The 142,765-nt window shown below is 41.2% G+C and overlaps 8 protein-coding genes and 1 long non-coding RNA gene across 21 annotated transcripts in view; 3 read left to right on the top strand and 6 right to left on the bottom strand.

The window, feature by feature from the left end:
- Positions 1-12,854: 12,854 nt before the first annotated feature.
- LOC117548875 lies at positions 12,855-14,805 on the bottom strand. The gene is made up of 2 exons (XR_004569373.1): positions 13,428-14,805; positions 12,855-13,207 (listed from the first exon to the last, which is right to left on the bottom strand). It is a non-coding gene; the product is annotated as an uncharacterized LOC117548875 (long non-coding RNA).
- An 11,171-nt stretch (positions 14,806-25,976) lies between these two features.
- Positions 25,977-41,552, bottom strand: trip10a (thyroid hormone receptor interactor 10a). Of its 8 annotated transcripts, none has more exons than XM_034220377.1 (16): positions 41,271-41,552; positions 36,422-36,537; positions 35,833-35,889; positions 35,296-35,443; positions 34,388-34,450; positions 33,864-33,968; positions 33,638-33,766; positions 33,077-33,223; positions 32,783-32,971; positions 30,123-30,287; positions 29,897-29,920; positions 29,210-29,319; positions 28,933-29,058; positions 28,688-28,776; positions 28,466-28,599; positions 25,977-27,359 (listed from the first exon to the last, which is right to left on the bottom strand). In XM_034220377.1, the coding sequence occupies exons 1-15, from the start codon at positions 41,292-41,294 to the stop codon at positions 28,508-28,510; spliced, it is 1,584 nt and encodes a 527-aa protein (XP_034076268.1). In that variant the 5' UTR covers positions 41,295-41,552; the 3' UTR covers positions 25,977-27,359; positions 28,466-28,507. The 8 variants fall into 8 exon arrangements, with proteins under 8 accessions (XP_034076268.1, XP_034076264.1, XP_034076272.1 ...); XM_034220373.1 differs by having other exon boundaries at positions 28,926-29,058; XM_034220381.1 differs by lacking the exon at positions 30,123-30,287.
- Positions 41,553-42,077: 525 nt separating this feature from the next.
- LOC117548855 (vascular cell adhesion protein 1-like) lies at positions 42,078-46,494 on the bottom strand. 2 transcript variants are annotated; one of them, XM_034220370.1, is made up of 8 exons: positions 46,290-46,494; positions 45,191-45,472; positions 44,793-45,104; positions 44,349-44,663; positions 44,057-44,191; positions 43,098-43,424; positions 42,757-43,020; positions 42,078-42,607 (listed from the first exon to the last, which is right to left on the bottom strand). In XM_034220370.1, the coding sequence occupies exons 1-8, from the start codon at positions 46,354-46,356 to the stop codon at positions 42,408-42,410; spliced, it is 1,902 nt and encodes a 633-aa protein (XP_034076261.1). In that variant the 5' UTR covers positions 46,357-46,494; the 3' UTR covers positions 42,078-42,407. The 2 variants fall into 2 exon arrangements, with proteins under 2 accessions (XP_034076261.1, XP_034076260.1); XM_034220369.1 differs by having other exon boundaries at positions 43,931-44,191.
- A 215-nt stretch (positions 46,495-46,709) lies between these two features.
- Positions 46,710-51,380, bottom strand: angptl6 (angiopoietin-like 6). Of its 4 annotated transcripts, none has more exons than XM_034220391.1 (8): positions 51,085-51,380; positions 50,527-50,573; positions 50,078-50,341; positions 49,870-49,998; positions 49,572-49,773; positions 48,451-48,644; positions 47,267-47,537; positions 46,710-47,173 (listed from the first exon to the last, which is right to left on the bottom strand). In XM_034220391.1, exons 3-8 carry the CDS (start codon positions 50,273-50,275, stop codon positions 46,989-46,991), a joined length of 1,179 nt encoding a protein of 392 aa, XP_034076282.1. In that variant the 5' UTR covers positions 50,276-50,341; positions 50,527-50,573; positions 51,085-51,380; the 3' UTR covers positions 46,710-46,988. The 4 variants fall into 4 exon arrangements, with proteins under 4 accessions (XP_034076282.1, XP_034076281.1, XP_034076280.1 ...); XM_034220390.1 differs by having other exon boundaries at positions 49,870-50,007; XM_034220389.1 differs by having other exon boundaries at positions 50,078-50,573.
- Positions 51,381-54,207: 2,827 nt separating this feature from the next.
- LOC117548612 (suppressor of SWI4 1 homolog) lies at positions 54,208-66,061 on the top strand. The gene is made up of 13 exons (XM_034219977.1): positions 54,208-54,437; positions 54,748-54,918; positions 55,065-55,166; positions 55,287-55,337; positions 55,538-55,708; positions 55,923-55,999; positions 56,207-56,314; positions 56,442-56,565; positions 56,650-56,728; positions 56,923-57,052; positions 57,185-57,348; positions 57,432-57,851; positions 64,987-66,061. The coding sequence occupies exons 1-13, from the start codon at positions 54,423-54,425 to the stop codon at positions 65,928-65,930; spliced, it is 2,556 nt and encodes an 851-aa protein (XP_034075868.1). The 5' UTR covers positions 54,208-54,422; the 3' UTR covers positions 65,931-66,061.
- A 609-nt stretch (positions 66,062-66,670) lies between these two features.
- On the top strand, positions 66,671-72,876 carry eif3g (eukaryotic translation initiation factor 3, subunit G). Its single transcript, XM_034220410.1, has 10 exons — positions 66,671-66,782; positions 66,875-66,921; positions 67,512-67,600; positions 69,603-69,662; positions 69,755-69,859; positions 69,972-70,167; positions 70,286-70,402; positions 70,503-70,639; positions 72,572-72,678; positions 72,762-72,876. Exons 1-10 carry the CDS (start codon positions 66,760-66,762, stop codon positions 72,775-72,777), a joined length of 897 nt encoding a protein of 298 aa, XP_034076301.1. The 5' UTR covers positions 66,671-66,759; the 3' UTR covers positions 72,778-72,876.
- A 1,635-nt stretch (positions 72,877-74,511) lies between these two features.
- On the bottom strand, positions 74,512-90,037 carry dnmt1 (DNA (cytosine-5-)-methyltransferase 1). 2 transcript variants are annotated; one of them, XM_034220343.1, is made up of 34 exons: positions 89,829-90,037; positions 89,370-89,406; positions 85,825-85,932; positions 85,494-85,728; positions 85,308-85,380; positions 85,096-85,198; positions 84,971-85,011; positions 84,839-84,893; positions 84,645-84,728; positions 84,411-84,520; positions 84,148-84,266; positions 83,959-84,051; positions 83,727-83,878; positions 83,108-83,295; positions 81,562-81,742; positions 81,351-81,448; positions 81,005-81,149; positions 80,800-80,915; positions 80,517-80,718; positions 80,314-80,447; positions 80,042-80,221; positions 79,724-79,948; positions 79,430-79,622; positions 79,114-79,204; positions 78,886-79,026; positions 78,476-78,758; positions 78,228-78,369; positions 77,531-77,697; positions 77,274-77,451; positions 75,854-76,049; positions 75,610-75,773; positions 75,241-75,357; positions 74,886-74,979; positions 74,512-74,803 (listed from the first exon to the last, which is right to left on the bottom strand). In XM_034220343.1, exons 1-34 carry the CDS (start codon positions 89,873-89,875, stop codon positions 74,766-74,768), a joined length of 4,530 nt encoding a protein of 1,509 aa, XP_034076234.1. In that variant the 5' UTR covers positions 89,876-90,037; the 3' UTR covers positions 74,512-74,765. The 2 variants fall into 2 exon arrangements, with proteins under 2 accessions (XP_034076234.1, XP_034076235.1); XM_034220344.1 differs by lacking the exons at positions 74,512-74,803; positions 74,886-74,979; positions 75,241-75,357; positions 75,610-75,773; positions 75,854-76,049 and adding an exon at positions 76,083-76,147 and having other exon boundaries at positions 77,243-77,451.
- Positions 90,038-93,943: 3,906 nt separating this feature from the next.
- Positions 93,944-110,484, bottom strand: s1pr2 (sphingosine-1-phosphate receptor 2). Its single transcript, XM_034220408.1, has 2 exons — positions 110,083-110,484; positions 93,944-97,097 (listed from the first exon to the last, which is right to left on the bottom strand). Exon 2 carries the CDS (start codon positions 96,964-96,966, stop codon positions 95,851-95,853), a length of 1,116 nt encoding a protein of 371 aa, XP_034076299.1. The 5' UTR covers positions 96,967-97,097; positions 110,083-110,484; the 3' UTR covers positions 93,944-95,850.
- Positions 110,485-140,543: 30,059 nt separating this feature from the next.
- LOC117548613 (hemicentin-1-like) overlaps positions 140,544-142,765 on the top strand; it is a 20,720-nt gene continuing 18,498 nt past the window's right edge. Inside the window, exons 1-3 of the mRNA XM_034219978.1 lie at positions 140,544-140,780; positions 141,992-142,273; positions 142,356-142,682. Of these exons, the coding sequence (XP_034075869.1) occupies positions 140,723-140,780; positions 141,992-142,273; positions 142,356-142,682 (667 nt within the window). The 5' untranslated portion in view covers positions 140,544-140,722. The remainder of the gene's footprint in view (positions 140,781-141,991; positions 142,274-142,355; positions 142,683-142,765) is intronic.

Consider the following 142,765-nt stretch of genomic DNA (forward strand, 5'->3'; position numbering starts at 1 on the left):
GGGAAGCCAATAATACGTCCTTTCTTTTGAGTCGGGGGTGTGGTGGTCAATATAATAACGTAACCAGATGAGTGATTACAGCACCCGGTATCATTTTACACACATTTGTATCATACAGATGCTGGACTTACCAGTGGTGTAGTGGGCGTTGGACGCGGGGGTACGCCGTACCCCCACTTATTTGGAGCATGATCTTTTTTTTAATAGTCTAATAAATATAAAATCATTGCCAGTGTTATCAGTTGCAAGTGTGTATGTGTTGTAATAATGACAAAAACATAATACATTTCACAGTAATTATAATAAAAAATAAAAACGATTTCCTTAAAAAATGATGATTCGTCATCACGCTCGTGACCCCGCGGCGAGCTGGGGGTGTGTCAGTGATTTGGCGGCAGCTCTTTCCCTCAAGAATGCTAACGAGAAAGCTCTACAATGGCAGGCAAACATTCTATACTTGACTTCTTTTCTGAAAAGAATATCATTCACAAAAAGAAAGAGGCTAGCAGCACCGAAGCTACAAGTGAAGCTGCTACTAGTAGCCTACTACATCACCAGAAGAGCCGCCTAAAGACATGGATAATGCTAGCACTAACGTTAACGTTAGCTATGCTAGCAACGTTGCCCTGGCTAGCTCAAGCTCAGCTTTCCCAGAGGTATGGACGGAGGAGATGTGGCGGAGGAAACAAGAGGAACACCCGTGGATACACTGCAAAGCTGGGAAACTGGGCTGCAAAGTGTGTTAATCCATTTCGGATGTATCAGTCTTCAAAACGCAAGGTGTGTGTGTGTGTGTGTGTGTGTGTGTGTGTGTGTGTGTGTGTGTGTGTGTGTGTGTGTGTGTGTGTGTGTGTGTGTGTGTGTGTGTGTGTGTGTGTGTGTGTGTGTGTGTGTGTGTGTGTGTGTGTGTGTGTGTGTGTGTGTGTGTGTGTGTGTGTGGTGTGTGTGTGTGTGTGTGTGTGTGTGTGTGTGTGTGTGTGTGTGTGTGTGTGTGTGTGTGTGTGTGTGTGTGTGTGTGTGTGTGTGTGTGTGTGTGTGTGTGTGTGTGTGTGTGTGTGTGTGTGTGTGTGTGTGTACACGCTGCATGCAGAATCATAAATCACCCAAGTGTATCTCAAGTGTGTGTGAGTGAGTGTGTGTATTTAATTACGTTTCAGTACTGTTTAATTATTGCTGGGTCTCAATATTAACATTCGAGGCACGAGCGTTTGTGTTTATACATACAGTAAGTTGCATAATTGCACACAGGAGTACTTTGTGCTTATTGAGTATTTGATTGTTGGATTTCTCTCTGTGTGTGCGCGTGTGCGTGTGCGTGTGTGCAATGTAGGCTAGGCCTAATCAGAATAATTTCAAGTCCAGATTCAATGTTGTTTGCATAAGTAGGCTATATTTTTGGTCCTATGGAGAAATCCCATTGATTTTTTGTCGAGGGAAACCGAGCGCATCTTACTTCCGGATTTTAGGAAGCCTCACTGCAACACTAAATTGATGCGATTTGATTGGATTGTGAGGCAAGGGAAGCCAGCCGCCTCCAGCTTCCCTTGGCATGGCCCTGACCAATCACAGGTTGGAAGGGGCATCACGTGAGCCTCATCTGATTGGTCAATCCCTCCATTTTTTTTCACCAAAGGAAGCCAATTTCGGCTAGCCTCCTCTCGCAACAGAGAGTGCCATCTACTATTTCACCATAACATGTAGAGGGGCGCTGTTTCACTCTTTGTAAAATACTCAATAGAATGGGGGAGAGACGGGCCGGCAGCAACACACAGCAAAGAAAAATTACCGAAACCAAACGAAGTGTTTTTATTTATTTATTAAAATTATAACTACAATCCGAATAACTTGGCCTCCAGGAGAAAACGCCACTGGAGCGATGAGGAGTGAGGCAGGGACGAGCTCTGCCTCACGTAAACCCACAGTAACTGGCTGGAGCGCGGGCACTAATGTAGCGTGGGCACTTATTTTGTGAGCGCGCTCAAGCCAGTTACTGTGTGGTGAGGTGAGGCACAGATGAGCTCTGCCTCACCTCAGAATGCGTCACCCCACAAAAACTGGCTGGAAAGCGGGCCCTAAGCGCATGCCTGCACCATCTCACTGTATGTCACCAATGTAATGTTTGTAGATCCCTTTATTACATTTATCCTAGCCATCCATAGTCTCTAAATAACTTATTTCACGTATATATGATATTTAGGCCCGCTGGTCTCATCATACAACGGCAATGAAAAAAGCACCAGGAGAGGCAGCCATAACCTCTGCCGCACTGAAGGGGGCGCACGTGAGCCCACAGGTTCTTGTTGCTACTGTTATTCTACGCAGACACAAACAACAAGCTAGACTTTTGAAACTAGAGGAAGATAAGGAGGACTTTTACAAAAATGTAATGGAGATTGTTGTCCAGAAGGAGAGCATGGACTTCATCTTCAAGTCAAGGTAAGACCACAATTGTAATGAACATCTTACTAAGAAAGAACAATCCAATATTTAGATGTTGGGTATCCTTTTGTTGAACAGTCGGTTTAAAATGAATCGAAGCATCAGACTTGAGCTTTTGAAAATAACCGAACATTTCGATTAAGGTCAAAATATAATATTTGTAAATCTGACTCTGAAAGAGTCAGTGCCTCACCAGCCATGAACCTCACCGCACGTCACTGATATATATAATTTACACAGTGCCTGTAAACCGGAGAACGCTGGCATTTCCTCCTACTTGAAAGACTACGGAGGGATAGGGTCTGCACTCTGCAAAATTAGTTTATTTTGGGGATGGGCCGGATGCGGTCACCGTTCCACTTCCTGCCCGGCGCCTCTGCAACGCGTCGCGTCGAGCCGTACCCATTGACTAGAGTGGCCCCTATGGAGTGGCCGCGATCTCTGCGAACGGCGCGGCCGTAACACGACGCTGACGGACCCGGTGGAATCTAGCGGTAGGGGTTAGCTCCGTTACGGCCGCGCCACGCCGTTCGCAAAGATCGCGGCCACTCTAGTGGGTGCTATTCTATGGCGTTATATTTGTGCCTCTATCCTGAGCACGCAATGAAACATCTTGAGCATAGAAAATGCTATTGAGCGCGCACTTGAACATTTTTGAGCACAGAGAAATATATTTTCTCTCATAAAACTCCTGCTCCGTGCGCAAGCAGACCGCTGCACCGCGCTCTCTCTCCCTCGCTTGACCTCTCCGGCCTGTGCGCGCTCAGCTTTGCCTGCGCTCGCTCAAGTTGTCACAGCGTTACAAATGTGCCACAAAACCAACCAATCGGTGAACTCGAGAAGGTCAATTCTGATTGGCTGGTCCAGCGCCATGTAGAGAGAAGAGTTGCTACAGCAGAAGTCCAAAATGCTTGATCGTCACGTGGTTCAGAGAGACTCAGAAAGTTCCCGGAAGTTCGTGGCGGGCCATTTGAATCACGATTTTAATGCATTAATAATAGGATAGAAATGCAATTTTTGGTAATTAGTGGTCAATAAAGGTTTTGATTTGCAATATGTATACAACATATCGATATGTGTATGTAGTTATATTAATGTGTTTTGTTTTTTTAAAAGTAAAATGTGCTAATATTTGAGGATTAAGATAAAATAAGAAGTAGGCCTACTTTATTGATACCAATTGGGGAAATGTTTAAGCTGCAGCAGCAAAAGAAAAGGCATTGTACATAAGACAGTTAAAAGACTAGAATTAAACAATCGAAAATGTAAACATCTTAAATAGAAATAACATAGCATTACAAAGTAGAAAATATACATAGTGTGAACAGCTATCTTACCTGTTAACATATACATGTTAGGCTAACGTTGCCTTGGTTAGAGCCTGTTGCTGTTGTTTATTGCTTTGAATTCTTTAAAACAAATATTATCTTCTTAAACTTATATGGTAGTCAGGAGCATCACATCCTAATGTTTGATATATTTAGAGGGAGGGGATGGGAAGGAAGGTTTCAAAATTCAGATTAGAATAATTTCTACCATTTCTTTAATTCATGGTGGTTTCAGTAATCCCCTGGTAATTGAGGACATAAGTAATCGAAATGACTAATGTAATCTTTATGACTTTCAGAAAGGACAGGAGACCCACAGGTGCCTATCAATGATTGTCAACTGACAGCACAATGAGTCAAAGGGCTAGCAGCAGCATGATGATGATACATGTGTTGTTTTAGGAACATCCATTGTAAATAAATGGAATTCAATACACATTGAATAGCATGTCATGCAGTTTGTCTGTGCCTTTTCCTCTATTGTCCTGGCATATCGTCTCCCCCATGGTTTGCTGTGCTGCCTGGGGATGCTCCAAACGCTCAGAGAAAGGAGTATGAATGTAAGGTTTCCCCACTGACACAGAGAGGAGGAAAGAATGGCTGGCTCAAGTCAGCAGGAGCAATTTAACTATCACAAAAGACAACAACAGCAACACAACATGTGAGGTAATCATATTTTTCACTAAACAAAGACCACACCATTGGGAAGCTTAACGTATGTTTAATCAAAAATAAGGAACAGGGAGAGGCTTGCAAAGCTCTGAGAGCTGAGACTCAGGTGCAGGGTGAGGGTCTCAGTGGGTATTCAGGCTCCATTGAATCCCCCTGGGGTTCTTGTGCTGAAAGAGGGAGACAAAGACAGAAGAAAGGGTTAGATACATCTAGCAACCTATAGGATGGGAAATTGCTGACCTATTTTAAACTTACCTTGTGTTTTCACTCTCACTTAAGTCCCTCTCCCTTTGCCATCAATCCAAAATCAGCTGAGCTGCAACATAATACAGACAGGTAATAATCAACAGAATCACAAGGACAATATGGCTGTGATAAAAACACTCACCCATAAGTTACGTTTTTGTTTACTGTTTAGAAGTCTCAAATATCCACTCTAAATCCACTACAATCACATGCCCCAATGTTATATTTAACTAATATGTAACTCCCTCCACCCCGGATAAAAGCACGTTAAGAAGCCCCTTTTCTCTAATTCCACAACGTTGGATTAATAGGCTGTTCATGGATAACGTGTGTTGCTAACTTTTCCGGTATTCTAGCCTAATCTGTTTAGTTGTCCGGTTGAAAATTAACGCAAGCTCTATGCCCATTGTAGAACAGGAAACAGAAGTTGGTCCAGGTTCTGGTCAACCCAAAACTGTGATAGAGAGAAAAACATGTTTTGTCATTCTGCCACCTCTAATGCTTACAGCAAGTAATCAATACCTCAGAAGGGTTCATGTACATGTAGGCTACGGTTTGTTAGCTGTTTGTTTAAACTACCCCTATAGCTATGTTGCCGGCTAGCAAACTCAGGCATTGCAAACAATAACGTGATATCAGAAAACTAGAAATGTATAACTCACCTGACACTGTGGCGTACTATTCTCTTCATTCGAGTCTTTCATGTCCTGTAAATCTTCTTCTTATCGTGTCCACAAGGCAGTCAGTTACAGGGCTTGGTTAGATGTGGTTCAGCCACAGCTGATCTCCAGGCATGGTGTTTTCTCTTGGGTTGCGTTCCGATAATCCAAAAATCAGCTCCTAAGTTCTAACCCTATCTCCTATACCTTGACCTCTGAGTGAAACGTCACAGGGTTAAGGGATAGTGGATAGGAGAATTCAAAAGGACTTAGGAGAAGAGACCGCGGTACTTTAGAGAATCCGAATGCACTTTCACTATCCGACGTGTTTATGATGTGCCAGCGGACGTCATGAATGTGCGTCTGCTGCTTTGGGGAAACTATGGAAACTACAGTTTTATATACAGCGGACTACAACATGGATGTTTAATAAGAACGAGGGACTACTGTAAACTCATCTAGAGACTTTTAAGAGAAAATATCTTAAAATCAATACAAATGTATTTATTATAAACGTTAGTCCTTAACATCTATCACTGTGTATATCACCATTCAAATGTCTTTTAAAAGTTGAACAAACCCCACACAGCTCAGTAAAGACTGTGAGATGTTGACTTTATTTGATCATTTCAGTAAAAACTAACGTTCATATTTCTCTTTTTGATTATAATACTGATGAACGTTCAAAACAAAGCACTTTGGCAACTTACCACATACGTTTTAAAATGCTTAATAAGCACCGTAACTTTCATGATATCATTTCTCGGTCATAATCGGTTGTTTCCGTGAACGGCCGACTGTTGTGATGGCAAATGCTGCGGCTGCAATGCATTGTGGGGCAGCATTTTCTCCTCTCCTTTCGGTTAGGGAAGTCCAGTGGTTCCTAAGCTAAAGGAGGTTATAAAGGAAGTTTGAAACCTCCTTTCCTTTCATTTGGAGATTTGGAACTGCACTTATCATGGCTGCCAGTGACGTACTTCCGGGTCATTTCACTCCGTTAGGAAGGTTCCTAAGCTAAATGGACTATTGGAATGCAACCTTGATGTTCTGAGGCTTACTTACAGCTTTCAGCGTAGCTTGTAGCGTAGCTTGTAGCGTAGCTTGTGGCTGTTTTGTAGCTTGTAACTGTTGCTTGTAGTGGTGATAGGATTAGCAGTATCTAGTCGATCTAGTTGATCTTGTCGATCTCGTCAATACTCCTGTAAATGTCAACGATGGATGTGTAATAAGAACGTCAACAGCCTGATGGCAACCGAAAATCCCTCTCTCATCTCAGATAGAAGATATGATTGAAGACGACCAGACAATCAGAATTGACCTTCTCGAGTTCTCCGATTGGTTGGTTTTGTGGCACATTTGTAACGCTGTGACAACTTGAGCGAGTGCAGGCAAAGCTGAGCGCGCACAGGCTGGAGAGGTCGAGCGAGCGAGGGAGAGAGAGCGCGTGCAGGAGTTTTATGAGAGAAAATATATTTCTCTGTGCTCAAAACTGTTCAAGTGCGCGCTCAATAGCATTTTCTATGCTCAACATGTTTCATTGCGTGCTCAGGATAGAGGCACAAATATAACGCCATACTATTCCACCAGACGCGCCGCATTACGGCTCAGAAGCATCCCAGAAGCGTCTCGGCGTGACGCGAGGCGTTGCATGGCTAGCACTGGGCAAGAAGTATCCAGTCAATCCCCAAAATAAACTAATTTTGCAGACCCTATCCCTCCGTAGTCTTTCAAGTAGGAGGAGAAATGCCAGCGTTCTCCTCCGGTTTACAGGCACTGTGTAAATTATATATATATAGAATAATTATGATGATGAACACAAACCGAATTTGTGTTCTGTGAAACTGAAAAGGATATTACATTGTTTATGTTACTTTCGTTGCAGTTGTATGTCTTAAATGTAATTTAACTTCCCGTTTTATTTAGATGCTTTTATTTTGAAGGCGAGTTTACGCTGTTGACAGGAAGTTGTTGTTGCTATGGAAACAACATGACGGAGATAAGTAATATCTACTAATCTACATATAAAGATGGAGAAATTAAAGAATAAAGTGTATGTTTAAATGTTAGCACCCCCCGAAGAAGCACAAGCTCTTACGTTGAGTCTGGATACATTCTAAATCATCAGTAAAGTCTACGACCATATTATTTTCGTGTGTGGTTCAGGTGCCATCGTGTGGCCTTCTGTAGGTATCGTACTTGCTTTGACTGTTGCTTGGCTGTTGACCAAGTTCGGGGCCATCTCGTGCGAAATTCACAATTCCATATTCGTGTGTCCATCTGGTGTCAATTTCGGGACAGTGTGATAGGGGCTTTACCAAAGCTAAGCTACAACAGAGAATAGATCACAACATGAACCTATACAGAACAGGCAAGTGTAATGAAAAATCCTGTATCCCCGTCAGAATATCCCAAGCCCACAAAAGCATTTTGTCATAGTCCAAACTGTGTGGATTCAAGAGGGAAATCTTCTGGCAGCCTGCAGTTTCTCCCTGAGAAAGAGCTCATTAGCTTCTCTTGGCCTCAATTGAGCTTCCCAGACATCACTTCTCTCATGCTGAATACGAATCCACCTACTTCAACAGGATTGGGACCCCCAAACACTAACCATAGTCATAATAACCCTGACCATCTCAAACCTAAATCAAATATATAGCAACTTAATTAGTTGAACTTTTGGGGGTGGGAGCGTGCAGTGTCTGGAGGCCTGCTACCCGAGGGGATCAATTCAGGACAAAAACATTGTCTCCAAATGAAAATGTTTCCTTCCTTCATTGGAGCTAAAAAGCTGGTTATCGACCAAATATACTCTAAAGCAGCATGTAAAAGTTTTTATAAAATCCCAAGGGTCAGAAACTCTGTTCCAGACTTTGACTGCTTTACAAACCAAGTAGGCACAGATAGAGTAAAGTTCTCCCGCTATACTGAGTGTTACTTTTATGGTTGTTAATAAGTTGAATTTGCCAAAACTAATGCAAAAAGTTAAATAAAATCTGTGCTCATGACAAAAACTATGAAAAGACCAAATTGAAAATTTGCGTTTTTGAATTTGTCTGACCCTTTTTAGTGATGGTCCATTCAGTTTAGAAAGAGATACAAATGCTTAGTCTTCATTTTAATATCTTTTCAGCGAAATGTCCTCCCTCAGGTAATGACTCCTATTAGCATGACAAATCTGAGCTTTGTACACACTTATCCTTAAAGTACCTAGCAATTCGACTGAAGAGCTATTAAACTGAATCTCCTTCATTACACAAATGTGCAAAATTTCAAAAAATCATAGGTCTCGCTCTGTAAGACTCCTAACCTTCTTGAGTATAAAAATATTTTTCTGCTCTATTCTTTTATAAATGATAATGAGCTACAAGCTGCACAATCAACCAGGCGTATTAAATGTTATGTTTGTTTTTTTTAAACACCCCAAAATAAACCCAAACACTTCATGGGAACACTTTGCTTCCCCCCGCTAGAATAAGTGCTGGCAATCATGTTTCGTTTAGTAAGGTTTTAAGTACGGTGGCTGAGAAGTGCAACGAGAATTACAAAGAAAATGTACATTTTATAAAACAAAATGATATTAGCAAAACACTTTTACCAAAGAAAAAACAATTCAACATTAACAAAACCAAATAAACAAGATGTGAAACACTTTTACAAAGCTAGAGAAAAAATTACATTTTATAAAACAAAATTACATTAGCGAAACACTTTTACGAGAACTGAGACAAATGTACAAGTCCAGAAACACTTTAACATTTGCCGAAACACTTTAACAAACTAGAGAATCAAACCGGAAAGGGAATGTCCATCATACCTGAAGTGACATGCAAGTGATTGACACAAACTTAAGTTTGTTTCGGCGGTCTATGGAGGTTACGAGTGTGTTTATGGTCGTTAAACCTGTTTTGTCCATTTTGTGGAAACCACCTGGGCCAAGTGACACGGTTTTGCTCATCACGATATACTTTCTCGTGTGCACGAAATACATTCTCGTGCGCACCGGTTCGCCAAGTAGGAAGTGGAGCTGTGCCTTTGCACCGCCTTCGCTGTGTTTACCTTCATTAGAACAGCTAAAGAGCGACTGCAGCCTGCTTCGTTTTTATGAAGGAGAAGTCCGGTCACCAAGGTGTGTGTGTGTGTGTGTGTGTGTGTGTGTGTGTGTGTGTGTGTGTGTGTGTGTGTGGTGTGTGTGTGTGTGTGGTGTGTGTGTGTGTGTGTTGTGTGTGTGGTGTGTGTGTGTGTGTGTGTGTGTGTGTGTGTGTGTGTGTGTGTGTGTGTGTGTGTGTGGTGTGTGTGTGTGTGTGTGTGTGTGTGTGTGTGTGTGTGTGTGTGTGTGTGTGTAAAAAACTAAGCAGCCTGCAGTCGCTCTTTAGCTGTTCTAATGAAGGTAAACACAGCGAAGGCGGTGTGTAAAAGGCACAGCTCCACTTTCTACTTGGCGAACCGGTAACTTTCTCGTGCGCACGAAAACGTATCTCGTGATGAGCAAAACCGTGTCACTTGGCCCAGGTTGTTTCCACAGAACGGACAAAACATGTTTAACGACCATAAACACACTCGTGCTGTCCATAGGTACCGGCGGTCTATCCGCAAAAACAAACTTAAGTTTGTGTCAATCACTTGCACGTCACTTCTGGTATGATGGACATTCTCTTTCCAGTTTGATTCTCTAGTTTGTTAAAGTTTTTCGGCAAATGTTAGTGTGTCGGGACTTGTGAATTTGTCTCAGTTCTCGTAAGTGTTTTAGCTAATGTAATTTTGTTTATAACATTTTATTTTGTTTTTATAAAATTGTATTTTGTAACATTTAATTTTGTTTTATAAAATGTAAATGTGTCTCTAGCTTTGTAAAAGTGTTTCACACTTTGTAATTCTCGTTTGCACTTCTCAGCCACCGTTAAATGTAAAGTTCTAACCCTGTTCTTGTGAGTGTCTCGCAACTACCTGGCAAAAGTCTGAGCAGCTGAAATACACCTGCCTAAGTAGATGGGCCTGGATGATTGGAATGTGCCATTGTCAAAATAACAGAGGGGTGTTTTTAAAGGAGCCACTTCATCCAGCACCTCTTTTTGAAGTCTTCACTTCCCTGCAGATGACCATGGAGGGGCCAGCATGATCATACAATCCTGCAGTTGTGAGAGGAAGCCAGTGTTTCTTGGACAGAGGAGCACTCACCATGTTCTGTGTTAGTGATGCTTTGGGCTTTAAAGTATTTCTGTTCATGTTATATATAATTAAGCTGATTCTGATTGTATAACCCATCCTAAACATTGTTAATGTGGGTAAATCCCTATTTTTTTCAACCTGCCCTTACCGTAACCAAATCCAAACACTACTCTACCACTTTGAAACTTCACCTATGTGCTTCTATGTTTTAAGAAAGTCATGCTTAAGCCTAAACAGATGTTACGGCTTTGCTTTCTATTTGACTGATTTTAAAACAGGTGCATATGTTTTCCTGCTATTTTCCGTTTTCACAATAAAGGCACGTTTCAATTTTCATTTCATTTCATTTCAAACCTTTATTTAACCAGATTGGTCCCATTGAGATCATAGATCTCTTTTTCAAGGGAGACCTGCAGCATATAGGTTCCACATGAAACATAAAACAATAAAGGACATCATACATTATATTTACAGGATACATTTACATAGTTAGACATTTACAAGTGGCCATAGTATCAACAAGTATTTCATTTAGCCTAGCTTTAAAAACATGCAGAGGAATGAGATTGCTCAGTTTCAATTATTGCTGAAGACTGTTCCAAGCAAGTGGAGCTGCGCACATAAAAGCTGTCTTACCTAAAACAGTCCTTGCTCTTGGCACATCTAACAATACTACATCATGCGATCTCAGACAATAGCTGCTTGCAACTCTCTGTGTTATCAGAGATAATGTTATGTAATGTTATAATACGGGAGTTTACCCAACAAAGCTTTATAAATAAACGTGTACCAATGACTGAGCCTCTTTACAGTAAGTGATGGCAGACCTGCCTTGGCATACAGGGTACAGTGATGAGTAAGTGCTTTACAATTTGTGACAAATCTCAGTGCGCTGTGATAGGCGGCATCTAACTTGTTCAGGCAATAGGCAGGTGCATTCATATACAACAAATCACCATAGTCCAGCACAGGTAAAAAGGTCACAGTGACTAGCCTTTTCCTGGCTTCAAAAGAGAAACCTAGCCTAACCCTCAGCATTTTAAGCAGGTTATTGACATGAAGTTTAAAAGTAAGACAATCATCAAGCCAGATACCTAGGTATTTATAACTGGTAACCACTTCAAGTACTTGTCCTTGCATAGTGACAATATCTAAAACAGGCTCTGGTGTCTTTTTAGCTTTTGAAAATAGCATTACCTTGGTTCTATCAACATTTAAAAGAAGCTTAAGCTCAGCGAGCTGAGTCTGAATAATGTTAAAAACAGCCTGTAATTTAACACCAGCCTCCTTAATGGAGGGACCTGCACAGTACATCACGGTATCATCAGCATACAAATGTAAAGTAGCTTCATCCACATTTTCACCTAAACTGTTGATATATATGGAGAATACAAGTGGACCTAAAACAGAACCTTGAGGAACACCATTAGCAATGTTTAACCACTCAGAAGACAGCCCATCAAAGTGAACACATTGGGACCTTTCAGAGAGGTAGTTCACAAACCAACCCACTGCATGGCTGGATATGCCGATACTGAGTAGCCCAGAGTTTCCGTTAGAATATTTTTTCGCCGGTCAACATGTCCGTTAAAGTTTAAATCTTCCGGACAAAATTAGAAAAGTGCCGGTCAAAGGTCTTCTTTGTTATTTATTGTGCTTTAAATCAAATTGATATGATTCGATATTAAACAAACTAATTATAGGCCTAGTAGATTAACTACATTATTCAAAAGTGTACAGTAATTTACAATAACACGGGAATAATAAACGGAGCGCTCTCCCTCTCCTGTCAGCCCGTCAGTATCATGCAGCTCGTGGATCAGTAATGAGTGACCCGACAGTAAAACTAAACATATCTATAACTAGTTTAGGTAGATTGAGAGGTAAAATAGCTACGTGTGATATTCTAACCTGAAGTGTGTGTTTTGTCCGCTCACCACTGCATGTGATCATGCAGAGCTGCGTGTCGACTCGTCAGCAGCAGCTGATCTCTCTCTCCCGTCAGATTAGACTTCACTCGCGTTTATGTCCATATCGATCAGATCCAGCTAGTTCTAGCTAATGATAAGACTACCTGCTTATTAAAAGACACCTAAACAATAAGTGTCGCTATGCAACCGGGTGAGGCCGCAAAGTATAGCGCAGCATTATGCATTTGTTTACATGCCCACCGGAACCCCGAGGCATTACCAACAGATCAACGCACAATCAACCCATCCAGGACATCTCTTTCTCCACATTACGTGTTAGACATTAGAATTGACTATTCTTGTCTGTGTAACCGGTCTGGTTTGACGCCACATGTGATCTCTGCGTTGTGTTATGTTGTGTAAATGAGAACGACTTCTTTCTTGCCAACCAGGATTTATTCTCTGTGCAAAACAGAATATAATAATTAAAGCAGGAAATGGCTTCATCAGCTTTCTAACTTCACACTTCTCCTCAGTGGGGCCTGAAGCTAACTCAGGAAAGTATACAGAGTTCTAAATAATACAATTAACAGATATACATCTATCCATGGTGGCAAACCAGTTTTTCCTTGTAAACCAATATACACAAATATAACCATTAATTTACACTTACATAACAAACAATACAATTTACAGTTACAAAATACAAAAAGAATACCCACATACCTGTGCAAAACAGAATATAATAATTAAAGCAGGAAATGGCTTCATCAGCTTTCTAACTTCACACCTTCAGTGGAAGAAAACACGCACATGTTAGGTTAGCATATAGCTAAACTTTAGAAAGCTCCCAAACACTGTTTGAAGCGCTGCACATTATATAAACTACAGTCACACACGGCAAAATATAGATATTAACTGCAAATAGGTTTGGCTTGTGTGAAGTGTAACATTAAACAATCTATTAACATATAAAATACAACATTTATGACACCACTCGTTCCACTTACTTCTCCTCAGTGGGGCCTGAAGCTAACTGAGGAAAGTAGCGCGAGTCTGCAGAAATGTGCCGGTGCCATGAGTACCAAAATAAAACGTACTTTTCAAAATAAAAGCATCTAAAAAATAAAGTGACAGTGACAAGTTTTACAAATAAAGTATGGACAATGATTTTACTGAAATATAAACAAGTGAAGTTATACATTGGTTACATACACCCCTCCTATATTTCGCAAAAATCCAGACCATAGTGTACCTCTGAATAAACCATTCTGACCTCCAAGACAACTGACATCAAACTTGTGCAGGGTTAACTGAAAAACTCTTAGCTTTACCATCGGCTGTAAAAGCCACCTACTATATAGGTTCAGAGAAAACATAAGGGAGATCAAGCCTTAGTCCCTCCTAGATTAATATGATGCCTTGTACACCATACAACTCCCTGCTACTCTCAAACATGTAACATATTACACAAAACACATACATTAGACATTGTCCCTTAAAAAGGCATATTTACCAGATCAGAGGTACAAACAAAAACAAAAAACTACAAGCTTGTCACTTTAAAACAGTGTAAGTAGTGACTGAGATCTCTTGTTAACTGAACTCACAAAACCCCTTAAATCAAAAGGCTTTTGGACCATGGACTCAATGAGTCGATTGATTCTTTTGCTAACCCTGCCTGCCCTTGTCCTGACTACAGGTTCAGTTTCTACTGTCGATTGTACCTGTGTAACTGTGACATGACCTGTGTCTGCAGGATGTGACTGAGTGTTTAGGTGTCCTGAATGTACATGTGACATGAATGATGAGTCTGAGTCAGCCCCTGCAACTAAACTGTCGAAGTTAGTGTCTCTGCTGGACCGGTTCTGGTCATTTGGGAAGCACTGAATTGGACCATCTGCAGACCAGTCCACTTCTGGAATGCCCTGACTTGACTGATCCACCTCAGACGATCGTTCACTCATAATCATTTGACTCCGGGTTTCCTCTGATCCACTCATTATCCACGTACTGGTCCTGCCTCTTGAATCCTCCTCCTCCTCCAAAGAGTCCAGGGAATCAGTCGTATACGACCTTTCCTCCACTTCAGTATCACACAATTCTTCTCCAGTTGTCACCACAGGCAAAAAGCTGATGTCTAAGACCAGGTTTCGATGAACTATCTTAGTGTTTCCACTACTGTCCACCAGCTTGTATGTGTGTGTCTGCAGGTTTCTGTCTTTAACTGTGTACACAATTGCACTCCATTTGTCAGCCAGTTTCTTCTTTCCTCTCTCACCTTTGTTTGCAATGAGCACTCTGTCCCCTAAGTTCAGGTGAATGCCTCTCACTTTTCTGTTGTAACCACTTGCTTGTTTGTCCTGTTCTTTGATGCTGTGTTCTTGGGCAATTTCTTACTGCTTCATGAAGATGTGACATGAGCGTTTGGCATAGCTTTTGTAATCAACAAACCACTGGATCATGCAACACTTGCTTGAACATCACATCCACAGGGAGCCTCGGGGTTCTGCCGAACATAAGCTGGAACGGTGCATATCCTGTTGTTTCATGTACTGTTGCATTATATGCAAAAGTCAGAGCTTGTATCTGTTGAGGCCACTTGTGTTTCTCTTTTAGAGAGAGAGACCGCAGCATATTCCCAAGTGTTCGATTGAATCTTTCTGTTCCTCCATTTCCCATTGGATGGTATGCAGTAGTGTGTGATTTGGAGACTCCGGAAAGTTTGAGCAATTCTGCTATGAGCTCACTCTCAAAATTAGCTCCCTGATCGGAGTGAACACGCTCTGGAAAGCCATACACACAAAACACGTGATCCCACAGCTTCTTGGCGACCTGTTTTGCAGTCTGATTAGTGCATGGAAAAGCGTGGGCTAGCTTTGTGAAGTGGTCTGTCAAGACAAGAACATCCACTGAGTGCTGCTTACTATCCTCCGCACTCCAGAAGTCTATGCACACTAACTCCATGGGGCAGACGTCCTGATGCTTTCAAGTGGGGCTCGAGCCGAGGGTTCTGGTGTCTTCGCCAGAATGCACCTTTGACAGCATTTGACATACTCTTTGACATCAGACTCCATCTTCGGCCAAAAGAACCGCTGTCTTGCTAGATGCAAGGTCCTAGCCTGTCCCTGATGCCCAGCAACATCATGAATGCCATGTAATGCTTTTTCTTTAAGACTGTCAGGCAGAACATACTGATGCCTCTTTTGTTTACTGAAATTATCCTTGGTGACCCGATAGAGGACACCATTCTGAACCTTCAGTCTCTCCCATTGTTTGATGAGAACCATAACTTTGGCATCTAGTCCTGATCGTTCACGTCTGGAAGGACGGCGGTTGCGAAGCACAAATGGTAGGAGTTTTGAAATAATGAGATCAAATTCCTGACTGTGCTTGAGTTCCTCTAACGAGAACACAGGAAGGGAGTCTTGGCCCGGCAGCAACAGATCCTGGACAGTCTGAGCCAACTCCACAGCTCTCGTCTCGGCAGCAATCTCCCACTGAGCATGAACATCTAAAAGAGCCTTGACAGCTACAGAATCACTGTGACACATGAGGGGGTCAGATTGAGACTTAATGCTGCCACCAGGTAACTTCTTCATCTGCTGACACTGGACTTTGAGTCGGAAAGTGTCTTGAATGCCGTCGTGACTAACACCCTCGGCTTCAGCAAGAAGGTGACTGTACTGCTCTGTGATGAGCCTGTGGCTTACTGATCTTGCGAAAGGATCTCTGCTGAGAGCATCAGCCACTATGTTCTTGGTGCCAGGTATATGTCTCAGGTCGAATGTGTAAGGAGCGAGCCTAGACACCCAGCGCTGTTCGCACGCATCAAGCTTCGGTTTCGTCAGGATGTAGGTAAGAGGGTTATTATCAGTCCATACTGTAAATTCATGGCCTTTTAACCAATGGCTAAATTTTTCACACACACTCCATTTCAGGGCCAGAAACTCAAGCCTATGGGCGGGATATCTCTTCTGAGAGCCACTGAGAGTCTTACTTGCAAATGCAATGGGACGTGCTTTCTCTTCACCAGCTGGTATCTGTGATAGCACGGCCCCTAGCCCGTCCAGAGAGGCATCAATAGATAGAATCAGAGGGCGAGAGAAATCTGGGTGTGAGAGGACGACGTAGCTCAAGAGACTGTCTTTCAGATTACAAAGAGCCGCATCACATTCCTCTGTCCAATCAGAGGGTTTCAGTTTCCTGAAGGAGCCGGTATTGGAGTTTAGTTTGACTCTCCCTCGTCTCTTTTGGCCTGCAGTAAGAGCAAACAGTGGCTTGGCCATAGCAGAACAGTTAGAGATAAAATGTTGATAGTAGAACACCATCCCCAGAAAATACTTTATCCTCTTTACTGATGGTGTGCAACCATCGTCTTCCATCAGGTCCAACTTTGACATTTTTGATATGACCTCAACTTTTGCTGGATCCATAGCCACTCCATTACCATCTATAATGTGACCTAGGAACTTGACTGAAGATCTCATCAGGTGGCATTTCTTTGGACTCAGTTTAAGGTTGTGAAGCCTGAGCCGCTGAAAAACAACCTCCAGCCTCTCCAACGCCTCTTCTTCAGTTGCAGCAAACACAAGCAGATCATCAAGATAACACAGCAAACTGCTGAAGTTCAGGTCTCCAAATATGCTGAGCATCATGCGCATGAATGAGGCAGGACTGTTGCACAAACCTTGGGGCATCCTGTTGAATTCATACAGTCCCATTGGAGTAGTGAATGCAGTGTATTTCTTGTCCTCCTCTGCCATTGGGATGTTATAGAAGCCAGAGGTCAGATCCATTGTGCTGAAGTAGGTGTTCCCACCCAGGGAAGCCAAGCAGTCTGACTGGTGTGGTAATGGGTGCGCATCCTTGAGCGTCCTTGCATTCAGCCACCTGAAGTCTGTGCAGAGTCTCAAACTGCCATCTTTTTTCCACACAAGTACAAGGGGAGAGGCATAATCACTTACTGACTTCCTGATGATCTCCTGTTCTTCCATTTCTGAAAGGACCTGTCGCAGTTTCTGGTAATGGGCTGGTGGCACCCGCCGGTAAGGGAGACGGAATGGTCTCTCATCAGTGAGCCTGATGCGGTGCATGAAGCCCTCTGCCTCACCGCAGTCCAGAGCATGTTTGGAGAAAATGTCATTGTACTTTTCAAGCAGCGCGACCAACCTCTTCTTTCCTCCTTGGCCAGCCTGGCACTGATTGATATCAACCTCAGTCAGTCCAACCTGTTGTAGTCGCTGCTTGAAATCTGTAGGTTTAGCCTTGCCATGACTTTCCTCCTCCTTAACGTTGTTGAGTTGGCTGGTACCTTGAAAAACCTCAAACTCTTCAACAGCTAGACAGGGGAACACGTCGGCCAACTTGCTGTTTCTTTTCAGGGTGATAGGCTTGTCTGACACGTTTGTGACTTTCATTGGGATCCATCTGTCACCCCACAATGGTGTAATAACACGACCGATCATGATGTTACGAGGCATGCACTTGGATGAGGTGGGCTCAACTATTACTGTGCTGCCTGGAGACATGGGAGCGTTATTTGGCAACTTACCCCAAACAAGATGTTCTTTCTTAGCCAACAGCGTAACCGCATGCTGGAGTTTAACGGTCCCGATTCTGTCTGGAAGCTCCTCGCCTCTCCACCTGGATGAGTTTGCCATGAGATCAAGGAACTGTTCACACTCTGGGAGAAGATTTCCACTGGAAACCAGGCGCCAATAGTCACTGGTTATTTTCAGCTGATGCATGATAAATCTGATGACATTTGTGCCTATGATTAAGTCATCTCGTTGGCCAGGCACCACAAGGACAGGTACGATACAGCTCTCCCCATACAGTTTCATTTCCACTTCGTACATACACTTGGGTTTGCTAAGTGTCCCTCCACAGCCTATTAGCACAATCTCTTGAGTCAAAGGAATGGATTCTGAGAGTATATTCTCACTCAACATCTTCTGCTCTGCCTGCTCGCTGAGAGTACAAGCCATGGAACCAGAGTCAAGCATCCCCTGCACCTGAAATGTGTTGTTAATGCTAACAGGGGTGTAAAACAACTCATCAAAAGGGCCCACTCTCTGTGTATTTTGCACTATTACCTTAGCATCGGCTGGTGCTGCTGCGCATGCTTTTATATAATGAGTTTCAATATCACCACTGTTGAGGGTTTCTTCTCTGTTTCCCACACATTCCCTCACTAAATGCGGGCCAGTTAGTTTAAAGGTTGAGAATTCTGTGGCGGGAAAGCCGGAGAACCTCGGCCAGCCTGACGGTTAGGACAGTTCTTCTTGATGTGGTTTGGCTCGAAGCACACTAAGCAGAGGCGTTTCTGCCTGCAGTGTGCAAGGGTGGAATGATCTAGAGACTGGCAGACCCTGCAGGCTTTCGGTTGAAATGGATCAGAGGGGAGTGGTTTGTGTGTAACCTGGTTGTTCTGTAACAATGCTCTGTCAAATAAACTGACTAACATTTTCATACAGTCATCATTACAAGAGGGCTTGGATGCTGTGCTGTCCTCACCTTGCATAGATGGCTCCCGTGGGTGACATACTATCTCTGAAACGTCAGGTGCGGAAACCTGGACATGAACTGTCACTGGTTTAACTCTCTTTGATTTGGAAAGCACCTGTTCTTTCATTTCAGTTTGGTAGCGATCAATATGCTCTTGGATTTCACTAGCTGTCCACTTATCTGGTGCCTTAAACTTGAAAACAGCAGCAAGGGTGGGATCTGGGCAGTATTTGACAAACATCATCGCTACTTCCTGACAAGAATCCTCCATCTTCCGCCCTAGCCTCTTCAAGCCCTCCTCCGCTGCATCAACTGCCTTGTTTAGCCGAAGCCAGTACTCTACGGGGGACTCTCCTGCCACTGGAACTGTACTGTAGAAATCAGCCATGGGCATACATGAATAGGTCACATCACTAAAGTGTTGTCTGAGGATGTCATAGATCAATTGTGGGTTATCTTGAGGCTTCATGGATGGGCAGCTCCTCAGAGTTATCCTCACTATGTCTTTAGCCTTGCCCATTAACTTAGACATGATCTCAATGTGCTGTTCTCTCAGAGGTGTGGCTCGTTTCCTGAAATACACTCCCATTAACTCTTCCCACTCACAGACTGTATTCTTGTCAGATCCATCTCCTCTGAAGACTGGAGGCTCTCTCACATCTGACTGCAACACTAACTTTGCACCAGTCAAGTTGAGGTAAGTGTGGTCACTGGGTAACTGGCCAACACCGCTCTGAGCTGGTGTGGCTCCAACACCCCTCTCTTCACATTCCCCCCTTAACTGATCTCTTATAGTCTGTCCTACCTGCTGAGCAATGTGTGTTATCAGGTTATTTAAAGCTGCATCATTTGTATCTGGAAGGCTTGAATGTGAATCCTCCTCCCTCTGAGGTGATGCTACATGACCTGGCAAGCGAGTAGAACAAAAAGCTGGCGAATCTACATTAGCTGTACCTCTGACTGGTATAAAAGGGTACCCGCTGATGGGTTTCCCTCTTCCAAAACCGAAACTAAAACTGTCAGTTAGAACATTGTCCTCATCCATTTTACCAGTAACATATGTCATTTTTAACCCTGTATACCAAACTTCAAAATTCAGTATACAATAAAATACAGAAATGACAAATGTACTCTCTAAACAATGAATGTAAAAATAATTACAGAGAGAAAAAAAAAAACTACAAGCTTGTCACTTTAAAACAGTGTAAGTAGTGACTGAGATCTCTTGTTAACTGAACTCACAAAACCCCTTAAATCAAAAGGCTTTTGGACCATGGACTCAATGAGTCGATTGATTCTTTTGCTAACCCTGCCTGCCCTTGTCCTGACTACAGGTTCAGTTTCTACTGTCGATTGTACCTGTGTAACTGTGACATGACCTGTGTCTGCAGGATGTGACTGAGTGTTTAGGTGTCCTGAATGTACATGTGACATGAATGATGAGTCTGAGTCAGCCCCCAACTAAACTGTCGAAGTTAGTGTCTCTGCTGGACCGGTTCTGGTCATTTGGGAAGCACTGAATTGGACCATCTGCAGACCAGTCCACTTCTGGAATGCCCTGACTTGACTGATCCACCTCAGACGATCGTTCACTCATAATCATTTGACTCCGGGTTTCCTCTGATCCACTCATTATCCACGTACTGGTTACATCTGTCACATACTCTTCTTGTCTGTCACATAAATGGCGCAAGTTGCGCAACTGATGTGGTATTGCGCTAAACGGAATTTATTTTGAACGGACACTTTGACCGGAGAGATTTAGATTTGCCGGTCTTCAGCATATTTTACCGGTCGTAGTCCGGTAATTACCGGCTAACGGGAACTCTGGAGTAGCCTCTGCTTTAAGATGCGATGATCGACGGTATCAAACGCTTTGGAAAGGTCAATAAATAGAGCTGCACAACTCTGCTTATTGTCTAAAATACTCGTAATGTCATTCACCACTTTCATTGTGGCAGTGATGGTGCTATGTTGCTTTCTGAAGCCTGACTGATGTTTAGACAGGATATCATTTTTACATAAAAACTCCTTTACCTGTTCACTCACTAAGCGTTCAAGAACCTTCGCCAGAACTGACCATTTAGAGATTGTCCTATAGTTATTTAAAATAGTTGCCTCCCCTCCTTTTAGCAAAGGCAAGACATAAGCTGACTTCCATACTTTTGGAATTGCATTTGTGCTGAGGGAGAGGTTAAAAAGAGTAGTAAGAGGAAGAGCAATACAATCTGCAGCTATCTTTAAAAAGAAAGGTTCTACGTTGTCCGGGCCAGCCGGTTTCTTAGGATCTAGCTTAGATAAGGCTTCATGAACAACATTGACAGTAAAAGGAGTAAAACTGAAAGGGTTTTCCAGACCACATTGTTCAGAGTCACGGATTGGGGTGTTCACAGAAGCAGAGTTAGTCACAGAATCAAACATAGAACCGCAGCACACAAAATGCTCATTAAAGCAATTTAACATAGTAGCCCTGTCCGATATAGTGCCAGATGCTGTGGTAAGGCACGGAGGTAGCTCATTACGGATCTCACCGGTGGATATCGATTGTATTGCTTTCTAAAATTTCCTAGGATTATTTAGGTTTTCTGTGGTAACTGACAAATAGTACTTCGACTTTGCACTTTTGACATTTGAAGTGAAGCTATTCCTTAGCTGCCTAAAACGCAGCCACTCTACCTCTGAGCCTGATTGCCTAGCCTTTGCCCAGGCCGTGTTTCTCTCATGAAGGAGACTAGACAGCTCAGCAGAAAACCAAGGATTGTCTCGTCCCTTTACTCTAAATTTACGCAGGGGTGCATGTCTATCAATGATCTCCATAAAACCAAGATAAAAATAAGACCATGCGGTTTCCACATCAGCACACAGATCGATTTTACCCCAATCAAAATCAAACAGATCATGCACAAAACCCTGCTCAACAAAATGTTTTTTGTCTCTCTTAATGATAATGCAAGGTTTAACCTTTTGGACCTTAGTGTCCCTAATTGTGGCTACAACACAGTGATCGCTCAGATCATTTGCAAATACTCCCACAGATGAATATTTATGGGGAACATTAGTTAAAATGAGATCAATTAGGGAGGATTTATTAGGGGACTTAATATTTGGGCGAGTAGGACTGTCAACAATCTGAGTAACATTCAAAGAGATACAAAGGTTTTTAAAATCCTCTGACACTGCAGTTAACCAGTCCCAGTTAAAATCTCCAAGTAGCACTATTTCCTTGTAGTTTAGTTGTGATAAAAGATTTGCTAGTGAAGACAAGGAGTCTTTGACAGCTGAGGGGGGTCTGTAACAACTCACTACCATGACCTGTTGACCCTTTGCCACTTCTATATTTATGGCTAAAAATTCAAATTGCTTACTGATCGATTTGGAAACTAATGTGGTTACACTGAACTTATTCTTAACATAAATGGCAACGCCACCACCTTTATTAGGCCGGTCGGTACGATACACATTAAAACCATTTAAGGCAATGTCAGAGGCCAAAATAGATTTGTTTAGCCATGTTTCTGATAAGACAATGACATCAGCGTCAGTCGATTTTGTCCAGATACGGACTAAATCTAGTTTACCTAACAGACTGCGCACATTCAAGTGGATGAAACCCAACCCAGACCTAGCTTTAAAATCAGCAGGAGTAGCGATCTGACTACTGCTACTGGGCGGACCAGGGTTAGGTTGTACATTTCCTGACAGTAATAACAACAAAAAAACCAGGCATCTTTTCCTCTTAAACGACACAAATACATTGTCATCTAATTTAGAAACACCGGAAAAGTCTGCGAGAGTGTGATTAGAGCTTAAGAAGCAGTCCTGAAGAACCATCATCGCAGGAAAATAAAAAAGACAAACATATTTTGTCGAGCATATTTTACATCTGCCTGTGGCAAATATCAACATAGCTGGGGATGGTTGCTTTAAAGTCCACCAGACTTCTGATGTAAAAGTAATGCTTATAAAGAAATATAATTCATTCAGTTGGGATTTGTTAAATTTGACTATGATATGAACATTTAATTTGTGGTTATGTGAAGTCTCAGTTAGAAAATTGGATGACTCAATATTACATTGATCATTATTTACTGGTTATTCAGGATTTGCTCTGAGTGATGAAGCTGAGTCTGTGGCAGTGTTGCACTACTACTGAGCTGAATAAGGCTTGATGGGGGAATTTAAAATACGCTTGATTGGTGAAGCTAATCAAAAGCTCTTTGGAACCACAAATGCTGAATGCCTCCAATATGGCACTCTGCATTTGTGCAACAGAATGGCTGTGAGCGCACAGAAGTAGTAAATATACTCCATACTAGCCCAAAGCTTTGCCGCAGGAGTGAAGACGAGGCAGTGATTTATTCTGAGGGACTGGCATTACTTACATATCACAAAGCAGTTGCTTAAGCTGAACCTGAAATATAATTGTTTTAATTATTGACCTACTAATCTTGTAAATTGTCTTTGTGAATAGCTTAATAGTGAGATTGTATACCATAAGAGCACTCAAAGCTGCTGAGAAGCTTAAAGGTTTCCCTCCAACACTTTTTTTTCCTATCGAGCTCTTAAATCTTTAACACCTGTGGTGCAGTAGAGGGAGAAATAATCGCCTATTTTGTAACAGCAGCACAACCTACCATAATAAAAAAGTTATAATACATCATTTAAACTGTTATGGAGTCTGACACAGAATACAGATACTAAAGTCTTGCCAAGAGATGGATGTTTACAGTACAGATGTTATGCCAATACTACAATATAATTCAACTGACATTAAAGGATTGGTTATGATCATCAGGTTGTTGCTCATCATCAGCCATGACAACTTGCGTTATATTATGTTGGTAAATAAGAATGTGAGCCCTGTTAGTTGTCTTCGCTTCCACTAAAAACAAAAACAAGTACATAACAAATACAAACTCTGAGGTCCAACATCAAGATTTATCTTTGATGCTGGAGGCATTTCAAAGCTCTGTGTATCCTTCAGAAAACACAGAACATCACCATGCTACGATGAAAGAGTCACATATACTCAGCCTCACATTTCTATACTGAAGCTCAACCTCTGCAGCGCGTGATTTGTTTTATATACAATGTCATTGAGAATGGTTTAATTTAAAATAATGTAAAATGAATAAAACCATAATTAGCCTACTACTTTACCCGTGATGATTATACATTGAAATGTACTCGCTAATGAATATTCCTTGTCTTTTTTGGACCCGGTTGAGGACAGTAAAACGTTTTTTAAGGGAATGCCTACATTGACTATATAATAATGAATGAAACAAAGATCATATTTAATACCGTGTAACAGATATGAGAAACAGTAATAGAAATGCTATATTGTTGATGTCATCTTGTACAACTAGTACACACAGTTTCTTGCTAAAGCATCTTCCCAGATTGTTCTGCAGGATGTATGTTCCAAACCAGTGGAGCAGCTACCAGTCTAATCCCTTTTGTGAGGTGAGAGATAATAAATGTTCCAACAGGTATGGTAAACTGTGACAGCCTAGGTGAAATTGCCCAATTACCTCTGTTGTCGGTTTTTAAAGGGTAAATATGTAATGATTGTTAAAGGGCAGATAACTACTGTTGTACCTCTCTGTGGTTCAAACCTGGAGCATGTTGCTTTCCTGTCCACACCCCAGTCATGATGGTGTTGTTTCTTTATTAAGATCCCCATTATCACTAAGGATATGTTTTTCTCCCTGGGGCCACACACACGGTAGCCATATAAGCACACCAAACAAAACAGCTCATCTCATTAATGAGCAATCAACTCCTGTGTTTTTTTACTTCCTGTTAATAACCTTTCACATACCTTTATTGATCTTGTCACTGGTACATTTCTAAAAAAAAAAACGTTCTAGATGAGCACTGTAACACACAACACACTCTTAATTGGATACTGTTTCTCTCTTATATGCTATTGAGTGTGGATTTACCCTTTAATGTCCACACTAGGCTGAGTCTGGTGCAAGGATGCAGTGTTCTCTCCCAGCTGTAGGCAGGCGCAGGATGTTGGCTGGGTCCAGCAGCCTTGTTGAAACGATGACCTTTAACGCATCTTGAGACTAAAGGCTCTGCATACAAATGATCTGATTCCTCTGTCATTTGACCAATCAGTCAACGTCACAGCAGATGCTGCATGCTCCCGTAGTCAAGCAGAGCTCCACCTTTTCTGACCAGTGACTTTGAATTTGTATTGGAAATATTGCAGGATCTCTTTGTTTAAACCTTGTGTAGACCAAGTTCAATTTCATTGCCTTTTTGTTGTACTTGTCTGCTGTTGTAAGGTGAATGTGATAGTGGGGAACTTGCCAATTTGTGGTTATTTAATTAATCTTATAAACAGTATGGTTTTGAAGCCAGTGCAATTTAATCAGGTGTGCAATTGCATGGCCTATATTGAAAACGTAATTATGCAGATAGGAGAGTAGACTCAGATCTACACCACTTTTCTAAGAAATTATGCAACAGTGCCACCTACTGAGAGGGACCAGCACCTCCTCTGATCAGTTGATAGTCACAGGCGTAGCAATGAATTCTGAGCCACCTGGAAGAATTGTGTTGTGTTCCTCTTTTTATTAAATAAAGGAATTGGAATTTTGTCTTCAGATAATGCTATCACATCCTGTCTTCTGTGCACACAACAGCTCAGTCGGCTTTGGTGAACTTTAAAGATTGCCTTGTGAAAAAAGAGAATTCGATGTTAGGATTTTAAATATGCATTTACTCTTCATTAAAGTGAAAGAAGAATTAACAGTAAACTGAGTTTGAAAAGCAAAACCTCAAATCTTAAATCCACCCACTGCCACATTAATGTTTTAGTATGTGGGGCCTCTTTAAACCCCAGTGAAACCATACATTTAAGATCCACAGTTTCAAGCTTTAGTTAAAATGACATGTTCACATGTATTGACTAAACTGTCCTGGGGAGCAGACAATGAATTAACTGAGCTGTTCTAGGAGACAGTACTCACCTCAAAACCAACACACGGTTAGCTTAAAACATGTATTTTATCAAGTCCAGAAATGACAACCACTTTTTACTTTGAAATGTGCTTTACATTTATTAAGAAAACAAAATGTCTTATATGCAAACATGGTATATACACAATGCTTTTAACCAGAAAGGCACCAAAGACACATTAGCAGAGACTGCTTCTTGCTGGCTCTATAACAATGTAAAAAAACAGGACGTGATCGTCTTGAGAAGATGAGAAGTAAATCCGAACAAAACATAATTAGCAACGTATTAAGAGACTTGTAGTTTCCTCTCACGATGTAAAAATCTTTATTTGAATGGTTAAAAAAGCTAATAAGACAATAGTGGTGTTGTGATAGCTAAAATATATATTATTCATTACATAAATACAATAGTCTTAATGTAGCACATTTTATGTGAGCATTAATAACTCCCTTTTGTGGCTACAGACTGTCCACTATGTGTGCAAGGGGAAACCATTTGAGACCTTCCTAAATTGAAAGTAAAACTTCTGTCAAACTTAAGTTTTATTCATAGAACATACACATTTGTAATAAATTATTTTTTAGTACATTTCTCAGGTTGTAACAGCTATATCTTGTTATTGGTATGTGTTGAAAATAAACTTGACTGATTGTCTGAACAATAGAGTGTTTGTGATTGACTATGATGGGAGAGCTGTATCCACATTTGGTCTCTCAAAATAAGAGTTCTTCCCCAAAACCTCAAGATCTTACCCCCGACAAGGAGCAAAGTGACAGCACCATACATCTTTGCAAGTGCTAGTAAAGCTAAGAAGTGGCACGCGTGACATGAATGAGAACGGCAGGTCAGTCTTTGCCCAGAAAACGTAAAGAGGTGAGGTAACTTCCTTCTTCTGGCATTAACACTCAGTGTATAGATGGCAGCAGCACTCCTTTCATCCTCCGTCTGTACTTTCTTCAGCTCACTTTTAGCAGCCAATGGATTATTAGGCTGTGAGGTTGAGCACTCGTACCGTGATAGTGCTAAAGGTCCATGCAAATGTTTTTTACCAAAACCAAAGAATGATTCTGACATGATATCAAAAAGTAAAACAACCTTGTGTTTTGGGTAGATAAGGTTACTGGGAAAGGAGGAGGAACAGACTGTCAGCACCAATCCTCTGCCAAGCGTGGGCATCCCCGTCTGGATACACCAGAGGTCCCGCCCATAGTGCTGATGCCTCTTCATGATTGGTCCCATGGGAAGAATTGCATACAGTTTGGAGAAGTGATAATTCCTTTCTTCTCTTGTTCCTATTATGTCTGTCATTTGTTTATGCTGACGGTGACATAAGATGTTGGTATGTAGCCTTCATCCCCATTGCTCCTACGGACACGGGTCCAGCCGTCCCCTTTGTCCTCCTCCACCACAGACAGAACCTCCCCCTCCTGCATAGAGATGGTCCCTTCACTGGCACCTGGAAAAAAGACAAAGTAGGTGGGAGAAAATATCCCTAGTTTGTGCATAAAAGACTACATCACAGGACTCATGATATTATTTTGACTGTGAAAGTTATCATTTGCTGACCAAAAGAGAAGCTACTTAAAGCTAGACCATCTTGCATTAGCCCCTTTTCCACTTCCTGTTGATCATTGAATCATTATATTGATCCAGATTTGTGTGTCATTACACCCCTAGTAGTTTCCGCTACAGACCACAATTTGCTATGACGACACATACACACACAAACTCAACAGGTTAACACAAAGCTGCTGGATAATGCAATCACATCCTGTCTCCCCTGAATAACAATGGCAGCTTAAAGAAAATTAAGCAACATTGCAATGCAATATCAATTCATCATCCTCCTTGACAAAACACTAATTATTAGAAATGTATAATATTACTTGTGCAGCTGAGCATCCTCTTCCTAAGCCGAGTCAAGCAGCAGCCTCATGTTTTAGGGTTTTCTTTTAATCAATATAATAAGTGTAATGACTTTGTTATGGTGCCAAAAAGCACCACGCTAACATGGGATACTGAAATTGAGCGGCAACAGTTTTGAGCTGTGAGAAAAGCATAAATAGTTTTTCCATTGAACAAAATGTGTAAAACAACATTAATATTGTATAATATATATATATATAATATACAATAATAATCTACATTGTAGATGGATTGTCTTGTCGTCAAAAAACGTTGAAGTTTAAATTTGTTTTACCATCTCAAAATGTACTGAAGTCATGAAGTAAAACCTTTTAAGTCATGCTATTTCTGTGCACCTTTTCCACTTCCTGTTGATCATTATATTGATCTGGATTTGTGTATCATTAGTTCCCGCTACAGAACACATTTTGCTATTACAATACATACACACAAAGCCAACCACACACTGTTATAGCAGGTAAATGCACTAACACAGCCAAATACCATCAACGCATCTCAAAATGTCCATGTTGCTCACTAATATTCACATTTATATTTTATATATATATTATAGTTTTTTAGTAACTATTGTCTTTAAATAATATATGGGAGAAATTGTATACACATGCTAGACAGCTTAAACAGCCTGTGACATACCAGGGAAGCTGTACATGGCCGTGCATTTCCCGATAGGGGCAGTCAGTTCCTCATCTTCAAAGTCATCATCAAACTCAGCGTAGATGGCCTGGGAGGTATCAGGAGTGCTCTCATCTGAGTGAGCTCCATCAGGGCTGGAGAGAAAAACAAAGGTTTCCTGTGCAGAGCGGACAACACATCATTGCGCTAAACACACTGTCTATTAAGAGAATTTAGTGTTACCTGAGAAGATCGTGAGCTCCATTGTTGTTGAATGTATGACTTTTATAGCGCAATGTGTCCCCTCGAACTCCTGCCTCAGCAACCCAAGTCTACATCAGAGAGCCAAAGCATTAAGGAGAGAACTGTTTATTGTGAAGCATTGAATAGTAGAAATACCAAGTCAGGTCGAAAAATCACAAAAAGCCTCAATGGGCTCACCTCATAATGGTTAGTGATGACCTCATCATCATAAAATTACCTCGTACTTGTTGAGCTCTCCTCTGAGCCGCTCTATATTCTGGGATGTCTGGTTAATTTGGGGTGCCAGACTAGCAGGGTCTCCCATTTGGGGATTTTTTTCATAAACATCTTTCATTTTCCCCAGGGCCTCACTGAAGAAAAGAACAAAGGGGGGGGGGGGTGACTTTCAGTAAAAAGCTTAGCACTCAGTAAACAACACTCACACACACACACCAGAGTTATACACACTGATGTGCACAACAGAGATGATTATAATACCCACGTATACAAAAGTGCACACACCTCTGATCTACTTCCTTTTGCAGCTCTTTGCAAATGTCCTCTAGTTTCTGTTGCAACCGCTTCCTGCGCTGCTCAGGAGGAAGATGGGCGAAGTCCTCTGTCACTGTAGGCTGTAAAAAGTTCACAGGGAAAGGCGTGTTAACACTGAGCGGAGTCTCACCATTTCATGGCGACAGTAACCATGTGAAAAGAAACAGACACCTCCGGAGGAACACAGCCTGCTGTTTGAGTTCAGCTCAAAGGACAATGTTTAACTGTCGAAACTTAGATTGAAATATCCTAGTTAAAAATTTGCTAGGCTTATTAATATAAAGCCTTCCATGTACAACAGTGAGCTCAACCAAAAAACACCACCCATAAACCAACACACATGATGTAACACACTCTAATCACTTTTTATATTGACTTTTTTTAACTACAAGTAAATATTTTGGATGGAAATGGTGACCCATTGAAATGTGTCCTCCTGTTCTACCAATCATTTCTCCCTTGCTCCACCACCAGGTGGCCACCTCTTCAGTACAAACTCAAGACAAGCCTTTTGCCACATAACATGATCATGTATGCTGCATGTTTCAGTTTTGTCAGTTTAATAAGGTAAATTATTGAGCTTTTGTAATGAAAAGGAGGCCATCTTGTCACACAACAGAGACCCCCCCCCCCCACCAGCTAAGTGGTCCATATTACCATGATCCTGTCTGGAGTAAACTTCTGAAGGAAAAAGAAACAGTATGTGTATAGAAAATGATCATAATAGTTTAGTTGTAAAGGTTTCTTGTACATAATTGTATATGTTTAAGTTTTGAAAATGTTGACAAGACATTCAGTCATTCTTTCATGCGCAGGAACACAGTATGATGTGTCCCTGATGAGTGGAGGTCTTCTGACCCCCAAACCTTCTCCTCTGACTCACCGATCTCCTGAGCGTCCGGAAGGAAGAGATTCTGGGTTTGACTGTCTTATTGATCTCCTTCAAACAGTACGACAGGGGGTCCCGGCCAAACTTGGGGGAATTGGGTCCGTTAGCAGGCGAGGGGACGGGGGGTGTTGAGAAAGGTGGGAGCGTGGATGTAGAGAGCTAGGGTGAAGGGGGGGGATAAGAAGTACCAGCACCCGAGCATGAGGTATGCAGGCGGTGTACAGGATGGGGGAGAGGGGGATGGAAAGATAGAAAAAGAGGGGAAGACAGGGACGACAAAAACAACAAGGTGACAAGGGACAGAAAAAGACACCATCAACACCTTAAAGCACACCAAAGGCAGGAAGACAACACTGGAGCAAACTCAGGACACAAGCCCAGAGAGCATGAAAGCACAAACACACATCTGTCTTTTTGGCTTGCATGGACACACATGTAAAGAAAAAAATAATACAAAGTTAAGTCAGAGAGCACCAGACCACAGCTCCTTCAGCAGAGCCACAGCAGCACTGCACCTACACACAAACTAGCTCTAGTTATAGGTAATAGATACAGACGGAAATAACCCAGTGGCATCATAACTTCTCCTGTCAAGCTGTTTTGATCTATTGAGGGGACGTGTGGTTGGTCCACTACCGCAGCAGCTACAAACCATTCACTCCAAGGTGTGAAGCCTCATTGTAGAGATATGGTGACAGTGACACACATTTAAAACTAATTGAATAGGTCATCACATCAGACCCGTAATATCTAACTACTTATTTGGCAGTGTGATCAAGAATGATAAAGTAATGTATTGTCTTAAGTATTATTACATTTTCAACTAGGCTCATCTACATACTGACTGCATATTGTGTTTGCTAGGCTCTAATGTGTTAGTTGGGTTATAATAACTGTATCTATAGAACAGTTCTCACAATTGCAGCTTGTATCTACAATGGGAAACAGTCAGGAGCTGATTTTAATAAAATATATTTATAATGAACACAATTATGAAATAGACCCCACTTTTTGAAGAAGAAGAAGCATTCTTTAAATCAACTCAATTAACCTGTACCATTGTTTGATTCTGACCTATATAGATAGAATATCAATTAATATATTAGTGGCAATGTTAAAAATAGCCTGCTTGGTTACCATATTACTCATTTGTGCATATAGATTGCTCCGGGCTCGATGAATGCCCTGTATGACCTCTGAGAAAGAAGTGAACTTGAAAGAAATTCTGGGAGCAAACTTCAGTCAAACCTCTCGCTGCCAGCTGTAAGTGGATGTGAAAATGCGGGGGTGGGATCTATTAGCTAAATTACAAAGGAGGCTGATGCCTCCTAGCCTTCAATAGTGAATGTCTAAAACAGCCCTGAAACACGGTCCCTTGTGTAAATACTGAGAGCCGGAGGTACAGCTCTATCATTAGGTGAACGTCTACTTTTCTTGAGGGTTATGGGAATCTAAGTACAGGAGAGCAGCTAAGAGTGGGAATGTTTTAACCGGCCTGACATAAACCAAAAGCTCCCTCCAGCCAATGTAGTCCGACTCCTATTCGTACTGCTCTACAGGCCTAATTAGGAGAGCATGACCGATGACACAGAGCAGTGTGCCACACACATACACAGAACAGGAAGAGTGCACAGCAGAGCACAGCCATTAAGACATGCAGTGAGAAGAGAGGCGCTAAACAAGCAAACACTGCAGGGAAGAAAGAAGGGATGCTTTAGTGGCAAGGCGGGAGGGGGGGGCCTGTGAGCTGGTTAGTGGTCAGCTACTCATATCAACAGTTCAATTTTGGACCTCAGCGGGAGTGCTTATTTGAGATAAAATCCATGATTTGCAATGTAGTGGGGCTCTCTTGACCCTCATATATTCTGAAGACCAAATAAAAAAATGTCTATGTTGACATCCATAGCATTAAAATGCAGTTGGATCTGATCCAGTTTTTCTGACCTGGCAAACATGGTGTCATCCCAATCGTTGTTTTGTGATGAGACATAATGCTAGCTTCTGCGCAGTATAATAGAGGCAGTGTGTTTGTGGATGCCTGTAGAGGGAAATTCAATGTTGTTTGGCCGAGTGCTGATGAATGCACAAGCACAGCAGAATGCTGACTGCCGGTCAACCTATTGGAAACCACGCCGCAGACGAAGGGAGTGTGTGTGTGTGTGTGTGTGTGTGTGTGGTGTGTGTGTGTGTGTGTGTGTGTGTGTGTGTGTGTGTGTGTGTGTGTGTGTGTGTGTCGGGGGGAGGTTTATTCACCCAGTCAGGGGATTGAGTCATGCAAAGGACCTGTTCTAGAAGAGTTATTTTGTGTACCGGTTCAAAGTCAAATTGAAGATTCATGCAATATTATACTGAGCTTCAGAGATGAGAAGGTTGTGTATACGTGTGTGCGTGTGCGCGTGTGTGTGTGTGTGTGTGTGTGTGGCCACAACCACAGGTCCGTCGTGATTGCTCTCTGCGGAGGGGATTTCCTGGCTCCTTCCTGCTGGCACTGTGGCTCAAACACTAACACTGACTTGCAAGGAGTCATCTACTAATCTGACCTGTTGTTGCTGATCATGGATTGGGGGGCTTGCTAGTGTATTCATTGCAGAACTACATTCAAATATTAAAAAAAACATGACTTTTAATGAAAGGCAAATTATGGATTGACCTACCTTACTCTTTTTGCTGAAAAGCCAAAAGTTTTTGTTTCTATTCTTTCCCAGGAGGTCCATGGGGCCTTTGGGTGTTCCCAGGCTGCTGTCAGAAGAGGCTCGGTTGATGCCCTGACTGTAGTCCTCAAACTCCACATCTCCAGGGCGTTCAAAGCCAGACTTGTTCTGCTCTATTACAATCAAGGAGTCCTACATTTGATGGAAACAGATGTACAGTTAAAATAAAATGAGCTGTATAAATCTAAACTGCACATAAAAATCCATTTAGCATTTTTTTTTTTTAGACCAACTCACATTCTTCTCATCAACATTAGTGCCGGCTTTAGTAATGCCCTCTAGGCACTTGCCAATGATAGGCATCACATGCTTCTCTGTGTCTGAGAACAAGATGTATCCCTGCGCCACCTTCCGTACTCGCCTCTCATCCAGATCTTGCAATTTCTAGAGAAAACAAAACAACAGTTTCATCCATGTTTATACATGCCAATGAACAGATCAAAGTTTCAAATCGAAATGTAAGTATGTGAAAAGTTGAAACAAAATGAACTGAAAGCTGGCTTGAATCAATTTAAATGCAATGTTAGTTTTTCTGTTATTGAGATATCTAAAAATCTAAATGTCAGTGTAAATTGGCTAAATGAAAGTTTCACATTGTGCATGTAAAGTCAAAATACTGAACAAAATCAGAGTTCAGCATCAAAATATCCAACACAATGTTTTTCAATGCAATTATAATATATCCATTTAGCAATATTTTGGCACACTAATCGCAGTTATTGCTATACCGGATATGAACAACTCAAATAAATATTTATGGTAGTAATATGATCGTTTGGCCGTATGTAATTCACTTACATTGAAAATAAGAGGCATATCGCTAAAATAGAACTGGTTCTTTTCCTTGTTGTACTTCTGAAGCTGAGCAGCGTAGTCGTTCTTACACTCCTCCGCTACATGAGCTCTCATATGAGCCTGCTGTTTTGCCTGAAACCACACAATCAGCCCAGGTTAAACAAATGAATCTGATTCTCCTTTTAATCATGGTAAGTAGTCCTTAAAATGAAGACCCCCCTCCTTTTACTTTTTCAACATCCGCCTTTGTGGCATTGATGTCCTGATCTGTCTTCTCTGCGTACTGTGCTGCGCGCTCTGCTTCTCTCCATTCCCTTTCAAAGCGCTTTTTACTCTGGTGTGCAGAAAGAAAAATAAGAAAGACCATGTTATCATCAGCTAAGTGAGGCCTCAATAAGATATGAGGAGATTAATGTACTTTGAACAAAACATTATTTTATTTCTGAAAAACAGATAAGGGAGGGAACATCTCCAATAACAACTTAATATGTCTCGGTTTGATGATAGGAGTATAACATGCTTCTCTACTATCAGTCCATATGTTGTTACTGTTGAAAAATACAACTATCTGAACAACCATATTGAACGTTCCGCCATTTGCTTGCACAGAATCTTTATAATCATTCATAATGACCCCAACAGGAAATATGTTTAACAGTTAAGCTAATCACAAAAATCTAATGTCACCTATAGAGTGATGGAAACGTGCTAAATGTATTTTAGAACATCTTAAAATGCTGTTTCTAGACTTACACTGTCGAGCTGTTTGTAGGTGCTTTCCAAACTCTGCTGGGCCTTCTTGGCGTCCAATAGATACTGCAAACATTCATAAAAATAGACCGAGTGAGGAGAGGGGAGGCGGGTCATATGACAGAAAGAAAGACAGCCGTATGCAGGGGTAGACACTGAACAAACAATAACCTCCGAAAGCAACACAACATAAGTAACACACAATAAAACAAATACCAGAGTGTTGAAACATCACATCTGCAGGGAGAGCTTGTTAACAGCTGCTGCATTCTGAAATCCAGTGAGACCTCTTCCTGCCACAACAGATCTAGCATCTCCACTCCTTCAGATCTCTATAGACTCCAATTTAAATTCTCCTTTGGCATTTGTTCAGGATGTTGTTAAACATGGCGCTGCAGTCACACACAAGTAAACACACTCTAAAGTTGCATTCATTAGTCGATCAACAAAAAATGAACAAACATCTACTTTGATAATTGAGAAATCCTTGTTAAAGTTTTTTATTGTGTTTTGAGCTGTTGGTCGGGAAAAAAAATTCCCGAAAAAAAAAAAAAAGACACTTGATAAAGTCACTTGAAGCTAAAGGATGTTGTGATGGGCGCTAGTGTTCTAATGTTTTATCGACGAAACAGTTAGAACAATATTTAAAATAATCTGCAGATTATTCGACGAAAAAAATTATAATTGTTGCACCGCGTTTTAGGATTAGCCCTCAATTGAACTAATTGCCCCAAACCTCATTACAGCAACGTGGACAAGCTCATGGTAAGTGGTAAGTAATGCTGTGGGACAACGTCAACAAGTTGCCTTTACAAAAGGCATCGTAACTGCTTTTTAACATGCCTAATTCAGTTGTTTTGGTATACTTGTGGGTACAAATATGGACTTCAATGCACTCCCAGTCCGCTCACCGTTTTCCGTTCCTGCTTGAGCTCTTGCAGGTACTTTGTGAGATCGATGCAAATGTTCATCATCATGTTCTCAGCAATTAGCTCTCTCTGCCCCGCGTAGTCATTCATCTCATTCAGGATGTCCACAAAAGACTGGTAGCTGGACAACCTACCATTTAAGAGGAGGAGAGAGGAAAGGGTGGAGAAATATGAACTTAGTGATGGGACCACTGATAAGATGATACAAACAGCAGTGGACCAAGACATAATAAGAAGCTCATGACTTCCTTATTCCTGCTTCCTTTTAGGGGTATTTAAATGCCTCCATCAGCAGTCCCACATTACTGCATTATAGACACTAATGGCAAATAAACGTTTTAAAATGTGATATTATTTGCTGGTCAGTCCTAACAACAAGATATTCGAGCAAAGGTATATCTGAGTAAGAATAATTTAAGCTGACATTGTTTCGCTGTTAAAAGGAAAAGGAAATACTGAACCTCAAAATGTGCAAACATATATTAGTTTTTCTTGGAGATATGCTTTGCAATCGCTCACCTGCACTCTGGTTCATCTTTGCCGCTTCGTTTCGGGTTATATTTCTTTGAAAGGTTCCTGTGGACAGTGAAGGTTCAAATCAAACGAATTGGTAGAGAAATGCTTTACAACTTTCTCTGACGAAAGCTCACTAAATTAAACTATTTATATAAAACCAGACTATTTTATACAATAGGATTATAAACAGCAGTCCAATCAAAATATTAAAATAGCTTTTCTTCCTTCTTTCACTATCTCTCCCTAACCATATCCTGTCTATCATGTGCCAGTCTGCTCCCACTTCCTCTCCGGCAGAGCTCAGTGCTACAACAGATGTGGGCCTGGAGACTTGGAGAGGGAGCACCGTGGGTGAGGAGAGAAAGAGAGGGAAGTGAGCACACTGCAGCTGGAGAATGAGGCCAGTGTTTCAGAGACAAATCAGATTCTGTACCTAAGTAGTCATAAGACCCCACAGATATTTCATAAACAGCCTTTTAATATGCACCCATACAAACAAAAGCCAACACACACACGCTGACACAAGCTGCCATGAGCAACACACTCACACACAAAGCATTTGGGGGAGAACAATGACAACAGCAAGGCCTACCTCAGTTGTTTGGCATAGTTTTGCTCAATCTCTGTCCTCTCCTTCACAAACTTCACATACTTCTCCACCAGCTCAAGGCCAGACTGTGTGTGCTTCTCAATGATGTCATATTGGTCCTGGAGAAAGAAGCACGAGAGACAAATAAGGAAAAGATAATAAGCCAACACTCTGCATGATATGGAACATGTGGTGACTTCTGGGTATTAACTGAACGTTCCTCCCGGTTGAGTTTGAGGTCATCTAAACATAATCTTGAATGGAGGGTAATAAACTAAACACGTTGACATTTGTTCCTGCATGTTGGAGTCCACCCACGCTCTCCACATATTGGCGATGACCTCTAAACTTCCGCCTAGCTTTACATCCCCTGGTAACTGTGTTGTAAAAGGAGGACAGTCAGAAGTATAAGGGGTCACAACAGAGGTCAGAGGCAGAAAAGAGAAGGTATATTTCTTGTATATCTTTATATCACATGCGGGGGAGCGCATCTGACGAAGAGATAGGTTGTTGTGCTCCCTATCTCTGTTTCTTATCCTATATATAATAGAACTGCTCGGGTCTTGATAGATTGAGTGGGGAAGTTCATGAGATCTTTCTAGAGGGTTATCAAGAATAACTTTTATCCAATGACCTTTTCCCTCTCTGTCTGTGTCTGTGTATTCTCTTGTTCCGATTAACCCAGCCAAATCTTTTTTCTTGTTTTGTATCTATATCTACGCCGGGATCCGGAGTCGAGGCTGATCCTCTTGCTGTAGTCCTGTGTCTTGGATCCTCTATCCCGAGTTCTGGATTAAGTCGTGGACTTCGGGTCGTGGCTGAACCTGTCTCTGCGGTCCTGCCTTGGGTCTCGTCATGCTGCTTCCCTGATGGCTTCCACAGGATTGTAGCTGACATCCTCGTGGATTCATCTTCTTATTACAGACACATGCATTTCCTAACATTCGGTCTATATGCTGTAAAATGTATTATCTCTTCGATTTACACACGGCATCTATTGCACGTCTGTCCGTCCTGGGAGAGGGATCCCTCCTCTGTTGCTCTCCCTGAGGTTTCTCACATGTTTCCCCTTAAACTGTGGGTTTTCTCTGGAAGTTTTTCCTTGTACGATGTGAGGGTCTAAGGATAGAGGATGTTGTTTTTCTCATACTGATATTCTGAACAATCTGTGCTGTTGTATTTGCTGTAAAGTGTCTCTACTGTAGGCTATTTTTATTATATGTACAGCACTTTGGCTCGACCAAAAATCGTTTATAAATGTGCTATATAAATAAAACTTGATTTGATTTGATTTGATGCTCCTGCTCATCCAATTTTCCCAAGTTGGGGAGACAATCTTCCAACTTTGTTGTGTTCAAGAATTCTAAGTTGTATTTTGGAAACACATGGATGCTATAAAGAAAATATGTTGGATTTCTTGCTTCGAGCATTTAAAAAAAAGGTTGACGCTGGTTTCAAGTTGTTGTTTCAACTTGAAGGGACGTTCACATGAATTTTCCAAGTCTGGGAATCATGTTTGCTAATGTTCTGACACCACATGAATGCAGCAAACATGCCTTAGGGCAATGTTAAGAAGGTACAAATGTTTTGTTTGTTTCTTCATGGTTGAATGCTATTATTGTCAGATGGATAAAAGCATCAACAAAATGTCATGTTATAGTTTCAAATTCTTAGACCCAATTTAACTGAGTTTGCTGACTTTTCCTTTTCATTGTACAGTATGCAGTGGTTGATTGTGATTCTCTTCCTCTTTTCTTCCTTATCTGGGAGAGAACTTTATGACACCTTCAAGCTCTGACAAGTCTGAGAGAGCGATAGACGGTATCCAAGCCAATCCTCTCACACGCTCAAAACAATTCCCCCAAGCTTTATACTGCTGACTTTACTATCGAGGAGGGGCATGTCGAAAGAGATTCTTGACAAGTTGGGTCACGTTCATCTATACTCTACCTGTCCTTTAAGTAAAACAAAAAGAGACAAACCCTGAATGAATGATGAAACACAGTTAAAGGTTAAGACAGAGGTCTGCAATCCATCACCACAACCACATCTAACCAACAGGCAGCTAAGGGCTTTGATTTAGATTCATTAGTTACAGGGAAAAGCTAATGAGGTTCGATACAGCCAACTTACAACTACAGTTTCCAATTTCCTGAAGTGTTAACAATAGATTCCTTCTTGGATGAGGAAAATAATTGTAGAATAGAAGAATTGGCCAACTTTGTTTGAATCTAGCTCTCAACGTTTAAAGAGTGAGGATTGATGAATGATTAACATGACTATTAGTTGTCTGCATCCAGTACAGCCTCCACACATCAACAGTAGAGCAGAGTAAGGCTACGAAACACATCTACTGACTAAAACAAATGAATTCCACCATTCTGATAGTAGGCAAATGGTATCCATGTTGACTGTTTCCTCTATGTACGTATATCATGTTTCTCCAGTTGAATCCAGTGTTTCCTGGAAAGAAGGGCCTTATACTCGTGCTATTTTATAGATGGCAGAAAAAGTAGCATCTGATTATCTCTATAAATCAACTCTGACTGCTTGATTCAAAACAAAAGTGTTCCAATTATAGAAAAGCCACCTCATTAAACTGTCTTAAAAACACATTGAGATAGCTTTCAAGGACATAATCATTGTCTTGTTGTCAGCAATAGCTGATTTATAACCATTGCAGCCACAGTCAGAATGATCATTATAGGTCCTAGACTGGGTTTGTACAGAACTCATTTCCATAAATCACAACAGTGTGTGTATGAAACTGATCCTAATAACTTTAAATGGTCATGAGGTTTAATTAACAGCAAATGTCCTGTTTCCGGTTAAACTATGCTATGAGTCCTGGCTATTTCATTACTACTTATGCCCTTTGTCCTGGCCTGTACTCATAAATTAGACATTTTGAGTAGCTTTTACATATTGTAAAGCATTCCATAGGAACATCCAGTAGCACCCTGGTAATTATATAACTTCTTCTGTACCACAACCTATTTCTGTGGCACAGATTCAGGCTAGGGGGTGAACAAATACTGCTACATAAACATAATACTTAAAAATTGAGGACTTCAAGTGTTTATCTAAACCTAGCATGCCTAAAACATGTCCACTACATTTTCCAATACATCCCGGAAACTGGCGTCAAGTGAAAGCCACATAACTTTAAAAGAGTCATCCTGAAAGTCACCAACCTACAAGGCTTGGGTGGAAGTTTCAGCTCTGAGTCACCCTGTCGTCTAGAAAAGTAGGGCCTGATCAGACCTGTAGTTCTCTTGGTCTGGTAGCACTCACTATCACAGCTAATGCTAAGACACTTATCTTGCACTCTGCTAGCTTGTACCTTAAAATAGACAATGGATTAACAACAATCAGGGGACAGATGCCATTGAGCTGACTTTGCCTAGGGGAACCAAAACAAAACATTAACAGAATTATACCTTAAGGGCTTTGACTAACCAGACAGGTGAGAAAAAAGCAAAGTAAATGGAGAGTAAAAATAATATAAATATATATATATATATATATATGAAAAAAGTACTGACGAGAGAATACATGAGTTTGTGTTTTCTGTAAAACCACTTCATGTGATGAACAGGAAAGCCTCCTACACCCAGATAGAGCCTCTGATTAGTTCTGGGGTACGGATATTTCTCTCACTCAATCAAAGTAGGGCAAAACTAATTAGTCTTTTGCACCAGCATGTAGGATGGAAAAGGGATAGAGGAAGAGGCCTAGGGGGATACTCAGTAATGAGGTCACAACCTCTTCATCTTTGCAATGCTCCAATTTACATATTCAGGTTCCCTGAGCATGTGTGACTGTTGCAAATGTGTAGCAGTACATGGTGGCAGTCATCAAAGTAATGTGTTCTAAGGTGGGATGTTTCAACAGGGTGTGTTCAGATTCAGGATAGTGTCACCACCAGAACAAGTTAAAATGTTTTAGACTGGAGCCATCTGTAGCCTGGTTTGTTATGACCTAGAAAACAGCCCTCATCTTTTAAAATTACCAGCTGAAGCAGGTAATTTTAATTGCTACATTGGTCAGTGCAATAACAAAAACATACCCTAAGGAATGTGTTTATATAATAACTCAATTCACCAATCACTTTAATTGAAAATCAAGACTTCTTGAAACCAGTTCACTTTTTGGTTTGTTGAATAAATAATCATGAAACTCAGGTGGACACTTCATCAGCTTGTTGTCAAGGCAAATGACAGCAACTGATTTCATCTCCATGGAGGCAAGGAGTGCCAAACTGTAAACACTGAGACATCATAGCAACCCGCACTATTTAAAAGTCTTTATATGTGCATAATAAATAATATTCTGACACAATTTTCCGCCTGGCATTACAATACACATTTTGCAATGTATGCATGTTTTGAATACGTGCAGGACACATGATATCTACAAATTAGATTGTTGTTCAAGTTGCCTTGATTCATATGTGAAGTATAGCAGGAACTGAAAAGGCAATAATACGTTTAGAATGTACATTTTAGTGCACTGCAGATATCATCACTATAAACATACTTGAGGGAAACAATCCTGCAGCACATCCAACCGATGTACAAACGTGGATCAAAGATGATTCCCTTTCCACAAGAGCAACATGTTGGTAGCAGGTCACTTTTTGTTTTAACTTCTGAAAACTAAAGAAGATTCTGAGAGGATCTGTGTTCATGAATGCACCGTTTTGCAGCAACTCGTCCTCCTTCAGTCATGTATCCCTCAACAACAAAACGTTTGGCGTTACCAGACTTTCTCGACGAACTCCATCTAAGAAATCGCTTTAGCTCCATCTTAACAAGTATTACTAGCAAAGCAAGCCAGATGATGGACTCACCCAAAGCTCTGTGCCCCAGTCCATGTTCAGCCTGTTGGCCAAGCTGTGTGACTATCCCGAATACAAAGAACTTCTCCAAAGTTATCCCAGGAGCTCAGAGGACGGCCCTGGCAAGTATAATCCCTAGCGGCCCTGACCACTATGCACTACGGTTCTGATTCCGTCAACAAATAATGTAAATCAGCGTCATAATGAGCTAATTAACACGGGCTGGCAATCGTTAGTCCAGTATGTCCAAATATTTTTCATAGCGAAGGAAAGAGGGATAAACTAGCTTTCATATCCGCGTCACTCCCAAATCCTAAATCTTAAAGGGGCAGTGTAGCTTCTGATCCACAGGCGCATCCTGCCACTTTGTTGCCCGTCCACACACAGTTAACCTGCATCAATAGTTTTAGTTAACCTGATTTAATGATTTTAGTTAACCTGGTTTAATATTTTTTGTTAAACTAGTTTAATAATTTTAGTTAACCTGGTGTAATAGTGTCCCTGAGCAAGGCAAGGAGCTTTTAGGGCTTTGTGCTGCCCTCACGGAGCATGGTCACATTCATCATCACACATTACATCCTTTTTAACACCCTGAAAGATTCACATTTCTTCAAATAATGAATGACTCTATTAAGTGTTACAGACAGGTTTCTGTGCTGATAATACATCATAACTTAAATTCTAGAGTAATGCTCAGATGTTTAGCTCTTGTAGAATATTTTAATGTTTCATAATCAAAATCAGTCCTGGCAGTCCTGTTTTTTATGTAGCTGTACAACAATGTTTTTAAAAGAACATTCAAAGGCATTCAACACATCATCAAAGGCTATTGTGTAACTTTATTAAGAATAGAAACAGAGATAGAAAAATTGGTTATACTAAGATTAAATTCACACATTTGAAAAAAATAATCAATGTTATAATACACCGGCTTTGTTAGTAGCACTTCTTGACAAACAAATGCTCCTGATTAAGAATTTGTACACATTTGTTGCTGCTGAAAACCTATACTCGTCGTACCACACCAACATTTACATTTAAACACAATATTTACAAACATATTATATAGATGGCAAGAATGACTTTTCTGGTTACGTTTTAATTAACTGATTTCATTGGCTGGTTTCATCTTACCCATTGAGAAGTATGTTACACTGTATCTTCAGCCCCGTTTGACAGAGGAGGTATTGGGATATCTGAACCATCATTGGCTCTGTCAAGGACAAAACTATATCGCCCAAGTTTTTTATAGTATTTGTGGACAATGACAATGACGATGACGATGAAGACGACGATCAATCCAATCAGCAACCACCAAAGGAATCTCCAAGGAAATACACTGATTTGACCTGTAAGACAAACAAGATAAAACCAAATTCATTGAACTATGTTTTTACTTCTTGATTCAATAAATAATCCCCCCCCCCCACCCCCACCACAACCTATGTATAGCATTAACATCAGAAACCACTTCACTGTACATAGTCAATAATGATACCTTTCATCTTCAGTGTGACAGTACTTGTCACTTCCCCAACATAATTCGTGGCAACACAGATGTAAAAACCAGCATTGGTAGACGTGGCTCCTGTGATGGTGAGGCTCTTCTGGTGCCATCTGGTGGTCTCCCTCACATTCTCTGCAGTGGTGTAGTTCCAATGCAGGTCAGGAAGAGGGTTGCCCTCAGCACTGCAGTCAAGAGTCACATTTCCATCCAAGTTCACCTCCTTACTGCAAGTTCCCTCATTGATCTCAGGGGCAACTGCAGAGAGAATGGTAAGTGTTGAGTAGAAGAAAGTAAAAAAAATACAAAAATAGATATATGTGAAGACAACTCACAGTGCACCACAGCCGTGTAAGGTGATGAGGTTAAATGATGACCAAGGTCAGGTCTATTTGTTTCTAGTTGCAGATCAGCCTCACATTTTAATTCTGCTCCGTTGTAATCTCTCTCAGCAGTGAAATTGAAAATAGATGACATGTTTACTGGGATCCTCCTATTTTCATCCAATACATCTGTGCGCAAAATGTCCGTTCCACGGTACCACCTCACAGTGAGCTTTTGCACAGGAGTCACATTAATGATGTCACATTTCAGTTGGATCTCTGTGCCCTCCATCACTGGCCCAGAATCCAACGCAGAGACTGACACAATGTCTGGAGTCTCTGAAAATAAAGCAAGGGACAATACTTAGTAGAAAACAAAACAAAATGATATCCCTAAAATTACAATCCCAGGTGTTCATATATGTAGATATAGATTTTAGGATGATGCACAAAGACTGATTTGAAACATATGGAGATATTTAATAGTTAAAACAAATAATAGGAACATCTAATTTAGGATACCTAGGATGTTTATTTGTGCTTCTTTCCTTTTCCTCGTGTTTTGTATATGCAAGACGAGATGTATGTAAAATAGTGGTGTCTTGTTAACTCATGCGAGATTAGCAAAATGTTTAGTATGATACAGAAATACAAATGTAATGAATGAATGGATGAATCAAATATATACACCAAATATGCACACACAATGATATATTCCATATGTACTTTCTTTTTAAGTGTCACTTAAAATGTATACAATTAAGAATGTCTATAAGCAATGGACATCATTACTTCCCCTCAGGATAAAGACAGAAGATAGGGTGTATCTATAGACTTGTACTCACTATAAAGAGTGATGTCCAGCTCCACATAACACTGTGTATCGTTGCCATTATCGTCATAAGTAATGAAGCAAGCAGACTTTATGCTCCAGTCTTCCACTTTCTCAACACTCCAGGTGAAAGAAGTACCGTTATCTCCTACGTCTCCACTTGTAGTCTCCCAGCCCATATGTATAGGAACTGCAACTGATGTACTGCAGTTAATGGAAACTGGATCTCCAAATCTCACCACTATTTTCGCAGGTGTCAACACTAGTGGGCATCCTGCCATTAAAAAAAACATGTTTAATGAGCGCTTAAGTTTAGTACACAATAATTAAAAAAACATAATTAAAGTTAGCAACAGGGTGATCATCACATATAATTAGTGATACATTTGAATCATGTAAGCTCATGAAAAGGACACAGGAATGTATCCTACCTCTACGTTTGTATGGCTCAGGGATTGTTATGACTGCAGGGGTTGTTATGACTGCAGGGGCTGCTGGGATGTTCATTGTTACATGAACATGGATTTCCTTGGTTATCTTTCCAAGAAAATTGATTGCTGAGCAGTTGTACATCCCACTGGTGTTTACTCTAGTGATGTTGAGATTATTAGTATCAGATAATATCTTCCCATCATGTTTCCAATGAAAGGTGGGCTGGGGTCGCCCCTCAGCGTCACAGTTCAGGGTCACATCATCACCCTCATGCACAAAGAAATCCTCTGATGTGTTCTTGAATTCAGGAGCATCTGTGGAGGCAAATCAAGGCTTTGTATTTATTTTAAAAAACTAAAACATTGATTGATTCAAATATTTACTTTATGATATGGAACAATTTATTATTCTGTTTATCCGGAAACAACAGAGTGTTTACTCACAGTTCACAGAAACGATGTATATCTCAGAATCAATAGGAAGTTGTGGTCCGTGTGACCCAAAGTCGAGCTGAGCCTCACACTTGAACTCAGCTCCATGTTCTGCCCTGCTGATGTTGACTGCCAAAGTAGAGGACTCACTTACAGGTGTTGTGGTTGTGTTGGTGAAATTGTCTGTCCGGATTGTTTGATTATCTTTGAACCATCTCACAACGAGGTTTTGAACTGGTGCAACATCTGTTATATTACACTGCAGCTCGAACAGGGTCCCTTCCACCGCACGATTCACTGGAAACACAGCGACCGTTGGATTCTCTATCAAAGAGAAATTAGATACTGGAGTTACTTCATTATGTTTTCGTATTTTTCAATGTTGTAGTATTCATTTGAAATGTACTTACGGTATATGGTGATTTCAAGTTCTTTGATGCATTCATGAGTTTCATTCAGCAATATTCTGCACTCTGCTGTCACGTTCCATTCAGACAGTGACACTGACTGGGAGATAAAACTTTCCCCAGGGATAGCTCTAAAGTCATTGTTTCCAATTCTCCAGTACATCCCCTTATGATCCGCCTCTGTGCTGGTGCAGTTTACCTCCACTGACGCTCCATACCTTTCTATGACCCTGGGCACATCCAGAGTGAGAGGGTTGAGCTCAGTGGGGCATATGCTGTCTGCATCTGTTGATAGACAATTGGTAATGCTTTTAATGGAATTTAAAAGAGGACTGTGCTGCTCTCTGGTGGTCCAATTATACTTTGAATTGGGTAGGGCTGAATTCTAGCTCACATGAGTCTGTAATGGTATAATTTACAAAAGTGCTGAATCACAGATATAGTCATACAGAAATGTAAGGTCAGCACTAAAATATGTAGGTTTTTATAACTAAGAGATAAAAGGCAACAATACAAATAGATTATCCTAAAAATGTATGATAACGTTTATTTATTGGATGTAGTGTGATGTTTTAGGATTTAAAAACTACCGGATCCTTCCATTTTTAGAAATAGATAGTTATGTACTGTCTTGAAAAAAACATCTGTGCTATACTAAAACTCAAGTTAATCTGCCAAAATGTTATTAATCATTTTTATTTCAAAATGGATTCTTTATCCACCACACCCATTGCCGTTAATGTGGTTAACAGAAGTCAACGATATAACAGAAGCTTGTGCCACAATCATTTGAGCTTGCTATGCTACTTAAAATCATATATTTTTAACTTCCATTACATTTTCCAACTTTTTCACTTTATTATATTTGAAAAGTCAAAGGCGACAACTTCCACTTTTCAAGATTCTCTTTAGATGATCTTTTGAAGCAACCAAACAAAAGGAAATCAATCCATTTATGTTTCTACTTATCATCACTGGTAACAACTGCAGCCTTTCAAACTACCCCAGTAGTGTAGTAAGTATTATCTATAGCTCAAGCGGAAAATGAGGTGTAACATTTAGGACCCACACAGAGCTCCTGTAGAGCATCATTATCACTCACCACACAGTGAAAGCATGAGTATGAGGAGGCCCAACATCCTGAGAGGCAGCATGCAGGCTGTGAGCATGCACCAGGTGGAAGGAAGAAGTAAAGTGTGTTTCAGGATGTTCCAGAAGATGTCCAGCTTCAGTATCTGGATAAGATGAATGCTGTCTCGGAGCTGGCCTGTATGGTGACTACTTGCTGCTGACGGTTACCCGTGCTCTGGGGGATGAAAAGAAAGTATACCAGGGCAAAATGTAACGCCCCAGTGTACAGGAAACTGCCAGAAAAAACGGAAATATGTCACCATAACCACAAACTCCTCTTATTGGAGAGCTTTGAAAACCCCTTTATAATATACTATTCTTCCTCAATATTTTTTGTCACATTCACAGTATATTATCTATTCATTCATAAAAAAAATGGCAACGGACAGAATTAGGCTTATTTTTTTATTAAAAAGCACAGAGCAAATTGAATTGAAAGATTCAAGTTGTCAGGAAATTGCAATAACGGAAGGATGTGTCAACACAGAACATGATTCACAGTCTACACATGTTACTGAGTGGCCTCTTCAACAAATAAAGACATGTTTTATCAAACACACTGGCTCAACACTGTACAGGGATAACACTGAAATATATTCTCTAGGCCCTCTACATTTATCTGCATCAGTTCATCATTATTTCCTTCTTACTTATTTATAATGCAACTATGTTATTTGGGTTTGATCATCATGGAAACTCGTTTGAGGGAGTAGGACCCTCCGTGGAACTCGGCCCAGTAGACCCCATCCTGGTAGCGGCTGCGGTAGTGTCCGCCCCGATACCACACACCATTCAGATTGGAGTGGGCACACATGTGGTACCACCAGCCTCCTTTTTGGTAATGAGCACAGTTACCTGGGGGCACAACAGAGGAACAGGCTTATAAACAGTTCAAGTCAAAACACTAACAGAGAGCTAAGAAACAGGAGCAGAAGGAGCTATACAGACCTGTATAGCTGTCCTTGTCTCGATCCAGAGTGGTAAAAGCCTTGTTGTTGTGCCATGAGAGGGAGTCCCCTGCGTTGCCTTGGTATTGTCCTAACCGCAGTCGATACCAATCGCTCTCCGGTTCCAGGTGGAAGCTGTCATACTCAGCATAAACCTGCCGGCCCTGCCAGTCCTCCATAGCCACACGAAGCTTATACTTGGCCTGTTTAGTCAGCCAGTAGAGGTGTTCAAGGCCGAGCCAGTACTCTCCGTCTAGGTTCCCAAAGCCTTGCTGTAACACACCCACACAACAATTTAATTAGGAGGAAACCTCAGAGTCTGAAAAGTGAAGCCACTGTGAAAGTGATTTGACTTCCATTAGGGGGCATCCCACTGGATGTAAAAAATAACCCTGTTGAATAGAAGTCTATGAATACAATTATTTTCATACCTCATAAGACATTGTCAAGCTCATGATGTAAAATGCTAGTTTTGTGTCTCTTTTAGCAGAGCATGAATTTTATTTTCTTAAAAGTTTTTTCCATTTGAAGTTTAAAAAGCAGCTGTCTTGTGATTCACTAACATAGTTGTCCAGGTTGGAGCACTCTCAATGTTTTTGTCTTAGAAGATTTACGATTTTACAGTTTGATATCAGTTTAAAAAACTGTATTGCACTTGGTTAGTTGCCTAATGTTTTGTTCAGAATACTCAGTTCCCCCAATTGTGTCATTTCTGGTTCTTAAAAAAACCACATGCCTCAAACTTACCATAGTCCTCAAACAAATTTTGAGGACAACGTTGTCATGTTGTCAAATCAACAATGTTGAAATCATGGTTACTATGTCAACTTCCGGTAAACATTGTATGGGTTATTCCTGACGGAAAGTATTAATCATGCGTAGGTCTTTTTTCCCTAGCTCTAGCGCAGCAGGTCACATTTTCATTTATATCGGATTAATTGAAACAAAAATTGGTACATGCATCTCAACAACTATTGGATGGATTGCTAAGCCGTTTACTATACACAATTATGCCCCCCTCCAGAAGGAATAGGAATAGAATAGGGATCCACAACATGGGGGATCTTTAATACATTGTCTAGACTGAATATTTGCAAAAGCAACGACATTCCCATGAGCCTGCTACTTTGTGTTTGTTGCTAACTATCAAATGTATGTATTCTAATAAAATAAACTAAGAATCACCTTATACTGTTCCCAAGTCCTGAAGAAGTTTACAGAGCCATCCTGTCTTCTCTGGATGACCGTCCACCCTCCCTCATCTCGACTCTGCTCACACCAAGCCTGCAGCAGGCGGTTGGCACTCTGTGGTCGGAGCAGGTAGATCCCGCTGGTGGTCTCCCCTGATTCCAGGACATGCTGGCAGTCCCGCCACGGCCCTGATTTATGAGAAAAGGATATGGGTCGAGAAGGAAATACAATATTCAGATATATGTTGTCATATAATATTTGATTTTGAAATACTTTAAATAAGGTATTAATATAGCCAAGCGCTCAGTTGGAGTGACTTTGTTTGGGGAGAAAGAAGTGAAATCCAGACATAATGGATCTCAATCTGTAATTTTTCCTTCTTTTTTTTAACAGTAAACCTTTGAAATAAGTAACTGAGGATTTGTCCTTCGTCAACGTTGTTGCTTTAAGACAGAGTTAAACTCAGTAGCGACAATTTTGTAAAACACAAGGGTGTCGGTTATAGATAGTTTACGGAATTGTGTTTATTTTAGCATCAGGAAGATCACAAAATACACTGCAACTCCAGCTTATCTTTTGACAGCTAAACCATTTTTCTCCCAACACATGCTTAGTGTCTAGTGTGACAGAGATAAGATAATCTGCCTGGAGAAAATGTATACATTGAGAAAAATCTCCCACACAAATGCCTAATTCCCAACAAGCATTAGTAGTCCATACCTAGTCGCGTTTACATAAGATGTGACAATGTACGTCTTTGGTCTGTACTGAGGCTCTCACAAAGTGGAGTCCCTTTGTTCTTGACTTATTAGACGTCCTCTACTTTTTTATTACAAGTATTCCAATCCAACTATACATTAGTCGTGTCATTTGAAGCTCCAACAAATGCTCTGGTTCACAAGGGTGTCTTCATTATAAAAGTCCTTCTGATAAGAGCTTCTAGCTGTTTTTGACATTGTTTAGGCATTCCCAGCGAGATAGGCCTCCTACCGTCGGGTCACTGACTCTTTCAGCGTCTGCTTATCTAAGCTGCTAAATAACTCCAGCAGAAGATTGATACGCTTAGAGTTTGAAGTCTGATCGAGTACTTCAGCTGTGAGTCGTGCTTTACATACCTGGTGTCTTTGTGACAGGAAAACTAATGAATGAAGGGTCTGTAGGAATGTTGGCTGTAGTGGTGTTAAGGGATAAAACTGTTTTTTCCTGCTGTGGTGGAAGAGCACTTTGGTCCCTTTGAACATCATTGGTAATTTCTTTGGCTTCAGAGCTGTAATTACGATCCACATTAGGCTGGCTTTTTGGTGGTTCACTTGTCACCTGTCATGACCAACACAAAAACAAAATACCATTGTCAGTTCCAGTGGAGAAATGGAGTATAAATGTGCAAAAAGCAGACCCCATTTTGTTCCCTACCAGAGGAGCCTGCGTGGTGTCCCAGCTCTGGCACTGCTTCTCCAGACGAGCAATGATTTGGTTCTGGGAGCTCATCATGGAGGTGAGGACTCCATATTTCTTCTCCAGTTCCCTGTAGTTACTGGACACCTGCAGTGCCTGACATGTTGTAAGGATGAGTTTCATTACAATTAGGATGTTGCTTTGCTGTGACAAGGAGTGAGGTTACCTGTGTTGTAGCATTTAGCAGGAGGGTATCCACCCTTTGCTGCTCCAAAACGTGGTCTTTCTTGTGTATGACTTCATGAAGCAGCTGGGCATAGAGCTGGGCAATGCGTGAATTCATGCTGCTACTTTCTTTTTGCAGGGCTCTTACCTCCATGGCAAGAGACCCCTCCTGCTCCAGTTTGCCCTGGAGCTTCTCCATCTGCTCCTGCTGCTGCTTGAGCTCAGCCCGCAGCGCTGCCACCTCCGACTGGTTGGTATAGGACGACTGTGTGTTCAAACACAGAGCACCTGTCAGTTTTTGCTGTGGGACAATGAAAGTGTAGGAGCAACGGCCTCCTTTTGTTTCTGAAGATCGCGAGGAACGTTTCTGAGCGTTCTCGCCATGAGTCCCCTCCTTACGTCCTCCGACCCCTGGTATGTCCAGACAGAGTGTTAAGAAAAGAGTCAAACCTATTGTCCATGTCTTCTCCATGAAGGTGATGGATTCTGTGGACACCCTGGAAGTGTAGGAGAGGACATGATTACAATTTCCACTGCAGTAACAACACATGATTCAATTACTTAAACTATGTCTTCATAGTGCTGTGGGTATTGACACCAGATGTTTCCTTGGAAAGTAGCACATTTCCCCCTGGCTGGAATTTATTAGCAGGTCAACAGTGAAAGGACAATAGTCAACATCAACCAGCCAGAGTCAACACACCTCCATCACACGGTCAACAGAAGAGTTAGCCCCACATCCAACCACATCCAACCACAACAACCACGGTCAACACCATAAACACATGAACCCAATTAGGTCAACAAGGACATCACACACAAGAATCTCCAGTATACCTTTCTCACAGATACAGAAGTATACATCTACACTTCAAAATACTTTTGTTCAGAATCAACTCTCTGGTAGGATTTATCAAATCAATAAGTTATTTCGCCGAGTGAGACTTTGTATGCCAACGCATAACCAGTACAATTCAGTCTACATTCAAATGTATTACATTGACTTACCGTAGCAGAAGAAAAAGGCTTCAGGACGTCTTTGTTCTGCTCCAGTGTGTAGCTGCAGCTCCAAGGACGCACATATGTAAAAAATAGGCTAACACTTTTTTTTAAATCACATGTTAAAGGGGTAACCAAGAGGCATATCAACAAGCAGCCCCTTCCAAATGAACAGTTGTCTGCGGTCCTGTGTGAAGTGAAGATGTGAGCAGAGAAAATTAGGCTCACAAATGTATCTGAAGAAAAGAACAAGAAGTGCACTCAAGTTTTGTCAGCAACTAGACTACCCCTTCTCTCTCAAGGATCTGTCTCAGGATCTCTGAAGAAGAGACATCTAATTACAAACTATCCAAATGACGCCTCCCAGTACCTGCTGTTTAGCTGGATGTCTCCTCCCTCTGCCATCAACCTGCTCTGCTGCCACAGACTATCCTTTAGGAGTTGAACTAGTGAGGTACTCAAATACACTTGTTTGAAGTAGGGATGCAAGTTATGATTATCTATAAATGGTTTGTTAATTGTGTCTATAAAATGTCAGAAAGTAACAACAAATGCAGCAAAAAGTACTTAAAGTATTAATTAACTTTGTCACATTTTGTATATTAGAAAATATCCCATGATATTCTCAATGATAAATGTATATATATGCATCCTTTAATGTCACGTTTGGTTGCGGTGGCGCTTGTTTCCACTATTTTCTCTACTAGTAGCTTTTAGCACTTTAATCCATGATAATGCATCTTATAAAGTGATCATGTGTTTTATATGTAAAATCGTAGTCTGTAAAGTAACTGCTGCTGTGAGAAAAATGTATTTATTAGTCTAACAATTGCCTCCTAAATATAGTGAAGTATTAGTACAAAGTATAATAAAATGTAAATACTCAAGTAAATGTACCTCGGAATTGTACTTTCAAGTCTGCAAAAATTAGCAATTTCTGTTTCAGCTTTCATTTGTTGAACAAAGAAATCCAGAACTGTAAATACTTAAAAATATGGACCTGGCCTATTATCTCACGCCAAGCAATTGACCAACTTTTTTCCTCACTACCTACCTGTGTGAGTTGGCATTCTCTTCTCTGGTTTACACGAAAAGCAACAGGAGATCGTGCCTCTCTGTTGAACAGGATTTGCGAGTGGTACTCTCCTCAGTACCACCAAGGATTACAAAAATCTGTGCACACCGCCAGGCACATGTGTCACTAGCTTTTAAGTAGGCAGAACATATTTACAATAGCAATTATTTGAATGCTTATTGAAATGTAAGTTAGGTCTAATATTTCAATTGACAACAATTCACAGTCATCTATTACTGCGTTGATGGTTGATCTAAATGTAGCCTTCAATTCACAACTAAACATTTTCTAAACTGCGTTGATGATTTGTCTGTATTCAGTTTTTGCATGCCAGTTCATTTTCATTCTCAATGCATCTTTTTTCTTTACAAGTTTAGTAGAAAACGTTTTATTTTCAACTCATTGCTATATAAATGTACTGTGTTGCTACTTTAATGTGGCCCAATTTTACAATAATTAATTAAATGGATTCTTAAATTATTTTGTTAATAAATGATTATTTAAATAATATAATTGTCTGTCAAATTTTGTTTTGCATTAGTAAATAAAATAAAAATGCACAGAGTGATAACAGTGATATGTGTTATAGAGGGTATTTTGCCTGGATATGATTATAGGTGTGCCTTGAGATTCTTAGGTGTGACTTGGCCAAAAAAAGTTTTAAAACCACTGACCTATACAGCAGCAAAAGGGAAATCCATTTCATGCAATAAAACACCCAAACACCCAATATGTCATATGAAGGCACATCCGGTTTTGGGTGGGGACACGATGTGAGTGAGATAACAAAAAAAAAGCAGCAGATACTTTTGACTTTTAAATTGCTAGGACAACTGTTAGGTGTTTGCATGTGAAGCTGGTGTTACACCATGTTCTTTGGCCAGCATTGTTGTCGGTAAACACTTGAAATACTATCTTTGATATTACAGCAGTCTTGTAAGCTGTAATAACTGTTACTAACAGAACTACAGACATGTCAAAGATCCCTCAATGATGGGGTGGAAGTGTGAAACCTAAAATTAAATTCTTGTTTGTGATAACACAGCAGCTGACAATGTAAACTTGCTGCCATCTTAAGGAGATAATTACAACTTGTGATTTCAATACCTCCTGTACTTAACAGTCTAAAATAAAACATAGCTTTTGTTTGACTTTGTTTCATTTTTAGCTCCCTGCTCTCTGTTGCCACTTTTAAATAAAGCTTCTACAGACAACTCTCCTTTCCTCTTAATACCTGGAATGTGTTCATACAATTCTTAATGACTTATTAATAATAATAATAATAATAATAATAATAATAATAATTGAAATGTCATGTTTCATTTAGGTCAGTGCTTATCTTGACAAAATCATGTGTTTGTTGGACGAACGCACTTATTGTAAGTCGCTTTGGATAAAAGCGTCAGCTAAATGCAATGTAATGTAATGTAATGTAATGTAAATGTAATGTTTGTGTTATCCTGCTTTTACAAGTTTGTAGGATGTATGATTGCCTGAAATAAAGATGTACTTTTTACTTAGCTATGTTGACTGCTCAAATTAAAACATTGATCCTGTTACATGTGGACCAATGGAAGATGATAAATGCATTTAAACTGCACAAAAAAAGAATACTAAATAAATTGAAAAACATAAACCTGAGGCTTTAGTGACCTCCTCATCGCTGGTCGAGATGAAGCATGAAGGTGTCCCTCTAGTTATCATAATGAGGAACTGCAGAATTAAAACACTTGCTTAAATATTAATTTAAACAATGCAGCAGGCAATCACAACTGAACAAAATTGATATTCATTAAGAAATATTAATTGTTTGCTGTTGCTTCAAATCTAAAACTCCAAATGTTTATTGAAAATTGCAAATGGCAAAACAAGTGGCTTACTTGGGATAGTGCAATGAATGACAAAGGCACACTTGTAACAATAAGCGGTCTTTTTGTTTTCATTGGACTTTTATTTTAAAACGTGTAAATTGCCTAGGTTATTATTATTAGACCTCACTGATCATGCTGAGGGACGCGGACCCTTTTTCTCTAGGAACTATTTCAAAACACGTGAGCAATCACCCCGGACACATTAGTACGTGACACACACCAGCAGAACCACCATGTGGAAGGCGTCGCGCTGTCTTCGCAGTTGAAGCCTCGATGGTTTAAATTGTTGTTGATTGCATTGTACGGTCATAATGAACGTACTTGTTTCGATATAATTAATATAGTGTTGCAACTATCTATGTTATTATTGTTAACTCAATATAACTACATCTCGTTGAAAAATGGGGAAATCAAAGGTAAGTGACGGCCTGTGCGCATGGGTTAGCCTTAAGGAAAGATAGCTAAACTTGTATTTATATTTGAGTCTATTTAATGAATAAACATGTGATATATCTTATACGAGAAAGATAAACCTCAGTTTGTGGTGGATTTGTGTAACTGTTAGTAGAGCTAGTTAATCGTGTACGTTAGCTTACTTTTTTTTTAAATCTAATTAAACTGTAAACTCTAATCGTAATTCAAAGCAAAATCAAACAATAATCTGTCAAGTGTCATGTAACTAAATGTATTAATTATAATTAATATATTGCTGTTGTGTTTTTTCAGACCAAGAACCAAAAGAAGTCCAGAGCCACAGCTAACCATGTGGCCGAGGAGATCTACGGAGCTATCCCCCACTCCTTCGTGTTTAACCGGGGACAGATCGGGAAAAACGTGGGTCAGCTCATCGAGGATATGCGGAGAGTCATGGAGCCCTACACTGCGGAGTCACTGAAGGTCAGTGGGGTTTATTTGAGCATTTTAATGAAATGTGTATATATATATATGAGCTTTTTCTGATATTTTTTATCTGCAAGTATCTTTGTCATTTCCTCTGCTCTTTCACTTCAACTATATCTAATGTTGTTTTTTCCTTTTACCAGGTTAGGAAAAAGAATGTGCTGAAAGACTTTGTGGCTATTGCAGGACCTCTGGGAGTAACACACTTCATGATATTCAGCAAAACTCCCACCTGTGTAAACCTGGTAAGATTAAATAAATAACCTTTTTTTTTTTTAAACAGCTCTCGGGTGCTGAAGAACTTTTTCAGTTTTGTCATGATTAGCCTGATCCCCATCCAACCATTTATTTGTTTGTGCTTTCAGAGACTGGCACGACTTCCGAAAGGTCCGATGCTTAATTTCAAAGTAGTCAAGGTAATTGTATGAACTCATCCTTGAAATAGAAGTACAAAAGGAAAATGGGCTCAAATGATGACAATTTAGTATGTGACTGTAAGTGATGTTTTCAAAGTAAACGCACTGATGCGCCCAAACTGCCAATGTAATGTTTAACACTTAAATGTTTCCCTACATTTTTGAGGACTCTTTTCTTCTTTTTCTAAAACTCTTTTCAGTACTCCCTTGTCAAAGATGTGGTTTCATCTCTGAAGAAGCACAGGATGCACGATCAGCAGTTCACACATCATCCTCTATTAATCCTCAACAACTTTGGATCTGATGGCATGCACGTTAAACTCATGGCCACCATGTTCCAGAACATGTTTCCTTCCATTAATGTGCACAAGGTATGTTTCTTTTTAACAATAGTACTGTTTTTTGTGGTTGACTCGAGATTTAAAGCCCTGTTGGCATCATGATGATCGTATAGTCTTCTGAGATTTCCTTTGAAGATGAATCAAAAGTAAACGCTATCTGATTACTAAATCTTTGAGCATTCAACATTGTAAAAATGTATAATGACTTCTTGCAACCAAAAACAAAGATATTGTTGTTTTCCAGGTAAGCCTCAACAATATCAAGAGGTGTGTGCTGCTGAATTACAACCCAGAGACCCAGGAAATAGAATTCCGTCACTAGTAAGTACTTTTTGTTTTTGCCCTGTTTGCTCTAGCAAAGGGCTTGACGGCAGAGATGTTGGGCTCACATGATGACGAATTTCGACATGACTGTTCAGTGATGTATGTTCAAAGTAAACGCACTGACGGGCCTCAACACAATGACCATATTTATTTTATTTGAGTAATTGTTAGACTGACCCACATGATCACGTTTCCAACCTGCAGCAGCCTGAAGGTTGTCCCTGTGGGAATGAGCCGTGGAGTCAAAAAGCTGATGCAGGAGAGGTTCCCCAACATGGCAAAGTTTGAGGATATCAGTGAGCTGATGATGAAGTAAGGTCCTTTTCAAAATGCTTAGTGAGATGTAGCTGTTCTAACACAGGGATTCAAGTTATTTGTTTCCTTCTGCAGAATTGATGATTTAAATCTGATCAACTATTGTGTTGGCTACAACTCTCAGGGGGGCAAACCTTTCAGAAAGTGAGGCAGAGCAAGACGGGGAGCACAATATAACTGAACTACCACAGGTCTACTCTGGCCGAGGCAACATGGCCTCCCAGCAGAGCGCAGTCCGTCTGACCGAGGTGAGCATCCTGAGGAAGTAAAGCTGTTAAAAACAATCTTGGTGCCTGAGTGGAACCTGCATTGTTGCACTGTGTTCTCCTCAGATTGGTCCTCGCATGAGCCTGCAGCTGATGAAGATACAAGAAGGCATGGGAGATGGGAATGTCCTTTATCACACCATGAGTGAGTGCACTACTGTCCTTTTTATTCACCTTTCTTTGTGATATATTCAGATGCACATGATGACAAAATCATTATGAATTCTGTGATTTATCTCTAAAAGTAAACGCTTACTGATGCATCCAAAGTGTACACAGTATAATGTACACTGGGTATACACTGTCTTTTAATTTGAAGTTATTTTCTGTGTTTGCAAGTCTCAAAGACGGAAGAGGAGATACAGGAGATCCTGAAACGAAAGGAGGCCCAGCTTAAACAGAAGCAGGCCCGCAGGAAAAAGCAGGAGCAAGATGTTGCTCATAAGAATGAGAAACGAGAAGACCACAAGTAATATATTCTCTTTTTCTTTTTTTTATGAGCTTTTAAGATGGAGCTGACAACATGAGAATATGACCTTGTACATTTGTCAATGTTTAATCTGGTTAAAGTATTAAATGGAATTTCTTTACCCTCTGACAGGAAAAAGAGCCTGGAAGGCATCAAGAAGAAACGTGCTGAAGAAGAGGCCGAAGAGGACAGTGAGGTAGAGGATCCTGGGAATCAAGATGACCGGCCGGCTGCTGTTGAATCTGATGATGAGGTGGAGTACTACAGACAGGCAGTAGGACAGGATCCCGATGAAGGTGAACATAATTGCTGTCCTTTAAACCATATGCTCCTGGGTCTTTTTTGGTTTATTTATTGACAATACTTTTTTTCATTTCAGACATGTTCCCAAGTACCAAGAGGAAGCATAGTTCAGAAAGGACTCATGGACCTGCAAAGAAGAGGAAAATGTCCCCCGGTAAATCGTTTGGAAAAGACAGAGATTCTAAATCGCCCAAGAGAAACGGTCCAGGAGGATATCGGAGAGATGGGAACACTGGAAAGGGATGGAAGAAATCGGGGGACGGGGAGAAGCCATATGGAAGGAAAATGAGTCCTGGTGGAAAGTCATTCGGAGCAAAGAGAACTGGCGATAGGGAATCATTTGGTGGGAAGAAGAGATTTGAAGGGAACAAATCGTTTGGTGGAAACAAAAATAAGGACAGATCTTTCGATTCTAAAGGTCCAAAAAGCAGTTCGGCCTTTAGGAAGAAAGGTGCAGGAGCAAAGCAAGGCTTCAAACAGAGGAAGGGAAAAGGCTGAGCCCCTCCCTCTTCTTTCTGGACATTAAATGTGTTTATAATGCTTGACCACCAGGTAGCAGCAGCGAGCCACCAGTGCCTCAGCAGAGAGTGATGCTTGTGAGACTGTTTATTGCTGAAAATCAGCAGAGGAATGTTCTATATTTTTCACACTGTATAAATGAATATTGAAATTGTTCCTGTTCAATAAAATGTGAAAACGATTGACTTGGTGAATTGTATTGTAGTCTTCAGGTGATCAGTGCAGTCATTTATTTTCCTTCAGGTTTGTGTAATAATTTGATTGTCTTTACATTTCCATTCCATAAGGCAAGCAACGTTTTGTATATTATATACCACATTCAAACAAGATAATTTAAATAACAACACAAATAAAAGCATAAGCCCAGTGCAAAAGAAACTCATTGCAACATGTAATTTTTAAAAAGGCCAAGAGCAGGGATGCAAACTTGTCACCTTTTGGCGAAATTCGCCGTTTTGAATCCAAAATAGGTCGTGTGTGTGATTCATGTAGATCTGCAATAAAAATGTTTTTGGGGTATGGGGGGGGTCTGAGACCCGGAGTAATCTGCGGCCGCGATGATGGTCTAGCTTCAGCAGCTATATTACCTACGGGTGCGTTCGTTAGTATTAACTGTGTGGTCGGGAGTCACTGGCACAGACTGGACCGCTGGTGAACAGCTGTTAGAACGAGCAGAGCGTGATGTGCACTGAAAAGTTTTTCTGTCGCAATATTATCGTTGAGCTGGCTAACTAGCATACATTGTCACTATCTGCTAACGTTAGCTTTAGCCTTCGTTTTCTAATAGTTTTTTTCATAGGCTATAAACAGGTGGTATAAGTATAGATCTTGTTCTTGAGTAAAAGTAGAAGCACTCAGATCTTGTACTTGATTAAAAGTAGAAGTACTCAGATATTGTACTAGAGTAAAAGTAGAAATACTCAGATCTTGTACTAGAGTAAAAGTAGAAGTACTCAAATCTTGTACTTGAGTACAAGTACTCAGATTTGAGTCAAAGTAGAAGTACCAGAGTGTAGGAACAATCCTGCAATCAAAATGTTCCTCAAATAAAAGTATTATCATCAAAATATAGTTAAAGTAGCGACAGTAAAAGTAGAAGTACTCAGATCTTGTACTTGAGTAAAAGTACCAGAGTGTAGGAATAGCCTACTCTGTTACAGTAAAAGTCCTGCCTTCAAAATGTTCCTCAAGTAAAAGTAGAAAAGTATTCTCATCAAAATATAGTGAAAGTAGCGACAGTAAAAGTAGTCGTTGTGCAGATTGGTCCATTTCAGAATAATTTGTTTTATAATGATTGATCATGAAAGTGTTCTCAAAGCTGGTAAAGGTGCAGCTAGTTTGAATGACTTTGTATACTGCAGGGTAGCTTGTGACTTTACTCCAGGTGGAACTAAAGTCTGATTTAACACTTGGTTATATTTCACATCATTCATCCAGATCTGTAAAGTAACTAAAGGGATTAAATACATGTAGTGGAGTAGAAGTGCACCATTTACATCTGAACTGTAGGCCTAGTGGAGAAGAAGAACAAAGTAGCAAAACATTGAAATAATTAAATAAAGTACAAGTATCTCAAAATTGTACCCAAGTACAGTACTTGAGTTTATGAACTTAGTTATTTTACACCAGTGGCTATACAGATAGAAAGACTAAGCCTTGCACAGAGGCATGAAAATACATTTTCAAAATGCTCAACAGTGCTGCCAGAATGATAAACGGACTGCTACACAATTAAAATAAATGCTTTTATATATTTCTATTAGATGTGACTCTTTGGCGTTTCTGTTATTACTAACTGCTGCTTTAGTTGTTCTGACTGCTACAATCCTGTTATTCCCAGTGCTTGAATTGGAATGAAAAAGGTGCCAGTACTCTAAAATCAGCAACTTTTTCAAGTCAATTTTATATATACAGCCCACAAACAAGAATTTGGCTACTATAATGCTGGTGGGTTTGTCTCTTTACTACTGTATATTTTAGAAAGGTTCACTGTACTTAACATTTTTTATGATAGGCAGCGGATATGGCTAAAGCTCAGTAAGGTCAATATTAACTGAAAATATAGCAATCAAAGTCTAGATCTTCTGCTGAAGACACATGAAGCAGAGACCTTTCAGGTGAGAGCCCCTCTGGTGGTGTTCAACATTAATGACAAGGAAACAAAGCTCTGGTCAGAAGCATTTTTTATAAAAAGCTTTAACAAAATTAAGTATTTCTGTACATTTTGAATGCAATCTAACTTTCCAACTCAGAAAACGAAAAACGAAAAAGTGCCAAAAGTCTTCTCACATGGCTGAGCTGCTTTGCAATATACTTCACCACTGAAGAATACAAATATGTATAAAGTAAACTATGATGCAATCTAACTTTCCAACTCAGAAAAATGATAAAGAGCATGAACAAAGAACATGTAAAAACAAATGCAAAATTTGCACAATCTAAAATGAGAAACTGTAACTGCAAGTAACAAAGTCTGAGCCATGGTAAAGAGTTACATTGAACACCAAGCTGATCAGATAACTCCCTGGTTGGTCTGAAGTCCTTCTATCTCCAGGATCTGTACAAATCGGCACATTATGCCAAAAGTCTTCTCACTGGGTGAGCTGCTTTGCAATATACTTCACATTCTTAGAAAAGGCTCCAGAAGGCCTTGGGGACATCAGACATCAGGGGCTGGAGCTGGACAGGCTCTTTCATCAGCACTTCTCCTTCCCTTTGCCAGCCAGGACCTCACATACTGTTCCGGATTGAACTGTCCTAGTGATGGTCCATTACATTTAATGAAAACCAGGCTGGACAGTCGGCTGACAGAGAGAGCATTCCTTTTTGCAGTAAGGATATCGTTCATGCAGCTGAATGCCCGCTCACACTCACTAGTGGAGACAGCGATGGTTCGGACTGCTTTCAGTAGAGGCTCCATGGCAGCAGGTGTACGGGATGCCCTGGTTTCCTTGTATTCGCGAAAGCCCTGAACAGTCTCTCTTCTGTCCACTTTCAGCACTTCGCACAAACGTAGCACCTCTACGTCCCCATACTGTACGTCTAACTCCTCTTCAGGCCAACTTCCAGGATGGATAACTTTCATGTCCTGGATTAGCTGATTGTCCCGGGCCTCCCGGCCATGTAATGGGATTTCTCTTGTGCTGACATGAGAGGAGGTTGTGGAAGTCATTCTGTGTCTCAGATTCTCTACCATACTGCGGAAAAACTGACCTGCATGAATCTGTACAAGCCTGCCATTCTCACGCAGGGCAACACCCTTGAAGGACTTCTCAGCTAGAGCTGTATGAACTGTAGTCATGTGTGGGCCAGGCATGGTGACCATGAATTCAAAAACTCGTATTTCTCGAGTTAAGAGCCTATCTGCTGTAGGCAGTGTCATCTCTCTTTTTTGGAGTTGCCGAGAGAGGTCGCTGAGCTCTGTGAGCGCATCGTACATCAGTCCCAGATTGCTGACAAACGTTGCAGATGTGAGCACATCATCCAGGCCCTTGTACTTTGCTCTGTCTCTGGAATCCCTGCTCGTGTCGTTTGCAGCATTTGTGAAGTGATCATGAAGCACTCGGTAGTTTTCCCAGACTGCTCTGACGCTCCTTTCACTTGAAGCCACCCAGCGGATGGACAAAACACGCCCTATCACCAGGAGACGCTGTCCGACTGCTTGCGCACACTGCGCTAACTGCCTCTGATTTTTGGGGGAGGCATGGAACAAGGAATAGAGTTTGTCAAAAAAGATCTGGAAATGATTGAGCCCTGAGACCTCCTTGACCACATCCCCAACTGCCAGCTCTAGACGATGATTGGAGCAGTGCCACACAAACAGGCTTGGGAATTTACTACACAACTGGGTAGCAACGCCTGTTCTCTTCTCTAGCATGACTGAAGCCCCATCACATGCAAAAGAAACGAAACACTGACCTAAAAAGTCCTCGTTAAAATCTCTTCCAAGACACTCCATTAACGCCTTTGTGATGTCATCAGCCGTTGTTCCATCCAACTCGATCAGCTCCCAAAACAACGTTTCGGGCTCAGCATCAGCTAATGCTGAGCGTAGACACACAACAAGCACCGTTTTACCACTAATAGTGGTAGATTCATCGACCAAAACACAGAGTTTTCTTTGGTTTTCTGTAATGTCTTTTGCCATTTTTTTCTTCAGCTCATGAGCTATGTGGTCGATGATTTCGCCACAGGTTTTATTGGAGTGCAAAACCCTGCCCACGTTCAGCCCATTCAGTTTCTGTACATTCAAATCAATTGGCATGTCTGTGAATGGCCGGCTATGTTTGCCAATTTTATATGCCGTTCGAAAAACTCTGATAGTGGTGTCTAATTCAGATTTATGCATAGACTGCACTTGATGTTGAATAGTTTCACGTGAAGCAGATGTAAGGATGTCAGCAGCTTTTACATGGGCTTGTGATTCTTTATGTTCTTTGATTTTTTTTCTCAGGCTAGCTTGTTGTTTGCCCTTGTCAACACCGAAATGAGACACTACACACTCACCCCATTCAGTTGACAGTTTCAGTCCTTGTCCAGTGTGTATTCCCAAAGATTTGACATCTCTGCATATCCGACATCCTAGCTTCTTATCTTTAAGAAGGAGCCATGCATTGGTCTTGCAAAAATATTGCACCTGGTCCGTTGTCCAGCAGTCAGGTGCATCGCTTTGCCCGGTGTTGGTGGTGGCAGTTGCGCCAGCAGCAGCTAACTTTAGAGGCTCTGGAGGAGGCGGCGGAGCTAGTGCTAATGCTAATGCACTAGAACTTGGAGCAGGAGGATCAACCAAAGAAAGCTCCCCATCAGACACAATTTCCAACACAGGCACAGCATTCTCTGTATTTGAAGTTTCTTCCGGCGACAACCGCTGTCTTTTTGCACTTTTATTAATCCACGCTAACATTTTAGAAATGCTAATTTGTGACGTGACTTGCTTTCCTTCTCTCGGGGGCGTGCCTGCTCTGTTCTATCACTCTACATAGCCACCCACTGGGTGGGAGTTGCACTGCATAAACACAACACACGTGCATCTAGGTATGTAAATTGTAAAGCATTAAAACATGGTTTTACTAACAGTTTTCAGTATGTTGTTACTTCGGCATTATTATTATTATTTTGAAACGTGTATTACTATTAAATCACGGTCAAATAGGTTAATTTTGACATAGTCGTTTCCACCACAGTATTTACATGGAGAATATAAGCCCCGCCCCCTCTCCAGCACGTTCTGTTTGAATGACAGGAGTAAACAGCTGACAGCCGCTGTGAAACTCCAGCGGTTAGAGCGATGAGAATGTCCGTTCGGCACCTCATGACGCATCTACTGAGTACCGGGCGGCTGTATATATATATATGGATGTATAATAAGAACGGCGGGAGAGTGTTGAGTACTGGCACGGTGCATGAGTACCGGAGTACCGCCAGCATGCCGGTACTGAGCAAGAAGTGCCGGTACTCCATGGGTCAGAACCAGAAGTGCCGGTACTGCGTACCGGTGAGTACCGGCCCAATTCCAGCACTGGTTATTCCTCATTTTAAAGTCGATATTCCGTGGGGTCGGGGGGGCTCGGATGCTTGTCACCTTTTTCATACCTGATGAGTTTGCATTCCTGAAGAGAATAAATAAAAGTAGACTCAATGGATATAAAATTGGGGTGCTGGGTAAGATATGAATAATTATAATTTGATAGATGCATGAGGTCTATTTGAAAAGGTCTCAGATTTAGCATTACAACTCGCGTTTATTGCAGGAACTCACAGCATTTAAGAATGTGCCTTCAGGTTTTGTCACTACCTGATCTTCCGGGTCACTCGATTTATTCAGGACCCCCTCGATCCCTAAAGGTCGCACCCATTTATTTTGATTTAGTTTCGCTGATTCTCCATCCGTGCCTTCATTTGAGGAATTGATTGTAAGTAGCTAAGCATTATATCTGATCAGTATGCTATAGGTTACAGTATTGGGGGGGGGGGAATTGTATAGCACACCAGGCGTTTATCTTCTTTTGGATGTTTAAAACTAAACTGGTCTTATGTTAGTGCGTTTTTATGGAAAGCATTTAATAGGATATAGAAAATGACAATGTAAGAGTAAATGCAACTTATTCAAAGTGCGAGTTTGTCTCAAACCAAAGTACAAAATGGAACCGCGAAATGCGTAGGCCTACATGTCTTCGAATTATAATATCTCGCTCGGATTTTAAGTAACCTAGCCTATAAACTCTATTCACAGAACATGTAAATTACGGTTTAAAAAGCCTTCCTAATTTAAAATATGTTTCAGCAACACGGAAGACAATTGACCCTGTGCTGTTACAATTGCTCCAGCTCCTGGGGGTAGATGTACATTTTTTTTAGTCCGACTGATATTTAAAAAAAATGTTTTACAGCATGCTGCCAGTCTCTGCCTCACTCCCGTAAAACAACGACAAATCAAACTAACAAAACGTAGGCCTACAGACTTTTTTTTATTAGGTTTTCTCGTTATTCGTCGTTTGATTCAGACAACAACAACAACAACGGAAAAACGGCTCTGGTTTTCCGTTTTAAATGAAAAACGGAAAAAGGCTGGTATTTCCGTTTTTTGGATTTTGGTTTAAACGAAAATTCAAACTGACCGTGTTTGTCAATTGCATCGGATGTGTGTCTCAGTTTTGCTTCTTCAAATTGCGTGTGTGTAAGAGGAAGTGTCTTGAGGTTGATAAAAGCCCTCCGTGACAAACTCACATTTCTCATCTTAGATTCAGATGCCTAAAGTGATTATGATGGTGGATAACCTTTTGTCAGTTTCATTACAGATACCACAAAGGGAATGAACTCTCATCTTATGAGCCACTTTACAGAACGCTGCAAGCCGAATCCTTTCGGTAAGATAAAGCTTTCATAATTTAAATGTCCTCTTTTCTAAATAGACATAGAGAACATTTCATATCGTAAAAATGGTTATCTGCATAGATGTCCTTACTTCTTATAATTAACTTCACAAATATAAAGTGCACTTAAACTTACAAAAAGAGAATATGACTTATTGCAAGTCACTGAATAAACATTCTTCAATTTACAGCAATGGTACGATCTGTGTGAAAGAAGCTTGACAACAAAATAACCTTCAGCTGAGATCAAGATGGAGAAGAACTCCTTTCACTGTGGGGCGTTTCAAGTGGCTCTGCTGCCCTCGATGTATGGGGTGGAGTTCATCGTGGCCCTGGCAGGAAACATGTTTGCCCTTTGGCTGCTGGTGGTCAGAGAGAAAAGGAACTGGCACACTGGGGTGGTCCTGTCCTGTAACCTGGCCATCAGTGATCTGCTGTATGTCCTGACCTTGCCTTTGCTGATAGTCTACTACTCCCTGGGGAAACACTGGGTGTTCGGTGATGCCTTGTGTAAAATGGAGAGGTTTCTTTTCTCCTGTAACCTGTATGTAAGCATCTTTTTCATCATGGCGATAAGTGTGAACCGATGTGTGGCCATCGCTTGTCCCTTCTTCACCCGGTCCTATGTAGAGCCTGCCCACGCCAAGGTCGTCAGTGTCATCATCTGGATTGTTGTGGGAGTCATTTCCTGCCCTGAGTTGAAATTTGCCTCAGTTAACTTCAATATGCAGTTTGTGCACAATAACAACACTCTGTGTGTGTCCGCCTTTCGCAAGGATGGACGTCCTTACTTCTACTACAAAATATTCCTTGCTGTGTTTGGTTGTGTTCTTCCCTATGCTGTTACTTTCACTTCCTACTGTGTGTTTATTTCAGTGATTTGGAAAAATGTCAGTATAACCACCCTGGAGAAACGCAAGATAGGCCTGTTGGTCGGATCAGTGATTGTGCTGTATGCCATTTCATTTGTGCCTTACCACATCCTTCAAATCTATCACTTGTATCTGAAAATCAATAAACAAACAAACTGTTGGGTGTACGACATGTATCAGGTGTCCAAGGGACTTGCAACTCTGAACATGTGTATCCATCCCATCCTATACATGGCTTTGTTTGACAGTATAAGAGTAGCATGTTGTGGGAAGAGCTCAGAGGAAAAACAGCTGGGGGTGATAAGAAAGTAGAGCTGCTGATGCTTGATAATCCACACAATGTCATGCTGTAAAACTAGCTTTTATGTTGTGCGTTGTTAATGCTGACATTTCTTTTTATATTAACTTTGAAACAAAAATAAATCATCTGAAATAAAGAATGACTTGTTGTTGTAGGGTGCCTTGTTTTTAGTCAAGTCAGCGTTGTTGGTAGCAGTACGTTTCATTACAGAGCAAACTCCCCACTTTTACATGATTGAACAGTGGACCTTTTGATAAATAAAGTTTAAAAATCAGTGTAATAAATGAAATCAAACCAGTCATCTCTGTGATGAATTCTTCAAAAATGTTTAATGAAGCGATGTCGACTTATGATATCCTAATCACATAATTGATATTAGTATAAGGTATTCAGATAGCCACAACCCAAAAAATAAAGTAAAAATACACAGAATCGTAGGAACATAAAACATATCAGCAGAAATAGTTTTTCTTTATTTCCCTGAAAATGTGAGCTGAAATCCTAAAATAAAACACTTCTCAGATAAAACAGTTGTTTGGTGTCTGAGTGGGAGCTGGTTACTGTCCCTATTCCTTTCTATAGTACAACCTATATCAAACATATTTACGATGTCAAACATCTTCATCAAATTATAAATCTGAAAGAAAATATGACATGATTGATTACACATTACTTTCTGTCAGCCCTACAACAGGACTCTTATTGTGAAGCTTAAATGTAACAGACGCGGTCCTTTTATTGTGAAGTTTAACCGGAAGTGTTTGGATTGGCGGCTCGACTACGCTCCTCGGCTAGCACTTCTCCGCTCTTTACGGTCCTGAAGCTAAGCTAGCCGAGAGGATGCCGTCGATGGAATACGACGAGTGAGTGCTATTATAAACATTTCATAATTTCTACTTGTGCGAGAGGTCTTTATCGATAAATCTAATGTTGCTTGTCAATCTGTACTTTCCAGTTCCAAGCCCAGCTGGGCAGACCAAGTGGAGGAGGAAGTAGATGAAGGTAAGGAGCTAACATTAGTTAGCTAAAGCTAGCTCCTCTCTGTGACCGGAGGAGGAGGCCGGCTAGGCAGCTTCAACTTCCACGTGGTTGCTGGCTTTAATACTAGAGAAAAATAAATAAACGTAGCTGTGTTGTCCGGGTATATTATGTTCAAACTGCTTGGTTATTACGTTTGCGTCACTGACATACAATAATGATTGTATTGATGAAAAGTGTAGCTAGTCGACATATGCTAGACAGTGACGTAGGCAGTGTCATACACTGCTAACGGCAAGATGGCTAAAAGTTAGCAAGATAGCCTCGTCCCAGGCCTTTGTAATATGTAAACATCTATGAAATAAACATACTAACCGAAACGTGTCACTGTCTTTATAAGGATACGCATTTCCATTTGGTTGTAAAGCAAGTCATTAGTTCAGAGCTGGAGATGTGATGAAGAGATGTGTTGTCTGCATAGGACAGTGAAGTGTCGCCAAATAAACGTTTTGTTCATTTAGTAGTGGACCAACACATGCAAAGCCTCTTACAAGAGTGCATCGTTTTCTTTTCCCTCTGGCTTGTCTAACTTGACTGTATATTTTTTTTATCAGGCACACTACCCCCTCCCAAGGAAATCATCAAAGGAAATATTAAGACCATCACGGAATATAAAATAGATGATGATGGGAAGAAGTTTAAGGTAAGTTGAGCTTCACTAAGGTATTCTTGCATCTGTCTAGATCAGAGGTGCCCAGTACGTCGACCGCGGGGGCAATGCTGGTAGATCGCGAGTCATTCATAAAAAAATAAATCCTGTTCCGTTAAAATAGACAAAACAGGTTTTGAACCCTCCTCCCTTGGCCTCCCTGCCACTTAATTCAGGAGTTTACTTGATTGACAGAAAAAGCGACCTATCGCTTTCCAGTCTGTTAACCCAGAATGCAAAGCGATACAAAATCAGTCAAGTGCCGGGAAAACTCAAATTAAGTTAAAGAGACAAACAAGAGACAAACAACAAAATGAGTGCGTGACCGAGCAAGAAGCTAAAGACAAACCACTTCCACCCAGAATGGGAGGAAGAATATTTGTTTGTGATGTCACATTCAAAGGTTATTTGCCTTATTTGTAAAGCAAGCGTCGCTCTGCCAAAGAAAGGTAACGTGGAGAGGCATTATCGGAGTGTTCACAAGGCATATGACAGCGACTTCCCTCCGAGTAGCGAGTTGAGAAAGAGAAAGGTCATGTATTATTGCTACACAAATATTATCTCGCAATCTTAGTGTCGCCAACTCGTTTCTAACATGCAAAAAGACAAACAAATGTCGGTGTATTTTCGAACTTTCCAATCGAGACGAGATCTCTCTCCCCCGTCTGTGCGCGAGGGGGCGGGGCAGTTTACACACACGCGGCTGCTACAAGCAGCAACACACGGAGGGGATGGCGGAAAGAAGCGCTCCAAGGTGTGGTTACATGTTACCCGTCTTGAAGTGGACAATGCTCCTTGCCAAGAGAGTTCAGCATGTGAGGGCGGTAACACGAGCAATGTGTCTAAACATTTAGCAAAAGTGCTCCACATTAAGACGGAGGAATGCACCGGGTTCGACCTTCTTTCTAGCAGCTCTGTAGCCCCTCCCATCCACGAGTAACGTTTCCACGTCAGGTGTTATGTATGCTAGCAGCAACACACGCAGTTAACTTAATGATTCAAACATGGGTTAATGATTAGAGGTAACTGAGTTACTCTTTATTTTGTTAAAGTTTCAGCTATTCTGTTCACAGTTCTGTCATCAGATTATTTAATACGATTTGTTAAAACATTGTTGTTTCTTTTGATGTGAAATATTATTTATTTAATTTAAATAAAAAGCAATGTTAGTTTTGTTCACAATTTGTTAATTTAATAATATATGTATTTTTGAATCAAGTATTCATCTTTATTGTCTTCATTGTTAGTTTCCACATGCCTAAAACAACCTCAAGCTAAATCTAAAAGTTGATGGCTAAACAAGAGGGTTTGAGAAATTGTGCAAGGCATACAGTAATAGTCTGAATAGTCGATTAGTCGTTTCATTAATCGATAGATTCATCGATTATCAAATTAGTCGTTGCAGCCCTATTATCCCATGTATAAATAAAACGTGTTATTCAGCAACCCTTGCAATTTGGGATTTTATTTTTGGTTGGTAGACCTCGGTGAGCTGGTCATTTCAAAAGTAGCTCACCAGCCCAAAAAGTGTGGGCACCCCTGGTCTAGATAGTTCATAATGCTGCAGTGCTTTGGCAGCATAACAGGCTTTGACATCGGCTATAAGACCTTATGGTACAGAGGAGTTCATTTTCAATAAAAAAGGATTAGTATGGTTGTAGACTAATTCATGAAAATGCTGTTAAAAAATAATCTGTACTGTGATAATCAAGTAGTCATCTGACTACACGTTGGTTCTCTTCATACGTTACAATAAATTGAATGTCAATTGGATAGAAATCAGCGCGATAAATTGAGAATGTTTTTTTGGGCACAGTTGTCAACTGCTTATTTTTGATAATTTTGAGCTGCAACAGTCATCACTATGAAAGTGATTATATAATACTATACAAGCTTTAAACTGTAGTACCGCAGTAGTTTCAACACAGAAATACAAGCATTTTGCTTCTTTTACATATTAAATGGATTTAGCATTCCTTGCCTATTTGTCCCTAAGATTGTGCGGACCTTCAAGATCGAGACAAGGAAAGCCTCAAAAGCTGTTGCCAGGAGAAAGGTTTGCATTTACGTCTATTTGCCTTCACTTCAAATTGATTTAGATTGTGGGTTAGGTCAGGGTCCATATCTGATATTGCTTGCTTGTTTCAGAACTGGAAGAAATTTGGCAACTCTGAGTTTGATGCAAAAGGTCCCAATGTTGCCACCACCACAGTCAGTGACGATGTCTTCATGGTGTTCATCTCCAGCAAAGAGGCAAGTATGCTTTGAGGACCACATAAAACATGCTGAAATGCATTAATACGGTCTTGATTTGTTATTTTCTTGGTTATGCTTGTTACTGAGTTTCTCATCTTACGTCTTGCAGGACTTAAATGCCCAAGACCAGGAAGAGGATCCCATGAACAAATTGAAAGGACAGAAGATTGTGTCTTGCCGTATTTGCAAAGGCGACCATTGGACCACCCGCTGTCCATACAAGGACACCCTGGGCCCCATGCAGAAGGAGCTGGCTGAGCAGCTTGGGCTTTCCACAGCAGACAAGGACAAGCCCGCTGGCTCTGGTACATCCACACGCTATTCAAATCATTGAAATTTAGATCTGTCATTCCTGACCCACTTGGTTTTTGGACCTTTCTAAAGTCATGACTAATATGGCCTGTTTCTCCGTTGCTCCACCAGGAGAGCCTGAGCCGGCACAGCCTGCGCAGAGCAAGACTGGGAAGTATGTCCCCCCGAGCCTGAGGGATGGAAGCACGCGGAGAGGGGAGTCCATGCAGCCCAACCGGAGGGGAGGATGTACGTTAAATCAGACTTTCTATATGCCAATTCTTTACATAAATCATTTTTCATCAACAAAGCTTTGCCCAGTATTGATGCTGTATTTTTGCCCCAACAGCTGATGACAATGCCACTATTCGTGTGACCAATCTGTCTGAGGACACCCGCGAGACGGACTTGCAGGAGCTCTTCAGACCATTTGGCTCCATCTCCAGGATCTATCTGGCCAAGGACAAGAATACTGGGCAGTCCAAGGTCAGTGCTGAGCCTCAACAAACAAACACACCTGCTATTTACAAAAACAATCGGAGGAAAGAAGGAAGCAAAGTAGCAACACTGTAGAGCAGGGGTAGCCAACACGGTGCCCGCGTGCGGGCACTCAGTCGCCCGCAGGAGCAACGTGAGGCGCCCGCCGGGCACGTTCTAAAAATAGCTCGCCAAGAATATCCAAAATGTATAAAATACACAAAACAAAAAAGGAAATGTAATTAAAAGAATCGACCCTATGCATAAACTAAACCTAAATCATAGCGAACTCTATCTACTTACTACAACTCTATATCTATCTAACACCCCTCCTCCCCCCACCCCCACAATGAATATCGACCAATCACGTTCTTGCTTGATTTGCGGGACCAGCGTTGCAGTCGGGAAGAAAAGCAATGTGGCACCTCCCCGCTGATTTTCGTTCTGGCAGAATCTACGCAACACATCAGCCCCATTGAACAGCCTATCGTGCCAGCCTATACAGCACATGAGGGCCAGAGTTTTACTCTGTGTGTTGTAACTTGCATATATATTTATTCCACTTGACGCACACACACGCATGGCGTAATCTCCAGGGGGGACAGGGGGGGGGACATGTCCCCAGCACTTTTCGAAATCCCGTTTGTGTCCCCCCACTTTACAAATATGTTTATTATTATTTTTTAACGTAAGCCGTCACACAGCGTGTGTGAGAGAGAGAGAGAGAGAGAGCACCCCTTTATCTATTTAATATAGATAAAGTAAGAAATCATTCCAATGTGTACAATAGGACAGTACAAAAAACAGTTTAAAAGGGGAGTGATTAGTAAAATATGCATAAATAAAAAGAAAGAATGCTAACTAGGTAACACAAGATAAGAATAAACAAGTTTAAATGATTTGTTATTGGTTGTGATCATATTCTAAAGATGTTTGGATTATTCAAAAGTATACAGCTCCCTTTCATCTGAGTGTTGAGAGCTGTATCCATACATTCATTTTGTGCTCAAAGTGCACCAGATTGATGCATTTCACTTCAACATTATAAAAAAAAAAAAAAGTCTTTCCGGACCCCCCTAGAGGAGGTGAGGTCCCCCCTAGAGGAGGTGAGGTCCCCCCTAGAGGAGGTGAGGTCCCCCCTAGAGGAGGTGAGGTCCCCCCTAGAGGAGGTGAGGTCCCCCCTAGAGGAGGTGAGGTCCCCCCTAGAGGAGGTGAGGTCCCCCCTAGAGGATGTGAGGTCCCCCCTAAAGGATGTGAGGTCCCCCCTAGAGGAGGTGAGGTCCCCCCTAGAGGATGTGAGGTCCCCCCTAAAGGATGTGAGGTCCCCCCTAGAGGAGGTGAGGTCCCCCCTAGAGGAGGTGAGGTCCCCCCTAGAGGAGGTGAGGTCCACCCCCAAATAAAGCAGGTTAAAATAATTAAATTGATGTTCTTTTAGTAAGCACTGCAAACGGGTCCCACAGACCCAAACAGCACAAAGGTTAAAGGTCAGCATATAATAATGTTAAAATGTGCTAAATATATACACTGCAAAAAACAAAAAAAAGGAGTAAAAGTAGCCCCCGACTTGTTTTATTTTTTGAAAGTAGCCCTCATCCTAAAACAGGTTGGTGACTGTAGTGGTCACTCAAAGTATGTACTATTGAGTTTTCGCACAGATGACAATGACCAACTGTACTAAGAAATAATCACACACAATTGAATTTAGGAAACAAATGGACTAAACAGTAGAACCTGCTTTTTTTTTAATGTTTCTCTGTTTTGTCTTAATTGCATGTAAGCTGGATGTATATAGTCTTTTTTATAGTCTCATACTTGTGTTTTGTTTGAAGATAATTATATGACCTAAACATGATAGTTATAATTCAATAGAAATAATAATGGTCAGAAACACAGCCGGCTCCAGTTGTACCATCCATCAACCGCCCACTTTGTTCTCTGCAGGGATTCGCCTTCATCAGTTTCCACCGCCGGGAGGATGCAGCGAGAGCCATCGCAGGAGTGTCAGGATTTGGATACGATCATCTTATTCTCAATGTTGAATGGGCCAAGTAAGTAACTTCAGTTTTGTCAAAGTGTTACATGTGTTTGTTTTTTTATTCTAGCTAACAACCTTATTTATTTCTCTCTGCAGACCGTCAAACAACTGAGGAGTCCATCAGAATATATTCCAGGATGATGCCAGTTTTTATGGTTTTGGTAAAACATGGCTGTTACCTAAATAAAGAGAATCACAATTGTCATCACCATTCCCTTGTTTCTTCTAGTGTGGCATTTGTAAGCAGGCTTTACACTTACTGAACTTTCACTTATAGTTGGAGATTAAGTAGACCCGTGTGTTTCATACACTCTTTTAAGGAAAGGGAACACAGATTCTTACCACTCAAGCCACACGTCTGCTTTCTGTTCTGCATTGTAATTCAACTCTGAAGATAGCATGTATTAAACCCCAATCAGAAGAACTTTGGGTGAGCAGTTATTGAAAGAGTGATCTGTTTGAAGCCATATCAGTACAGTATTCTGACTGGTGTTTCATTAAATATTAATGTGTTTGATTCAACCAGTTAAGACCAGACAAAACACTTGGGTAAATCAAATCTTTAAAATGTAGGTAGCACATTTTCTTTGAAACATTGCCTATTGTGACATACAGGTATTTAAGACTAACAGACTGCAGCATTGTATTTATACGTAGATTAGTCTTAGCCGTTTTTCCCCTCAAGATCGACAACTCAAAGTACTACCTGCTCGTATTTACATTACTTCAATAACACTTTAAAGCAGGGGTGTCAAACTCAATTTCGTTGTGTGCCACATCAGCATTTCTGGCAGTGGCTTGGACCGTAAGGTCGCTGGTGCAAGTCCCCGAACAGACCTAAATATGGAGTGTGCACTGCTACTTGGAGAGGTCCCAGTTCACCTCCTGCCCTGGTGTCCTTGAGCAAGGCACCTGACACCCCGCCAGTTCCCTGGGCGCTGTGCAATAGCTGCCCATTGCTCCTAGTACTAGGATGGGTTAATGCAGAGAACTAATTTCACTGCTCTGCGTGTGACCATTAAAGAGGGTTTCATCCCTCATTTTTCATTATGGATGCACTCAAAGGGCCGGTCGTAACTTCAAAACTATAAAATGTATTGGATTATCGGATAGAGTAAAAACTTAATTAACATCTGAAAGCAGAAGTCTAGGGAAAATAATTGCAAGACTCTTCAGTGGCTTGTCACAAAATAGATGTAGATTATGGGCAACGTGCTTCTGTAAAGCGGCATCCAACCGTATAACAAGCATTCTATTCTTTGCACGCTCTTGCGGGCCACATACAATTGATTTGGCCTGCGGGCCTCAAGTTTGACACTCCTGCTTTAAAGGATTAATCCTTGGATATACTCGAACTATTTTATCTTCAATGGGAGAGAAAACTAAAAATATGGATGTTTCAAAAGGTTGATATTTTCTATTATTGATGACTTGTGTTCTGCTAACTGCTCAAACTTTAACATTTTGTTAATCCATATATCCACTGTATGCCCACAGTTTGAAGTTTAGATTATAAACAATCATTAGGCTGTGATCAACTCGGGTCACAACTCAATTTTTGCAGGAGTTAAAAGTTTAAAAACGAAATGTTCTTGCTACTTTGGGGACCAACATCACACATGAAAACCGATGGGGTTATTAAATCCACACGTCTAAGCTTCCAAATCGCAGCCAATTGATGCACTTGGTAGGCGAGTAGGTACTGTGAAACCCGTTTTAGGCTATTTTGAAGTGAGAGGTCAAGCAGTGTCTGTAAATGTGGCTAATCAGCTCTTCCCAGTTCACTCTAGCTGGAGGGCAGCCTCTTAAAGACAGCAAGGGATCACAGACTCATGCAAGTCACAAGTACATTTCATAAGAGCTTTATTTGAAATATTACACATATAAAAACTACATACAATTTGATCCCACATGAAGTCTACCTTTCTCAACACAATGATTAAAAGCACAGTTTAAAACAAACATGGAATGGCACTGCACTGAATGTTCATGGCGGCCACTTAGTGACGCAGTTAAAAGCCAGATTATTTAAAACAAATGATTCCCTGACACGCAGCGTCAGGTTTGTTGCACAGACCTCACTTGAAATGGAACCAGGGACTAATCAGAGGCCTCCATCTTCTCTTGTTTGACAGTCTCTGCAGAGAAGGAAAGGTGATAAGGATTTATCTTCACTTGTAAGGTCAATCATGGAAAGTTACATTCAAATGGATGGCTCACCTGATGCTTGTTCTTCCTTCAATCTCTGCATGATACACTTCTTAAGCTCCAGGCCGATGGCCCTGGAGAGGGGGGGGGGCACTGCATTTCCAACCTGGCAGAAACAACAACATTTGGCATTCTGTTGTAGTTTTGTTACGAGCGACATGATAAATGCAATTCCAAAATGTCGTGCACGTGTCTCCTTGGTCTACTCAGAATAATTACTGACCCACAGCATTTGGTGGTCCTTTAACCAGACCTTAAGCCCTGATGAACAGCAGGACATCCTAAAACTGAGCTGCCGGTATCATTTAGGAACCAAAGGATAAAAAGGAAGACCATTTCCCAACTGCCTGCTTTCAAGGAAAGTTACCTGTCTGTGTTTGTCCAGGGTGCTTCCAAAGAAGCGGTAGGTGTCGGGGAATCCCTGAGAGCGAGCACACTCCCTCACACTGACCACTCGGTGCTGCTCAGGGTGCAGGACGCGGCCCTGAAAACAAACGCGCTCAGATTAGGATGCAACTACAGGATATCTGATTCAGGGCTTGAAAGACAAATGCACCGACGTCCTTTTGTAAAATGTCCATAATTGTAAAAATGTTAAGCAATTTCTGATTTCTGGGTAACCCAGACAACTCTTACATTTGACAGAATTCAGTTTTTTTATCCAATCTACACAAAAGGCAGGATGTTTCAAGGGAGTGTATTTATAAATGATCTTATTTATAGAAAGTTGAGGTACCTGCTTGCCCATGGGTTCAGGGTTGGTAACCGTGGTGCTGAAGAAGCCGTCCCACTCCAACCTGCCGTAGAGTCCGGCCCAGTGATTGTGGCGGTTCCCGGTGTGGGGGAGACACCAGGGGATCAGGGTGTTAAACTGCCGGTCTGCAGGGTCGCAGGGGGTCCCTACAATGACAAACATGATCAGAAATGCCTCCACACTGCAAATGTAATCATTAATAAAGTAGTAAACTCAACCTCCATACCTGCTGAACACGCGCAGACCCCTCTGAGGGCCCCGGTGCTGCTGCGGCCGTTCTTTTTATCTGGGTGCGCGAAACGCAGTTTCTTGGAAATGGTGCCATCTCTCAGACGGACCTCCATGTTGGGCAGGTCCCTCCAATCAGAGCCCGGCGCCAACGGGATGTGACGCATTCGCCCTTCAACCAGAGCACTCATGTCCTGACAACAACAAAGAGCTCTTGTTACAAACATAGCTTTGACATACATTTACAGAAGTAGGATAGCGTTACAATCCAACATTAACATCACGTTAAGATTAGGGCCGGGACTCGATTAAAAAAATTAATCTAATTAATTAGAGGCTTTGTAATTAATTAATCGAAATTAATCGCATTTTTAATCACATATAAATATTTGACCTGAGAACAGTGAGAAGCAATTTTTTTCACATGGATTTTAGTATACCATTAAGCGCATTCACACCGCAGTACTTTTCCCACAAAGGTTCATGAGAATTTAGTTCATGAGAACTCTTTGAACCTGGGGGAGGATTAGGCAAATGAAGCCGCTGACGTCACTTCTTCTTCTTCTGCTTTGGGTTTACTGGCAGGCCGCAAACCACTTCACGGCGTATACTGCCGCCCAAAGTCCCCGGCCGGAAGTCCCCGGAGTTGGGGACTGGCTTCAGTAGAAGCTGCTGGGAGTCCCAGCAGCTTCTACTGAAGCCTTCCGAGTAAATCGCCAGAACGCCGACACCTCCTCATCTCCACCGCTCCCATGTTTTATTTTGTGTTGCCATAAGTTAGTCTCTCTGCGTTTCTGCGCTGGGCTAATGCTAATAATGCTAATGCGAGGATAATAAAATGGCGGCTTCACAAAACTTTTTGGGAGTTTTACGGGGCGTGGTTTGCAATCCTCCCAGCCAATCAGACATATAGCTCTTTTCTCACAAGAGAGTCGTACGTGGGGGTAAAAAGGTTCTCATGAACTAATTTTAGTACCGGCTCTTTTTGGTGTGAACGCGATAAAAGAGGCTAACGTCCAGGCTAGCTTCCACGCTAGCTGCTATATGTTTTGCATTGAGGTGATACTTGAGGCTTGATGTGCTGCGGTGATATGCAAATTCCTTTTTGCATAATTTGCACACAACCGTGCTCTTATCGACGCTTCCATCCGTCCGTTTTTTAAAACAACATTTCCCACTGTTGTTCACTGTGGTTTGTTGTTGTCTGAAGTCATGAACGTTAGTTGGTGCTCCAGTATAATCGGTACGCCTGAAACTCATCCAGTGAGAAACGTTCCGCGATGCAAAAATAAGTGCGATTAAAATGCGTTAATTTTTTTAACGCCTTAATTTTTGTGTAATTAATTAATCTTAATTAACGCGTTAAAGTCCCGGCCCTAGTTAAGATGAATATTTATATAAAGTGAGAGACGTCTCACCTTGCAGATATGATCTCGGAGGATTGGCTGGTACTGTGTGCCTCTGATCTGCCTCTGGAACCAGGACTGAGGCTCTCCGTTGTAGGAAATCTCCAACGATGCTGCACCATTGCGGATCTCTGGCAGGTCCGACATGGTGTCTCTGACGGTGATGGTTCTGTAGATTCCTCCATTACCTCTGTAGACAGAACATTACATTTAAATGTATGACCTAGAATTACACACTAATGAATAGTACTGTAGGGGAAGTTTATTACCTTGTGACATTACTGACGTATTTCTTTTCGTCCACCACCACGTTGAGAGAGCAAGCTCTAGGAGCGAACACATGCAGCGGCTCAGGGAAGCGAGGCAGCTTCTCTCCAGGAGCAGCAGCCAGGACGATGGCTCTGCGGCGGGTCTGAGCAACGCCGTACTGACCGGCCTGAGGGGGCAGCGTTCAGCAAATTAGTGATGGCGCAGACTTCTGCAGTCATAAACATTGGCATACAGGACTATCTATTTCATTAATCTGGGTGGGAGAATCATTGGTTAGTCTGCCTCTATATGACATCACATATATACAGTACGATCCGCCATCAGCCAGTCAAGTTGGGTCGGTCCAAAATGTGATCACTTTACAATTAGACCATTGTGTGTAATGGTCTAATTAGCATCTGATTTCTTTGAGTTATGGCCAATGATGTTTTGGGAGGTCAGTTGCATTGCATTTAAAGATGGCCAAAGGGGAGGTTTGTACACATTGGAAGAAATTCCCGGTTGGCTTTTACTCAGAATATAAAATAGTCAAATACATTAGGAGTTATGAGGCACTGTGCTGATATGCTTCGCTGGGAGGTTTACCATGTTGGAGGGAAAGGCATCCCCGCAAATGCCAAGAGTCAGAAGCACAATTTATTTTGATTGTTATTAAGTCCAGACCGGAAGGAAAAGCGTCCCTATAGTCAGACCCACCTGAAGGACACCAAAAGTACACTGGTAGCCCATGCGCACAAGACAGCGTAGAGTCAGCTTCAGAACCATGGAGCTTTTAAAGGAGACGAAGTTCCTCACATTCTCAAGCAGGAAGAACTTGGGTCTGTAGTAATCACAGTAGCTGCAAGAAAGGAAAACACATGTTCAAAAGGTGCACTTACTGCAGTGAACTTCATGTCAACAATACATCTCAAACGGTCAAGATGAGAATGTGGTCCGACACTGACCTGATATAGGAGACCACGAGCGAGTTCTTGAACTTGGAATAAGTGCGAGAGTTGAAGCGGTTCATCCCGCTGAAGCCTTGGCAGGGAGGGCCCCCACACAGCATCTCCACGTCTCCTTTCTGGGGTAGTTTCTGGCCGAGAGAATTGGTCTTCTCACCAGACATGACCAGCTTCAGCAGGACGTTGCAGTCCTCAGTGAACACTGTGGTGCCGGGGTTGTTGAGCCTGAAGGCCTGAGCGGCGGGCTCCCACATCTCTACGGCCCACAGAGTCTCATTCATACCTGAAACAAACCAGCAGTCGTGTTTTCAGCATTACATTGAAGGATACAATTACAGTTGTTCATTATTCTATGCGTGTCATTTTGTGGATTGGAAAACATTCATGGGTGGCACAGATCCAGCACTTACCAGCCTGGTGGAAGCCTTCAGAAAGGCCTCCGCAGCCGGAGAAGACGTCCAGCGTGCGGTACTTGGGCGCGTTAAGAGACTGTGCGTCATTCTGAGAGTCCTGAGGCTCCTGTGCCGCTGCAGCCTTTCCTTTGCCTTTACCTATAAAGATGAGCATTTTCAGTGAGCCTGAAAACAATAAGATCAAGGAATCTTTTTTTTTTTTTTTTTTAAATCAGGGATTTTCACCTTTGCCCTTGCCCTTCCCCTTGCCTTTAGTGACAGCCGAGCGAGCATGATTTGGAGGGTCTTCAAAACCTTTTGTTTTTGCGTTATAGGCCTGGGAGAGAGGTACATGTATAAGATCAGACACATCATTGAAAGCTGTTTTCATATAAGATCATTACAGTGCAGCATATACAGTGAATTCATGCAATGTTAATTGCAGCTTTACGTTTCCTCCCTATGCAGTGTTAACACCAACATGCTCGCAGTAAGGAGAGTTATTTAAAGATATGCCAACTTTAACAAAATGGAACACAGAAACAAATATGACCAAATGTACCTCCAAGAAGTAGAAGCGGTCAGGTCCACCACTGGAATAGTCCTGGACTGACTCATTTAGGTCTTCTGAATATTCTACTTGACAGCGCCCGAGCACCTCAGTCATGCTGACCGTCACCTCTTCATCACACCAGTACAGCTGATTGATGTCTGTGTGGTAACTGGCTTTGACTCCTTTGTGAGTGTTCTCAGGCCTGGGAGAGGATTCAAAAGCTAGTTCATTCTGAGAAATCATTCGTTACATAAAACAAAATAAACCCTGAATCAAAACCAATTTAGTTGCAATTTGTTTTACCTGTAAAACTTGTAGAGCCGCAGTTTGACCTCTGAGGCATCGGCTTTCCCGTTGCTACGCCTCTGACAGAGGATCTCCTTGATGCGACCGATGCGGAAAGGCTCTGGAGCGTCCTGGTTGGATCCCTTGATGTAGTCGGAGGACTTCCTGTAATATTCTGGATACAGGTCCTCGTCCACATCCTGTTTCCTATGGGAGCGCTTCACGGGACTGGCTGGCTTCACACTGAGAGTCGAAAACAGAGGCAGCGAGTCTCGTATACAGGTTTGTAATTGTACAAGTTTGAGTATATTAAACATTTGGATTGCCTTCACTCACCTGAAATTAAAAGCGTCAGGATGCAGGTAGACGCCGTCTCCCACCTTGAACTGATCCCCCTTATAGCAGGCCAGGGCATAACAAACCTTGGAGTCATGGTCCTTGTCCAGCAGGGGTTCAAACGCACGAGGGGTCTTCTGTTCCTTTTGCTCGTTAATCCTAGCACAGCTGTGACAGAACCTAAGAGCGAGGGTGACCAATCCACAACGAAGGGTAAAAAAAACATGACTGAAAATAAATAACTCGTGCAACTACATGTGGCTGGTGCTTACCCGAACTTGCAATCTTCTGTTGGATTGGTCTTGGGAGGAGACTCAAAGCGAGCGTAGTCTGTGTCATACCAGAACTGATAGAAGAAACTCTTCCCGTCATCCTCTATCACCTTGATTTCCTCATCCATCCCACCCTGATCAAATAAATGAACACGTGAGCATGAGAACAAATTACAAATGTTCGTGCAGTGAAGTTAACGTACCTCCATAAACCAGTTGTCAGACGGGGCCCTGTACATGACGTTAACTTTGCCTTGCACATAGTTGAGCTGCATGTCCTCACACTCGTCCACAAGCATGAGCTCCAGCGGGTCAGAAGACTCTCCCAGCACGGTTTGAGTCCCACGAAGGAACCAGTGGGCATGGAACATCTTCCCGGTGTGGTCCTCCCACAGTGATGCAATCCTGACATTAAACACAACATTAGATGTATACGAGCCAGTTACAAAACCTTACCATAGTCCATCAAGTCTAAAGATGTCTTACCTTGCCAGATAGAGGGGCACTGAGGGGTCTTCTGAGGAAACAGAGACACAGTCGCCCACTTCCAGCTCTTCATCATTCACACAGACCTTCCTGTAGTACTTCTTCTTTGCCTCAGTCTGAAGGGGGTTGGAGAAAAATACATTTAATATAAAACCACACAGCAAACAAATACTTCGTTACTTTGTACTTAGGAGAAGTAACACACCTGCGCTGGCTCTCCGATCCACGACAGCTTGCACTGGGCCTGCTTCTTCCTCTTGACTTTAGTTACCTTTTTGACCTTCACAGGAAACTCTTCCTCTTCAATGGTCTCATCATCCTCAGCCTCCTTTACGGCAAGGTTTGGGCATCTAACAGAGGGCCACATGTCATGAGGAATTAAGGACCAAAGTAGTCCCATGTCCTTGTCACAATACAGCAATAAAAAGCAGGGGTGCACATTCTACACATCAAGCTACTTAAGAGTAGCCTTTGGCTGAAACCACTTCTCAAACATTCCGAAGTTGCATATTAAGGATGTTTGGACTTATCGGCTCAGGAGACAATCTTACCTTCTCTGCTTACAAGCCTGCTTGCTTTTGCCACTTCCACCAAATTTGATCATGTCCTTGCAAGCTGGACACTTTCCACAGTCAGGAGATTGGCATACCTGAAAGCATACACAACATGTTTTAATTACAACTGCCAAGTACACAAGAAACATCAGACAATGTTAGTTTAGTTCTACAAAAAGAAGCAGCCCACTGTTCAGACACTACTCACCTCACAGACGCCACAGCGCTGTCTCTTTTCCCCACCATTTTCTTTATCATTCTGCTCTATCTGATCCGAGAAGAAGGTATCAAAGATCTGGTACACCAGCGTGGTAGTGGTCGCCTTAGTTGGTCCCTTGTCTTTCTCGATCTTTGTAGGGTGACGAATGGACTGTCTTCTGGCAGCTCTCCTGTCAATAGAATATGTTCAGAGGAAAAGGTCCGTTGGGCTGGGCATAAACACCTGATGATATGTGGAGCGATGGCAACAATGAAGCCCCTGGCTGTCAACACACCACAGCATCAGGCCATGCAACGTAAGGAACACGCAAACAAAACACACACATTAAAGATGAAGGCAGAGTTCCCGTTCGATGCAACTGGCCTCGGCCTGCACAGAAAACACTACTTAAGACTAAAGGTTCAAAGTGTGCATTGATGGTGAGCAAACATGTTTTCCCACACAAGTTAACCTGTGAGATTATTATTTTATCTCCCATTGTAAAGCATCCTTGGGTTTCTTGAAAGGCGCCATTAAAAAACGAAATTATTATTATTAAAAGCTTTGCAAAAGACTTCTTAGGAATATTCTCCAAGGGCATAATAGATTAGTGACCCCATGGGGTCCAAATAGTGTTTGAGTTCTCTTACTAAAGGCATGTAGGATGCCCAGGTGTAACTTAATAATTGACTAATAGATCTGGGGCAGAATACCCTAAACCCAAAGGTTAAGCAAATCAGAATAAGCATCCAATAGAGCCAACATCCTTACAGCATGGTTTGAGTTACTGAGTAATAAAAAGCCCATATTCAACTTTGCAATAGATTTCCATTTGAGCAGGAAGACCCCTTAGTACTCGATGCTAAAGTTAGACTGACTTTCCTTTAAGGAGCTCAAGGTTAAATTGAAAAATGACTTTCCTTGTATAACAATTTCTTCACAAACTGTGTTGGGTTTTATAAATTCCATTTTTTTGTTTAAATTACATTTCACCAGAACCATGAGGGTTGCATGACTTCAATGTAGAAAATAAAAATAAAAGCAATTTTGCAATTTTACTAACGGTACTTTCTTACAGTACGAAGACGGCTTTGTTTTATACAAAACACAGAAATAAGTTTTTTGTGAGCTTCTCTTCAAAACCTACAGACACATCTTTTTCAATTAGTTTCTTAATCAGTGGTAACCAAGTGAAGATCAATCTTGGACACTTGTCACATTGTGAGAATTCAAATAAAGCAGTTCAACTAAAAATAAACCACAAAGTCAACGTCTAGCGTGAACACTATAATTACTTGATCCATACAGCTTCTAAATGCATTACAGTAAACAGTAAACACACCACGGTACAAGCTAAGGATGCATGTGGAAGGCCTACCTACCAGTACAGCAGCATGCTGCATTAGGAAATGGCAAAGGAATGTTAGACATAAGGGATAATGAGGCGTGAGGAGCAGAAATATAAGCACCTAAGCAAGTGTATAACTTCAAAACATTGAAGCACTCTTGTTAACAAATGTTAAGGAACCAGTTCATAATAATTCTCAAGACATACCTCTTTCCCAGAGTGACTCCGGCGAGTTTGATCAGGTCCCTCATGCAGGGAGTAACTATGATTGGCTGCTCATCAGTGTCCCCGGCCTCATCGTAGCTCTCCACCTGCTCCACCACAAACTGGGCGTGGCGCAGCAGCGTGTCCTCTGTGAAGCGGTTGAAGTTCAGCCCCGCAGGAGGCACGGTGGTCTGAGGGCAGGACACAAAAGTTGACGATTTCCCTTCCACGAACGAATGTTCTGCCATCAATCGGGAAATATTGGCTTAACTCCTGCATTCTTTCTTATAGTGCCCTGATATGAGCAACGTTGTTTAGCCTGCAAATTGTCAACATTGTGCATTGACATGTCGGATGCTCTAAACTGCAATACTTTACATTAGAAGAATTAATTGAACAATTAGTTTATTAAAAAAAGTATTAAAGAAAAAAGCTTTGTCAATCACACCATCAATGGGATATAGGAATCATAACAATAGAAAAGTGAAACACAATCTGATTTCTTAATAAATTGCATTGCTGCATCACATTAATCACAGACCCAAGAATGAAAAGGACCATGATGAATATCGCAGCGTGTCCTAATTCACAAATACATTATTTTGTAGGAAAAAGTCTTCACCTCAATCTTGTTGAGAAGGTCCTCATAACTAGCATCACGATTCTTCTGAAGGAACTCCACCACTATCTTGCTCATATAGATCTTCTCCTGCATCACAGCAAATATGGGAGCATACTCCTCACTGGACTGCATCAGGATGTAATCGGCAAAAGCTAGATAATGAACATAGATAACCATTAGTACTTCATACCGGGTGAAATCAATCAAACGTTGGAACAGGAAACTTAGCTACCTGTAGTAAAACCAATTAAGGCTTTTTCTCCACCATCAAAACCAGTGATCCACCAGGCGTTGATGGGTCCAAGCTTCTTGGAAGGAACCCCGCCTGAGATAAAAACCAAAAAGATAAGTTACCATCTGGTTGATTGTAATGGCTAAGAGAAAAATAAACATTTACGAGATCTTGAAATGTGGGATTTACCATCCAAGCAAGGGTTGTCATCATAGATGGGTTTGACCACACAGCTGAAGTAGAGCTCCACATTCTTCTCAATCAGGCCAGAGTCAAACGGACAAAGGTGGCCCCGCTTGTCATAAATGCTGCAAGACGTAAACAAGGTTACACTACAACTTGCTCAGGGGCTGCAATACAAAAACACGTGACTGTACAAAATGAGTAGGGACATGCGTGTTCCTCTGAGCTGGATCAACATGCAAAAGTGTCACTGGTGAAGAATGGCTTACCTGAAGTTTGTGATCCTGTGCTGTGGCAGATCATCATAGCTCTCAAATCCATCCTCATTCGAGTCAAACAGGGAGAGGCGCTCATCTGTTAACATTTCTGGTTCATCCAGCTGAAGAAGAGCACAGACATTTCAGGTTTCACATTAGTTTGATCAATTTAGGTAATAACATTAAAGTAATAGAGGGTTTCATTCAAAGAAAAAGCTACACAGGAAGTAACAAACTAATTCTCACCGCATTATCAGGATCCCCCTGAAAGAACTTGAGGTCAGAGTCATCCAAGTATTGTCTGCAGTCTGTACATTTGGGGGGTGGTGTCTGTTTAAAGAAAACCAAAAAACACATTAGAGGTTTGACAGTACTAAAGATGAAAGTTTACATAAACTGTAACAGCTGTGACACCGAGCTAAATTAAGACACGTCATTACCTTTGCAGCAGAAACTGGCTTGGTTGTTTCAGTCGTCGATGTGTCTGGAGGAGAGCTGAATTAAAGACAAGTATTAGTATGTTCCATTAGTGTTAATAGCCATCATTCATTTTCAGGGATCTTAACGCTTACTTTTCAACTGATTCCACTTTTAGACGTTTCTCCTCCTGGACCTACAAGACATTTAGAAGGTCAGTGTCACGAGACGAGTGGAGAAAAACACGTTTGAAAATCACTAGTAGACAAAAATGCTTCACCTCCTCAACATCCTCTTCCTCTTCCGTAACTTCCTTTTGTCCATTTGTAGATTTTTGTCCATTAGTAGCTTCGACATTCAAGTCTTCAGACTTGCGCTTCTGACTGCAAGACATTCACAGAATACAGATGTATGAAAAGTTTGTTTAGATGTTTGTCTACACTTGCTGAAGTTGTGAACAAAGCACGACAATATAGAAAATCATATACGCACACTTTAGAGAACATTGACAGGATGGTTGGCTGTTTTCCAGAGTTTCTTGTAACCCTGGAGCTGGCTGGAGACTCTTTAAAAACAAAAACAAGATTGTTCCTTTAATATCTGAACATATTGTTGCTCATTTCCATCTTATATTGCAGCCATTATAGGACACATGTTAAAAGGAATCCTAAAACGTACTTTTAGTGTCAGAATTGGCTTTGCTCTTACGGCCTCCCTTCCCTTTGGAGGCAGTTGGTGACTTGACGGCCTCCTCTTCCTCCTGTACATCCATGGTTACATCTTCAGTGTTCTCATCTTTTTGGGAACCATTTGATGAGCCATTGGTCTTTCCATTCTGCTCCACGTCATCCACATCCTTTTCAAGATGAAGCTCTTTTCCCAGCAAGGCCTTTACTTTAGAGATGTAGATCTCCTGAGGAAAGAACATTGCAATACATCACGCAATTAGAAATTATAGGCAGTGACATTTCAGAATTGTAAATTGTTTTGAAATGTTAAAGTCACTTACCATTGAGATCTCGGATTTGTTCATCTTGTCTTCCAGGCTGGTCAGTTGATCTTGAGCATCAACATGCAGGAAGTCCTGAACCAACTTGAGCTTCTCTTTCACATGATCCTGAGGCATTTTCAGAAGAAATAAAAGATCAAGTCAAAAATGACAACTTCAAATAAAACACTGAAGCTAAAAAAGACCCTTTAACTATTGCTGTTGACAAGTATAGTAGGTTCATGATACACATTGTACAATCCTATCGTACAATATATGGCCCGTTTAGATTGTTGTGTCCACTGAAATTGATGCTAAAATGTGTCACCTGGAGACCGACTTCTTGTAGGCAGAAAAAAGTATTGCCCGTTCTCTTTATATATCCTTGGTGATATGCACCAAGCTATATATCGAAATGACAGTTAAATACATGTCTGTCAGCACATGTTTTGCATCACCACCTTGAGGTGACACTATCAAGACTCAAACTTCTGATTGTTCACACTTTTGAGAGCAATACGTTCTGAGATATATAATCTACTTAATTTGGTGTGTTTGTGTGTGTAGCCCTTGGAGTTTTGTCTAGTTCATTTCTTTGATGCTAAGCATCTGAGAAACTCAGTCATGCCAACAGAATATAATTAGTTTCCATTTAAGGCAGAATACGGTGAATCTACAGTCTTATTTAATCGTCTTTGGAGCTCAAAACGGAATGGAAGACATTACAGTGTTTCCCACAGATCTGAAATATACTTGGGAGGGTGCGCGAAAAAAAAAAAAAAAAGTTTTAACAACATGTTTTTTTATTGACTTTTCATTCCGGTATAATCATTTTGCGCAAAGATGGCGCTGTTTGTCAGAGCACTTCATCCTTCTGGGATTTCATGAAGAACAGCTCCAACGCCTGTGTGTATGGGAACGCCTCTGGTGCTGGTCCATTAACTGCCAGTGTTTCCCACAGATCTGAAATATACTTTGGGGGGTTGTGGTAGCAGGGGGTTGAGGTGACGTGACGTGCAACAACATTAACCTTTCTGTTGGTCGCTTGTTAGCAGACCCTTCACGCGATGGCAGAGTGAACAGGTACAGGCAGGGCCCATAGTGATAGCCCTATAGTTTAAATCTACTACCCACACATGAACATATGGAAATGAGTTACTATTTAAAAAGATAAATGTATTTATAAATTTATTTAGGAACCTATCCATGTGATTTTTAGTGGGGGTCGACCTCAAATCCTCTAGGGGGGGTCCAGGGGCATGCCCCCCCGGTAAGATTTAATTTTTTATTTTGGAGTTAAATGCATCAATCTGGTGCATTTTGAGGGGAAAATAAAGAGACTAGATCTATGGAAACACCTATATGAAACAGAACTGTATACATTTCAATAATCATAAAATCATGGCCATAACCAATAACATCCCATTTCCAATATGAAAAAAACACTGAAACTTGTTTATTAATTTAGTTTTGGTTCATTTATAGTTGTGAGTGTGTCTGTGCTCCTGAATCAGCCTCTCCTGTCTCCCTCCTCTCCCCCCTCTCCATCCTCTCCCCCCTGCTCCTCTTTGAGGCAGCAGCAAAGACTAGCTTTCTCTCAACAAGTTTTAAAAGTGTATCTTACCTTTTTTCACCTAGTTAACTTTTTATTTATTTATTCATGCATATTTTATTAATCACATTACATTTCATTTAGCTGACGCTTTTATCCAAAGCGACTTATAATGACTGATTACAGGGACATTCTCCCTGGAGTAACTAAGGGCTAAGTGCCTTACTCAAGGGCACACTAGTGGTGGTGTTCCTGGCGGGATTTGAACTCACAGCCTTCCGATCTTCAGCCCACCTCACTATCCATTAGACCAGGAGTGTCCAACCCGCGGCTCTCGAGCCGCATGCGGCTCTTTGCCCAGTCTCATGCGGCTCTTTGCCCAGTCTCATGCGGCTCCTCAGTTCATATCGAATTCTAATTGTGTTTTGTTTTTTTTGCGCATATGTATCCCAGTTCACAAAGGGTTAACAACACACAAGTTCCAGCCCAATCGTTACACAGAGTTTTCAACAAAGAAGTGCTTTAGCCAATCAAAATGTAGATCCTGCAGTACTGGAGGCGGGCTTTACTGCACTCGCGATGTGACAGTGAAGGGAGAGATCTGCTTCCGATTGGCAGAAATATAACTCAGATAAAACCGTAATAACTCAATATAATGTTGTCAAATCAAAACGGTAACAATTTGCAGTTGTATATGTGTATGTGAGAAGGCCTGCTCCCGGAAAGCTGGCTACTGGCACAGAAGGAATCCCGAATTTGGTGATTCGCAGTAAAGAAATAAAAGAGAGAAAGTGCATCTCTGTCAGCAGAGCTTCTGTCAGTCAGAGGGTTAGGTAAAAGTTGAGATGTCATGTGAGGAGAATTAACTAAAATACACTTTATTTATTTTTAAATAAGTGTCATGAATCTGTGTGTGAGATACAGACAGGGAGAAAAAAGTCGCAAAGATCGCAAATGTGCCCTTTCATGCATTTGAGCCCCTTCCACATCCTCTGCACATTTCAAGAAGCAACATGCATAGTAAGATAACTACTTTTTTCAAATGTTTTTAACTGAGAGTTTGTGTGAGACACAATATTAATGGTTGACTATAACTGGCCTCTGGTCTTAATACTGGTAGGAGAGGTTTAAGTCAATTTCTGTCAATATCATGGACTGTGACATTTATAGGAAATCTGGCTGAGCGGAGGTATGTGTTTCTGTATGTGAGTGTGTGTGTCAATTATTGTTCATTTTTAGATTTTCATTTTCTATGTGTGAGAGATAGAGAGGGGCACATAGAGGAAGAGAGTGAGGGAGCACACAGAAAGGCTGAGAGCAAAAGAGAGAAGGAGAGAGAGGTCTGGGGACATACACCCAGCATGTGTGCCTGTGTGTACTGTATGATGTGGCTCTTTGCAGTAACACAGGACAATTATTGGCTCTTTACCTCTGATTGGTTGGCCACCCCTGCATTAGACCAATCACTACCCTCTCAAATGGAAATATGTGTTTACATAAATGGTGACCACACCGTTTGAGACCCACTGAGAACTTAGACTAAGTTAACTATCTAAACACTCAGAGTCCTTTACCTCACCTGAGGTTATCCCGAGCTTGAATGACACACAGAGACCAATCAAGGGCTTTGATTTGATCATGTCGGCAGGCCACATCATGTAGACAGCCAGTCACCCTGTGTGAGGCAGGCCACTTAACAGGCCAGAAGGAGGCGAGATCAGAGAAAGGGAGCGAGGGATCATTGTCCACAAGTTAATCGATCGCAGATGGCGTCGTGGTCACGGACGAAACAAAATAAAATAATAATTATTTAAAAAAACAACAACAAAAAAACCTAAATGGGTCGCGAAATATACTTGGGCGGCCGTTAATATACCTGGGCGGCCCACCCAAGTATAGTCTATGTGTGGGAAACCCTGCATTAACAAGACTAATTAGTGAACATCTAGAATTACACTTCATTCATGCAGGCTTTCAAGAGCAGTAAGTAACATTAGAAACAGACATAACCTACCTCCTCCGAATCGCCATCCTCGCCCAGCACCTGCAGCCTGTGAACAACGAACCCAAAGCTTTGTTAGTGCCATTTTGAAACACATTTACTAACATGGTCGTGGTAATAAAGCCAGTGTGGCTGCAGCTAGCAGAAATAAAAAGGCAGCAAAACTTCCTGAGTGGCGCCAAACCTCACACGCTGCTCCGTCTATTGACAGCCTAAACATGCTAAGTGGCTAACAGGATGCTAACTCTGTATGCAGTACCAGCTCTAACTGTCAAGTGACAACAAGCTAACGCTAGGTGCAGATGCTAGGATAAGCAAAATAGTAGAGGAGAAACAACCAGAGCAAGTGTAGAGCAGAGAGTTATACGGGTTTTATGTAGCTTTGGCGTTTGGACAAGACAACAAGCTGCATGCATGCTACACTACATCATCAATACATTATTAGCAGAGAGGTTACAAACGTTAACGTACCTTTTCCTGACATCCTCTGGCAAAGACAGGGAAGTCCTGGATGGCATGGTACACAGCTAGGTTAACGTTTGAGATAAAACAATAAAACAGCTTTAAAAATCCGTTAAAAACAATGTTAAAAACGCCGTTTGTCACTACAGCGCGTCTCCACAATGACTGTCTCTCGATTGCTGTCTCTTGCAATGGATGCTATAAAGCAATTCGGGCGCGCGGGCCGTCTTTTCGCGGGGAAACCCGGGTGTTGTGGACTGTTCCACTGCTGGTGTCTATGGGTGAAACACTTACAATACGTTACGAAATATTTCCCTCCTGAATGCATTTTTGGGGTTTCAAACCAATGTCGTATAACATATACATTGTAATACAACATTTTGATTATCACACAGTTGTAAAAATAAAGAAATATACGTTTCATGAGAACAACAACTATCTGGACTTACCTCTACTGTTTGCAATATGTTGTTGACAACTGACCAGGCGGAAGCAATCTGAATGTTGTTTACTAATGAGCTATGTTAGCAAAACCCTGCATTTCAAATGAGTTTTATGAGGGCTACTATACTTTTGAATGATAACACGTAATACAAGAATTGTGAATGTGAATTATAGAGTTTTCGCCTTACGTGCTCGTTTACACCTGTAGATTTCTATGTTTATGGAACAACTAGATTAGAAGATATTTTAGACAAGCTCACTACGATCATGGATTTATAAAGTGAACGACTACACTTTAGTAAGCATATGTATGTCAAATGTCAAAAGATTAACTAATCACTTTCTGCTGTTATGTGTCATTTCCATTCAGAATCTGGCTGCAACATTTTCTTTTTTTGTGTAGATTCAGATAAAAAATTAAGCAACTTTTGGGTCATTCCAGAATGGCCCAAAAGAAGGAGATTTTCAGTCCCACCTATGACATTTAAAATAAATAATCTATGACCAAAAGGCTAAAACATGCACTTGATATACGTCCTTAGACAAAACGTAAATAAAGTTGAAGGAATAGTGGATTTAAAATCTTATTCAAAATATCAATAGGCTCTTGAGCACTCCCTCCTTCTTGGTGACTGAAATATAACGTTTAAAATATACTTTTTATATTATATTATTATTTTATTATTCTGTTACTACAATTTTGTTGATATGTGTCTCCTGTAATGGTCAAATAATTTTGTAAAAGTATAAACACATTTCAAATAACATTAATTTGACACTAAAAGTGTGTCAACATGCGCACACCTTACTGAAACCTATTTAGCCTGGCAGAGGAAGGAAAAAACTGTAAGTCAAATGACAGAGGACATTATATTATCAAGCCATGTGCTACTGACATGGGCAGACCAAAGGTAAGTCCTCTCTTTTACTTTGCATACAGTGCATCCGGAAAGTATTCACACCCCTTCACTTTTTCCACATTTTGTTATGTTACAGCCATATTTCAAAGTTGATTAAATTCATTTGTTTTCTCAACATTCTAGACACAATACCCCATAATGACAAAGTGAAAAAAGTTTTAAAATATTTTTTGCAAATGAATAAAAAATAAAAAACTCAAATATCCCATAAACACAAGTATTCACACCCTTTACTCAATACGTTGTTGAAGCACCTTTGGCAGCAATTACAGCCTCAAGTCTTCTGAGTATGATGCTACAAGCTTGGCACACCTATCTTTGGGCAGTTTCTCCCATTCTTCTTTGCAGATTGTCTCAAGCTCCATCAGGTTGGATGGGGAGCGTCAGTGCACAGCCATTTTCAGATCTCTCCAGAGATGTTCAATCCGGTATAAGTCTCGGCTCTGGCTGGGACACTCAAGAACATTCACAGACTTGTCCTGAAACCACTCCTTTGGTATCTTGGCTGTGTGCTTAGGGTCGTTGTCGTGTTCGGGTTCTTGGTCACCTGTCTGACCAAGGCCCTTCTCCCCCGATGCTCAGTTTGGTTTGGGCAGCAAGCTCTAGGAAGAGCCCCGGTGGTTTCAAAAATCTTCCATTTGCAAATGATGGAGACCACTGTGCTCGTTGGGACGTTCAATGCTGCAGACATTTTTCTGTACCCTTCCCCAGAACTATGCCTTGATACAATCCTGTCTCTGAGGTCTACAGTCAATTCCTTGGACCTCATAACTTGGTTTGTGCTCTGATGTGCACTGTCAACTGTGGGACCTCACATAGACAGGTGTGTTCCTTTCCGAGTCATGTCCAATCTATTTAATTTACCACAAGTGGTCTCCAATCAAGTTATAGAAACATTTCAAGGATCACCAGTGGAAACGGTATGCACTTGAGCTCAATTTTCAGTGTCATAGCAAATGTGTGAATACTTATGTACATGTGATATTTCAATTGATTGTTTTTAACGCGTTTGCAAAAGATTATTTAAAAACGTTTTCACTTTGTCATTATGGGGTATGTGTGGGATATTGAGAATTTTTTTTTTTTAAATAAGGCTGTAACATAACAAAATGTGAAAAAAGTTAAGGGGAATGAATACTTTCCGGATGCACTGTATGTTTCTTATCTTTTTAGTCTGAGTGTGCCACTATAACCAACCAAACCCATTATTCATATTATCAGAAAAAAGACAATTTAATCTCAAATCTATTTTTATTTAAATATCTAAGTTTGTCCTTGTCTTGAAGGTAGCATGACATTCTGCAGCTAACATTTATTTCTAAGGTAAAAGCTAACATAAGCAATGGTATGCACTGTTGTATTTTTTGCAGTTCAATTTATTATGTTTATTCATATTAAATGTTTATGTATATTTAGCATAATCTAAATGTTTCAAATTAATTACTATATTTTCCCAGAATATGAACTTTTTTATTGGCACCAGGGAGCCTAAACATGTTAAGGTTGCAACAATTAACACATTTTCTTAACAACTAACTCAAAATGAACACCATTTTGTTTCAATTATAGTTTGAAGATGTTAATGGACGTTTTAAAAAAAATTAAATTAAAAAAATCTAATAAGAAGTGTACCTTTGATGCCTGAGTTGACCAAATAATTTATTTTGATGGTTTACTAGCTGTTTTGATCAAATACATAACAGAACATTCGAAAATAAAAGGTTCATTTTTTCAAAAGTTTTGATGTCTAAATGTCCTCCAACTCTGGAACATCCCTTTTATGCTTTTATTGGGTAGACATCTAGTTAAAGAATATATGGAGGAAACATCCTTCATTATTACCAGCTATATATCCATTTCACCACAAGGTGGTGCTATGTCACTGATAGTCTTTTCAGATTGTAAACCCTCTTGCTGTCAAATTGTAATTGCACATTCAACCTGGCCAAGTTTCTTTTCTTCAGATAAATTATCTATATATATATATAGAACTATTTTAATTGAAAAGTGATCCATTTTAATTTTGCAGACAGTTTAGGCAGTTTGATGTGTATAATATATACAAAAACTCCTTCAGATGATATACCTGTTGTTTTTTGTAAATGTTTTGTATATGAAGTATTTCAAGCCATGCACTGTTTTCAAAGACATGCTCACATCTGTCTTGCTTGTTGCTGATTTAATTCTTTTGTGTATACAACTTCACCTACAGGTTTCTGAGCGTGATGTCATATCCTGCATGGGCACTGGAAATGCTTGGCCGGCTTCCCAGCAGTGCAGCCTCCTGGGGCTGATACAGCCAAAGTTCCCACCCAGGAATCCTGGACGTCTGACAGGAAACAACCCAACTCTCCCAAGACCACTATAAGTCAGTCTCTCCCCTCACTAAAAGTCTCCCCCTTACCCCAAAATCTCTCCTGGGGCCTTTTTCTGTGCTTCTCTCAGACAAACCATCTTACAAATAGACATTTCACCACACCCCATATTCATCCTCTCTGCCCTCAGCCCAGCTTCCCATCATTGCCCTCTCTTGCATTAGCCTTTAGCGATTGTACATTTTTATTAGGCAAGACAGCCAATTTCAGGCTTTCATGTTGAATCTAGTGTTTTCCTAACCTTGTTAGAGCATGTTTGGATTAAATGTTGCATTTGAAATAAATTTCAGATGAAGGCACAATAGGGAACGTCTCAGGACCTGCAGATAAGCTGCAGCTGCAATGAAATTGTTTACAGCTAAGAATTAAAGTCAAACACACAAACTGGATTTATTTATTTCATTTATTTTATAAAAAAACGGAATGCAATTAACAAAAAGTTTATGTACCTACATTAGTGTTTCAGATTGTACCGATTTAACACAGGCAGCGTGCTACTGGACACAAAAGGCTATTGCACACGAGACATTTCATACAACACACATCATACATATTGTACAAAAATACATACATACTTACATACAAACATACATAGTTATTCATGTATTTATTATAAACATCATAGAGTCAAGCAACACAATGAAGTGATAGGTACACAGATTCAAAAACCTCTCCATCTGAAAAAAACAAACTGGGGGAAAGCAAACATCATTGAAGCTGCCAAAGTGCTTTTCACCATTTCTACTTGGTTGTCTAAATGTAAAAGTCCATATATAAAACACTGGGGGAGAGAATAGTTTTTAATTGTGTGGCTACAGGAAGACGGTTAGTGTAACCCTGAACAACAGGAACCGGAAAATGAAAAACAGGACTTCCTGTGGTTGAAGGAAGTTACATGTTGTAGGATGTCAGAGGATGAGGATGAAGGTGACCTCCCATGAGGGTAGATCCCCCCTCCATGCATTTGTAACCGGATCTTCTCCCATTTTTTTTACGGAAGGCTTTGGAAATATGAGACGTGTGTACCTCTTTAGCTGCACAAGACATATGGCTAGCAAATTAAACAATGATGTTTACAACACATTTTTTGTTCATGGTGCTATTTAAGACTTCACAGTGAGTGACCTACCCTGTTCATTCCACTCTCTGCTAGTCATGACTTGGTAATTCAAAAATAATGATCAATAATACTGTCAACAATGGAGCGCCTGCCCCAAACACTTCATACATACATTCAGCCAAATTCCCTAAGAAGAAGGCACAAACAGACACATCACATTGCTGCTATGTTGCTACAACACTGTCAGGACATTGGTCCAGTTAGTGCAGCTGTCATTGAGTAAGATTCATCAGTGCTAACTCACTTCAGGAAATGTGCTTTCTGATTAGGCCTTCCTCTAAGGAAACTGTTAAGATACAAAAGACAACAGTAAAAGCAAGAGGTACAGATTATGAGGACATATGAGGGGAGGGGTGTTAGTGATGGAAGCTGGAGCTGGAATATGTCATACATACATTAGCACTTACAAATAAGTTAGAATTTCATGCATTAAATGTAAGCAGATTATGTAAGTTTGTCGTAGTTAATCAAATGTTAAAGCAAGGTTATATAGGGGATATATAGCCCTGGTTTTGGTGAGGGAGCACTCGTGTTAATTTGGCTCCTTTGGAGTGCAGTGCTGAGTAAAGTTGATTACTGTCTCCAGCTTTGTAAAGAATAGGCGATGGATCTCTGGGCCTAATCTTTACATATATTAACAGAGGTAAGTCATTTGGTAACGTTTCACTGAGGACAACAATATCTGAAGTAATCTACAAAGTGCAACTTTGCAAGCTTTGCATTGATGATGTTCCTGAAACAACCAAAACAACTCACCATAACTTTGATGTTGCATGTTATGTGTCAATTTTTGGCTTTTAATAGGGGTTAACATGTGTAGAAAAAAAGTTGACAGTCATATACAACAAAAGGCTTTGTAACAAGTTTGAGTACCCATGAAAAAGCTATTTTCACATTTCTGATAGTTCTCCCCACTGAATTGTCTCCCTCTTGAAGCATTGTGTTTGAACACCGGCTGCCACCAAGTCAATGCTGATTGTGAATTCAAACAATTCTGATTGTAATAAGGAAACGTCTACATTGTAGCTTTCCCAGGCATCAACGTACACAGTTTGGTCGCTTCTTTATTTACGTCTCTTGATCACATCACAGCCTTTCTTTTTGATCTCATATAAACACACCTGCTTCCTTACACTCACATGCACTCAACCATTCTGATGTGGTGCAGCTTTTCAGACACAGGTGGTACAATCTTTCATGATTGGCGTGTTCTGGTGTTCGTATTTGTTGGTGCAGTGTTCCAGAGAGCTGGAGCTCTTTAGAGGAACCAGACAACGGTCAGATGGCCGCCCACTCTGCAGCACCCCCCAGCAGCACAACACACGCAGGAACTCCTTTCTCATGTCCTTGCTGCGCAGTGTGTAGATCACAGGGTTAAGCGCTGAGTTCAGAGTGGCAAAACCAAAAAAGATGTCTGCTTTGGAGAGGATCGGGCAGAACTGTATCCTGCAGGATGAATCCAGGAGGAGGATGGTAAAAGCGGGCAACCAGCACATGATGAAGACACCCAGCACTATAGTGACAGTTTTCAAAAGAGCATAGGCCGGGGAGTTGGTTGCTTCATGGTGGCTTGATCGTACAATCAAATAGATCTTCACATAGAGGATGACAATAGAAAGTAGTATGAGGCTGAAAATGGTGACAACGAAGAGGATGTATTTCTTGGAGTAGAGTGGCAATACAGTTGAGCATTCAGGGAGGTTGTTGATGCAGTTCCAGCCCATGATGGGAAGTCCTCCGAGCAGGATGGAGGTGAACCAACAAGCTCCTATCAGAAGGAACATGCGGCACGTTTTGGTGGAGCCGTACACCTTCACCTTTGTAATGGCAATATAGCGCTCCGTAGCTATCGCCAGCAAACTGAAGACCGAAGCTGCCAAAGCGATAAACGCCGTTCCCTCCCGGATGAACCACTGCACAGGCATCAGGTCGAAGGTCTTGGACCCTGACAGGAAAATGTTGGCTATGTAGGCCGAGCCTGCCAGCAGGTCAGAGAATGCCAGGTTACCGATGAAGAAAAACATTGCAGAGTGAAACTTCTTGTTGCGGAAGACAGCAATAAGGACCAGCAGATTCTCCAGTATGATGATGGTGCAGAGGACCACGATGACAATGTTGAGGGTGGTCAGCTGCTTTTTATTCTCAATACGTTTATCGAGCTCCTGAGCAGTCATGTTCTTAGCAAAGGCATAGTAGGAGTGGATCAGGCTCTGATTGTAGTATTGGGAATACTTGCTCTTCATGGTGACAGGGTGGCACAGCACAGCAGCTTTACGACAAAGATTCATTCACACAGTGGAGATGTGCAGAGTGTCTAAGACGATAATCATTGCCTTTAAGGAAAGGACAGGAAGAGGGCCCAGACTGGGAGGGGCACTGCCTGACCCACGTCACATCTATGAACCTCTATGTGGGTCACCTGCAGAAACACAGAGAAGAAGAGAAAGCCTGGGTTACTTACAAGGGAATTTTTTTTGCACAAATGAAATAAAGTGTATCTAAGCAAACATTCACATTTTAGCAAAGCAATGTACTTGCCAAAGCAAAGTCCTCGAGCAAAACAAAGTAGCCAGGCAACAACCTGCACCTCAGTGTGCACAGTGGAAACTTAACATTTCAAGTCCAAAAGTTGAGAACCCCCTTTATTATCAAATGTCCCTGATTTGATCCATAAGATAAACAGATTTTAAAATAAGTAGCTGGTATTTATATTAAACTAAAGACCAACAACCACATGACAAATGAGTGGCCGACACACTGTGAACAAACTGTTCATTTGTTCTCAAGCTGAACACCCACACAGACAGTTGCAGCTTGTTGCAGTCCAAAAGGAATGGAAAGTAATACTCCAGTGATTCACAAGGGAGTCGTATCTTATCATAAAAACATTTTTTAGGGAAACTTAAGTTCACTCTAATAAATATTTACATGCGTAGATCTTCTTATTTTGGTGAAGCTGTGCAGGCAAAGATCATCTTCAGGTGGAAGAATAAATACTCTGCGAGTGCTGGTGCTTGGACAAAGGGCTCACAGTCTGATAGGGGACATTCCACTAACCCTGTCCGAGCACTCTGCTATCAACACATGGCATTGTTGTGGGAGCAGACCATTCCACTCCAGTGAGCTACCTCTTGAAACTGCAGCATAGCTTGTGGATCAGCTAGACCTCTCCATCCCAACCCGCCCCTTCCAACCAGTTCGCACAAGCTAACAGCAATTCAAGAAGATACCTGAGAAGTATAGGTGGGAGTTTTCCAGACTTCTTGAGAAAAAGCTTTGTCAGACTTGATTGCGGTGCATCAAAAGCACATTTTAGACTCTTTGAATGACATATTGGACAGGACTTATTACAATGAAATGTATTTAATTTTTAATTAAAAGGTTACATACACACACAGTGACACAACGCCGTACACTGCTTTGTTTCAACATGCCGTTATAGCCTGAAGACTATAGGGCTGCTCCATTATGGCAAAAATCATAATCTCGATTATTTGGGTCAATAATTGATATCACGATTATTAAAAAACGATTTACGATTTACTTTGAAAACACCCATTTATTGAAACAAATATGTGAACAGTATGCTTTTAACAGTTGATTACCCTGAACTTTAAGTATAATTCAACTGAAAAAACAATAAATAAAAAAAATAAAAAAATAGTTTTATTTCGATTATGTTGTTTTCATAATCGTTGCAAGCCAAAATCGTAATTGCGATTAAAATATGATTAATTGAGCAGCCCTACTGAAGACATAAACAAAGCGTTCGGGTTTATAATGACGCATTCAAACTAATTAATTAAACCTTGTGAAACGTTAATGTGGCTTCAAATTACTCGGAGACCTCTTTTTTAAGTAGAGCCCTATAAACAAACCAAATACAAATAAAAATGGGCAGCAGCTCCAGGGTGGAGAACAAATGAAGGTTGGAGGCTCTGTAAATCTAATTAAAGGTGGAGCTGCTGTCTTAAACCTGTCAAAAGCAACAAGATCCCTCTGCAGGCCAGCAGCTAGGTAACTCTACACGCTTCCACTGCTTCTCTTCTGCAGCTAGCTCTTAATTGGAAACCTTTAGTGGAAATTCGGGCTGAACCTCGTCTCTGTTCTGCTGGGCTTTGACTCAAACCCCTGAGAGACTGAGAGATGGAGAGGGAGCGACACAAAGCCAGACAGAAAGCATGCATGTGGAACGGCATCTGGACACAAAGGCTGGAATCTGAGACATCACTATGACGTCCACACACACCAACTCATCCATGTCACGTGTTGCACTGCACACAACTTTACTCTACACATGCACAGATAGCTTTCTTCAAACACACCGACTAATTGTGACAGACATATAGAGTAATGCAGCAAATCCTTCACCTTCATACAGGCAGGTTCAACACATAGCTGCAATTGGTTGCCGTTATTAACCAGTACACTGTTTCCTCAAGCAGGAACAAAGAACAATAGTTTCCTTCAGTGTAGATAGCATCGCCCTTCAGCCTTAATAATGGGACAGCACACTTCCATTTGGCTGCTGTAACTGTATCAAAGCCGAAATGTATTTAAAGTCCAGCACTTCCGTATCAGAACTGCTGTATCAGGGCAGCTCGTCTCCCCCTCCCCTCTTTTTCAGGTCCGTAAATTGACACAAATATGAGGCTTGAGCCTGAGCACATGTGCCAGCCGCACCAGTGTAATTACATTTGGTTGCATTACTGCAGCCTATAATGATTTTATTAATGGAAAAGTCAGCTTATATAGACCAGCTCGATATCCCCACAGTCTCCAGTCTGCTAAGATGAAAACACACTGGTTTTTGCTTCACCTTGGTTTTCCTCTCAGCTCTGCCACATATAGCGTGGACACTTTTCATATGTGATGCGGTGACAGCTCGATGTCGTCCTGTGTCCTGTCACGTTATAGGAGTCTGTCATCAAAGGGATTTCACTTTGTGTGTAAAACCTGACGGGCAGGTTTGCCTACAGCACCACCTCGTCGCAGCCCCGCCCCTCTACCTGCCGTGTGCCATTCAGATGTTTCCACGGTGATTGGCTGATAGGAGCACAGACTTCCTGCTATGTAACCCCTCCCTGGGTCTTCAAAGTTGTGCCCTGAGCTCGACCCAGACATCCCTGTCACACTTCAACAATAGACATAACACACTGTATCTACCAATTGCTCTCCTTACTAACACAATGGGGTAGAAACAACAACACAAACTCCTAAAGGCAATACTTCAGTTTATCACCACAATAATAACAACAGTTTGAAAGTAATTTTACAAGTACATTTTTTAAATATTCCTTGTATCCTATGAGCTGTTGACATTTAAGAACAAACTTAAAATGATATACAAAATATTATAGAATCTCAATCCTACAACCTCAAATATAGTTATTATACCAGACATACACTTTTGCGATGTATGCATTTTGCCTTAAATATGTATCCAACTGTAATTTATATATAATTAATCAGTAGGTCACATTCTAGTCTACTACTATTATAGGATTACAATGTTTTACTTTGGGACATTAGAGACTAGTACCGAGTTAATAATTATTTCATTATGACTTAATGTAAATACACTGAAGTTGTTTCAATTTTTCAATTTAGAATAGGCTAGACTATTTTCATAAGAACACATATGATGGAACATTTTGAGAATCATTTATTTTATATAAACAACTGTCAAAGTACTATGATGAAGGTGAAGGTTTAGAGAGGCTACAGAAAGAACAACAGCATAATATCCTGTCTGGATTTCACAGTGAAGCTCAGACACAGGAAGAAAAGGTGATGAAAGAAATAACTGAGAAGGAAGTCAAACAAGACACCTGAGACAGGATATCCTATCAGAAAGCTTATGTGAGGCCTATCATCACCGGAACAGTATATCTTGCTCTTTATTTGAGAAATGGTGCTAAAGATCTTATGTACTGCATGTCAATATAAACACATGCTTCCAAACTGTTGTTTAGGTTTTCAGAGCCATGCCTACTTATCACAACCACACAAACATGAAAACATGTATTAATTCTACTGTGGAACAACAGCTGCAAAAAGCTAAATGTATTTTTCTAACGTCCAAAGGAAGATTTAAAAAGGAGCTACTGAAAGCTGACTCTGGCTTTCCTCCTAATCGTAGCAAGAGACAGCGTTTTCCTCTCCATCAGGGCACTGATGGCTTCACAAAAGCCTCAGGTGTTTTTCCCAGAAACACCTGATAAGCCCCAATTAGCAGAGCGTCTGCTCACAAAAAACCAAGGCCACACCGCCCCATTACACCCCTGCTACCTGTCACACTCTACTTAAACCTGGCTCTACTTTCTCTGGGGGAAAGCACTCAATCCAAAAACAGAGCTCCTAACCCTTGACACAGCTTGAATGTCCAGGCTCACTCACATGTCCAATCTCCAGCAGACTAGATAAGAGTGGTGACTGAATGTTGTGTTTGGACAGTTTTTATTCACAGTTTATGTTGTTTGCATTTAAACTCTTTGTTTACTACTAGTAGACTCACTCAGCGTGTTACTTTGTTGAGCCGTGTGGTCTGAAACATCCTGTAATACATCTTTCTCCATCTGCCCTTCACACTTACATGCCTCTGTGGTGGCAACAAACGCCAGACCAGTATTTTTTATTCACGGCACACAATCAACTATTAATCCAACATCATGAGACTATTTGATCTTCTTTCTTTGGACTATACAAATTGAACATTTTCCATTTTAAGGAGATTTAATGACTTCTTGTGTCTTCTACAAGACACCAGGCTTTTTCTCCTGGAATAGACCCTAACTCAGCCACAAGGTGATCCATCATCCATACACAGCAAGCATCTGTTCTTTCCTGTTCAGTTTCACAGCCGTTTATGGCGTATACCGTATCAGTATATATGTATCTCTGAGAGTACTTTTCTAAAAGTGTAAACAGAATATGTCTACACCTTATCCCCTCTGCTTGTCGTGTCCAGCTTCTGTCTGCCATCTAACAACTAGCACTAAGGAAGTCATTTAAGTTTTCCTGGGCAATAGCAGATGTGTGAAAGTCACAGCACTGTTAGAAATAAACTCATATCATGTTTTAGGGAAAAAAGAGTATTTACTCTGAAACAGGATTTCATGACTAATCCGAAGGTGTCTTTTTGTGCTGACGTAAATCAAAAGGTTTCAATGTGGCTTCATACAACAGAATAATTGTAGCTACTCTGAGAAAAATTCCATATTCAAAGCACAGCGATGTACTTTCAAGTGTTTACATGCCACTGGGGAGAAAACACATCTAACTATTACAACCACAAAGTTTCACCACTGTTACCACATAAGCTTTAAGAAAATGACTTCTACTGAAAGATGCACACACACAGTCATTCCCTACACTTCTTGTGTTTATTAAACTTTATCAGTGATTACGTTGTCTTTACACTGCCAGCACACAAGCCATTGCACACATGGGCCCGTTATGGCAAGCCTTGTTTTTTTTCTGTTGCATCGAGTAGCTGCATGCAGTCACTGTGCAACCACAGAAAACACAGGGATAGGCTGTGTCTGCTGGCAGGTGGCTGCTCTGCTGCTCCATCCATCACTGAGCCCCACGGCTCTGTGAGTGAAATCTTTTCACATCAGCACAGAAACACTATTGATTGCCCACAGTCAATTTGCAGGAAAAAGCAATAATGTTTCCAGTATCTCTCTAACTGGGATAAAGAGGATTCATGTTGCCGCTGTGACATGACTGGTCCTTCATACAACCTTGGTCACAGCACAGACTAAATAAACCCAGTGACTCTTTAAAGTGGGAAGCAAAGTAAGGTCAACATAAACCCAGAACAGTCCTTACATCCATGTCTCCCTGATCTTATCTTAAGCCGTCGCCGTTATCTTCGTTACGTGCCACTCCGCCGACAAGCTCTGATAACAAAAATGCCCAAAACAGCAAAGTGAGGAGGCACAGCTGACATGAAGAGAACATAGAAAACACATGTTTGAGGTAAAACACTAAAGCATCAGCAACCTCAACTCCCTAGTTAAACACAAAGTATAAGCTACATATGTAAGTACAAATGCATTCACTTTAAGAAATCACGACACAGCAACAATTCCTTTGTTTTTTTCGCAACACACTCAATGTTGAAACTCACACTATGTACAGCTGCTTAGTGACAGTCAGTAAACGCCGGTCGTAAAATTCCCCAGACAGAAAGTCTGACACATTATGGCTGTGCTTTCAATGGAGCCTAGTACTATAGGGGACAAAAGTGTGGGTGGAAGTTGATGGAGTTAATGAAACCATCAGAAAATGAAAATGCTGGGTTTTAAGGGGGAAGTACAGACAAGAAAGCGGAGAGGCATGTTTCAATGTTACAGTGCAACTTGCACAGTCTAGATGAACAGACTGAGAGATATGAGAAGGGGTCTGTGATATCTCACAGCATCTAGCTCGAGAACAACAACTTCTACAGAGGAAAAATAAATCGGCAAAGAAATGTCTGCAAAAGCCAAATAATGTTGCAGACGAACACAAATCACCTCCTTTTTCATGATAAAAAAATAGAGAAGTAACACACAGCTTACATTAGAGAGGGACAAAACAGTTCCCTTTTAACAATGGAATAAACGGTTCCCTCTGTGTTTGAGGTATTATTCAGCTCTGAAAACAAACCTTCTCTCTTTGTCTGTTATTATGCTAACATTATTCATAAAACTGTATATAAGCTGCTAGATATTAGGGGAGTGGGTGTCCCCAATACATGGGGTTTCAGCTTTTAATTAGGGATTACCCTTTCGCTCGTCAGACAGTTTGACAGTTTGGGTACAGCCTCTTCTGAGGGGTCCACTCTGTCAACACAGTTCAGTCAAGAACAATAAGGAACAAAAAGTGTTTTTTTCCTTTTCTGCTAAAAAGTGACTTGTCCTGTTTTCTGTTCCTCTCCTCAGTCCGTTCATCACTAGAAACGTTGCACTGTTTTTTTTTTACAGCAGCTGAATGTGCTGAGGCTCTTAGTGTGGCATTGAGAGGAGCTGGAGACAAAGAGTGGAGTAAAAAGGGCATCATACACCTCAGGAGCCATAACCCGCAATGACCGGCAGACCCTCCACCCCCAGCAGAAAACCCAAAGTCTGCTCCATTGGGGGTGGGGGATCTCCAAGGGGTGGCGCCTGAGAGGCAATTACTGTAATACCTTCAAACTCGGACCATTCCTGTCAACTTCAGTCACTGTCTTCCAGATTATTCATGATTTGATATTGCTCAATTTGCATATTTCCCTTTCAATGCTGCTCCCTGAGAGCAGCATGAACACAAAGTATTGCAGAGCCACATCTTCCTCAATCCAACACCCCTCCTCCTCTCATATTTTAACTTCACCACAGAGATCAAAAGACAAGGCCACAAGAGGGCGATTAAATGCACATCAGGAAGGATTTATTTAGCACACATCTGGGGCAGACATGTTCTTATAGTCCCCTATTAAAGACCTTCATTACAGCACATAGTGTGCAATTAGCTCTCGATTCAGGAAACTCTGGAGCTCTGCACTAAGAAACTACTTTCTCAGAACCGTCTGTGTCCTAAATCCTCTTTTAAGTGAACAAATGTGTATGGTGTTTTGCGTTACTAATAATTCTTAAAATAAGAAAAAGGAAATAATATCATTATCATCCTTCTCAAATAACCTTGTATGAAAATGAAAGTTTCGCGGCATTTGAAAAAGGTCATGAGATTTGCTCAGCAAAAAAAAAGGAATGCACATTTCTCAGAAATCAAGCTGCTTATGCAACAGCAGCAGTGAAATATTTTGTATGTATACTTAGGATAGTGTTAACCACAGTGCGTTCTTTATACAGACACAGATTACGTGTCCTTGCTGATATATTGCAGTTAGAAGTTAGATGATGCCTGATGAATGATGGGGCGGGCTTGATTGAAGTTTCAGCCACTCTGCCCCTCTCACACCTTCCCATGTCCTTACAATGAGGTTTCCTCTAATGAATGGCTTTGAACACTCTTTTAAGATCTCTTTTGTCCTGGCTCCCTGCTCATATTCTACTCTGTTGCTAGACCTTGAACTTCATCCCTTCTCATGTTCTGTTGCTGCGATGGGAAACTGTGAACTTGCCGTGTGAGAGATTGCTTGTGTGATTATTTGTTGCTTGTCATATGACACATGACAACATATACCTATGCACAGTGGTGAGCTGTCAGGGCCCTCTAGGCCCTCTCTGAGGGCCTAAGACATTCTACAAAATAATATTTAAAAACATTAAAAACATATTTATTTAAAATATTATTTTAGTTATATTTTTCATCAGTTTTACCAAAATAACTTGATTTAAATTGTATTTAAAAGAACATTTCCAGGGAAATAAATCCTTTGAATCTGCCTGTTCAGTTTCTGTTTGAATGTGAAGGGTTAAATGAATGAAGCTCGTCTCAGCGAGGTGAAGATAGGTGCTGTTGGTGGTCCTGCTGTAAATTCACAGAGGGCCCGCTATAGTAACTCAACGAGAGAGTAATGTCAAATGACAGTACAATTGACCAATCATATCGTCCCTCTAAATGGGTGCGTTTTATTATCGCGGACTTTATGACAATTTCCGCCCGCTGTGAAGCTTTTCTTGTTTCCATAGCAACAACAACTTCCTGTCAACAGCGTAAATTCGCCTTCAAAATAAACACAATGCAATATCCTTTTCAATTTCAAACAACACAAATTGGGTTATTTACAGGTGTTGTTTTGTGTGGTAGAGGGACACTTTCATTGATGTGTTTTGCACCCCGGGCCGTTGTTTTGATATTCCGCTGAAGTATACGCTGTGACGTAATAACTTTTTTTTTAAAGGGAAGGGGTGGGGGTCAGAGGGCCTAGGTATCAAAGTCACGGGGGAGGATTAGTTGCGGCTGTGAAACTCATATTTGTTCCACTGACTTTTAGAGCATCACCACAGGACATCATGTCAAAATCAAATGCGTGCTATAGTCAAAGCAAAGCACAACATAATGGAAATTGATACCATCCCCACAGGCTGACAAACAGAGGCACTGAGCCCTGATTACTTCTGCCTAGTGCCTGCTGATAAAATGATAAATTGATGGAGGCCCTCCATCTCTCCTCATGGTCCAGCTAAGAAAAACAACTCCAGACTCCTCTGGCAAACACACATCCATTTAACACAACTCGGTTTTTGGAGAAAAAACATGGTTGCCTAGCGAGGGAACATTGTTGTGTCCACACATCTATAGTTGCTCGTCGATATTTTATACACTCTAACAACTTCTTGCTTGCAACAGAACATTTATTTTTCTGAAAAACTCAACAAAAGTCAGCCTCTCCTGGCATTCAAACTGTGTAAATTAAACTGTGAAAAAATATTTGTGCACGGCCAACACAACCTGTATTTAAAGACGAGTCAATGTCTGGTTTTTAACCTTACCGACTTTTAGAGGTATACTACTGTATGTCTGTTGTACATTATTGTAACATCACAACATTTTTTTAAAGAAAATGCCACCACTGTCAATAACTTGGCTTGGTCAGAAGTGGCTTGCCAAGTGATGATTTTCAAAAATAACCTACAGGACAGGAAGTGAGTATTGCTGTGGTTGTGCTTTTTAAGAAGAGACAACAGCCACTTGACTTCGACCTAGACAACGCTCATCTGAAATGGACATGTTTGAGCAGTTGTCACATTAGTTTTAAGTAAACAGATTCCACTTCCACTCAATCTGTCTGTTGCAATGGAGAGGTCTGGCCTTTGTCACGACCCGACTGGAGGTTAATTCCATCGTGTATTTTAGCCCGGAAACACTGAGGCTGAGGCCTTCACAGGATAAACAATCTTAATAGGTATTTCTAACAAAAACAAGCTATGACAGTTGAATGTTCAGTCATTAGAACATCTAAAAGAGCTCATTGGGAGGAGATCAACTTTCAGTTCCAAACCAAATTAATTGCTTGAACAGGTTCTTTATTGGCTTCATGGGACAATTCTAAATCCAAGAAAACTATCTCCAGCTTACTCCTGGATTTGGGGAGCTGGGTTGTGTGGAAGTAATCCTGTCGAGATTTCCAGCTGCACAAACAAAGCTGCCTGGATAACAAAGGCTTCCAGGAGAGAAGCAGAAACAGGAGGAGGAGGTTTTAAAAACACACACCATATTCATGTGTACCTGCTCCCTAATGTTGCTAAAGGGGGCACAGAGTATGACCAGAAAGCAGGAAAACCACAACATGACCACACTGATTAGGCCTGCTGCCTCAAAAGACAGTATATGGTTGCAACCCTTCAGTTCATAAATCACACTGCATACCATAAGGAGAGGTTGCAAAGTGATACATCCAACACCACAGCAGTAACCAGAAACATTTGCTTCAATCTACATTGTTTCTGAAATAGATATACTGTTCCTACAATAGAAATGCCTGTCAGAGCTTTCCAAAAAATCATTTGCAGCATTTTTTCCAACAGGCAGCAGCTTGAAATGTGACAGGAGAACAGACTTATCCCCACCTCAGGAAGCGTCAGGAAATCCTGGCATGCTGCTACAAGCATCAGTGCCTGGTCATGGGGGGTCTCATAGTTTGTTCAAGTCCTTCAAGTGGAGCAGGAATGTAACTTTAAAGCTAATGGATTATTTCATTAGGTGGAACCCTTTCCTAAAATAGTCCACACCGAGTTCCAGCTAATGTAAATGTTTATGTGATAATCAGAACAGTACTGACAGCAACGGAGAAAGGTTGTTTGGAAATAGAGAGACAAATAGTGCAAGTAAGTGCGCTTGTGTATTTCTATACCTGCCAGCAAAGACAGATTTTAGTGACCTTTAGTGACATCATGATCTCAATTGTGTTTATAAAATGGGTAGAAAGCAGAGGACACCATATTTATTTCTCTACCTCAGACACTCCCAGCTCTTGGATGTGAAAGCTCCATGCTGTCAGCTGTGTGTTGTGACTTGCACATTGGCAGCTTGCGAACAGAAGCCGTTTATTTTGCTCCAGCTGCCACACCCAAAGAAAGTGTTTTTCCAGCTAAAGGGGGAGTACCACCTTAACTCTGAAGCCTGCAGAACCCAGATGGCTCTCTGCAGAACTCTATTACCATCACAGAGAGAAACGCAAAAGCGATATAAACACATGCATTTTCTCCTGAGATCTGCCAAGTGATCCTATTCTTTCTTGAAAGTTATGTATCCTCTGACTGGTTTCATTTGACCAGGTAAAAGTAAAGGTGCCTCCAGCAAGGCTCTCCACTGATCTTTCAGTGTTGTCACCATCTTGTTGAATAAAGTGGTAAGAATAAACAACAAAAGAGAAGTCAGTGTCCCTTAGGAAAACTCTTCTTGCTGTTTCATTTCGCAGGCCGCTCTCAGGCCTGAGCTGAAACCCGAGCATCCTACAGGCATTGACACCAGCCACCCATCACCCATCCCCGCCAGCAACCCCCTAGTGTCCCACCCCATAAAAAAGTCCCGCAAATCCAGTTCCCACCGCTGAATGACCATTCATTTATTTATCCACCCATGCACTTATACATTTATTTATTTATTCAACTCATCTATTTGTCTTAATTTATCACGCCTCCCCAGGCAGACCCTATTGAGGAGGGTCCGATTACAGCAGGAAAACAGAACCATGGGTCAGCAACACACAAGTCATGATGTCATGGGCTGCTGGACTTTATACGATTTTAAGGTATAGACTGTTAAGACTAATGCTCCATTTCTGTTAAAGACTGTGTGTGCCCTAAGCTATATTATTGGCCATTGTCTGGCCAATAAGTTGCCGCTGCTCACAGCACCCTGGGGTGACTTGCCCAGGCCAAAAATGGTAAAGTGTGTGAAGTAACCTGGCAACAGTCAGGCCTGGTGTGGTGGCAGGTTTTGTCCTGGTGCAATGAGCCATGTGGTCACATTGGATGCACACAGACGACCGTCCGCCTGTCTAAAGCCGTCCAAGGCATGCTGGGAAAAGCACCTGAGTCCATGAGTCTTTGTGCCCCCCCCCCCAAACAAACCAAGCTGCTCTTACACACAACACCAGCATCAATGAACCTGCTGACAGGGCCTTCAACACTTAGTAGTTAGATAGTCCTCTGCTAATGCTGCTGAGCGAGCTTCCTCTTCACCCCTTACCCCTGATGTTATCACAGTAAGATGTTTGCTTGTCTTTATTCAGGCTTTGTAGCATCTGTGTGCATTAGAGACTTTGGTTTCTTGCCTTGTAAGCTCAACTGGGCCTCAAGATAATGTCACACTCACCACAAGCCTTTCCAGTTTCAGACAGCCTGCTAATGAGCACAACACCGTGCAGACAGAACCAGAGCGTCCACAGGGTATAGGATGACGGATGGGGGCTTTTATCTGGGCAATAAACATTAGTTCCTTCTCCTTATCACCTTATCTCACTGTGATTTGAGGATTCCCCCAGAACAGGATGCCTCTTGGCTGGACTGCTGACACCTTTGCATCCCTCCCTGCAAGGCTCACTTTTTCAGACAGAAACAACATGCTGTTGGTCAGTGCGGCCTTTCAGTTGTGATAGATGGCCCACAATTACAGTGTATATAACAATAAAAATGCTTGTTGTTGTGACAGTGTACAATTGATAGGCTATACTTATGTTTTGATTATTATAAATGTCTGACAACAATGCACTGTACTCAGTTAATACCTTGCTTGTGCTGCCTTCCTCTGGGGAGCACATCTCCAGCCCCAAGAGATTAACTTCGGTACATGGGGATAATGGGGGCTTTTGTCTTATTAATACATCCTTTCATTACAATGCCTTCTTTAGAGTGACGGATGAACAAGCCTCAACAACATCGGGGGTCAGAGAGAGGGGGTTTTGGGGGGGGGGGGGGGGGGGGGGGGGTCACAGCAGGCTCGCAACGGCTCCAAGACAAGGCGTTTGTGAATGTGTGTGTGCGTGTGTGTGTGTGTGCAGGCCGGGATGCACGCAGCTCGTCTGAGCCTCCAACAACAGGCTATACATGTACCATGATGCATTCAACCCCCCACCCCCCCTCCATGTTTGATTGACAGCTGTAGCCCTGCTTGTTAATGTTTAACACCACAACAGTGTTTATTCATTCAAACACACACTGTGTTTAATTAACGAGGCAGAAGCTAAAAAAACTCATGTGTTGCCTAATGTTAGTCATTCTGCTGTCATCGATGTGTATTAGTCAACGAAACATTTGGAGACGTTGCGTGACAAAAGAGACCGACTTACTCCAAAGTAAAAAAAAAACTCTTGGAGTTGACATGTTAGAGATTTAAATAAACTAATTTCGCAAAACTATATACATTTTGTTACAGTAGCAGGCTACGAGAGACACATCAGATCCTTTTGTTAGGCTGCTGCATCACATGCAGGCGATCTGTCACACTTCATATATTTTACTTACCCCATGAGAGATATAGTAGTAGAGAGCAGCGAAAAGACGCTCCGACAAAAATAGTTGTCTCCAAATGTCCTCACATGCGGTCACCACTTTCGACTAATGCTGTGACAAAGTTCAGCTTTCCTCTGCTGCGGTGTCGAGAGTCAGCGATGACAATCAAAACTTTGGTGGAGCACTAGACGGCGTGTCTCGTCTAGTCTTTGGTAAATCCATACCGGTCTATGGGCCCTGCGGAAACCGTGCAAAAGATCTCGAAAGAGCGACGACTCCAAACAATAAAGCGGGGAACGATGAGAGCCAAAGAAGACTTTTTTTTTAAATAGCACTTTCTCTTTTGTTGCTCTAATCCAGCAGTCCGTCTGGTTGTCCTCCTCCTCTCTGGGAACAACAGCTCCACGGGGCTTTGGAGCGTCAGGGAGGCGCGCGCACAGTACGCACACAAACACACCACACACACACACACACACACACACCCACGCACACTCACACACACACACACAACACACACACACACACACACACGCACACACTCACACGAGAGAGAGAGAGAGTGTATAGAAACGTCATATGCCCATTACGAGTCTTGAATCTCAGTGTCGAAATACAACGATGGTTTGTGGAGAGTAATTAATATGGAAAATACCCTTTAAGCCTATTTTTGGACCTTTTCACCACTCTGGAGCACACAAATGAAGTCCAGATGTTCCACTCCTTCACTTCCTCTCTCGAAAGCAAATCCCAGCCCACACTTTTCAACTCATGTGGCTCATTTCCCATGAGAGAACCTTCATGGAATTAATAATAATAACTTTATTTATATAACACCTTTTATGATATGCAGCCCAAAGTGCTTAACAAAGCAAGATGAGATACAGAAAATTTTAAAACACATACTAAATAAGAGTAAAACACATAATTAAAACAATCTACAGTGTTAAAGGAGAATGATATATAAACAAATGAGTATTTGACCTGCATCTGTGGCACTGCCTTATGTGTTGTTTCTGGTGAGTCATTGCTCTGATTTTCACGCATATCCCTAAGGTCTGAGTATAAGTGTAATGAGGAGGAGTGAGGTGAAGGTAAGTCAAGACTTGTTAGTCATCAGGGCTGCACCTAGACACACAGCAGGGCATGTGTTGCCTGGATACAGCCCCCAGAGGAGCGAATAATGTCTTCACAGTCATTATGCTGAAAGCCGAAGTCATCCCTAGTGAAGATGATGTAATGTGTCTGTGATACGAGGAAGGAGCTGTGTAATCTTGTTATAAGATTTATTAGATTGTTTACAAAACATCCAACAGCTCCCCAGCTTCTGTGCTAAAGATATGTGGATTTGCCTCAGGAATTGCAGTAAGGTTTTCCACAAATATACAGTAACTGCTCACAAGAAAATATATAAACAGAATATGAAAGACTTCTGTTGAGACAAAATACTAAAAGAGCTAAAGATTGGACACCTAGGCAAAACATTTTTAAGGTATTGTTTAATTTTGGGCTACTTGCAAAACACACACTTAGTTGCCTAGGTACTACGGTCTGGTTTCATTTCCATATTCAAACATGACGTTTTAGAAATCTTGGGAATTTTTTAATTTTTGTAGTTAGTCAACTGGAGAAGTTTCATGGTGACATCAGTATTTTACTCATTCACCTCAGGTTTCTCTTCTTTTTAAGATATTTTTTCTTCTATAGTGACCAGATGGCAGATGGTTCTTCTTCAGACTCACGTATGGCAGTACTACCTGTCTGAATGACATCAGAGCAAATTACACAGGGAAAGCACCTCACTACTCATCAAACAGTCTACCTACAGGAGTGAATTAAACATGCCCAATGGAAAGAAACCAGAAAATGAGTCTGGTCTGGTTTCCACCATACGGTTGAGCCACTTTGACTCATCTTGGGTCTGCTGATGTTTTACTGGGAGAAATACGTTAATGATTGTGCAATCCACTCTTACCGCACTCATCTCTGCCGCCCCCGCAGCAGCTGGTATGTGGAAACTCACTCCAAAGAATACAAAAAGGGAACTTCATCAACTTTGAAATAACACCGTTAAAGATGGAGATAACTTTTACAGTTTAGCGGTGCACCTTCAAAGCTTTTGTTGTTCACGCTCTGTATTCTGTGCTGAAGTGCTGGAAGGTTAAATGAGCAGTTTGTATAGGGTGTGTTAGTAGAAAGCCTTTATGGACTCTCACTGTCAGTGGGTTTATGATGGGACATTTTTAAAAAGCTGCCCCACTGCTGTGTCTCTCACTAGGCCTTTAGGGGAGGGGTCAAGAGCCCTGACCTCACTTCCTGTTGGGGCTCCTCACAAGCATTCCATTGTCTGTGAGAATGCGCATGGGCTCGGGGGACTCTGCACATCTGGCAGCTGTTATTAGCAACCTCCTTTATCCGCCACCACCCCCCCACCCCCCAAGGAAGATTACTTCATGTGCTGGTGGATGTGCGCCCCAAAATGCACCTCAAAATAAACTCTCTGGGACAGTATTGTTTCACATGGAACAGCTGTGTTTTTTTTTACAGGAATAAATTCAATTCAAATGTGTGCTTTGTTATGTATTTAGTGATTTGCCTTTTATCTCCCTGCCAGCAATGTAAGCATTAATGCATATGAGCTATTCACTCTTTTGCAAATATTTAGATGATTTGACAGAAACCTGAACCTGAATAGCACATTCAATCTCATCTGTTTATTCTGAACAAAGTTATGGGCCAAATTATTTATTGTCCAGCAATTTCCTTATATAAATCACAGGAATTGAACTACATTTAAATTGTGGCAGACATTGTGTTATCAGCTAATATTGTATTAAATAGCAGTAGATATAATATTGTATTGTGATGAGATTTGTGTTTTACACCCATACTGGCAACTGCTCATGCCCATAACAAATACTCCCAGTGTAAAAGGGTGAATTTCTGTTTCACATGGGTAATCGTATACCAAGTTATTATTTTATTTTTTTAATTAGCAAGATTTAAAGCTTCTGGTAGGCGGATTAGTAACTACATTGGAAACAACATGACAGCAGTATATGTTATGTTGTATCTGTTCTGTACAGGTCCTGTGATGTTTTTCTTGTTTCTTTCGTCAGCACTTTGTCTCTCATTTCGGATTCTTTACTATCGGCCCTTGTGTGTTGCCCGCCTGTGTGATGACATGCCCCGCCCTGGTGAGTTTCATCTGTCCCTCATTACCCTTCCCAGTGCACTGAGTCTGTGTAGCCCCTTTGTCTGAGCCAGTTTGTCTTGTCAGTTTCTGTCAGCATCCCATCCCTTGTTCCTCTGTAATAATTCTTTCTAACTCTGCTTCAGCGCAACGTTTTCTAACTCTTGGCCACATTGACTGATTACCTGTGTATCGAATTCTGCCTGATTAAAAGTCAAGACTAAACTTTTGTTCTTCTGGCTGTTCTAGTCCATAATAGACTACCTTTTCCATCAAAATCTTCGTTAGCATTGTCGCCTGCCACAATTGACAGACTGCAAATCTGACTCATTAAAGGAGCATTCAGACACGCTGCGGTCACCTGACCTAGGTTTGAACTTACTAGAAGTGGTACAGCAAGCAGGTTTTATACCAGAGATTGAGAAACATATAAGTGCAGCATTAGAAAGTAGGTCAGACCGACAAAGACACAACACCACATTGTTTTTTTTACACATCTCTGTAGAGCTTTTCTTCAAAGACCCAAAAAGGCAAAGACGTCTTAGAAGAGCAGCTAAATATTCTATGTTCCTACTTTTAGATACAGGATTACACTGGGGATATCATTAACAGCAAGCAGTTCTCAGGCTCTGTGGTGTGTATCTGATGGGGGACATTCCATCCCTTGTTTATCCACGTTTCCAGAGCACATCAAGCTGAACCACAGATGCAGCTGTTAATATGTATGCATCCGTAAGAGCTGATTTCTTTCATGTAGCTCAATAAATACGTGTGAGTTTTTTTATGTACAAAAATCCATCAAGCCATACTAGGGGTGTGAAACTCAATTTCTTCTCAGGCTTCATTATGGTTGCACTCAATTGGCCGGTTCTAACGTTAAGACTATGTAAATATACATATATAAATATATAATATATATTAAATATAATGTATTATATTAAATTATTGGCTGTGCATTGGATTATTATCAGTTCTGGTAAAAACTACGTCTGAAAGCAGAAGTCTAGGGCAAATAATTGAAAGCAAATATTCACCAATTACACCAATTGTATTGTATATTATATTCTTTGCAAGCTCTTGCAGGCTGGATTTGGTCCACAGGCCTTGAGTTTGACACCCTTGCTATACAAGTCTGATGATAGCGAACTATTTTAATTTAAACATACCACATATAGAAAGTAAGTTGTAAAATAAACACTTCCCATTTATAGAAAAAGCCTCCTCTTCTAGATCAAGTCTGTGTGGAAACCTTCCTCTTTCCTGCACAGATGCTCTGAAGTTCGATCTGTATATGGAGCGCTGCAAGTGTTCTGTATGTGCATCAAAGTTCACAGGACAAACGTGATCTGAGTGACATGCCTCTCAGATGACTCTACAAGTTAAATGGGAAGTATTGTGTACAGTTTGCATCTGAGGACACACCTCTATTCTGAGTAAAGGCCTAAAAACCTTTCATTTAAAAAAAAGCCTTTGATTAAACTTTTGTTTCTTTTGTTTGTTTTTATTATGCCTCCTGTAGCACCTTGGGATTGCTGTTAGCAATGAAAGGTGCTTTACAAATCAAATGTATTATTATTATTATTATTATTATTATAAAGTGACCAGACACTTCTTCACACAGATGACTCACGATTCACTGTACACTTTTTCGCAAAGTGTGAAAAGTTTTACTTGCTCTACTGTATCTGATCATAATTACTACTTTGCATAAAAGAAGGGTAACACACAATTAAAATGCAACTTTAGTTTAAGTTACACAAGTTAAAAAGATGATTAAATTGTGCAGAAGGGAAAATATAGAATATATAAAGATATATCTATATAAATATAGATATATATACTGTACATAGAGAGAGAACGATGTAAACAGGTGTAAAACAGTAAGTAAAGTAGGTAATGGTTCAGGACCTGCTATGGAAAACAAACTGCCTTGTTAGAACAATTAAAATGTATAATCCAGGGCGCTGTGCATACAATCGACACAGACAGCGCTTGTGGCAGTGGAGGTTTGGTTTCTCCTCTCAGCACCGAACAGCACGAGTGCAGCCTGGAGTCAGGCTGGCTTATCTCTCGCTGCACTCCAAACAGGAGGCTTAAGTGCTGGCTGTGCCACATGTCTCTGCTGTTCACAGGTTTAGAAGAAATCTGTCCAGCCTTCTCTCACTCCCCCGAGACCAGCGGTGTTATCTTACCGCTTATCTCTTGAGCATTTACTTTTTTCCTACACAAAAGATCTCAAATTCTTCTCACATCTGATCTGTCCTCTGCTCAGGAATAAAGTCTAGATAACTGTCCACATTCAGGTTACTTTATATCTTCTTTAACAATGGAAATGTAGGCCTCATGTTTAAGTGACAATAGCCAGTCATTTTGTGATCATTTGGCCTAAATTCCATTTATTTGTGTCTTTTGGTGTTGAATTCAATCCATGATGTCCGTTAAACAAAATATTTGTATATATTTTCCTCTGGTGGTTTTTAAAGATTTCATCACTCCAACCCTCCACTGTGGCGTCTCACAGGAGTATAGAGTTACCTTATTTTTACAATCAGGCCTCAAAAGACCATTCCCATGGTCTACTTCTGCACCGGTCTGTGTACCGGTTACCGTGCTGGAGTATTAATTCATTCGTATTGGGGGTTTGTTGTGTGCACCGTCCTCTGGTCCAATGAGTAGAAGAGTTTGAGTGGATATTAAAAAGTAATGGGGACCCACATGGTTATGTGGGGTGGACGGAGTCATGACTTTAGTGGCTTCCTGCAGATTTTAGACAATGTTTATAAAGCCTTGCTGGAAACCCTTAGCAAAACACATTCAAATCCTCGCACTCATTATTACAGAATTTTCCGTTAAACATTAGAGCTGGGCTTGTTTGTTTTATATTGCAGCAAGAGCCGTTAGCCTACAGGAGAAGTGATGCCCCTCCTGTCAGCTCTGTGGTCCAACAGTCATTTGGTGGTTAGAGAGGTGTCTTTCCTGAGGCAAAGATACATAAAAGCCAAAGTTTAACATTTAGCAGAGCCACAGATAAGATCTCAGAGGCATCACAAAGGGCACAGCTAAAAATCAGTTGTTATGATCTGAAAACATATGGCAGCCATCAGAGGCTCCTCTGGCATCGGCAAAAGAAACCCAATCCTGACATGTCTTGCTAATTCATTGACCAGAAAGTAAGTTCAAAAGGTTAGTCATAGGTTTTGCATGTGTGTGTGTGTGTGTGTGTGTGTGTGTGTGTGTGTGTGTGTGTGTGTGTGTGTGTGTGGTTCAGAATCAGTCATGTTTTCTCAGTTTACATTGACACGGTGATGGTCATGAGTTGCAGTTTACAACTCTGTCACGTCTGTAGTAGCTTTATAACATCTGCTCTCGTTCTTTGACCTCAGTGCTGTTCAGAGTGCTACGTGCCTGTCGAGGTGAGTGAGGATTACAGTGCCCAGATGTTGCAAAGGAATTACTCAGAACAACAGGGAAAACAAACATGTCCTTGTGAGTCTGCTCATGCAGAACGTTTCTGAAGATTTTCACAAAGGAGGGCTGTGGTTAAAGGAGTTAAGAAAGGAAATAGAAAAGGGATAGATGTGTGTAAGCAGAGGAGGGAAGGAAGTGAAATGAAGTTGGTCAACAGAGGGTAAAATAAGCTTTCAGTAACCAGGTCAAGCGTGCACCTATTGGAATCTTGCCTGAAGAAGCTTGCATGTTATACGGCGGAGACAGGGAAGCTGGGCTCAATGTGTTGATCTCTGTGTGTTTTAGCTTCAGGAAGAACGTCCTTTTTGCTGTTTGTAAAGGTGTGTTTACAATAGAGTGTTTGTGCAAACACATGCGTCAAAGGTGCACATTTCTCTCCTCAAGCAGAACTTATCTTCTTTTTCCCAAAGGGGAAGCGGGCACTTGACTGCCGGGGTCATTGCTGGGGGTCATCAGATAAGAAGGATCAGGGTCAGACCATTACTTTAATCCAGCTGTTTGTGCCGGCCTCTCTCATGACCCGCACCCCTCTGCATGCCCTCCCAGAGCTCAGATATGTTGTCAAAGTAGTGAGGAATAGCAGATAATAGTATATAGTAAAAAAGAGGAAAGACAAAGAGTGTGAGGAGAAATGGCAGGAAGGCAGCAGGGGTCTAAATCTCACACTCTGCTGACACAGCCTGGAGCACGTCTGTCTGCTGCGCTGATCACGGACTGGATGTGGCCCCAGACAGTCACATGGAAAGAACTAAATGGCCATGACTATTATCATTTGTAAATATTCCATTCATTTGGTTGTTACTAGAATGACAAAACAACTTACCCTTTTTAAATGTACTACTACAGTAATGCTTTATGAGATAAATTGGTAATTCTCATTATATTCATCAATAAATGGTAAACCAATAGTAAAACAAACTTTAAAAAAGGTTAAAAGTTATTTACTGTTAACAGACAAGCAATGTTAATTTATAGTGTTTACTAATTATTTGTTAAGGTTAATTATTTTGTCAGTAGGGGCTTGGACTGTGAGCCGTAGAGTCACCGGTTCAAGTCCCCGACCAGACCTAAATATGGAGTGTGGACTGCTACTTGGAGAGGTGTGCTCTGCATGTGTGACCATTAAAGAGCATTTCATCCTTCCCATTCTATTCTATTCAAATACTAAAATAACATAAATTATAATCTTACATAGGTGACTCATCTACTCATAATGTAGTTACATAACAGCACTATAATTGTATGCCAAATTAAATATTTCCTTATCAGATTATCAAATTATTCCTAAACCTTTAAATGAATTGTTTATCAAAAATCTATGGCACAACAAGGTGGATGGAAAGTATTGATAGTTATGTTTAAAGTTGCTTTAAAAAAATAACCATTTAACAATGTATTATAATTCTCAATTGTAACTTTGTAAAAGCCTTCCAACTAATGTATAAAGATGTGGACAAACCAATGTTTAACCAAAAACATAACTAAACAAATGTATGTTCTTCCCACGTCATTTTTATAGATGTTTTACAAACGATTTCTTTAGGGTTTGCAAATTATTAATGAGAAAATAATATTACAAATCAAATGTTATAATCATAGACTGTTATAATGTGTGCAACCAAAAAACTGGTAAAATAACATGAGTTACAGCATCACTGATAATTACTTGATGACATGATGACATTATCAAAATAGCTATTATCTGAAGTTGAATAAACAACTTGCCTTTATTAATGGTTATTATAAAAATGTAGCTATTATTTCCCAACTAACTAATTTCCCTAAATTTCCCATACATAAGGTAGGTTATTACTGTAAATGTTAAGAATTAAGTAGTTTGATTTTTGTTTTATGTGTATTTCATTGCGTCCCTCTCACTCACCTTTGCACTGGAGACAGACCTGCCCAGTTTATTGACGGCACGGTGCTGTTTCCTCCCCTGCGGTCAAGCTCCTTACGCCACCCTGGAAGCGGTGCTTTGATCAGCACACTGCACACATTCTTCCCATCATCCTCTCACTTCCCTCCCCGGTGTTTATTATTGGCTGCAGCTGGAACACCTCCAGTCGCTCAGACCTCACCCCAACAAGGTTGTGCTGACTAAATCACACCACACAAAGCACAAACAGTGCACATCTATTTTACTTTAACTCACGTAAGCATTGTAGCAGCAAGAAGAAATGTGTCTGCACAGGTTCAGATCAAGTGTGTCTAACGTCCCTGAGGTGGTGTTCATTATCTATTTGGCTGAATAATAATGGTCAATACATTGCATGTAATGGGAGATGATTTATTCTCCTTTCATGTCTGTTGAATAATATTTTATCAAGCTGCAGCAACTCATTTGGTCATATGACCTCTGACCCCTCTGTATTTGAAAGATGACAGTGATAAGCAGATGTGGGTCCGAGTCTTTGAACTTAAGTCCCATAAAGTCCCAAGTCCTAAACTTTGTATCCCGAGTCCTAAACAAGTCATAATGTTCTCTTCCCTTCCCCTCCAAATAAAATGCAATTTTCAAGTCAGATGCTCAAATTCCAAGTGTGTCACAGGCAACTGCTGTTAACCCAAGTCGAGTCTAGTCGAGTTTGACAGGAACCCTTTTCTGTTCAATACATTCATTCAGTTTATAAACGTGCATACAATGATTGCCTTAATTTATCACAGGGTTGTTTTTTTATAATGCAAAAGAAAGAGAGAGAGAGAACTTTATAAAGTGATTAAACCATTATGTCATACATGTTCTTCACACATACAAGGGTTCAGTGGTACAAAAATCAACAGCGTTTGTTGACATAGTCACTTTATATGAGTCATCTCATATCTCTTCTATTTTTTAATCGTTGAGTTTTTTTTAGACATTGGCAATCCTCTGTTAAAGAACTGCTCTGTCAAATTAAAAGTCCTGCACACAGTCAAGGTTGCTATAAAGCATTTGGACAGCAGTTGTTTGCACTTCAAATGACTTTTTAAGGCAAGACACAACTAAAAGTGTTACTTTAGAAACTACAACCTCCCCAATACTTTCTCCAAGGAGGATCAGGTTAAAAGGTGGAGAAGGAAAATAACAACTTGGCCAACTGGTAATATTGATACAGCTGCACAATGACCTCACTGGCCACATCCAATCAAGTTAAACATTATTTATCACCCACAGCCCAATCTTCAATAACCTCAACGATTAAAGAAAAGTTACCAGATACCATGAAGATGGAACCAAATTGCAAGTTAATCCTTTTGTTCACATTAAAAGCACCACTGTAGAAACACAATATAAACAGTACTTTAAAAGATATTTAAGTGCAGCTCCAGATTCCACAGACTTGCTCAAGAGCTGGCAACCCACATACAATAACCCATCACTCGATAATCACCATGCTTCGTTAATGACATCCTGCCGTCACTTTTTCCCCCGCGGAAGCCCAGGATGAGCCATGATGACTAAAGCGTGTTGCCCTCTATTAGATTCCACACTGAATGCATTTGGAAGAGCCCTAATGTCAGTGAAGCCGTCGGCCCTGGATACACACATCTGTAAGTGAATGAGGTTTTTACATGATGACTGTTAGCTCATGCTGCTGCTTGCCAGCTGGGTTGGTCACGCCATTAGAGCATGGTGTAACAGAACAAATCATTATCTGGCAGACTGCAGGGTTGATAGGGGATAGCTTTCACTGTGAAGAACATATAACAATAACAATTGTTTTAGTTTTTAGGCAGTTGGTGGTTGATGATGGGAAACATAAAGCCAGAGTTGTGCATGTGTGTGTGACTGAGTGTCAAGTGTTCTTCCCTAAAATGCTGAATTTGGCAACATTGCATCTGCCGCAGAGACTGCTCCATAAAACTAACTAATATCGCTGCTGGATAACAAAAAAATAAATGTGGCTTTAATGAACAGCTCACACGAATTCTTCTATGAATGGCAGTAATCTCACTAACCTAAAACAGATTGAATTAGACATTCTTCCCTCTGGTAAAGAAGCAACAGGACCACAGTTTTTACTAGATTTGAATGGTGTAACTAATCCAGACCCAAGATGGTTCTCTGATGCTGTAGCCACACACACCAACACAATCAGTGTCAGGGATGTTTTGGAAATACTTTCGTCTATTTTTATTTATAAATCCTATTTCTACAATGTGCTTTCATTTATAGTCGAGGTGTCAGCTTTGAAATGATGATGATCTCATTTTTCACTCTGCTCAAATAAATGTGCATTGCTCCCAGTGGAAAAGAGCAGGAGGCCTCAATGCACTAAATGTTGGACTTTCATTGCTGTTTTAAAGAATTTCAGTTATTCTTTAACCCGGGCCGAATGTTTGTCACGTAATAATCTGCGGCGCTGACTTCTACCAGTTCCAATAACATGGCTAAATTGTAGCTCTCCAACTTAGAGAACAGCCTTAACCTCTAGGGACCTGGAGAGGCCTAACGTCAAAGCGACTCGCAAAAGGAAAAGACAGAATGCTCTCCAGCTTGGCTCCTTCTGGAGGTGAATTGATTTAACGGCCTGAGTGAAATATTGCTCTCATCTTGGCCTCGGACCACTCTTGCCCCCTAACCCCTTCCTCAGCCAACCCCCGGCCCGTCAGAAGAGCCCAGAATTCCTGGAAAAGATGCAGTGAAGTTCTGGCTTCCATAAATCACAGCTCCACTCCCCAGCCGCTCCCTGCAGAGCGCCAAGGGAGAAACATCATCCCCTTCCCTTTCCCCCGACCCCCCTTAGAACCCCCCCCTTCTCTGACTTTTAATGCTGCATAGAGTAGTGGATGAGAACTTCCTCACCATTTTACCGCAACATCAACAGGTCTGTGTTTTACTTTGAGTCGCTCACTGTGCACTCAGATCTTTACAACCTCGTCTGTCACACCACAGTGGCGTCAAAGTCATGTGGCTTCAATCAGTCTCCACGCTTTATTTACCTGTTAGTGTTTCTGCATGTGGTCATGGTGTTGTAAGGCCTTTTATTGCCCACAATCCACTACGGTCCCGGTCAAGTCTGACTGACTTCTATCTCTTAACTGCTTTTTTATAGTGAGCACAGCGGCTAAACAACAAAAAGTCCCTGCAGGGGGGTGTGCTGGAGGGAAGCTCATGTTGCAAAAGTTGTACAAATAACTGACAAGTACAGAGCTGCAATATTTATGTTGGGAAAATGTTCCATGACCCAACACACTAATCTAACCAAATGTGTTACACAAGCATTGTTCAACCCCTTCTTGTGGAAAAGCTTTTTATTGATTGGCCTGTGTGTATGCCGAAAAAGGAGCGTGTGACTGCAGTGCTGTAGCCCAACCAATGTGAGCCATAGACCTGTCTCTGCATGCCCATTAGGCGCATGGAGCTGATTAATAACCAGGGTTTGGTTCACACATGTTGGAGACACGGCATCGCATGGCTGGGTTTCTGGGACAGTAGAGCCGAGGGGTTCTGACAGGAACTCTCGACACAGCTCTCATGAATAGCACGTAAACAGAGAACATCCGTAAACAGTTTAGAAGACCCGTTTGGACTTTGTTCCAGAGGGGTGGGTGGTTGGGTGGGAAGAAGTATACGAGGGAGAGTGAAGCACTGCAGCTGATACTCCCTCCATGGCGGTTGGGAGGAGCAACATCTAGCTGTTCTCCTTTGGGACGTTCTGCCTGTACAAACAAACCGACCCCGGGCCTCTGGTCTAATGGGAACCAGACCTGCTCAAGGACCAAACCCCTTTCCCTTCTCCTCTTCTCCCCTCCCTCTCTGTATGACCAATGCTCTGCCGACACACACTCCAGCTGAAGGACGCACTTCAATTATCCCAAACAGACCTGAAAATATTCCCCAGTTTTCCCACACAGCAATGGTTCATGACGTTCCTACATCAAGGCCCTCTTGACCTTCGAGACTTCAGACTCCATTAGACTTATTTCCACAGCAACACTTTCTCTCCCTTTCACATACTCTAACACTTCTCAACACTTCCATTCTATTTCTCTCCATCTAAACATCACACAACAATGACTTCCAATGACTCATATCAATATTACACTTTTCCTTTTCCAGTTTCAACCATATCTTGTACATATCATATTCTATTTATATGTATATAGACTTTTTGCACTACTTTTTATTTTGTATTTAGTATTTTATTGTATATGTTGGATTGCTGGAGGAGCTCAGGTCATAAGATTTTCATTGCCATTTCTACAGCTTTGTGCATATGACAGTAAAACCTTTAAATCTTGAATTTGAATCTTGAATATCTCTGATTAATTTGACCCAGTTTATATATATATAGATATATTCCGGGCAGAATAATCAGATCTCCAGTGAATGACTTCAGGCCTGGAGGCACCATGGTGAGCTGCTGGTTGTTGAGTGAGAGCAGCTCATCCCTGGCTACAAAGTCTGAATGTTCTCATTGTGAGGGATCAGAGTTTATCAGTGAATGTCCTCCCAGTCTCACTGCTGTCTCTATCAGAATGTTCTGTTTCACTAAAGTACGAATATTGGCACAGAGTCAGAAGGAGAGGAGAAAAGGCTCTTAAAACACATAACGCCTCCACGTTGACTGCACGTCTGATGCAGAGAGGGCTGATTGTGATACGGCCTGGTGACAGCAGGCCTCACAGACATGTGGTGCTGTTTAAATTGTCACTTTATTGCAGCATTCCCCTTCCTGAACGATAAGTCTGAGATAAAGAAATACATGTTAACACTTCCTTCTGTTACACCGTCTTCGGGTGTGTTAAAAGTGTACAAAAACTGTTCGAGGCCAGAAAAGCTCATTATTTGTGCGTGCTGGAATCAGCGATCGAATCACTGACGCCAAGTGCCTGGAAATACGGCAGACTTGTACGGCAGATTTGTTGAAGAGAACAGAAGATATGACTGTTCATTTCTGTCTCCCTCCCACACATCTGGGCACAAAACCGTCAATGTTCCCATGGGCAACCATCTGTGATGAGCTGAGCTGCTGTGTGTATCATCCCCCCTCTCCGCTGCACGCATGCACGCACACACACACACAGACACACACACACACACACACACACACACACACACACACACACACACACACACACACACACACACACACACACACACACACACACACACACACACACACACACACACACACACACACACACACACACACACACACACTTAATTTTTGCCAGGCCTTGTGTGCTCCTCTTGGGTTCTCTCTATTTCGCTTGGCCTTTTTGCTTGAGTCTTTGTGCAGTGCACCTCGGGAGTGGCCAAGCTCAGACGCAATCCTCTGAAACAAAAGTGTTTTCGTGCAGAGTCAGCACAAATTGAGACCTGCCGGTAACAAACATGTTGCAACTCACTTAACTCACTCCCTGAATGAGGTTAGGAGAGGGAGGTGTGTTTGGGATGTGAAACAAATGAGTCAGAAAGTGTTGTTTACAACTTTGAGTTCTGGGTCATATTAGGTATGTGGACTAATGTACTGTATATATGATCTTCTCTTTGTTTTTGGAGTGGGCGTTGGTGAGCCTGCGTGTGTGCATGATATTGCTCCAGGGTACATTTAATTGGTGCATCATTGATCTCCTGCAAGCATGTACTCACACGTAACAGTTCTGTGAAATGGAAATGGATCAATACAGTAGCACAAGAAACTCTCCGAACAATATGTTCAGCACAGAACAATAAACTGAATTTGTATTTCTTCACACGATGTAACACTGTAATAAAATGTGGCTTTGCTTGTCTTTACAATCTCAATTAAGATATACCTAGATCTTGCTACATAACCACAAAGACATAAAATGTGCTATGCTATCCTTGCTTCGATAAGGCCAGGTGGGTGTGTCCAGCCAGGAGTTGTTAGTTTATATTCCCCATGATGTCATTTGTTGAGTTAACAGAAGTTTGGCAGGAAGGGACGGACAAATAATCAAGGTCATTGGCCCACCACTGGGAAAAGCCACCAATCAGTTTGTCTGTCCCTGATGTTTCAAATGAATGATTATTCCCTGACGTACAGTATGGGGGAACAGAGCAGTCTTTGTCTATTAATTGATAAACATACACATACAAAACGTCATTCGTCATTTGTTAAAAGCTCCTTCCTCTTGCTCCTTTCTTTTCAAAACTCATCTCTTCCTCCACATTGTTCCACTGCCACGCTGCATCTGTTTGGAGCTGAGGAAGTAAAGACTCCTGGATCCAGCTGGTTTTCCACTGAGATTGTTCTCCTTCCAGAGGAACTTAAACCAAAGTCCATGGTCATGTGTTGAGAATGATGATGTGGCATGGTCTGATAGTGAGAAACTCGTAAGCGTGGGGACTCCACACCCCCGTGCCCCCCCCCCCCCCCAATGCTATCCCCTCTCCTGAATCCAATACGCAGAGATGTGTGGGATTACTCTCACAGGAGGAACTTGAACCCTCTGACTTCCTGCTCGCTGATGAGGTCACTGGTCTCAGTGGGAGTGTCTGTGAAATGTCTGCTCAAAAACAGACGACTGACAGCAGGGCATGGTGGGAGATGGAGCAAGGACGAAAAGGTGGAATGGGACATTTAGCGGGGTTCGAGGGGGTAAATGAGGAGGGGGAAAGGACCATCCAGAGCCTGTCTCTCAGGCAGGTGGCCAAGCTCAGCATGTGTTTGTGTTATGGAGAGGACTCAGCTCTCTCTTAAAAAATTACAAAAGAGGTGGGGGTGTTGAAAGCTCCACAGCCAGGAAAATCTCACAAAATGGCTGTGAATGTTCCCGTCTGACTTAACTCTCTGTTTTTCATTATTCAGTAATTGCTATTAAATGCAGTGACCTAAAATCTGACTGTAAATCTTTGGGTTCGCCTAGAGGCTGGCTTCATTCATGACCAACAAAATGAGGCCTTCAGCAAGTCATATGATTGAGCGCTTAGAACTATCACGCTGTCACAACAAAGTACTATCGCACAAAAGGGAAGAGTGATACACTGTATATGGTATAAAGAGCATCGATGCGGTGTATCACATGCTGCTCCCTGTCAGACTGTCAGATGGCCTGGCTCCCGGCCGATGTCACAGCCCATTGATTAAAGAGGATGCTGCCTTTGGTCCCAGTGAAGGTCAGGTTACCATGAGGTCACTTCTGCCCTGTATAAGCAGCAGGACCTGAGCGGCTGTGAGGCTAATGAGGGGGGGCACCTGGTGCACGGTGCCTGAGGCTGCGGCTATAGGTAGAGTTTTGGTTAGGGGGAGGAAGGGAGGAGCAGGATGGTGATCGCACATACAAAGCCATCTTGTTATAGGCCAGGCTCAGATGGAGCTGCTCTGTTGCCAAGAGGGTCCAGAGCCCTACATCCTGCCGCCAAGTGAAAGACCCAGTCTTCAAACAAGTTGCACGAACAAAGAACCATACAGGCTGCTTGCATGAGGACCAATACATCACCCCTGCAGCAACCCCGAGAAAGAGTACTTCACTATCTGGCTTCATATCTGTTTTGACTCCCAAATGCATTAAACTCCAAGTATTTCTCAAGAGGTCATAGTTCCATACCCTCACTCTCACAAAACAATGCAATTAAGTCAGTAAAACACACACAGCTTGATGAAAACACACACACTCACTCCCCCGTCATCGCCTCCCTCCGTTTCACCCTTGGGCAGTGTAATGCCTTCCAGATGTATATGTACTCCAGCCCTACCAAACCTTGGAAGTCCATGCCCCTCTCTCATGGTGTTAATGGTGCCCAGGAGGCCTCAGAATGGGGGAGGGGAAGAGGGGGGCTTTCAAGCTCTTACCAAATCCTACAAAAGGACCTCTGCATCCTTTCCCTTTCACAGGGTAATCACTTATTTATCTCTTTGCGCTGATCAGCAGGGTTTCAAACGAAAAAGCTGCATGAGGAACATAGGTGTGGTTGGAAAAGACATCCTGGTAAGTTTTGAGAAAAGAAGGTTTGTTTACAAGCAGGACAACAAAGTCCTCTGCAGCTGTTCTCCATCCAGATGGGTAATGGCGGTAAATACTATTAGGTTTCATTTGTCTGCATCCACGGGTGGGGCGTTCGGGTATCATGTGTCAGCAGCTCCTCGTCAACTTATTACAATCCTGCCAGTGTTTCTCTTATTTCCTTATCTCACTCTCGGCCCATTAGCTTATAGCGTACAAAATCAATGGCTACTCCCAAGAGCTAGCTTATATTACCATCTCCCCTCCTCCTGACCCTCACCAACAGATTGTGTGTCACAGTCTGAGATTTATGTTCATGTTCCAGACTTAGCTCTATTAAAGTGTAAAAGGCCAATCATTATGGCCCTATCTGTTTCTCAGTACGGACACTAAAACACCCTAGAACATTGGAGACAGCCACAGTCCCCCAGGTCATGTTTTCCAAGTAATAATCTCCTCTTTAAAGTTGGCAATAGAGCTCATCTGGCTGCTGTAGAAACTTTTACAGGGGATTTGTATGTATGCACATAGAGTTTAGTGGTGCATGATATGTAACCGTCAGTGATACAGGGCTGGCTTGGGGCTGTTGCTGTTATTTTGGCAATTTACAGCACAGAAAGGATAGACAATTCAACAGCTAATAGCATGGCAGGGGAAAGGGGACAAGAAGTGAAAAGACCAAGAACATTTTGTCTAGCCAATAGATCCACTGAGGCCATGGGTGAGCCCCACACTCAGAGTCAAAGAAGAGAGAGCGAGTAGGAAAAAGCTCCAGGCTGAGGAGCTCTGTGAGAAAGTGTCCATCTGCAGCACATGTTGGAGACAGCCCAAAACAAACAAGTTAAAATTAAACCACAGAAAGACCGCCATTCTCTGTGTTTAAAGTTCTTACAGAGGATTACCGTGTTACCGTTTCAAAGGTCTGAAAAATGGTCAGTTATGTGGTTTGTCCCACCACAATACAACCAATAATTTAGTATAGCTACACTGCTAGCTGAGGGCACAGCTGGTGAACATAGTATGAATGAAGATTGTTACATGGAAGTTTAAAACAAAGTTTTGGGAAATCTTCGCAGGTGCCATCACTAAGCTATTGATAGGATTTTTAAAAGAACTTTCACATTCATTTTCCTTGGAGAAGTTACAGCATTACCCATTCATACTTATTGCAGGTATGCATAATATTTTCAGTGACATTATAAAACTACTTTTCTTTTCATTTTATTTTGCACACATGTAGGACTACATAAAATCCAGAAAATGACAAAATAAGAAATGTAACAGGAGAGGTCAACATGACACAGGATTAGGGTTAACCCTAACCCTAACCCAATTGCAAGACCCGGGAGACAGAGGTAAAGTATTTGTAAGATACTTTATTTTCCAAAACAGCATTGAACAACAAAAAAGGTAACTATCAAATCTCTAGCCGAGATGACAAAAATAGAAAACAAAAAATGAAAGTGCTCACGTAGTGAGGAATTAAACCTTTCAATAGTAGGCTACAAGGAGCATATACCTGACCATAGCAAGAGACAATACGCATAGACCTGAACATGATAAAAAACGAACTGACACTGAACACTGGGAGACAGGGGAATTTAAACACAGGGTAACAAGACACAGGGAACAATCAGCTGACGCTGATGAGCACAGGAGACACAGAAGGGATGACAGGTGAAAACAATCAGGAAATTAGACACACCAGGGAAACTAACGACAGACAGGAAAACACGGGGAAAAAGACCAGACAATACACAGGGAGGAAAACATGACAAAGAGAACAGAAAAACACCCACTACCAGACACACAAACTTAAAACCGTGACAATACTACAAAAAATGTACGACAAAAAAAGGCACATAAAATGAGCAAAAACATTAACAAATCCGTAGAACAATCCAATTAAAATAGAATAGGAAAACTATGAGGTGGTAAGGAGAAAGATAAACAAAAAATAATTATGCACATGTCAAGATATAATAACACACCATCAATTAAATGTTCTGGCAATTGCATTTTTACATATGATAAATAGCTCTCAACAGCACTTACAGTAATAACAAGTGTAGCAGATGCTCACTTTACGGCTACGCAGTTCTTAAAAAAAAAGAAGTACACAGTGTACTACATTGAATACAAAAAGGTAAGTTATTTGGAGATAAAACAAAGCAAGAAGACCAACTTAGATTTGCAGAGTCTTGACATGAATAAACGACGCCAGATGTTATAAACGACGCCAGATGTTATAAACTCCGACTTTGAGTCACATTTCCTGCCAAATGTGCAGTTAAATGTTAGTTTGTAAGACTGGCAGCTTTTGTTTAACAACAATTCTCGTAACTACAATTAATAGAACAAGGACACCTCTGAGCACAGTGGGGTCTCTTAACCCAAAAAGATTGATTCAAATTAAATCTGACTAACAGCAGTCCCACTTTTCAACTTCATTGGTTTTGACCTTGCTAATTAGATTTCCCCAGCAGCTTTGTTATGGCCTCACATTGAGTGTATGCGGTCGCTGTGGTTGCCAGTGCTGAGGTTTCCTAAATCCATATGATATCCAACTGTTTGCAGCAGCCCCCTCCTCCACCTCTACCAAAAGTCTGCCCCAAAAATCACTGCACAGGCAGAAGGGATCAAATTCATATGAAGGTTAAAGAGAGTGTGATGGAGCTTTGACTGTGGATTTTACACTGTGCTACCATCTAGTGGGTACTGACAGTATTGAGGTGCAGTTTAGGGATTCATTGCTTAAAAAAAACAAAACAGTTCAAGTATAGTAACTTGAAAGCTTGAATTTCTGTTGGACACATTAACTTGACAGATCAAAAGCATCTTATATGTTGATTTCTAAGCGAAGAGAATTTGCTCTTTGACTTACTTTATGATCACTTTGTTGAATCCAACACGCGGGGGAGCCAGAGATCAGTAACTCATGCATTTGTTTCTGCTGTGCAAGCACTAATGTAATCCCCAACTGGACAGAAGAACAAAGCGCTATCAGATTAAACATTAACGTATGTCTTCTCGTTCTCCCTTGGGAAGCATTTAACATCATGAACAGATGTCATTTGTAGGCATGGAGGATATCATGTATGGGGTTTGGAGAACCTCTACTCAGAGCAATCACAGCCAGATGATGTTAGGAGGGTCTTTGCCGTTCAACTGTAAAAATATTTACAGTTTATGGCTCCCAAAATGCATGACATCATTGTTCACAATCCCTTTACACAGCACATGCACCTCCTGAACCCATTTTTTCTGCTTGATAAAAATAAATAAAAGGGGGCTATTGAAAATAAAAACGATTAGTTATTTACTATACTTTAGTAATCTAAAATGAATTGTCAAAGAGAATGAATGAGTGGGAAGAAACTGAAACAGCTTCTGTCTTTAAGCTCTTTGTCTGTTCTCCCTCATGTAGCCCCTAAACATTCCCATATGGCAGATGTCAAGCTTTATGTTGCAGAGAACTGATCCTCTCTCTGGACGATCATGCTCAGATAGGATAGTTAGACCCTCCCTAAACAAGAGGACCTGAAACCCTCCTGTCAGCAAGCATCTGTCCTTCTGAAAGGAGCCTAAGCAGAACCCGTCTTTTTTGCTTTTCTGAAATTCCTGCAAAGGAGCAGCTAGAGAGGATCATTTCCTTACACAATTGACTCAGGTGATTCATAGTTTCCATTGAAATCTTTTCAGCATTGTACAAATCTAAAATGTGTTTTGTATTATCATCTCTACAGTTCAACTCAGGGGGCGACTTGGCGGATGCTAACTCTTCATCCCCCACCAACTGGGAGTTTCTGTGTGAATCTGAGGCTGGAAGGGGGAGATTGTTCTTGGAGAGACTTTTTTCTATGACTCAGCTGGATAGGAGTAAGCCTCTCTTTACGAAACAATATAACAAAACAATGAAATTACCATGAAAGGAGGTTTTCCGTCTTAGCTGAGACTTCCAATAACCATCAAGAGAAACACTCCTTCATTTACAACAGAAGAGAGCTGTTGCATTTAAGAGGGGACAGGAGAAAGGAGCACACAAGAGTACAGCTGTGTAAAGGAAGGGGTGGGGGGACATAAGAGAACATTTGATTTAGTCCCGCCACTCTAGGCCTACTCCGCATTGGCTGGCAGGGATCCAAATCTACTCAATGAACTCCAACTGTATTGTCTTTGTTAATAAGCAAAGTTGAAGGTAAGATGAGAATACTGGAACAGGCTCAGAGTTTGATTATGTCAAGTAAACATGATACAATACAATCAGGAACTAGCACAGTGAGAGAACAGAGAGCTGAAAGAGAAAGGGGATCCACTACACGTGGTGGTGATGAGGAAGCAGAACAGGAGGTCATCTGATAAGAAATAAGATCAGGGAACGAGTCTTCCAGTCTCTGGCGAGGCTTCGACTCGCACATTGATTTAAACACTCTTCCTGTCTCTTGCAAACTCCTGAATTGTTTGTAGTAAATTGGATATTTCCTGTTTGTTATCTGGTTCCTGCATACAATACATTTACCCTTTCCTTTTCTATCACTTTGTGTGTTATTATGTGTCTTGCTTTTTCCTCGTAGTTATTTGACTGAAAACGTTTTTGGAAGAGGAAACTGCTTGAGTGGCCAGTCTTTTTTGTGGATATAGGAGGCCTGCAAATAGACGACTGTCCTGACATTTGGTACAGACATTTAAGAATCCTGCTGAATATTCCTGTAGTTTTTCCAGAAGACCAAGACAAGTCGCCACTTAACCTGCAATATCTCAAAATCGACTTAATGGTTTTTCTTATGAATAGTCATGGTTCCCACACAGAGAATCCTAATGACTTTGGTGATCCCCTGACCTTTCCTCTACTGCCACCCTGAGGTTTACATTTGCTGTAATTTGATTTGTTTGAGTAAAATGTCTCAACAACAGTGGAATGGATTGCCATACAATTTGCTACATTTATCTCCCCTTAAGGCTAAATTGCATTTGCTGATCCCCTGACTCTCTATGAAGCATCATAAGCATGTCGACATCTACTTTTTGTAGGTAAACAAATTCTAAATCTGGAGTATTTTAGCACGACGATGTCAATAATAATAATAATAATAATTAAAACTGCGGTCGCACTTGTGCGCGCAGTGATGAGCGGGCCCTCGCGTCCGTGCGCCTGTCGGGGAGGGCGGCAGGTCGTCCCGGCGTCAAGCAGACGCGCGCGAGTCCTGGGAAATGAGCGGTTTCTCATTTCTATAATTTTCGCGTCCCAGAATCCCAGGTCCTCCGGCAGCGACCCGGAAACGGATGTCGGCGCGCCGTCTCGAAGGAAAACAAATGTCTCTAAAGGCTCGTCGAGGATCGATTATCGAGGAGCGTAACCGAGGATACACTGATTAGAGGAGAGAGGAGTGTCTCTAGCGGAGCTATAACCGAGGGTGTCGCATGGCTGGACTTCTGTCAAACGAAGCACAGCTCTGCAAACTGTTCCCGTTGTGATTATAAGTTATTTGAGATGATCAAATGTGCATCAGACTTTCTGCCCTTTACCGTTTGTTTACTCACTAATCACATGTCCCCTGGATGTTAGGCTATTTTTTTTCTCAACACAACTGCTTTCATTGTGACGCGATGTTTACAGTGAGAACAGCTGCTGAGGTCAGTGCAGAAAGCAGAACAGTGTGTATAATATATATCGCTCAATAACAAATGTAAGGCCTACATTTCACACTTTATTTGTAGGCTTTAGGAGATATCTACAAATAAACAGTAGGGTTAGGGTTAGGGTTAGGGAGTGTATAGGTGTCTTTTGTAATGAATATGCCGCCAGCAAAGGGCGTTGTTGGACTAACAGTAGGTGTGTGTGTGTGTGTGTGTGTGTGTGTGTGTGTGTGTGTGTGTGTGTGTGTGTGTGTGTGTGTGTGTGTGTGTGTGTGTGTGTGTGTGTGTGTGTGTGTGTGTGTGTGTGTGTGTGTGTGTGTGTGTGTGTGTGTGTGTGTGTGTGTGTGTGTGTGAGAGAGTTGATGTGCCAGGCAGACAGGCAGGTCTCAGTAGCTTATCTGACATATAATTGGTCAAAAATGGTACATTCTCCATTAGCCTACGAGCTCCCCGTTTTAGCGAAGGACTATTCCTTCTCAATGTAGCATGATATTGGATATGCGCTGAAGTTGTCCTGGATTGGAATTTTTCCGATCATTCCCCTAGGAGGAGTCCGAAATGTGCTTAAAATGGCTGAAAAATGCACATTTTTCTAAATGGCCGACTTTCTGGTGGGCGGGGCTAATGGAAGGCAATTTGAAATATGTGTGCAATCATAATAGCAATATGTATACAGCGTTTCGTGAATATCGGAATAACTATATGCGAGCAGTTTGGAGCAATCTGCGCCATGTAAATCGTCAGAAATGGTGTATTCGCTGTTAGCTTACGACCTCCACGAGTAATTTTTCAAAAATGTGCTCCTCAATTAAGTATCATATTGGATAGGGGCTAAACCTGTCCTGCATTGGAATTTTTCTGATCATTCCCCTAGGAGGAGTTCGCAAGAACGTGCGTAAAATTGCTGAAAAACGCACATTTTTCAAAATGGCCGACTTTCTGGGGGGCGGGGCTAATGGAAGGCAATTTGAAATATATGTGCAATCATAATAGCAATATGTATACAGCATTTCGTGAATATCGGAATAACTATATCCGAGTAGTTTGGAGTAATTTGCGACATGTAAATCGTCAAAAATGGTGTATTCGCTGTTAGCTTACGAGCTCCACAAGTAATTTTTCAAAAATGTGCTCATCAATTAAGTATCATATTGAATAGGGGCTGAACGTGTCCTGGATTGGAATTTTTCCGATCATTCCCCTAGGAGGAGTTCGCAAGAACGTGCGTAAAATGGCTGAAAAACGCACATTTTTCAAAATGGCCAACTTTCTGGGGGGCGGGGCTAATGGAAGGCAATTTGAAATATATGTGCAATCATAATAGCAATATGTATACAGCGTTTCGTGAATATCGGAATAACTATATCCGAGTAGTTTGGAGTAATTTGCGACATGTAAATCGTCAAAAATGGTGTATTCGCTGTTAGCTTACGAGCTCCACAAGTAATTTTTCAAAAATGTGCTCCTCAATTAAGTATCATATTGGATAGGGGCTGAACGTGTCCTGGATTGGAATTTTTCCGATCATTCCCCTAGGAGGAGTTCGCAAGAACGTGCGTAAAATGGCTGAAAAACGCACATCTTTCAAAATGGCCGACTTTCTGGGGGGCGGAGCTAATGGAAGGCAATTTGAAATATGTGTGCAATCATAATAGCAATATGTATACAGCGTTTCGTGAATATCGGATTAACTATATCCGAGTAGTTTGGAGTCATTTGGAGTAATTTGTGACATGTAAATTGTCAAAAATGGTGTATTCGCTGTTAGCTTACAACCTCCACGAGTGATTTAAAAAAAATGTGCTCCTCAATTAAGTTTCATATTGGATAGGGGCTGAACGTGTCCTGGATTGGAATTTTTCCGATCATTCCCCTAGGAGGAGTTCGCAAGAACGTGCGTAAAACGGCTGAAAAACGCACATTTTTCAAAATGGCCGACTTTCTGGGGGGCGGGGCTAATGGAATGTGTTTACAAATATATCCGCAATTCCATGAGAAATGTCTGTGCCAAAATTCGTGAAGTTCTGAGAAACTATATGTGACTACCACACAATAGGGGGCGCTAGTGAGCAGTTTTTTTGAAAATGTACGTTTTTTTTTTACATTCTCGAAAAGGTCCTGGGCTCTGACGTGTGTCCAAAGTTTTGCGTCCGAAGCTCATTTTATGCTATCGCAATTTAAAAATAATGTATAGGCCACGCCCACATTCTGCATTTGTTTCGACACTTTGAATCTAAGTTCGTAGTCGCCCCGAGAGTATGTGTAAAAAAAAAAAAAAAGATTAGTCCATCCGCTCTTGAGTTATACATTGGTGGTGTTTTTGGCGCCCCCATAGTACAACATGAAAATGTTTTGGTGTGCCTATTCCCCAAGACAGACTGAACGTTTCCACCAAAATCTGTGATGTTTGGATACATTGTTGATGAATTATGAGCATTTCTTTCTAAGCCCCGCCTTTTTGCGAGTACGTTTTAATTCACGCCGGAAATATTTATCGTTTGAACATGCTCATCTCCTAGGGTAATGTGTCGGACCCTCCACCGATGCTGTATACAAAGTTTGGTGTTGATAAACTGAAAATGTAAATGTAAGTGAATATTTAACTGTGTATGTAAATTATGCCAATTTAAAAAAAAAAAATGTAGGCGGAGCTTAGGGTTCCGATTGGATTATTTGTAGAGCAGGTCCACCCGGATATGGGTGCAAAATTTCAGGTCATTCGGAGTTACGGTGCGACTTTGTGAATTTTTCCGAAATGGAATTGAGATAGGTGGCGCTAGCGAGCATGTTGGAATATTTTAACAAATTGAGTCCAGAATATTGTAATTTTCACCGATTCTGGAATCTGTGCAAAATTATACAACTTTGTCAGCGTCCTAAAGGCCTCAAAAACAGGAAAGATGGCGACTAAAAATAATAATACCACCAATAACAATAGGTATCCTCGCACTTCGTGCTAGGACGCCGTTGGGTCCTAGCACTCCGTGCTCGGGCCCTAATTATCTAAGTACAGCCTTGTTGATGGCATTGCTTCAGAGGCTAACATTGTATTATTGTGTATAGAACGCATATTGCTATACCAGCCTGGGGTACATTTTACCCATATAAATGATTGAATGCAGATATAGGTGTTGAAGTTTTCTTGCATCTGAAATGTTGCAACCTCTATAAATCTTTCCAAGAGAGTTTGCATGACATCAGCTATAAGGTACATGTTTGTCATTGCTTTCCCAAAAGCACACATGCATTCCAGAAATGGCCTCTGCTCAGTTTAATGATCAAGGGAAGAATGCAACCCTTGGCAGGGGAATTAATCTTACTCAATGTTGTGGTATGTAGCGTCCTAGCTCTTTGTTAGTGCAGTTTGAGGTCCGCATAGAAATCAAGAAAAGAAAACCAACTCTAACTACCAAGATAAATGGCCTAAATTCTGTACCTGGTTAATAAAATGAAGTTTTACTTCCTGGGATCTTCTGAAAGTGGAGAGGTGTATTGTCTTGTGTGGATGAGTAAAGTGATTTTCTTTGGAATCCAGATGACTAAGCTTTGCCTGTGTTTGCAGTATTCCTCGCAGGTAAGATTCAATTACTCTGAAGGACAGAACATTATCTAGTAAAAAGCTTTGAAAGGAAATCCTGCTTACAGTGTGTCCAGCCAGTTATTTTCGCATAAGATAAAGAAGCTGGCTGCAAAATGCCAGCAGAGACACAAGGAATCTGAGGAGGACAGAGGGACCTCTGTTAGACTCATGCATTTTCCATGATCACATTACAGTACGCTTTGCTTCAGTGAGTAAATGGACAACACTCATATTGTTGCATAGTGAATGTTTCTGGGGTTGTTCTCTGTTTACACAAATCCACTGGTTGAATATTAAACAGCAACTCAGCATTAAGCACAGATAACGACAGGGTGAGAAAAAAGCATCTGGTAACCAACAAGGTCCTTTTATCAGTGTACCAACAGATTCTGGATGTTACTGGATCCGCATTCATGTAGTCATGTGTTTTTCCTTGTCATATTTCCACAGCTATTTCCTTTTTGTTGCAGTAAAAAGTTTAAAGAGGTAACTTTGTCCCTTAGATCCTTTATGTTTTACTGGTATCCTGACAGCTAATTCCTTTGACGTACCCCCCTACTTACTTTTCAACAAAGAACATCTAGATGATGAGATTATTTCCAACTCAAATTTAAGATGACCTTTTACGCTGCTGGAAACGGATCAATATTGTCACTTCATCACGTGTTTAGAAACCCTTCAGCTTGAGAAGAAACATCCCGTACTAAAGCTGCCATTTTACACACCATTAGGTATTTTGTGACTCACTTGTGTAAATATCTGAGAACCAATAATCCAAATTAGCTGTAAACGCCGGCAAGGCTTTTTGAGGTTGTTCCCTGTATGACTTTGGACACCAACAGGAACATGAAACTGATAGCTATCCTATTGCAAGCTTTATATCATTTATTAGCCAAACACACTTGAACATAGAGTTCTGTTTGGCAGCATTTTGTTTCATTTTGAGTCCCTTTGTTTTTTTTTGCTGGGAAAAAACAAACCATTGTCAAGAGATTAAAGCAAACTATTGGCATGTGTCCAATAACCATTTATTGGAATTCTGATCCCACCCCCTGGCTCTGATTTACTGGTTGCCCAAACCTCTGGTAGTGAGATCGCAGAACAGTGCATGTATTGCCTGTGTTTAGTTTTTGTGAGTAGGGAGGGTTTCAGCAACACGACTGGAATCTCAATGCTTGTTTTCTTAACTGCTTGTCTTTCACGACCTCCCCTGGTGAATATCTTCTCCTATCATCCCCTCCTGCTCCCATCTGATGGACTGCTCAAACAAACTTTGACCCTCGCTGGATTGAAAACGACTTACTGTGTGCAGCTGTTTATTCTCAGCATTCCCACTTTCCCAATTTCAACTATACAAACACATTGTTCTGGTTCCAATTCATTCTTTCTGTGGGTCACAAGGGCCAAGGGAGGATGTGATTACTCTACATGTTCTAAACCTCCCTACAAAAGCTGTGTCTACCTCTAGATTTGTGATTTACTGTTGAAGATGTGTCTTCTACAAATTCATCACGCTTACTCATCATTAGCATTCCTACATCCTTCCCATCAGGGTAACCTTTTCCCCATTTCAAGGAACTCATATCCTGGAATATCCCGCAATTCTGAAATCTGAAACATCTAAAAACAGGATGTGACTGCATGCATGCTGTTTAGAATGGAAATTCCACTTATTGTTATTGCTTCTTGTGAAAGTGAAAGAAACTATAATGTACTTATGAAACAAGCCAGTATGTTAACACTGAGAAGAACATATGTAATTTCAGAATCAAAAAGTATCCATAAATGAGGTAAACATGTCAGATTTTGGTAAGAAAAACATTCTTTAACGATTCAAAATATGAATCACTTTGCTGGGAGGGCTGCAGAGATTCATTTTGTCTTGCATGTGGGTGTGAATCTCTGCTTCGGTGACCTTAAGGAGTTTGGGCATGCGTACAAAAAATGTTTAGACAGTTTAGCTTGAACAAGAAGCAGCATTATGCTATTCCTGCCATCAAATCTGTTCCCTATGGCTCTTATTTTGAATGAAAGCAGCAGGATTTTTGCATTGTTATTCAGGGAGATAGGGGGTCTTTGTTTATACAGTGGGGCAAAAAAGTATTTAGTCAATAATAATAATAATTCCTTACATTTATTATAGCGCTTTTCCAGATGCTCAAAGTGCTTTCCAAATACACATTACACATATTATTATTATTATTTTTTTTTTTTATACATGCAATGATCACTGTGGACAATACCCACAGGAGCAAGTTCTTGCCCAAGGACACAACGGCTTTACAGCCACCTATTGTGCAAGTTCTCCCACTTAAAAAGATGAGAGAGGCCTGTAATTTTCATCCTAGGTACACTTCAATTATGAGAGACAAAATGGGGGGAAAGAATCCAGGAAATCACATTGTAGGATTTTTTATGAATTAATTGGTAAATTCCTCGGTAAAATAAGTATTTGGTCACCTACAAACAAACCAGATTTCTGGCTCTCACAGACCTGTAACTTCTTCTTTAAGAGCCTCCTCTGTCCTTCACTTGTTAACTGTATTAATGGCACCTGTTTGCACTCGTTATCAGTATAAAAGACACCTGTCCACAACCTCAAACAGTCACACTCCAAACTCCACTATGGCCAAGACCAAAGAGCTGTCAAAGGACACCAGAAACAAAATTGTAGACCTGCACCAGGCTGGGAAGACTGAATCGGTAAGGTAATAGGTAAGCAGCTTGGTGTGAAGAAATCAACTGTGGGAGCAATTATTAGAAAATGGAAGACATACAAGACCACTGATAATCTCCCTCGATCTGGGGCTCAACGCAAGATCTCACCCTGTGTGGTCAAAATGATCACAAGAACGGTGAGCAAAAATCCCAGAACCACACGCGGGGACCTAGTCAATGACCTGCAGAGAGCTGGGACCAAAGTAACAAAGGCTACCATCAGTAACACACTACGCCGCCAGGGACTCAAATCCTGCAGTGCCAGAAGTGTCCCCCTGCTTAAGCCAGTACATGTACAGGCCCGTTTGAAGTTTGCTAGAGAGCATTTAGATGATCCAGAAGAGGATTGGGAGAATGTCATATGGTCAGATGAAACCAAAATAGAACTTTTTGGTAAAAACTCAACTAAACGTGTTTGGAGGAGAAAGAATGCTGAGTTGCATCCAAAGAACACCATACCTACTGTGAAACATGGGGGTGGAAACATCATGCTTTGGGGCTGTTTTTCTGCAAAGGGACCAGGACGACTGATCCGTGTAAAGCAATGTTTCTCAAACTTTTTCATACCAAGGACCACTTAACCAATAAAAAAACACTCGCGGAGCACCTAACTCCACAAATATCCCAAATCACATCGTTTTTCTAGAACAGATTACAAATCGCCTGAAAATGGTACAAACAAGTGGCAACATGTGTGATGAAGGTGTTGCGATGGGCTATATCATGCAATCGAAAGAAACTTAAGCTCGCTCCATTGCGGAAAACCTAAATGTATTTATTTATTTCAAATGTGAAATGTTACCAATATACTCACGGACCACTAGGGGGCGCTCATGGACCACCAGTGGTCCGCGGACCACACTTTGAGAAGCACTGGGAAAGAATGAATGGGGCCATGTATCGTGAGATTTTGAGTGACAACCTCCTTCCATCAGCAAGGGCATTGAAGATGAAACGTGGCTGGGTCTTTCAGCATGACAATGATCCCAAACACACCACCCGGGCAACGAAGGAGTGGCTTCGTAAGAAGCATTTCAAGGTCCTGGAGTGGCCTAGCCAGTCTCCAGATCTCAACCCCATAGAAAATCTTTGGAGGGAGTTGAAAGTCCGTGTTGCCCAGCGACAGCCCCAAAACATCACTGCTCTAGAGGAGATCTGCATGGAGGAATGGGCCAAAATACCAGCAACAGTGTGTGAAAACCTTGTGAAGACTTACAGAAAACGTTTGACCTCTGTCATTGCCAACAAAGGGTATATAACAAAGTATTGAGATGAACTTTTGTTATTGACCAAATATTTATTTTCCACCATAATTTGCAAATCAATTCTTTAAAAATCAGACAATGTGATTTTCTGGATTTTTGTTGTTGTTGTTGTTTTTTCTCATTTTTTCTCATAGTTGAGGTATACCTAGGATGAAAATTACAGGCCTCTCATCTTTTTAAGTGGGAGAACTTGCACAATTGGTGGCTGACTAAATACTTTTTTGCCCCACTGTATATGTGAAATGTGTAAACACAGTAAAACATTTCTATAATTTCAATTATATTTATTTGAAACCAGTAAAAAAACAGCACACACGCCAATCATTTAGTTATATGATCATTGAACAGAGATATTTTCAGTTTCAAACCTACTTACAAACAGATTTGCTGCTGAGCCATTATGTATATTGGGAGTGTAAAGCAGCTCAAATGTATTATCCCCTGAAGCCTATTATGTTTTGAACTGCCTTATTGTTCAAAGGTGCTACACAAAGAATCTTAAATGGTCTAAATCTTAATCCACCCAATCTCAATTGAATGTGATATTCTCAGATTGTGTCAATTACATGTTATAAAATACAAACCTCAATCTATGTAAATGTGCTAAAAACAACATAGCAGCGGAACAAGGCTAAGTAACATCGCCTGACTCCCACACACAAACCACCAGCGACCGTACATAAATAGAGAGAGAGAGAGAGAGACGGAGAGCGAGAGGGAGAGAGAGAGTATACCTACCAGTGTGCTGGCTGTGTTCCTCTCTCTGCTCTCTCCTCTGAATGTACTTCATTGGTTTATTACGGACCGGACACTGCAGCCCAGGAGAGAAGCCGAGCAGAGCTGGGATAAACCACAGAAGGGACATTATTAAAATCCAATGAGTAAACAACGGAAATGAGTGAGAGTACATCATTTATTCGAATCTTCGTGGGGGTCCTGCTCAGTGCGACAGGTAGGTCTTCACAATGCTCAGAAGTCTTTGTAATGTATGATATTGTTACCTTTATTTTTGTACTGTTATTAAACACAGGGAATATTTAATGGTTAACCATGAAGTGTAGCTTGTATTCAATAGGCTCCGAAAACGTTGTATACGAGCAAATGCTATAATAAACCAAGCGCCAACAATAACATGTAAAATAGGTAAAAGTGTGAAGTGTAAGTGATGGGTGCACAACTTAGTTTTAACCAGAAGGGGGCGGTATATAGAAAGGGACTGCCAGCGCATTGTGCACGGAGGGCAAACAAAGAGCTTCACATTGGGTTATTCGAAAATGGCTTTTAATCTGAGTCTTTTAGAATAATACCTTTCAAAGAACTTTAAAAGCCTTTGACCAGCCGTCACAAACAAAGGTTTATGGAATATAAATATCTTAAAATCCGGCCCCTTACTTAATTTGTTCAAATTAAAAGCGTTTGGATAAGCCTATCTATGTAACAGTGTTGCGGCTACTGGCATTGACCAAAGCTGCACATCTCCAAGGAGAGCTGAAAAACAGCCGAAATGTATTTCACAGTTCTGAATGTACACCAAAGTGAGATCTTGAAAAGATTTAGAAGAAGCTGAGGATATAGAGCTTGCCTCAATAATTAATTACCTGAATTGTAAATGGCTTAAGTCCACAAATACAATTTCTCTAACGTTTGGTGTTTGACAACTGTTCGTTTTTTGTTAATACAATTGTTTTAAAACAGTATTTAAAAGTAAAGGGCGTTTGGTGGCTAATTGGGAAAGTTGGGGAAATCTTTGATGGCTTCTACTCAAACTAAAAGTGAAACTGTTTTTCATTCTACTTATTTCCAACTTCAAATTTTCCAAAGAAACAACACCTTCTTGGATATCCAATCTGTATCCAGGATGTGTCATTAAACTCTATTTGCTCTATATCTTCTCATTCAATCACAGTTATTACTGGAGAAATCCACAGCGCCCTAAAACCTTGTTTGATACATTCAAGTTAAGGGAAATGCCTCTGTAATTGAAACACTTAAGTTTATTTTTTACCCCATTTAGCTGCTATTGTTGACGCACATTGTGCATGCACTCAAAAACCAACTAAGCTGTTGTTGATGCATTTTAATCACCTTACAAACAAAGGGAACAAATGCAAGGACATTTTTCTCTTGTGACAATTATGTGAATGTGCTACAATATGTCCCAAGCTGCAGGTGTATTTACCTCCTGTCCCATTGAGTTGAGCCCCCCCAGTGTTGTGGTGAGATATGGAGACTCGGTGTCAGTCAACTGCAGCACATCGGAGAGCCTATTTGATGGAATTGGCTGGGAGGCTTCACAAGGAGGCAAAAGTCTAGAGAGTGTCACCCATATGGCCTGGACAGTGGAGAAGCTAACAGAATGGACAATTTCTCCCTCATGCTACATCAACCCGTTCCCGGAGAGTTCCTTTCAGCAGTGTCTCAAGAACCCTAAAGTTGTACTTTACAGTAAGTCTTGCTCATTTTGAGGGAAATCAGAATGATACTCTGTCTGATACTATGTCTAACAATGTATCTACTTTTTCTCCAGCATTCCCAGAAAACATCAGTCTCAGCTCCAGCAGTGGCCCACTTATGGAGATGTCTGAAGGGGAGAAACATAACTTCACATGTGACATCCAGAATATAGCTCCTGTTATAAATCTCACCGTAAAGTGGTACAAAGGAGATGAAATGGTCTATGAAGACACTTTTAAAGATCCCAGTAAGGAACCAGTGAATCAGTCATCTATATTTAGCTTCATACCGACCAGACAAGACAACAGAGTAACATTCAGATGCGAGGCACACTTGGACCTCCGACCTGAAGGTCCACAACTAAATGCATCTTCACAAGAGTATAATATTACAGTATTTTGTAAGTATATAATGCATACTCACTCACCAATCTGAAAGCCTATTTAAGTTATATAGGCTTTAAGAAAACTGTCAATTGTATTT

This window comes from Gymnodraco acuticeps, unplaced genomic scaffold (assembly GCF_902827175.1).
Source record: "Gymnodraco acuticeps unplaced genomic scaffold, fGymAcu1.1, whole genome shotgun sequence".
Classification (NCBI taxonomy): Eukaryota; Metazoa; Chordata; class Actinopteri; order Perciformes; family Bathydraconidae; genus Gymnodraco; species Gymnodraco acuticeps.

What these genes read in the sequence shown, in the direction of transcription:
- trip10a (XM_034220373.1), bottom strand. Translation starts at nt 41,294, where the DNA reads ATGGACTGGGGCACAGAGCTTTGG. An exon ending in AACTATGCCAAACAACTGAG is followed by an intron (nt 35,890 to 36,421) that starts GTAGGCCTTGCT and finishes CACTGTCCACAG; the next exon opens with GAACCTTTCAAAGAAATATA. An exon ending in GGCCATGTACAGCTTCCCTG is followed by an intron (nt 27,360 to 28,465) that starts GTATGTCACAGG and finishes TCTTTTTTCCAG; the next exon opens with GTGCCAGTGAAGGGACCATC.
- LOC117548855 (XM_034220369.1), bottom strand. Translation starts at nt 46,356, where the DNA reads ATGCTCACAGCCTGCATGCTGCCTCTCAGGATGTTGGGCCTCCTCATA. An exon ending in ACTCATGCTTTCACTGTGTG is followed by an intron (nt 45,473 to 46,289) that starts GTGAGTGATAAT and finishes GTCTATCAACAG; the next exon opens with ATGCAGACAGCATATGCCCC. An exon ending in TTACACGGCTGTGGTGCACT is followed by an intron (nt 43,021 to 43,097) that starts GTGAGTTGTCTT and finishes TTCTCTCTGCAG; the next exon opens with TTGCCCCTGAGATCAATGAG.
- angptl6 (XM_034220388.1), bottom strand. Translation starts at nt 50,548, where the DNA reads ATGGAGAAGACATGGACAATAGGTTTGACTCTTTTCTTAACACTCTGT. An exon ending in TCCTGTCACAAAGACACCAG is followed by an intron (nt 48,645 to 49,571) that starts GTATGTAAAGCA and finishes CTCATAAATCAG; the next exon opens with GGCCGTGGCGGGACTGCCAG. An exon ending in AGACAAGGACAGCTATACAG is followed by an intron (nt 47,174 to 47,266) that starts GTCTGTATAGCT and finishes TTGTGCCCCCAG; the next exon opens with GTAACTGTGCTCATTACCAA.
- LOC117548612 (XM_034219977.1), top strand. An exon ending in TTAATTTCAAAGTAGTCAAG is followed by an intron (nt 55,338 to 55,537) that starts GTAATTGTATGA and finishes AACTCTTTTCAG; the next exon opens with TACTCCCTTGTCAAAGATGT. An exon ending in AGGACAGGATCCCGATGAAG is followed by an intron (nt 57,349 to 57,431) that starts GTGAACATAATT and finishes TTTTCATTTCAG; the next exon opens with ACATGTTCCCAAGTACCAAG.
- eif3g (XM_034220410.1), top strand. Translation starts at nt 66,760, where the DNA reads ATGCCGTCGATGGAATACGACGA. An exon ending in GGAGGAGGAAGTAGATGAAG is followed by an intron (nt 66,922 to 67,511) that starts GTAAGGAGCTAA and finishes TTTTTTTATCAG; the next exon opens with GCACACTACCCCCTCCCAAG. An exon ending in TGTTCATCTCCAGCAAAGAG is followed by an intron (nt 69,860 to 69,971) that starts GCAAGTATGCTT and finishes TACGTCTTGCAG; the next exon opens with GACTTAAATGCCCAAGACCA.
- dnmt1 (XM_034220343.1), bottom strand. Translation starts at nt 89,875, where the DNA reads ATGCCATCCAGGACTTCCCTGTCTTTGCCAGAGGATGTCAGGAAAAG. An exon ending in CTGTCAATGTTCTCTAAAGT is followed by an intron (nt 85,199 to 85,307) that starts GTGCGTATATGA and finishes AATGTCTTGCAG; the next exon opens with TCAGAAGCGCAAGTCTGAAG. An exon ending in ACCTTCTCAACAAGATTGAG is followed by an intron (nt 83,296 to 83,726) that starts GTGAAGACTTTT and finishes TCCTGCCCTCAG; the next exon opens with ACCACCGTGCCTCCTGCGGG.
- s1pr2 (XM_034220408.1), bottom strand. Translation starts at nt 96,966, where the DNA reads ATGAATCTTTGTCGTAAAGCTGCTGTGCTGTGCCACCCTGTCACCATG.